Source organism: Emydura macquarii, unplaced genomic scaffold (genome assembly GCF_026122565.2).
Source record: "Emydura macquarii macquarii isolate MOO-44397 ecotype Brisbane River unplaced genomic scaffold, CSIRO-AGI_Emac_v2 contig_1214, whole genome shotgun sequence".
In the NCBI taxonomy this organism is placed as follows: Eukaryota; Metazoa; Chordata; order Testudines; family Chelidae; genus Emydura; species Emydura macquarii.
In genome coordinates, this window is record NW_027131351.1 from 4,949 (window position 1) to 140,617 (window position 135,669).

General features: G+C 57.0%; 14 protein-coding genes across 18 annotated transcripts; 5 read left to right on the forward strand and 9 right to left on the reverse strand.

Moving 5' to 3' along the window:
- The first annotated feature begins 12,060 nt into the window (after positions 1–12,060).
- On the forward strand, positions 12,061–12,546 carry LOC137152405 (interferon-inducible GTPase 1-like). Its single transcript, XM_067546996.1, has one exon. The coding sequence runs from the start codon at positions 12,061–12,063 to the stop codon at positions 12,544–12,546; it is 486 nt and encodes a 161-aa protein (XP_067403097.1).
- A 6,698-nt stretch (positions 12,547–19,244) lies between these two features.
- LOC137152406 (interferon-inducible GTPase 5-like) lies at positions 19,245–20,502 on the forward strand. Its single transcript, XM_067546997.1, has one exon. It carries the CDS (start codon positions 19,264–19,266, stop codon positions 20,500–20,502), a length of 1,239 nt encoding a protein of 412 aa, XP_067403098.1. The 5' UTR covers positions 19,245–19,263.
- An 8,442-nt stretch (positions 20,503–28,944) lies between these two features.
- On the forward strand, positions 28,945–31,487 carry LOC137152400 (interferon-inducible GTPase 5-like). Its single transcript, XM_067546992.1, has one exon. The coding sequence runs from the start codon at positions 28,945–28,947 to the stop codon at positions 30,184–30,186; it is 1,242 nt and encodes a 413-aa protein (XP_067403093.1). The 3' UTR covers positions 30,187–31,487.
- A 3,345-nt stretch (positions 31,488–34,832) lies between these two features.
- On the reverse strand, positions 34,833–37,033 carry LOC137152398 (interferon-inducible GTPase 5-like). The gene has a single exon (XM_067546989.1). The coding sequence runs from the start codon at positions 37,031–37,033 to the stop codon at positions 35,702–35,704; it is 1,332 nt and encodes a 443-aa protein (XP_067403090.1). The 3' UTR covers positions 34,833–35,701.
- Positions 37,034–40,129: 3,096 nt separating this feature from the next.
- LOC137152402 (interferon-inducible GTPase 5-like) lies at positions 40,130–41,365 on the reverse strand. The gene has a single exon (XM_067546994.1). The coding sequence runs from the start codon at positions 41,357–41,359 to the stop codon at positions 40,130–40,132; it is 1,230 nt and encodes a 409-aa protein (XP_067403095.1). The 5' UTR covers positions 41,360–41,365.
- A 5,112-nt stretch (positions 41,366–46,477) lies between these two features.
- Positions 46,478–47,812, reverse strand: LOC137152397 (interferon-inducible GTPase 5-like). The gene has a single exon (XM_067546987.1). It carries the CDS (start codon positions 47,810–47,812, stop codon positions 46,478–46,480), a length of 1,335 nt encoding a protein of 444 aa, XP_067403088.1.
- Positions 47,813–50,708: 2,896 nt separating this feature from the next.
- LOC137152403 (interferon-inducible GTPase 5-like) lies at positions 50,709–59,976 on the reverse strand. The gene is made up of 2 exons (XM_067546995.1): positions 59,968–59,976; positions 50,709–52,154 (listed from the first exon to the last, which is right to left on the reverse strand). The coding sequence occupies exon 2, from the start codon at positions 52,152–52,154 to the stop codon at positions 50,925–50,927; it is 1,230 nt and encodes a 409-aa protein (XP_067403096.1). The 5' UTR covers positions 59,968–59,976; the 3' UTR covers positions 50,709–50,924.
- LOC137152401 (interferon-inducible GTPase 5-like) lies at positions 56,060–58,727 on the forward strand. Its single transcript, XM_067546993.1, has 2 exons — positions 56,060–56,144; positions 56,833–58,727. The coding sequence occupies exon 2, from the start codon at positions 56,837–56,839 to the stop codon at positions 58,073–58,075; it is 1,239 nt and encodes a 412-aa protein (XP_067403094.1). The 5' UTR covers positions 56,060–56,144; positions 56,833–56,836; the 3' UTR covers positions 58,076–58,727.
- Positions 58,770–66,982, reverse strand: SMG9 (SMG9 nonsense mediated mRNA decay factor). 2 transcript variants are annotated; one of them, XM_067546985.1, is made up of 14 exons: positions 66,790–66,982; positions 65,296–65,460; positions 65,141–65,215; positions 64,588–64,831; positions 64,171–64,268; positions 63,714–63,826; positions 63,270–63,381; positions 61,946–62,041; positions 61,603–61,688; positions 61,161–61,267; positions 60,807–60,914; positions 60,366–60,491; positions 60,056–60,200; positions 58,770–59,906 (listed from the first exon to the last, which is right to left on the reverse strand). In XM_067546985.1, exons 2-14 carry the CDS (start codon positions 65,449–65,451, stop codon positions 59,828–59,830), a joined length of 1,545 nt encoding a protein of 514 aa, XP_067403086.1. In that variant the 5' UTR covers positions 65,452–65,460; positions 66,790–66,982; the 3' UTR covers positions 58,770–59,827. The 2 variants fall into 2 exon arrangements, with proteins under 2 accessions (XP_067403086.1, XP_067403087.1); XM_067546986.1 differs by lacking the exon at positions 66,790–66,982 and adding an exon at positions 65,757–65,914.
- On the forward strand, positions 66,079–71,045 carry LOC137152395 (uncharacterized). Its single transcript, XM_067546984.1, has 3 exons — positions 66,079–66,309; positions 68,085–68,174; positions 68,465–71,045. The coding sequence occupies exons 2-3, from the start codon at positions 68,091–68,093 to the stop codon at positions 70,532–70,534; spliced, it is 2,154 nt and encodes a 717-aa protein (XP_067403085.1). The 5' UTR covers positions 66,079–66,309; positions 68,085–68,090; the 3' UTR covers positions 70,535–71,045.
- Positions 71,046–71,620: 575 nt separating this feature from the next.
- On the reverse strand, positions 71,621–80,114 carry KCNN4 (potassium calcium-activated channel subfamily N member 4). Of its 2 annotated transcripts, none has more exons than XM_067546991.1 (8): positions 79,630–80,114; positions 77,869–77,964; positions 76,199–76,608; positions 75,590–75,719; positions 75,392–75,502; positions 74,519–74,637; positions 74,370–74,439; positions 71,621–73,970 (listed from the first exon to the last, which is right to left on the reverse strand). In XM_067546991.1, exons 1-8 carry the CDS (start codon positions 79,828–79,830, stop codon positions 73,539–73,541), a joined length of 1,569 nt encoding a protein of 522 aa, XP_067403092.1. In that variant the 5' UTR covers positions 79,831–80,114; the 3' UTR covers positions 71,621–73,538. The 2 variants fall into 2 exon arrangements, with proteins under 2 accessions (XP_067403092.1, XP_067403091.1); XM_067546990.1 differs by lacking the exon at positions 79,630–80,114 and having other exon boundaries at positions 71,621–73,468; positions 73,793–73,970; positions 77,869–77,981.
- Positions 80,115–90,720: 10,606 nt separating this feature from the next.
- LOC137152407 (protein BTG3-like) lies at positions 90,721–95,815 on the reverse strand. Of its 3 annotated transcripts, none has more exons than XM_067547001.1 (5): positions 95,438–95,815; positions 93,217–93,408; positions 92,705–92,842; positions 92,141–92,339; positions 90,721–91,720 (listed from the first exon to the last, which is right to left on the reverse strand). In XM_067547001.1, the coding sequence occupies exons 2-5, from the start codon at positions 93,387–93,389 to the stop codon at positions 91,532–91,534; spliced, it is 699 nt and encodes a 232-aa protein (XP_067403102.1). In that variant the 5' UTR covers positions 93,390–93,408; positions 95,438–95,815; the 3' UTR covers positions 90,721–91,531. The 3 variants fall into 3 exon arrangements, with proteins under 3 accessions (XP_067403102.1, XP_067403099.1, XP_067403101.1); XM_067546998.1 differs by having other exon boundaries at positions 93,268–93,408; positions 95,417–95,815; XM_067547000.1 differs by having other exon boundaries at positions 95,417–95,815.
- A 197-nt stretch (positions 95,816–96,012) lies between these two features.
- On the reverse strand, positions 96,013–99,703 carry SPACA6 (sperm acrosome associated 6). Its single transcript, XM_067547006.1, has 9 exons — positions 99,499–99,703; positions 99,009–99,086; positions 98,756–98,824; positions 98,430–98,531; positions 98,100–98,177; positions 97,512–97,615; positions 97,047–97,203; positions 96,678–96,891; positions 96,013–96,170 (listed from the first exon to the last, which is right to left on the reverse strand). Exons 1-9 carry the CDS (start codon positions 99,701–99,703, stop codon positions 96,137–96,139), a joined length of 1,041 nt encoding a protein of 346 aa, XP_067403107.1. The 3' UTR covers positions 96,013–96,136.
- Positions 99,704–125,472: 25,769 nt separating this feature from the next.
- HAS1 (hyaluronan synthase 1) lies at positions 125,473–128,112 on the reverse strand. The gene is made up of 4 exons (XM_067547007.1): positions 127,357–128,112; positions 126,984–127,209; positions 126,671–126,803; positions 125,473–126,327 (listed from the first exon to the last, which is right to left on the reverse strand). Exons 1-4 carry the CDS (start codon positions 128,110–128,112, stop codon positions 125,652–125,654), a joined length of 1,791 nt encoding a protein of 596 aa, XP_067403108.1. The 3' UTR covers positions 125,473–125,651.
- Between the last annotated feature and the right edge of the window lie 7,557 nt (positions 128,113–135,669).

The window sequence follows — 135,669 nt, forward strand, 5'->3', positions numbered from 1 at the left end:
GTGACTTTTTTTCTGTTTAGTGTATGCCACTTGGGAAGGGGTTTAAGCTAAACTGAAAAATGTCTCTGTTCTGCCAGCATAAGAGCGTCTGCAGAGCAGGGGGTAATAGCGGCAGAAGCAGTAAATCTGCCCTTTGAAGTCAAGGCCTAAAAGTCTCATTAAAAGTCAGTCAGCCCGAAAATCACCAACCACTTGGGAAAATCTCACCCTCTGAATCTGTTCAGCTGCATTTACTGCAATGCCGAGGCAGCTGGTTTGCTGTGTGCGTTTTTCATGCTGACCAGTTTTGTCTCATTGTTTCCTTGCACTTTCTTGGTCTATTTGTTGATTCTACCCATTGCCCATAGTCTTATGTTTAGCTTGAAAGGTCTTTGGGGCAGGGTCTGTCTCTTTGTTACGCCTTTGTACAGCACCTGGTTCAACGGGGTCCTGGCTTCTAAATGCTACCGTAATACAAACCTATTACAGTAATCATAATTTACCAAGTACCAAGTGCCATTGCTGTGTCAACACGCTGATAGTGAATATCGATTCACGTCGTCTGGTGATCATGTGATACTTTATCGACTTGTTCGTTCTCTGCAGCAGATGATGTTTAATTTAACAACGCTGTTGGACTAACCCAACTCACAGCAAAAAAGGCCAAAAAGAATATGAAGAACAGCTAGCCAAAGACTCACAGCCCGCCCACCTCACCGCAAAGATTTTTCCAGCAAGCTGGAAGAAAGTATAAAAGAGGGGAAGCGACATCAACACTTGTCCTCTCTCTGCCCCTGAACTCAACACCTGGAGGAACGTCTGGAGGACAAAGACTTTGAACCGGGGGAGGGTGGTCCTGAGTTGGAAGGCAGTTCCAGGCTGTGTATTGAGGATCTGTGACCTGTTTGTACCATCTGTCAGGGTGAGACGCTGCTTGATTCAAATCCTGTTCAGTTTGTAGAACTCAGACTGTGAATTGATTTTTATTTCTTGGGTAACCAGCTTTGATCTCTAAGTTTGCTACTTATAATCACTTAAAATCCATCTTTCTGTAGTTAATAAATCTGTTTTATATTTTACCAAAACCAGTGTGTTTTGGTTGAAGTGCTTGGGAAATCTGAGCTCAAGTTACAAAGGCTGGTGTGTGTCCTCTCCACACTGAGGGAGGGGCGGGCTGGGTAATGAGCTTACATTGGCCTGGGTTCTGACCCATGCAAGATGGAACAGTTCTGGGGTGCAAGGCTAGGGAGCTGGGGGGAATTATTGGAACATCTCTATTGATGGTTCATGAATGGCTAGGAGTCATTCATGGAACTCAGTTGGGTGTGTCCCTCTCTGGATCTCTGTGTAAGTGCAGTGCCTGAGTTTGTGGCTTGACAGCAGAATCACTGTGTGAGAGGGATCCCGCAGCTTGGCGGGATAGAAGACTCAGTGGTCCCACAGTTCAGATTGCACTCAGGGGTCCCCAACACAAATGCATTTTCCCATGGCTATATATGCTTATTTCTTCTCTCTTAGTTCCTTTTTCCATACTTTAATCATAATAACATGAGGCATTTTGATTTTCATCCCCTCAATATTGTCCACTGAGTTCCCAGCCTTCTTCATTAGTTTTTGTTTAGTGTCTTCTGTCTTCCCTGTTTACTATGGCTTTTGCCCGAAAGGTTAAGTCCAATCATTGCATTCTGAATGCCACAGGCATTTCACCAGCAGCTATCTGCATTACACACAAAGCGGTTGTGAGGAAGACACCTCACAACATAGATAATGCCTGGGCTTGTCCTGAGTCTCATTTCCTTAGGTTCATTTCTGATACTAAACTAAATGCTTGACACCCACACTCAAAGATTGGTCTTATCAATGCACCTATATATAGTATTAATTTTCTTATCCACGCCCCAGGTGGTTCTGGAAATACAGTTAAGTGGACTGAAAATATTGTAGATAAATGCAAAGGTAAATCAACGGACTCTTTCCTGGCCACTTGCTAGCAAATGTCACAGGCAGGAATTTGTAGGGTGATTATACTGATATGCTGTCCATAGACAGACAGTTTACAATCTTTTCTATTTTTCCTTTTACAGAATAGCATTCCTTCAGTTTTGAGAACTGAAAATGTAAAGCCCCAGGTTTCCCCATTCCTCAGTTTCCCTAAGTACTTCATTAATTCACTTCTCAGCTATTTCCTGGTTTCTGTTTTTACACATGGGGCAGTCATCTGCAGAACAAGCCAGTGCTTCCTGCACTCAGCGTTTTTGGGAGATTGTTAATCAATACGTTGAATAAGGTAGGGCTGGAGACACAACCCTGTAATGGAGTCAATGGGGCCAGATCCCCAGCCGTTGTCAATGGGCGTATTTCCATTTACCCCAGCTGAGTATCTGTATGAAATTCAAGAGAGAAGCTGTGGAGCCTGGAGTCTGCGATCTTGGGTACAGCTAATAGGTGGGTGGGTGCTTGTGACTGGTGCAGTTACAGGCCCCATTTTGGCAATTGGGGGTTTGTCTGTTTGAGTGAGTGATTGGATCCAGGTGGGGCTAATTGCGGGGGCGGGGCTTTGAGGGGCAACTGCCCCAGCCTTATAAAAGGCAGCCAGCTGCGAACCAGCTGCGCAGCGAACAGAGGGGCGGCTAACAGAAGGAGAAGGAGGGAGTTTGCCTGGGAGTTCGCCTGCGGAGAGAGCCACTGCAGGGTTTTGCCTTTCAGACGTTGCTGAGCAGGACACTGAGCATCTGAGGAGGCTCTCAGAGCAGTGATATGGAGATGGAGCGATCCGTTGTTGTCACCTGCACTAGGTGTGCTATGTTTGTCCTCCTCCCACAGGACAGAGATGACTTCGTCTGTACCAAGTGCAGGCTGGTTTCCTTATTGGAAGAGAAGGTTAAAGGACTAGAGACCCAAATGTCAACCCTGCGGTGCATTACAGAAAACAATGTCTTTCTCCATCGGGCACAGGCAGAGCGTAAGGAAGATTCAGAGAAGGCCGGGCAGGCAAAACTGAAGAACGGGGAAGAAAATTGGCAGCATGTGACCTCCCGAAGAAAGAGAACCCATGTGCTCACCATGCAGATAGAAGTAAGGAATCGTTTTCATCCTCTCTGCACAAGTACTACGGCGGAGAATGATTTGGAGGACCCTTCAGAGGAAATGCATCAGAAGGAGACCCTTTGATCAGAAGGCAAGAGATGCATTCTCCTAGGGATGGGGGTTCCACGACCATTCCCAAGAGGAAGAGAAGGGTGATGGTGGTCGGGGACTCCCTCCTAAGGGGGACGGAGTCATCCATCTGCCGTCCGGACCGGGAAACTAGAGAAGTGTGCTGCTTGCCTGGAGCTAGGATTCGGGATGTGACGGAGAGACTGCCAAAACTTATCAAGTCCTCAGACCGCTACCCCTTCCTACTTCTCCACGTGGGCACCAATGACACTGCCAAGAATGATCTTGAGCGGATCACTGCGGACTATGTGGCTCTGGGAAAAGAGATAAAGGAGTTTGAAGCACAAGTGGTGTTCTCGTCCATCCTCCCTGTTCAGGGAAAAGACCCAGGTAGGGACCGTCGCATTGTGGAAGTAAATGCGTGGTTACGCAGGTGGTGTCGAAGAGAGGGCTTTGGATTCTTCGATCATGGGATGTTGTTCCAGGAAGGAGGACTACTAGGAAGAGATGGGATTCATCTAACGAAGACAGGGAAGAGTATCTTCGCAGACAGGCTGGCTAACCTAGTGAGGAGGGCTTTAAACTAGTTTCGATGGGGGCCGGGGACCTAAGCCCAAAGGTTAGTGGGGAAGAAGGACACCACAAGGAAGCAGAAGTAGGAGGGTGCAGCAGGGGAGGCCTCCCGATTCATACTGTGAAAGTAGGCCAGTCGGCTACTTATCTCAAGTGCCTGTACACAAATGCAAGAAGCCTGGGAAACAAGCAGGAGAAACTGGAAGCCCTGGTACAGTCAAGAAACTACGACATGATTGGAATAACTGAGACTTGGTGGAATAACTCTCATGATTGGAGCGCTGTCATGGATGGGTATAAACTGTTCAGGAAGGACAGGCAGGGGCGAAAGGGGGAGGAGTTGCACTGTATGTAAGAGAGCACTATGACTGCTCTGAGCTCCAGTATGAAACTGGAGATAAGTCAGTTGAGTGTCTCTGGGTTAAGCTTAGAAGCAAGAACAATAAGCGTGATGTCGTGGTGGGTGTCTGTTACAGACCACCAGACCAGGAGGATGAGGTAGATGAGGCTTTCTTTACTCAGCTGGGGAAAGTTTCCAGTTCACAGGGCCTGATTCTCATGGGAGACTTCAATCACCCTGACATCTGCTGGAAGAGCAATACAGCAGAGCACAAACAATCCAGGAAGTTTTTGGAGAGTGTTGCTGACAATTTCCTGGTGCAAGTGCTGGAGCAAGCAACTAGGGGCCGTGCTTCTCTTGACCTGCTGCTCACAAACAGGGAAGATTTGGTAGGGGAAGTAGAAGTGGGCGGCAACCTAGGCAGCAGTGACCATGAGATGGTCGAGTTCAGGATCCTGATGAAAGAAAGAAAGGGGAACAGCAGGATACGGACCATGGACTTCAGAAAAGCAGACTTTGATTCCCTCAGGGAACTGATGGGCAGGATTCCCTGGGAGGCTAATATGAGGGGGAAAGGGACCCAAGAGAGCTGGCTGTATTTTAAGGAGACCTTATTGAGGGCACAAGAGCAAACCATCCCGATGTGCAGAAAGAACAGCAAATATGATAGGCGTCCAGCTTGGCTTAACAAAGACGTCTTTGGCGAACTTAAACGCAAAAAAGAAGCTTACAAGAAGTGGAAGCTTGGTCAGATGACTAGGGAGGATTATAAAAACACTGCTCGAACGTGCAGGAATGAAATCAGGAAGGCCAAAGCACAATTGGAGTTGCAGCTAGCAAGGGACGTGAAGGGGAACAAGAAGGATTTCTACAGGCATGTTGCCAACAAACGGAAAATTAGGGAAAGTGTAGGCCCCTTAAAGAATGAGGGAGGCGACCTAGTGACGGAGGATGTGGAGAAAGCTGAGGTACTCAATGCCTTTTTTGCCTCTGTCTTCACAGACAAGATCAGCTCCCAGACTGCTGTACTGGGTGGCACAGAATGGGAAGGAGGCGAACATCCCACAGTGCTGAAGGAACGGGTCCAAGACTATTTAGAAGGATTGGACATTCACAAGTCCATGGGGCCGGATGCAATGCACCCGAGGGTGCTGAGGGAGTTGGCTGAGGTGATTTCAGAGCCATTGGCTATTATCTTTGAAAGCTCGTGGCAACAGGGGGAGGTCCCTGAGGACTGGAAAAAAGCAAATCTAGTGCCCATCTTCAAAAAAGGGAGGAAAGAGGATTTAGGGAACTACAGACCGGTCAGCCTCACTTCAATCCCTGGAAAGATCATGGAGCAGGTCCTTAAGGAATCCATTTTAAGGCACTTGGAAGAGAGGAAGGTGATCAGGAACAGTCAACACGGATTCATCAAGGGAAAGTCATGCCTGACCAACCTGATTGCTTTCTATGATGAGGTGACTGGCTCTGTGGATGTAGGGAAGGCGGTGGATGTGATATACCTTGACTTTAGCAAAGCTTTTGATACGGTTTCTCACAGTATTCTTATCAGCAAGTTAAAGAAGTATGGGTTGGATGAAAGGACTATAAAATGGATAGAGAACTGGCTAGATCATAGGGCTCAACGAGTAGTGATCAATGGCTCCATGTCTAGCTGGCAACCGGTCAGAAGCGGAGTTCCCCAGGGGTCGGTCCTGGGGCCGGTTTTGTTCAACATCTTTATTAATGATCTGGAGGATGGGGTAGATTGCACCGTCAGCAAGTTTGCGGACGACACTAAGCTGGGGGGAGTGGTAGATACCCTGCAAGGTAGGGATAGGATACAGAGGGACCTAAACAAACTGGAGGATTGGGCCAAAAGAAATCTAATGAGGTTCAACAAAGAAAAGTGCAGAGTCCTCCACTTAGGAAGAAAGAATCCCATGCACAGCTATAGACTGGGGACCGATGAGCTGGGCAGCAGCTCTGCAGAAAAGGACCTGGGGGTAACAGTGGATAAAAAGCTGGATATGAGTCAGCAGTGTGCCCTGGTTGGCAAGAAGGCCAATGGCATACTAGGCTGCATTAGGAGGGGCATTGCTAGCAGGTCACGGGAAGTGATTATTCCCCTCTATTCGGCATTGGTGAGGCCGCATTTAGAATATTGTGTCCAGTTTTGGGCCCTCCAATACAAAAAGGATGTGGACAAGTTGGAGAGAGTCCAGCGGAGGGCAACAAAAATGATGAGGGGGCTGGAGCACAGGACTTATGAGGAGAGGCTGAGGGAACTGGGCTTGTTTAGTCTGCAAAAGAGAAGAATGAGGGGGGATTTGATAGCGGCCTTTAACTACCTGAAAGGGGGTTCTAGGGAGGATGGGGCTAGGCTGTTCTCGGTGGTTGCAGATGACAGAACAAGGAGCAACGGTCTCAAGTTGCAGGGAGGGAGGTCTAGGTTGGACATTAGGAAAAAGTTTTTTACTAGGAGGGTGGTGAAGCACTGGAATGGGTTACCTAGGGAGGTGGTGGAATCTCCATCCTTAGAGGTTTTTAAGCTGCGGCTTGACAAAGCCCTGGTTGGGATGATATAGCAGAGGTTAGTCCTGCTTTGAGCAGGGGGTTGGACTGGATGACCTCCTGAGGTCCCTTCCAACTCTAATATTCTATGATTCTTTGATTCTATGATTCTATAAAAGGGACCCGTGTAGGGGCTTTTGTCATCACAGCTGGCCAAGACATGGACTTCAATCTTCAGGCACTCAGATAAAGTGATGGACCATGGTTCTTTCTGCTTCAAGATAGTATCTTTTCTGTTCAGGGCTCCTCAGACACAAAGTCCCCACTGTTTCCTATGGTCTTCTGACAAACCCTGCCCGCCCACACACACACACTTCTTAGGTAAGTGAGATCTAAGTCTCTATCGGTAATGCACACAGAGAGGAGCTGGGGAGCAGGGAGCAGACACCTGGGAATGAAATGCATGTCCTCTACTTCATGTACAAGACCACAGTCTCTGAAGCTCTCAGGAGCACATGGTAAGTGATTTTCCCCCAGGGAGGGCCTTGCTCAGCTTTTTAGGGTTTTAATTACTCTTTTCATACAGTCCCAAATTCTCGGTTGACACTGAGGCCTCTCTAGGCTGTTCCATCAGCTTAAAGAATCCTTAGAAACTAAGCGGAAGATGTGACATTCCCCCCCTGCAATCTGGACTGGTGTGTAGCTGTGTCACCCCAATTCTTCAGTCCTGGGCCCCGACTTACCCCGCTTTGCTGTGGAAACCACCCACTCCTGCGTCGGCCCACACCCAACCTCCTGTGTGGAATCAGTCCTGACCACTGAAGGAGCGCTTCTGGCCAGCCGCTCCTGGGATACACCCCCAGCAAACACCCCCAGTGCCAGATGAAGCCCTGGGAACTGCTGTCTTGCAGGATTCAGTGCTCTACACTGCACCCTGCAAACTCATTTACATTGTCCGTCAATTTATCAAAGAAATTGCTCTGCACCAGCTCTGTCACGCTAAGTGAGGTCTCTGCTCACACTCAATTCACATGCACTGGTTTAGGTAAGACAAACAAATAAGTTTATTGACTACAGCAAGATTTTAAGTGACTCTAAGTCAGACTGATAGGAATCAAAAGATTAATAATGAGTCAAAGAGTTAATCACGAATAACTGCGAGGTAACTGGTATACTAAACTAAGATTAATAATCCAGTCTCTTTCCCTCTATGACGTTAGTTTACAACACAGGCTGGTTGCAATGAATCTTGCAACCAGCCTCCCCACCCCCCCAGTGGTAGATTCACAGTCTTTGGTGTTGCTTAGAAGATGGATTCCAGGCAAGACCCTGAGACAAAGATGCCTCTTTCTTTTAACAAGTTTCCTCGACGCACCCTGGGTTCAGGTGATCGTCCATGTCTGGCAGTGGGCATGATTTTTCCCTCTTGAGCCAAAGTGCTCAAAGGTGCTTAGGCCAGTCCATTGTTCCTGTATGCCTGACTCTGTGGGGTGTGAGACCACAGCTCTGTGTTTGTCTGCATCTATTCTAACCATGTCAGACGCACATTTGGGGTATGACATAGCAGAGTTTCATATGTGACATTGCAGGAAACATGCTACCATGACAATAATGTTCCGTATGTCATGAGCATTCCAAAAACACCTTCCATGGCATATTTTGCATCAGACAATGCACAGTTACACCATAAGGGTGAACATGAACGATAGGCAAATCACACCATAAAGGTGTACATGGGGTACAGCATGTCACAGAAGGATGGCCCAGACATTAGGGCAATTGAGAGAGAGAGAGGTTCAATTCTTGATATGACACAGCCTCCCTGAGTGACCTTGGGCAAGTCACTTAGTCTCTCTTTGCCTCAGTTCACCATCTGTGATCTGGGGTTCATAACCTTTTCTTTCTATTTACTGCTTTGCACAATGGGGGTCCAGATCTTGGTCAAGCTCTCGGCAGTGCCTGGCACAAAGAGACACCGATCTCCATCAGTGGGGTCTGTGCAGCTCTGGACTTTGTCCCCTGGAAATCTGCAAGAGAAGCTTGTTGCTTTCACTTCAATTCTGATCTAGACAGGAAGCTGCAGAGACAGAAAGGAGACAGAAAACCAACGTCCTGTTCATTTGCTTTACTTCTCCGTGTAGATCAGACTAACAGAGGCATTTAGGACTGGAAGATCGGAAGGTAAGACAATCTCCTCTGGCTTGTGCCTTTTAAAATTATTCTGTTGCTATATTTCATCAAGTGCTGTTATTTGCTTAAAAGCTGAGGGAATGTTTAAAATGGCTCTCGCGTGTGAACCCACATTATGGATTTATCACCTGCTTTCACCAAAGGCCTCACGTGATGCACTTTTATAGTACAGTATTTTTGTATACCATCAGCTGAGTCAGTTGCTTATTGTTTGGGGTCTGGACCCCCTGTTCTTCCCCTAGTGTCTCTGGACCCTGATAATCTGGCATCCTCAGGGCCACTCGGTGCTTTCAGGCTGCTGTTTGGCTTCCTTGCTATGCCCAGGAATCTCTCTGTCAGTTGTCTGAGGCTGGGCTCCAGCTTGTCTTTTTCACACACAAAAGCAATACCCAGTGGAACCCTCCACCTACATGAAGCTGGTTTCAGGGCAGACTCTGCTATACCGTATTTTAGGACTGGCCCCTTTGCTGTCTCTTACAGCTAACTTAAAATAAAGGCTGCGTTCACACCCATCAGCTTGAAGAAGGTTTTAACTCAACCCATACCACGGTCTGACCCAGCTCATAACAATGCCTTTCCTGCAAAGTCCTGCAGAATGCAATACGGCTGGCCCAGTCTCTGAGGGTTATTGAGCCATCCTATAGCATTGACAGGGAATTGTCAAATTGCTCCTACGCAACCTTTTCACAAAGCTGGTGAGGGTAGGGGTTGGACTCACTGGAAATGGGTTGTGCCCGGGACCAATGGCCGCACCGTGTCGTCTTGAGCCACCCAGTTACTGTGACTCCAGGTTTCCTGCACACACACCTCCATCACTTCACAGAATCATAGAACCACAGTGGTAGAAGGGGCGCAAGAGTCATCTCGTCTGACCCGCAGTTCCTGGGGCTGCTGCCAAGGAAATCTACCTTGTCAGCCTCACCCCAGCTGTTATGTTATATGCTTGGAAAGTACTTGTATTCAGCGAGAAATCAGCACAGAACAGAGAGACGCAAACCCATGAAAGTCTTTATTGAACTACACTGAAAACCAGCCAGGACTGGATGAGTTATCCCCTAATAGTCTATTGCTATTGCTATGGCAATGAGCTACACTCAAAGCAACCTAGGCAATAAGGAAGACTGAAAATACACAACACCAGCCATTTATTTGGCAGCTCACACAGAAAGGCTGATTCAGCCGGCCCAGCCCTGCCATCCCCAGTGTGAGCTCCGGGCATGGAGACGGGCCGCCACATCCCTCCACCTGCACAGCCCGGACGATTTCTGCTCTCGGCGCTCAGGGGAACATTTGGACTGTCAGGGCTGGTCATTTCCCACCCCAAGTAGCCCTCGTGCCTATGGTGCCTGCTCCTGTGAGCATCCCACCCTTGACACCAGTGTCATTACGGTGGTTGCCCAGTACATCAACCCCTGGGGTGCCCGTCGTGTGCCAGGCGTAGCGCGACTGGGACACAAGCACCGTGGTGCTCTTGCAGCTAGGCCTTGTCAACACGAGCCCTGCTGGCTGCCAATAACCATCAGACACACGGCTGAGGGAACGTTTGACTAGGGCTGACAGACAGGGAAAGGCAGCAGATAGCCCAGGTGCAGGGGATTAAACAGTGACCGTTCAGAGTGGGCAGTAGCGGTTGCGGTTCCTGTCTGGGTCCCTGGGGCAGTCCAGGCTCAGTGCCGGGGGCGCCCCCTGCACTCCAGTCCCTCTCCCCGCACACAGGAGATGACAGGCTTGCAGGCCGGCTCAGTCAGTGTCTCTCACTGGGGCCCCTCTGGCCTGGCTCCCTGCCCAGCCACTGCTGCTCCCGCTCACACCAGCCCCGGCTGCCATGTCCGGCACGGGTGGCCTGTTCCACAGGCAGCTCTGGGCATGGCTCCCGGGGCTTCTCTGCAGCTCTCTGCGGTCCTGCGGCTCCCACTGCCAAGCAGAGCCTGGCCAACCCAGCGCCGCCTGGGGACATCGGGGCCAGCCCTGACTGCCAGGGGAGAGCCCCCAGCCTGCCCCCCACAGCACAGCGCCCCCTAGCATCGCACGTAGGCTGAAATGAAGCTTTCTCCTTTGGGCATTAAAAAAACTGAGCTGGGTAAAGGGGAGAGAGCGTCAGCCCCATGGGACGTACAGGACGTGTATGACAATAATACCTGGCTTTTACGGCAGGCGATCTAAAGCACTTCTCATTATCCCCAGAAATCTAGGAAAGCTCCCCACAATAGCGGGACCAAGATACAAGCTTTCGAGCTGCTGTTGGTTGGCCGCCAGGTTAAACAGCTCCACATGCCGCGCCCCCACCTGTGTTTCTGTCCAGGGGTGAAGGGCTGTCCGAATTTTGTTTGCAGTTCGGTGGCTCAGAGCCAGCCCCGCTTCACGGCTTCCTCCCATTTCTGGGAAATGTGCTGCTCAGCCTGTTGGTTTTGGTTTCCGCAAACACACAATCCAAAGCAGCTGCTGAGACTGTCACAAAGCTCCTTGTGTTGCCAGCACCTTGCAAACTCAATCACACCTGTGCGAAGCGGGAATAAAACCCAACTGAGCCAGAACAGCAGCAATCTAGATCTATTTTCCACTGGTGTAAATGACAACACGGCGTGGAGAATCAGCCCAGTGCCTGATCTCAGCATTTCACCAAAAGTGGGAGAGTGCTTGGAAGGGGAACAATTTCCCACGTTTCTCTTTGTGCACCAGGCAGGGCTTCTGGGGAAAGAGTTCATGGTTTCAGGTATATCCTCTGCTTGGAAGGGGGCTGCGGAAGGGGTTAGCAGGCTGCCCTGGGAAGAAGAGAAGAGGACTTGCAATTGCTGAGGATGGAATGATTCATTTCACAGCAGTGGGTAGCGAACAAGGAAAATAACAGAAAAACTGACCAGGTTAATCTTGGATTTTTTCCCAGCAGGGGAGGGACCAAATCCTGTTCCACCCCAGGCTACAAGAAACCTCTCTGCTTAGCCCAAACCTGTGCCTCACTAAACCAGGGTACCTCTAGTCATTAGAGAAAAATCCGTTTCTTCTCTTTGTTTCACCCCCTGAAGTAACGTCCGGGGGAGTTTTCACACTAACAGCTGATATTGTTCCAGCTGCAAATATTGATTCCCCCGACCCACCAGGTGCTGCAGGACCAGAAAGGACAGTGCATCAGCTCAGGCTCTGTAAGGTATGTCCCTAGATTGGCTGCACCATGATGCTGCCAGAGCAGAGATCCAACCCTGCCGTGCCAGAACAGCTGAGCCAGTTAATGCGGCGGGGCTGCACCTGGGGCTATACAGATCAGAGAGGGTCTGTCCACAGTGCATTGTGAACCTGGGTCTGTGGGACCCGTTTCTTTTCCCAGGAAGATGACTGATTTCACAACGATCTCTGATGACCTATATGCAGGAGATAGGAATACTCTTCTTGGTATGTCTGTGGCACAAACTAAACAAATTGAGGCTTCTATCAAAGCAGGAAAGTTCTTAGAAGCCGCTTCTGGGGTGCAGAAGTTTAAGAATTTGTCAGACATTGAGTTCAGTATCGCCATCGCAGGAGAGACGGGATCTGGAAAATCATCTTTTATCAATGCCATCCGGGGCCTGGGAGATGAAGACAAAGATGCTGCTAAGACAGCTGTGATGGAAGTGACCAAAGCACCAGCACAATACTGGCATCCTATGTATCCCATGGTGCTCTTCTGGGACCTCCCACGGATCGATACCCCAGATTTTCAGCCAAACACTTATCTGAAGCAGGTGAAGTTCAAACACTTTGATGTCTTCATCATCAATGCTTCAGAGCAGTTCAGAGCCAACCATATCAAACTGGCCCAGGAGTGTAACAGTGGATAAGAAGCTGGATATGAGTCAGCAGTGTGCCCTGGTTGTCAAGAAGGCTAATGGCATATTGGGCTGCATTAGGAGGGGCATTGCCAGCAGATCGCGGGAAGTGGTTATTCCCCTCTATTCGACATTGATGAGGCCGCATTTGGAGTATTGTGTCCAGTTTTGGGCCCCCCACTACAAAAAGGATGTGGACAATTTGGAGAGAGTGCAGCGGAGGGCAACCAAAATGATTAGGGGGCTGGAGCACAGGACTTATGAGGAGAGGCTGAGGGAACTGGGTTTGTTTAGTCTGCAAGAGAGAAGAATGAGGGGGGATTTGATAGCAGCCTTTAACTACCTGAAAGGGGGTTCCAGGGAGGATGGGGCTAGGCTGTTCTCGGTGGTGGCAGATGACAGAACAAGGAGCAATGGTCTCAAGTTGCAGGGCGGGAGATCTAGGTTGGACATTAGGAAAAAGTTTTTCACTAGGAGGGTGGTGAAGCACTGGAATGGGTTACCTAGGGAGGTGGTGGAATCTCCATCTTTAGAGGTTTTTAAGCTGAGGCTTGACAAAGCCCTGGCTGGGATGATATAGCTGAGGTTAGTCCTGCTCTGAGCAGGGGGTTGGACTAGATGACCTCCTGAGGTCCCTTCCAACTCTAATATTCTATGATTCTATAATTCTATGATCCAGAGGATGGGGAAGAAGTTTTACTTCGTTTGCTCCAAGGTGGACTTGGACATGTACAATGAGAAACACAAAAAGAGTTTCAAGGAGGAGAGAATTCTGGAGAAAATTAGAAACGACTGTGTCAGCAACCTGTCCGGAGAAGGGATGAGCTCCCCGCAGGTTTTCCTTGTGTCGAGTAGGGAATTCCAGAAATACGATTCTCCCAAACTGCAGATAACTTTGCTAAAGGAACTCTGTAGCCACAAGATCAGAGCCACTGAATCACCCAGAGACAGAGGGTAAGTAGCCCCCTTTTGGTCTGTTCCTTGTTCAGTTCTTTAGTGGGTGTTATACATTTATGCATTGTTTTAAAATAATAGCAAGTGGGGAAAAAATCAAATATCAAGACCCTGTCCCATATCATCTGGGAGGCCAAATCGGGGAACCCTAAGGTTGTGTGATATGGTGAAGGTAGAAGGCAATAGAAGAGTGGTGCTATTTGCAAACTAGGGTGGGTGGGCGGGTGTGAGCCCCAGAATGCTCTGGGCCTTGTTCCCTGCTGACTAACTCAGAGCCACTGGGGGCAATTAGGAGCAGCTGAGGCTGATTAAGGAGCAGCCAGGTGCTCCATAAAAGGGCTCCGCCCCAAACACACAGGGCATGAGTTGGAGGAAGTAGGAGTGCCATGCTGAGCTGTGGTGGTATAGGAGTGCTGAGCTGTGCAGAGGACCGGACTGGAGAGCAGAGCTCTGGGGTGGAGCAGTGAGGAGGAAGGTACCGGCTCAAGAGGCCAGAAAGACTGAAGGAGGGGGAAAATTAGCCCAGGGAAAGAGTGTGCCGTCCGGAAAGCAGTACCAGCAGCACATAGCTGCTTCTCATAGGGCCCTGGGCTGGGACCCGGAGGAGCGGGTGGGCCCGGGTCCCTACCCCCTCCCCTGGGAAGACGGGGAGATGGGCAACTTCCTGGCCCACTACAAGTAGGAAGGTGCGAGACCCACTGGAGGGAAGCCGGCCATCAGCCACAGCAGGTAGAATTCCCGTTGGCTTTTGAATGCAGCACAACTGAGCACCATTCTCCTTACACAGGCCATCTAATAAACCTTCTGAAATAACTCCCAGTTTTCATTCACATCCCAGACCCCTCGTCCATGGCAGGCTTTGGTTTCTAGACCAAGTTGCTGCTCTGCAAATGTCCTGACTAGGGACCTGTGCTGGAAACGCCACTGAAGATGCTTGTGCACTTGTGGAGTGCGCCGATAGGATAGAACACCCGCCAGTTTGTAACACGTGCAGACACATGACGTGATCCACGAGGACATTCTCTGAGTTGAGATGGGGGGGACCTTTCCCTGCAAGTGGCCCTGAATGTTGCAGATTCAGCAGCCGGGTCCATGGCCTCCACAGTGTTCCTGGCTCCAATACTCAGGCCTCCCACATGAGGTTCAGCAGAGCCTGCAGGACTTTCACTTTAAGGGCACTTCACTCTTCTCAGAGCAGACAGATGCCAAGCTCCATGGCCCCAAGGATTTCAGGGCTACTCTGACATCCCTGGGCTTATACACCTTAGTGACTTTGAGAAAGCATTATAGGCCCCAGAAATCCTCCCAGTTTTTCCCTCTGCCAGCCCAGCAGGACTCTCAGAGGAAGAGGAGCAGAGGCTTCAGGCTTAGGCATCCACCCCCATCCTCCTCGACATCACTGCCTGCCCCTCCCAGACATTCAGGGGTCTCTAAGCAGGCCTTTTGATGGAGCACTTGAGGACACCATACCAGTCACAAAGACTTTGGACTCATCTTACTCTTTGGTTGTGGACCGTTTGTCCCACATCCTCCCGGCACGGTCCCATATTACTATGGACTGTTGGGTTCTGAGCACGGTAGAAGTGGGATATTCCCTCCAATTCAATTCTAATGCCCCTCCCCCACCACCACCATCGTTCCTCATTCCTCTCCAAGGACCCCTCTCACAAGCATCTTCTGGCTCAGGAGGTGCAGTCACTCCCACGGGAGGGAGCCATGGAAAAGGTCCCACAGAATTTAAGGAATATGGAGTTCTACCCCCGTTATTTCCTAATCCTGAAAGCCGAGGGAGGTCTCAGACCTATCCTCGACCTGAGCCAGCTCAACAGCGACCTCAAGAAACTCAAGTTTTGCATGGTCTCCTTGTCTTCCATCGTCCTCTCCCTGGATCCAGGGGAGTGGTATGCTGCTCTCAATTTGAGAGACGCCTATTTTCACATTTCGATTTTTATGGGGCAGAGAAGATTCTTCAGATTCATTGTGAGTCACGTGCACTGCCAATTCCCGGTTCTCACATTCAGCCTGTTGGCTGCCCCGCAAGTGTTTACGAAGTGCATGGCGGTTGTAGTGGCCTTCTTGAGGAGGCCGGGGGTGCAGGAGTACCCTTACCTCGACAACTGGCTGGTCAGAGTCCAGACCAGAGCTCAAATGGAGTCCAGCATCTACCTCATCCAGTCGACCTTCCGGGACTCGGGCCTACTTATAAATACACAGAAATCCACCCTTACCCCAGTGCAGAGGATAGGGTTTATCTGAGCGGCACTCGACTCTGCCCAAGCCAGAGCCTTTCTCCCAGAAGGGTGTTTTCAGGCCATAGTGACACTTGTAGCGTGCCTCGAGGCTCAACCGCTGATGACAGCCCAGAGTTGCCTGAGACTTTGGGATCATATGGCCGCATGTACTTATGTAGTGCAGTAGATGAGACTATGCCTCACGCCTCTCCAGGCGTGGCTGTCCTCGATATACTCGCCGAACCGCCATCATCTGGACATGATCCTTTTGATTCCTTCCCCAGGTCTCGCCTCCCTTGATTGGTGGCAGGACCCGGGGGCAGTGTGTGGGGACATGCCATTCTCAGGGCCCAGCGCAGGTCATTCTGATAGGTCCGGTGTGGCTCCGCCACCAGTGGTCCGCCGCTCTGTTGGACCTCCCAGTGGCGTCACCGATCCCACTGCCTCTTCATCCAGACCTGAGCTCTCAGGACCATTGTCGTCCGCTCCACCTGAACCTCAGGTCCCTCCACCTAACAGCAAGGAAGCTCCGTGGCTAATCTCTGCAGAACCAGCCTGCTCAGAGCAGGTCCGTGAGGTTCTACAAGGAAGCAGAAAGCCCTCCACCAGGGCCTCTTACGTGGCAAAGTGGAAGCAGTTCTCTGTCTGGTCTTCCCAGAAGGGTGTCTCATCTACACGATCATCACTAACCATCGGTGATCTCCCAGAAAATACCATTTTAGCCACTATGGATGTAGAAGCTCTAAACCAACATTCCACACAAAGATGGACTTCAAGCCATCAGGTACATTTTCCCTGATGATGATATGTCACACCTGGTAGCTGAACTTTGTGACTTTGTCCTGACCCACAACTACTTCAGATTTGGAGCCAGTCTACACCTCCAAGTCAGTGGCACAGCTACGGGCACCCGCATGGCCCCACAGTATGCCAACATTTTTATGGCTGACCTAGAACATCGCTTCCTCAAAACTCCTCCCCAAGCACCTCTTCTTTACCTACACTACATTGGTGACATTTTCATCATCTGGACCCACAGGAAAGAGTCCCTCGAAGAATTTCACCAGGATTTCAATAATTTCCATCCCACTATTAACCCCAGTCTGGACCAGTCCACACAAGAAATCCACTTCCTGGACACTACAATACAAATAAAGGATGGTCACATTAATACCACCCTATACCGAAAACCAACTGACCGCAACACGTATCTTCATGCCTCCAGCTTCCACCCTGGACACATTACACAATCCATTGTCTACAGCCAAGCCTTAAGATACAACCGGATTTGCTCCGATCTCCCAGACAGAGACAAACACCTACAGGATCTCTATGAAACATTCTTAAAACTACAATACCCACCTGGAGAAATAAAGGAACAAATTGGCAGAGCCGGACGGGTACCCAGAAGTCACCTACTACAGGACAGACCCAACAAAGAAAACAACAGAACACCATTGGTCATCACCTACAGCCCCCAGCTAAAATCTCTTCAACACATCATTAAAGATCTACAACCGATCCTAGCAGATGATCCATCTCTCGCTCAGGCAGTGGGCGGCAGACCCATCCTGGCTCACAGACATCTCCTCAACCTGAAGCAAATACTCACCAGCAACCGTACACCCTATAAAAAGTCCAATCCAGGAACCTATCCCTGCAGCAAATCCTGTTGTCAGCATCACTGGTCCTAACCACATCAATCACACCATAAGGGGCTCATTCACCTGCACATCCACTAATGTTATATATGCATCATGTGCCGGCAATGCCCCTCTGCCATGTACATTGGCCAAACTGAACTGTCACTACGCGAAAGAATAAATGGACACAAATCAGACATAAAAAATAATAACATTTATAAACCAGTCGGAGAACACTTCAGTCTCCCAGGGCACTCTGTCGCTGACCTGAAAGTTGCTGTACTTCTCCAAAAAAACTTCAAAAACAGACTTGAAAGAGAAACTGCTGAGTTAGAAATGATCTGCAAACTTGACACATTCAAACTGGGTTTAAACAGGGATTTGGAATGGCTCTCTCACTACAAGAGGTAAATTGCTCTGATCACCCATTCTCACCTCCTACTCAACGGTTGTCATAAGGCCTCAAGTACCCGGCTTTTATCCCCCTACTCCATTGTTGTCAATGCCCTTGGATATGTATATGTTGCCTACTATATATGTTACCTATTTGCTGTATCATTGCTACCAACTGCATCTGAGGAAGTGAGCTGAAGCTCACGAAAGCTTATGTCTGCTGAAATTAAATGTGTTAGTCTTTAAAGTGCTACAGAACTCTGGTTGTTTTTACAATTGTCACTGCTTCTCTAGAGGACCTACTGCACTTAAAACAGCAGGTTTAACAGTGTCGTCCGTTAGAGTCCACCTGGCAGCGATCTCAGCTTTCCCCCCTTTTCCCCCTGGGGTGAATGGCCGATCTGTTTTTTCAAACAATATTTCTAACCGTTTCCTTAAGGGCCTTGAGAGGTTGTGCCCAAGGTGCGACAACCAGCCTCAACCTGATCTATCAAAGCACATGGGCTCCTTATTCAAGCTGCTGGCTTCCTGCTCACTGCTGTACCGCTCCTGGAAGATGGGCTGCTTAGTGGCCTTTACCTCGGCCAGAAGGGCTCTGGAGAGCCGTGCCCTCACTTTGGAGCTACCGTACACGGCTTTCTTTAAGACTAAGGTGCAGTGGTGTCCTCAGCCTGCTTTCCTTCCCAAGATGGTTTCACAGCAATCAAGCTGTCTTCCTATCAGTTTTCTCTGTTTTTCCCCCTTTCTGGGCAGGGGAAGTGCAGTGGGGAGGGGCTGATGGGGTCAGTAATCTCTGTTTTGCAGATCCAGCAAAGCAAAAATTGAAGGGAGGAGGCAGAGGACCGGGGGCACAGGTTTTCTCCATGCTGTTTTCCTAGTCCAAATTGACAGCTTCAAGGAAATTAACAGTAAAGTGACTGGCCCCCTAGCACCACACTGGGGCATCGGGGCCAGCCCTGATTGACAAGGAAAAGCCCCCAGCCCGCCCCCTGCAGCACAGCGCCCCCTAGCGTCGCACGGAGGCTGAACTGAAGCTTTCTCCTTTGGGCGTTCTAAAAAGTTTATTTAAACTCTAGATTATTGTATTTATTTATTGCAAGTTGTAACCAATGGCTCCTTTCCTGCAGCCCTGTGGGTCTGTTCCCATGGAAATAAGGACACCTCTTTTTACTGGTTTCTCTCTCATTTAATCAGTTCTTTGCTACTGCAGGGACCCCGGCCATTGGTGCACCTCGCTGCCCCCGGTTCTCTTCCTGTGGCACACTGTAATTTGGTCTCCTGAGGGCGGTAATGCTTTGGTCTAATCTTGGTTGTGGGTTCATAGTGGGGTGCTGGGTATTGTTAGTGGGCTGTGACATACAGGAGGTCAGACTGGATAATCCGGGGGTACCGTCTGGCCTTAAACTCTGTGTCTCTGTGACTCTGACTCTAGTGACCGGGGGTTAGTAAATAGCTCATGGGGGGAAAGCTCCCTAATCCTGATTGGAATTTATGTTTCTTTTCCCAGGATGACGGAAGATTCAAAAATTCACTTGGCAGATTTATTTTCAAAATGGGGCAGAAGACTTCCCGGTCTGTCTGAGGAGAAAACTGAAGAATTCCAGACTGCTGTCAAAGCTGGGAACCTCTCAAAAGCCATTTCTGTGGTGAAGAAGTCTGATGAGTTGTTAAGAAATACCGAGCTCAACATCGCCATCACAGGTGAATCGGGCGCTGGTAAGTCGTCTTTCATCAATGCCATAAGAAGCCTGAATGATGATGACCCTGGTGCAGCTGAGACTGGGGTGAAAGAAATGACAAAGAAGCCAACACGTTATCCCCATCCCAAGCACCCAAATGTGATTCTGTGGGACCTACCTGGGATCGGAACACCGAATTATCCAGCAAAAACATACAGCAAAGATGTGAACTTTGATCGTTATGATTTCTTCATCATCATCTCAGCGGGGCGCTTCACTGAAGCTGATGCCCACCTTGCCAAAGAAATCAACAATATGGGGAAGAAGCTTTTCTTCGTCCACTCCAAGGTGGATGTGGACTTGGATAATGAACAAAGAAAAAGAGATTTCAATGAGGAGAAAACTCTACAGGTAATGAGAAATGACTGCATGGAGCAGCTGCGAAAGGCCGGTATTATCTCCCCACAGGTTTTCCTGGTGTCGAGATGGCACTTTGACAAGTACGATTCTCCCCAACTGCAGGAGACTTTGGCAAAAGAACTCGACACTCACAAGAGACACGTTCTCATCTGTGCCCTGCTCAGAACCTCTGAAGTAATCTTGAAAGAGAAACAGAGGGCCCTGCAGGAACAGATCTGGAAGCAAGCCCTGAAGTCGTGCGCTATCGCTGCTGTTCCTCTCCCTTTTCTCTCGGTTTACTGTGATGTCAGCATCTTGGTGGATAACATGACAGAGTATTGCACGTCCTTTGGCCTGGATGATGATTCCCTCGCTTCACTCACTAAGCAAGTTCGGAAGTCCGTTTTTGAGCTGAAGTCAGTGATAAAGTCTCCGCTGGCCAAAGCTATATCAAGAGATGAGGCTTTGAAGAGACTCAGAGAGGCTACAGGGGAAAGAATGATGACAGCTAAATATTTTCTCAGTGTGATACCACTGATTGGTACTGGGATAGCAGCAGAGAGATCTTACAATGTAACATATAAAATACTACATACATTTCTGGATGAAGTTACAGAAGATTCTCAGCGAGTCCTGAGAAAGGCTCTGGAAGGAGCAGAGGATAATTAACAACAATGTCACGAGGCAGGGCTTCTCTCCAGCCTGCCAAGGACAAAGGGCCACAGCCCCACGGTCTCTTTTCTGCAGTTTTATTGTCCCAAACTTAAACAAACCAAGAGACAAAACCATTTCTCAGCTCACCCTTGCACTGCGGAATTCCACTGCCTTCAGTCCCAGTCGTCTCTGGCCATTCTGCTGCTCCTGCTTTCTGCAGCTTCCTGCCTCTCTCGCAGCCAGTCCTCCCTCAGTGGGTCTCTCTAGGGTCTGTCCACACTACACATTACACCTGGGCTCTGACTCAGGTTTGAGCCTAAGCCCTGCTTCCTTCCACACCAAATCTGTCTCACCTGGGTCATCACGCACTCAGGAGCGGGTCCTAGGACCCTGATGAGGGGGTGGGTTAGAGCCCGAGTCCCACTGTGGCTCAAGTCCAAGCCATGTTGTTCTGCAGTGTGGACACAGCTCAAGCTGCAGACCCCAATCAGAAGGTCCGTGTGGTGCAGTGTGGGTGCACTGGCAGAGCCGTGAGACCCGGGTCCGGCACTTGTAAACCCAGGTTTAGGATGCAGTGTGAACTCTCAGGTGCAAGCTTGGAAACACTGAGTCCACAAGCCCGAGTCCCACAGATCCAGGTTCACAACACAGTGTAGACATACCCTCACTGACCTGTATAGCTCCAGATAACAAACAACAAAAGAACAACACGTCTGACACCAAACCCACGGTAAGTGGAGACTGGATCTGAGTAGAGAGAAGGCGGCGTTTTCTTCCTTCTCACATGTAATGCGACAAAAGAGACAGATTGACTAAGATTTGCGGATGGTGGGGGAGAGCCAATTTTTTGTTTTTTAAATGAAGATGATTTTTAATAAGGCTGGAAACAGACAAAACGGAGGTAAAATTCCTAGCTTCGATTTATTTTAGTCATCCCAGAGGAAAAGCTTAAGGGGACACTGTCAGATTGAATATCGTATTAAACATACACCCGTCACCTGTGTTACTAACCACACAGGACAGAGGTGTGAATTCTCTGCACCACTAAGGCCTGGCCTACACTTAAAAATTAGATCAACCTTGTTACGCTGGCTGGATCGGGGCGGGGCCTTTATCATATTTGTTAACATCAGTATGTCAAAATCATAATAATTCATGTGAGATATGCCATGTCAGGGACTGTTAGAAAGGCTATAATGTGCTGAGTAAGATGATGATACTTATGTTCATATGTTATATGTGTGTAGAAGAAAACACAGTCTTCACTTCTGTGTAAAGGAAGTTATGGATATATTTGATATATCTGTGTTTCAAACTTTGCTGGCTGAAACACACCCTAGACAGGGCGGAGACAGAACAATAGCCTGCTTAATCGTTCATCGAAACCTTCACAGATGCAAAGGGCCCAGGGGGAGAAATTAGAGACATATCTAATGAGTCACCAGAACTTGCTCATGTGACTCTGGACTCCATTTTAGTTCCTGCTCTGACCTTGACATTTTCAGGTGGCTACCCTGGGTGTGGACGGGTCACAGACTAGCCACGTTACACGGGGCTGTGAAAAATGTCACACCCTGAGCACCGTAGTTAGGTCACCCTAACCCCTGGTGCGGATGCGGCTAGATCGATGGAAGAATTTTTCTGTCAGCCTAGCTCCTGTCTCTAGAAAGGTGGATTAACTACACCAAAGGAAAAACCCCTTTTGTTGATGCAGGAAGCATCTCTAATGCAGCGCTACAGCTGCCGTACTGGAACGCCCAGAGTGTAGACACGGCCCACGGGTACGTCTGCACCACGGAGACTATATATCAGCGCAGCTACATCTCCGTAGCTATGGCGGCATAAAAACATAGATGCAGCCTATGCACATGGAAAGGGTTTTTCCGTCGCTATAGCAACACCACTTCCCTGAGCGATGGTAGCTATAGCGACAGAAGCATTCTTCCATCGACACTGCTGCATCTACCCTGGGGCTGGGTTGGCATAGCTCTGCTGGTCAGAGGTGCGCCAGATCTGGGATGAATCTACCCGTTTCTAACTCTGGGGCTCCTAACCACATTCCTGGGGCCAGACTCTGGTCTGGCATCTTTCCTTGGGACGTGGGATTCTGCTGGCCAGCTGCCCTAGACTCCAGAAGCAGTGCTGAGACCTGAGTGCCCCAAGTTGCTCATTGGCAACCTCACAATTCCAGCGAGGCTGGTGAAACTCTGAACTTGTATTTTTACCTTGTGGGGAACATGGGGCAGGGAAGCAAAACACACAGACTTTGGCACAGGAAATTCTTAACCAGAAACCAACCAGCTCCTATTGCAAATGTCTATCCCCCGGCCACGCAGGGCTCAGTACAGACCCACTGTTTCATAGGGGTGAGTCAACTGTGACGATGAAGAGTCATTACAAAGTCAGTAGACCCTGCTTGTCATCCCAATGGCTCTCCGGTATAGTGATATCTGGGGTGTTAAGCCCCACTCCCGGCGTGGCTGTCTCGGTATTGCCTCACAACAGGCTGTGCACAACACACAAAAGGGATGATGTGTGGCAGACACAGACATAGAAAAGGGGAGACATAACTTGCTTCTGATCTTCCACATTCCGTCACAGCCGCATTCTGAGCAGCAAAGCAATTAACAGTCTGGGAGCTGACGCAGATGTCAGATCTTGCTGCTCTAATGCAGGACCAGTCAGGGTACGTCTACACTTGGCCTTATGGGTGTGATTCTCAGCTCACCTAGACATGCTCACACTAGCTCTCATGGAGTTAGCACGCTAAAAATAGCAGTGTAACTGTGGTAGCATGGGCAACGGCAACATGGGCTTCCCATCCCAGTACAAACCCGCCTGGACCCCCAGCTCCAAGTGTAGACGTCGCCTGAAATGGATTCTCTAAGAAACCCCTGGGACCAGATCCCCAGCTGGCGTGAATGGACGTAGCTCCGTTGATTCAATCCCATTTACACCAGCTGAGGATCTGGTCTTCCCTGCACATCCATTTACCCAGCCTCAACCCAGAGCTTGGCTAAAGTTGCTTTTCTCTGTCTGCAGCGCTGAAACTAGAGGCTGTTATTAACCCCGTAACTAAGTTGTGCCCTGAGCAGGGTTTGCAAGTGTCAGGTGTAAACCTGTATCAGAGGTTTAATAGTTCATGAGAATCTCACAACTGCAACTGATATCCCGAGCTGCGATTTGAGCTACTGCTGATGCGGTAATCACTGATTTGCTTGCTTGATGCTGAGTTTAGATTTGTCTGGGTGTCTGGGAACCACCGACCCCGCTCAGACCAACCTGAGGTGCTGGGATTACAATCACAGTGTGTTGGGCTCTCAGGACGATTGGTTCGCGTGAAGCTACGTATCAACCCGTCGCTATTGATTTGTTCAGTGGTCCATAGTTGGTAACCAATCTGGATTCAATCTCACTGCTCCATATACTCGTTGCGTGCAGTTTGATTGTCATTCCAAACCTTGTAGAAATTTGTTTATCCTTCAATAAACTGCTTTAGACTTTGATCTGCCACTTTGCGCATCTGATCTTTATTGCTCTTAGGAAAACACAGATTAACAGGCATAAACTGGATCTGGGCTAGGAGTCCAGGCCTGCAGCTTGGGTATTTGGATTGGGTATTTACAGCTTGGGAAGGGGGTTGGATATTTAGTCACGTATCAAGAAAGGCCAAGTTGTCATAATGAATCATAATGGAAAATGTTGGTGGGGACCCTAAACTTCCAGCCTCAGAGTTTCAGACGGTCTCTAACCATTAGAGACCAAGGCGGTGGGAGGGGTGGGGAGGGAGATTATTCCACAACTGCTACTGTGGGATTCTTACCCTTCCTCTGGATCATTTAGTCCTGTCCACGGTCAGAGAGAGGAGACTGCACTAGAAGCCCCTTAGGTCTGATCCAGTCTGGCAATTCCTACATAACAGGGATGAATTTGGATATGTGTATATTTTATTCATTTATTGGATTCAAAGTGGCACAAGAAGCTGCCTCTCCCTGCCGCAGAGCTACAAGATGAAACACAATGCAAATACACATACAACAGCATTGCCAACTTTCACAAGTGCACAGCAAGTCTCACAATTTTTGTTGTTTTCCTTAAAGTCCCAGCTCCAGGAATCAGGTGACGATAAGAGAATCTCCGCTTTATTTTTTTTTTTTTTCAAAGTAAATCTGGAGAAAAGCTTGAAAACATGACCTGTAATGACTAAAGCACCAGAAAATAAATAAAAAGAACCCCGCATTGATTGTTCCTTTAATCTCCTGATTTTGGGGGGCTGGGCTGACTCATGGTTTTCGAATGCAGGGAGTTGGCAAAACCCATCTCAGGATAAATTTAAAAAAAAAAAACCCTCAGTGGCAATAATACAAACAGCAGAGTGCAGGAAAATTGATAGTGAGTGAAACTTCAGCTGCGTAACAGGCTGCTACCATCTCTGTGGATTTGAGTAACTGGAGGCAGTGGGGAAGGTGCTGGCTTGTCAGCTCCGGGAACCCAGTTGCTCTGTGTGACCCCAGAGCAGGGGCAGCAGTAACAGAACAGCCCCCCACCCCCCAACAAACCCCATTCCCTCCCTCCTCCCCCTCTGTGTGCCAACCCCCTAGGGCAGAGAAGGGAGTTCAGGCTTTACAGCCTCGTCAGGCCTTGCACCCCTGTTGCTCACACTGCCCTCCCACAGCTGGGGATAGAACCCAGGTGTCCTGACTCCCAGCCCCGCCCCCCCCCACCTCCAGCCATGGAGACCACTTGAAGGAGGACTCTAACCACAGCAAGACCCCCACCATAGCAGCACTGCAACCACAGCGAGACCTTGCCACAGAAGGACTGTAACCATGGAGACAGCCCACCACCAGCACAGCAGGACTGTCTCACGTTTGCACAGTGCCCCCAGGTTTCCAAGCCTGCAGCCTGTACGTGCGCAGCCCCCCACTGCCTCTCCGGTGCCAATTCCCCCCTCGCTGGCTGCTTCCTCCCAGCCACAAAACCCTGGATCGGGGCAGCCCCGGCCCCCTCCCTTCACAGCCCGCGCCCCCCGTTACACTACCCTTGTATAGGGGGAACATCCCTGGTACGCTTGGGACCTGGGAACGTTACAGGGCAAACATAGACGGGGCAAAAGGGGAAGCCAAGAACATCCCTCCCTCTCCCCACAACTCTGATCCCTCCCCCAGATTTCTCTACCCTCCTTGGTCCCTTCCTCACTTCCCTTCCCTATCTTTTCCTCCCTCAACCCCCCCATGTGGTACAGACAGGACTTCAGGGGCATAGTCACCCTGGGGCGACCATCACACTCTGACCCCACCAGGAGCTGTGTCCAGGGAGCAGAAGGGAGATGCTCTTAGATGATGATAAGGGGGGGTTTAAAAGGGTTTCTGTGGATATAGGTGCAGTCACGTAATCAGGGCATTCACCACAGCCGAGGGGAGGGAAGGGCCGGGACAGCTGGTGACCAAGGAAAGGTGGAGAATGAAGAAGAGGTGGCGTTACTGCCGTTACTCTTGGGAGGAGCCCAAAACCTACAGCGATGGGCACCAATGCAAGACCCTAGTGTGAAAAGCAGAGATGCCTCTAATGTTTTCTCTGAGTGCTGTAAGTGGGCCTCAGTTTCCCCCATTTCTTACTCATGTGTTTCCCCATTGCTTACTGATGTATTTCGGTGCTGGGACCCGGGTGAGTGATCATTGCACAGGTCACTAGAGGGCAGATGGGCCTTCCCCAGCCACACGTACGCAGACCATGGGCAGAGCCTCTGCCCTCCTGGGTCAAACCAGCTACAGCGGGTGGCAACATCTGGCCTGGGAAAGAGACAAAGGATGGGGGATGGGTTAGAGAGAGGGGGTCTGTCTGGTGGCTGGGAGGAAGTGCAGTCGCCTATGGGGGGTCGAGGGGAGCGGGGCCCGAGCACGGGGATCCCACACTCACAGTTGGTCGCTGCTGTAACTACTAGTTAATCTGCTACCAAAATCCTTCCGTGCTGGGATCCTGAGAACTAATAAACCCTCCTGACTCCCACACTGGCTGTGAATCACTTCTGACTGTAATGTGGGGTGCCTGGCTCTTTAGGGCATGGAAGAGCTCCCCAGGTTCCCGTCCAGGGGGTCCCACGGAGGAGTTTGGATGGGGCAGGAGGAGGAGGGGTGCTGGACCCTCTGAGGCCAGGGTCAGGAGACAGCTGCGCTGGTGTGTGGAGACCCGAGGGGCGCAGACTCCAAGCACTAGAGTCCTGAATGGCTTTGTCCTGAGTGGGTCCAGAGAACGGTTCTTGGGGCCCCGGCACACCTAGATGGATGGGTGTGTGCGGGAATGCAGAGAGACAGGCTGTGTTGACAGCCAGCCAGCCGGATCAGACCTGCAGCAAGGGAGATTTTGGTTCAACATTAGGAAAAACTCCCTGACTGTCAGCGTAGTTAAGCACTGGAACAAAGTCCCGGGGGAGGTTGTGGAATCTCCCTCACTGGAGGTTTTTAAGAGCAGGTTGGACAAACACCTGTCAGGGACGGTCTCGATAATACTTAGCCCTGCACTGCACCCACACCCTGTACGGCCTGGTCTGTGCTGACAGCTTATATCAGCTAGCATTGGGCAAGAACGTGAACAAATCCCGCGTCTAGTCGCCGTCGCTCTGCTGACAAAAACCCCAGCGCAGACACCGCCGTGTAGACACGGCTCATATCGTCCGGGGAGGCGCTAGCCTAGATCTGCGGCGTGGATGGCGCTGAAGGAAATGTGTCGATTTCTGTGGCGTGCGTCTCCCAAAGACGTGTGTTTTGTCCAGCGACGTACGCTCCAGCTGCCCTCGCTGCGTTCAGGACAGGTGCGTTGACTGGCGCAGGGATTCCTTGCGGCAGGTTGACCCGGCTGGCAGAGGCGATCCGGCTTTCGCCCTGAATAACGATTACGGCATTGCTTCCCCGGAAGGGTGATGGGAGCCAGACGCCAGCGGGGTGGTGTATGAAGGGGGGTGGGGTTCCGTGTTTAGAGCAGGGGGATGGGAGCCAGAGCTCCCCATTAAGACCCAGCACTCTCTTTCAAGATCAATGGAGAAGGCAATTAACCCGCTTTGCTGTAGAAAAGACAGCGGCAGACAGTGGAGGTCTCTGACCAAGGCAGTAGGTCCTGGGGCAGGTCAGAGCTAAACCACAGGGACTGCACACATTGGGACGAGGAGATTGGTAGTGACCTTAACTGTTTTCCTGAAACTAACAATACCCACTGGGACCGGTTGAGCAAGGGTGGTGCCAGGAACTGAAAAGAATGTGTCATTATTTGTGTTGTGTTCCAGGTTTGCATTCCAGCACCGACCTGCACACACTTCGTTCACAGCCAGGCCAAACGCAGGACGGAGTCGGAGTTGCGGGAGCAGCTGGGCTGAGCTGTGGCCGTGAGGTGAGGCGAGGGGGGACTTGCCTTGAGAGACCCCGTGCTGAGCTCTGTCGCTGTGCCGGGCCCTTCCTGCCGTGGGGCCGCTCAGCAGGCTGGCGGCACAGAGAAGCGTGGTCTGCAGGGCTCGCGGAGCAGCAAGTGAAAGCGGCAGAATGAAGGTTGGGTTGCGGGGCCGGGGCGTGTTTCTAACGCGTCGTGTCCCGGTTCTCAGAGGTTTCCATTTAGCCACTCTCCACATTCTGGAAGGACAACTCTGGGCCACCTTTACCCTGCGCCTGCAAAGTTTGGGGGCAGTTCATTAACTTGGGGCTTTTTTTGAAAGATCATTTTCCAGCATCCCGATGGCCCCCAGCTCAGCTCTCCCGCTCCTAGCCTCCATCTCTCTGCCTGGCCAGCCCAGCCTGGGCCTGGAGGGGCAGGCTTTGGTGGGGATGCTACAGGTTGAGGACCTGGGAAGAGGATGCAGGGACTGACATGGAGTCAGTGGAGAGCCAGAAATGGGGGCACGTGGAGGCACAAAACTCAACCCTGTCCCTACATCTCCTGCTGCACAGCTCCGCCCTTCCATCGGAGCAGCAGAATCGGGGGCAATGAGGATTAAGGGTGAACCTGGAGACTCTCCCCCATGGCTGTATATGCCATAGGGAAGGTGGGGAGTTGTGGGTCCCCATCCCTGAGCGGGGAGGTACTGGAGGAAGGGGACTCCAACCCAGGGAGGAATTGAAGGGGATGGCGGAGTTTGTAGAGGGGAGGCCCAGCAGATGGAGGCTGGTGGGGGAAATAGGGCAGAGAGGCTATGCTGGGGGTGGCAAGGAACCAGGCTCAGGTACAAGAACTGCCGGCTCTCTGAGGCACTGGGTAAAGGGGACAGCACATCAGCCCCATGGGAAGTACAGGACGTGTATGAGAAATAATACCTGGCTTTTACATCAGGAGATCTAAAGCGCTTGTCATTATCCCCATTTTACAGATGGTGAAACTGAGCCCCAGCCTAGGGTTCTATCCGGTAGGTAACACTCTTTTTTACACACTGCAGATTACAAATCCGAGCTGTTGGGTTTTTTTTCCCATAGGAAGATGGAACAACGAAAAGTAATAATTGGTAATGTATTTAAAGAACACAGAAATACACTTCCTGGTCTGTCTGAGAAGGAAACCGATGATATCAAGACTGCCCTTGAAGCTGGAGACCTCTCATTAGCAGCGCAAGTGGTGCATGAGTCTGATGAGTGGCTTAAAAAAACTGAGCTCAACGTTGCAATCACAGGGGAGTCAGGAGCCGGGAAATCGTCCTTCCTCAATGCACTCCGGGGCATGGGAGATGAAAATGAAGGATCTGCTGAGACTGGGGTGACAGAGACGACCAAAGAACCAATGCGGTACCAGCATTTCAAGTACCCCAATGTGATCTTCTGGGACCTGCCAGGGATCGGGACTCCAAATTTTCAACCAGACACTTACCTGGAACAGGTGGCATTCAGTCGCTATGATTTCTTCATCATCCTTGCTTCAGAGCGGTTCAGAGCCAACCATATGAAACTAGCCCAGGAGATCCGGAGGATGCAGAAAAAGTTTTACTTTGTGCGCTCCAAGGTGGACTTGGACCTGTACAATGAGAAACACAAAAAGGGTTTCAACGAGGAGATAATCCTGGAGAAAATCAGACACGACTGCATCAAGAACCTGTCCGGAGAAGGGATGAGCTCCCCGCAGGTTTTCCTTGTGTCGAGTAGGGAATTTCAGAAATACGATTCTCCCAAACTGCAGAAAACTTTGCTGAAGGAACTTGAAAGTCACAAGAAACACATTTTCCTCCTGGCCCTGCCCAACCTTTCTAAACTAATCTTGGAAAAGAAGAAAAAGGCTTTGCAGAGGCAGATCTGGAAACAAGCCCTGAAGTCAGGCGCCATCGCTGCCGTTCCTCTCCCGGCTCTCTCGGTGAAGTGCGACATTGGCATCTTGGTGGATAACATGAGAATGTATTGTGAGAGCTTTGGCCTGGATGACATTTCCCTCATTGTACTCGCAAGCCAGGTTCGGAAGTCTGTTCCTGAGCTGAAGGCCGTGATCAAGTCCCCATTGGCCAAAGACATATCAAAAGAAACAGCTGAGAAGCTGCTGACACAGGCTACAGGAGAGGGTCTAATGGTAACTAAATATTTTCTTAGCATGATACCGGTGGTTGGGACCGTATTTGCTTCCCAGAAGTCTTTCACAGTGATTTACAAAATGTTGAACAGCTTTTTGGATGATGTTGCCAAAGATGCCCAAAGAGTCCTGACCAAGGCATTGGCCGAAGAAGAGAGAACAAATGAATAACAGCAACCAAAGACCAGTAAGCTGGGTACACACCTCTGGCAGATGGAGATCGCAGACAACCCGAGGGCAATGGCAGATTCTTCTGTACTCAAATCTAATGCAACCAAGGAAAAAATACTGAAAACAATCTCCAGCGTTTGAGCTTTAGATGTATTTCCGATGCTGCAGAAATAGGCAAAACGGAGGTACGGTTCCTGGCCCCCACAATATCTTTTAAACCCCCAGATGGGAAAGCTGAGGGACAGCATCAGGGCAAACACCATCTCAGACAGTGCTGATCTATCTTCATTAAAAACATCGGACAAGAATTTTTAAATATACTTTAACTTTTCTGTTTAAATCAGTGGAGATTCCTTGAGTCTATTGGAACGAATCAGGCCAGCTGAGGAGGTCGCCTATTGCATGCACTATAAACTGGTGCAGAAGCTGACTGTGAGAAGCCGGGGGAGCGGTTATAACATGATCAGAGAGCAGTGAACCCGGAAGCAGCTCTTTCCAGCTTTTGTTCTTTCCCTGTCTCCTTTTCCCCTGCTGATAAATGTTGGGTTAGCCCGGTTCCACCCTGCATGCAAACACATTAATTCACAGGAACCCATGAAAATAGACTCCTGAGCAGTAAAGAGGCACCAACCGGTATCAGCTCTGATTTAATGCAGGTCCGTGAGCCCAAGGGTAACAGACTCAGTCAGAAACCCCCAAGAACAGATCCCCAGCTAGTGTAAATGGACCTAGCTCCATTGATTCAATCCCCCTGACACCCTCTGGGGATGTGCTCTGCCATGCACATCCCTTTAGCTAGTCTCATGGCAGAGGTTAGCAAATAATGATCTTTTCTCTGGCTGCAGTCCTTCCGCTAGCGCTGTTAGTGACCAGGTAACTACGTTGTGCCCTGAGCAGGGTTTGGAAGCATCCAGCTGCTAAATCCATATCAGAGGCTCACTAGTTAAATCAGTGATGTGAGATGCTTGTTACATCCCTGAGCTGCAGTTTGAGCTGCTGCTGCTGCTGCCTTTTACGCGCTCAGCGCTGATTTGCTTGTTCGATGCTGACTTTAGGTTGGCCTGGGAATCACCGACACGGCTCAGACGAGCCTGGCATTCACGGATTGTCATTGCGTTGTGTCGGGCTCTGAAGATGATTGGTTCATAGGATGCCACACGCCTGCCTATCGCTACTGATTTGCTGTATATGCCGCAGTCAATCATTAATGCAGTTTGCATCACTTGGCTCTGTTTATTCATTCCTTGCAGATTTATCCTCATTGCTGCGCTTATAGAAGAAATACCTTTCACTTTTAATAAACTCCCGCTCAGTTTGAGCTGATAGTTTGTGCGTCTGGTTTTGATTTCTCTTAGGAAAACACGGATTAAGATGCATCAACTGGACCCCAGTTTTGAACCCAATCTTCCCATCAGCCCTGCAGATTTGAACTCACTAGTTCTATGGATATCAAGACTATCCAGAGTTATAATTAATGCTAACAAAAACATTGGAAAGGCCATTCAACTTCAGGCTTTGATGTTTAAGCCAATCTCTAGCTATTAGAGACCAGGGTGAGATTGTTACAGACTGGCCCTGTAACCATGGCACAGCCATGAGTCTGTCGTGATAGACCCAACTGCGGAGTCCCATGTGCTTCTGAGCCAGCTGGGCCCGGGCAGAGTCTGCTCACTGAGACCCTAGGGTGCACGGCCAGACTCAAACCTCTTGTCTCGAACTCCACAGTCCAGCCACCCTAGATCCCAGAATCAGGGTCTCGGTCCTCCCAAGTGCTCCAGTCGCTTAGATACACCCCCTCGCACACCTGGGTTGGGGAGACCCTGGGCTTTTTAGCCAGGAGAGTCATTAACAGTCGGAACGACTGAGCAAGCGTCGTGGTGGATTCTCCATCGCTGGCAATTTTTAAATCCAGATTGGATGTTCTTCTAGAAGATCTGCTCTGGGGGTTATTCTGGGGACACTTTCTGGCGTGTGTTACCCAGGAGGGCAGACTAGAGGGTCACAGAGACCCCTTCTGGCCTAGGAACCTATGAACCTTTTTGAGGATAGCTTGGCTGAAAAGCTGGGAACGCAGGCTCAGCAGAGGACCCCAGGGATTTTCTCTTAAAGCGCTTGAGAGCTACAGATCTTGGAAAATAACATAAGTCCTGAGGGGCCCCTCCCCTGGCCTGATCTCACCCCACCCAGGCGTCTAAGGCACCACCTACAGGTAAAGGTTATGTCGGCCTTGCTGAGCTGGTCAGGCTGGGACCAGGCAGGGGAGTGACCAGGCAGATGGGGGGGTCAGACGGGCACAGAATTAATGAGTTTGAATTCTGGGGCTGGCGGAGAAGCTGGAATCTCTGCACCGTCGGGCAGCGTTTTATAAACGATGTTTGTAATTCGGTCTCAGCTGGGTCCCTCCAGCGCAAGTTCCTGCGGCGTGGGCCAGAAAAGTTAGGAGCGTTGGCAACACACACTCCAGGGGCATTAAACAATCAGGAGACAGACCTCAGAGCACGGGACCATCGTTTTAAAAAGAATAACGGATTTGCGATTTCGGGGGGTCTGGCTCAGGATTTTTCAGCTGTTGGGGTTGCCCATACGGAGGGCGGGTTGGCCTGGCTGCAGAGTGGGGAGAAGGTGGGAGGCTGGGTGCAGAGGGGAGGGGTCTTGGTGCAGAGGGGGGTGCAGAGGGCAGCAGGCAGGTGGGACTGGGTGCAGATGTGCGGCAGGGGCATTGGGTGCAGAGGGCAGCAGGGAGGTGGGACTGGGTACAGATGTGCGGCAGGGGGCATTGGGTGCAGAGGGGCTGGGCTTTGTGCTGAGGCAGGCTGCAGAGAGGAAGAGGTGTCTGGTGCGGCAGAGCTGCCAGGTGTCCCGGCCGCAGGGAGTTGGCACAGGGCGGTGATGGTGCATGTGGGGATGTAAAGGGGCAGTGGGGAGGTGCTGGAGGCAGAATGGGGGCCGGGGCTAGGGTCTGGGGTTATGCAAAGGGTGATGCACCCAGGGGAGCAGACTGGGGGAGTGGCTGGGTGCTGGTGAGCGAAGAGCTGAGGTGACTCTGCAATGGAGGAAAATCCTGGGGGGCGGAAGAGGGGATGCCAAGCAGAGGAGGGTGCTGAGGGCAGAGCGGATAAGGTGGGGATCACAAGGAGGAGGAGAAAGGGGGGAAGAGTGAGACTTAAGAGGGGAAGGCAGAGGGAGGGAGACGCTGGGTAGAAAGAGGGAGCTGGGAGGAGACTCCAGGGCAGGATACTGGGGGGGAGGACGGAGTAGGGCACCCCGAGAAGAGAGAGAGTCCCCAGTGATCCAGAAAGCCTGGGGCAAACGGAGGGGGCAGATCTGTGGGGCGGAGAGGGCAGAGCCAGGGATTTAGGGCCTGTATCCATTGGGGTCTGCCCCGATTGTGGCCGTGCTGGAGGAACACGGGGCTGTACCAGGGGAAATCTGGAAGCGGCGGAGAGGAAAGGGGGTCACACAAAGAACTGACACAGCGACTGCCTGGCCTCACAGCCCTCGAACGGCCGCGTCCCGTAGGAGAGGCAGAGACCCTCTGGGGTGCGAGGAGGGAGATATCGGGGTGAGCTATGGGGAGGGATGAGCCGGAGTATTGGGGGCTCCAGAGGGGGATATTGAGGGATGGGCGACAGCGGGGGGTACTGAGGGACTGTGGGGGGGCTCCGGACACTCCTATGGGGGGATAATGAGGGACCGTGGGGGGTGCCTGAGACAATGGCAGGGGCTCTGGACGGGGGATATTGAGGGACCGTGGGGGGCTGGCGGGGGCTCTCTCTTCTCTTTTTCGGCCCACCCATCTCCGTCCGGGTGGCTTTTTGAAATAGGAGGCATTGGGCGTTGTCCAGGATTTTTCCTTGCTTGTTGCAGCTCAGAAAGAGCCGCCTCCACACCCGACTGGTCCCTCCCCTGCACCCGCAGCTGCCGATCCCCCACCGGCCTGGCCCAGCCCAGCCCGTCCAGCAAGCGGAGGCATTGAGTGTCTCTTCGCCGAACCTCCTGCCCCGCCATGGAACTCAGACACCGGCTAGGTGGGGAGACAGAGACCAGGGCTGAAGGGAAGCACTGCCTGATGGGCTGGCGCTGCATCCTGGACCTGCACCCGCCACCCTGCCACCATCAGGGAATGACACTGCCCCCCACCTCCAGTGTGAGGCTGCAGGTACCCCCTCCAGCACGCCTCCCAAAATACCCTCTCCAGCACTCCCCACTGTGCTCCCCTCCCCCCAGGTCCCCTATTTGGGAACTTGAAATATGGTAACTCTACACATAACCGGCTCTACCAGTCTCCCTCCAGCAGTGGTTTTCATAGCGAGTGGTTCCACGTTTGATTTGACCTGTTCTGGCTATATTCTTTTCTACTGTACTAGGTAGGTGGATAACTCCTTCCGGTGAATTCAGCTCTTCAGCTTGTGCTTTCCCAGTTTCTCCTGCCCTGCATATCTGGAGAGCTTTTTCTAAAAAGTTCAATCCCCTTCATGGAGCAGCTTCTCTCTTAACACATTGTCTGGTGGTCTGGTGGTTATTTCTAAAAATCAGATTCACCAAGCCAGTAACAAACAGCTTCTAATTACCTTACTGCTTATCCAGAAGCTGAAAACACAGTTCCCTTAAAGAAAAAAAACAACAAGGAGAGTTCTATGGCACTTTGAAGACTAACAAATTTAATTTCAGCAGCCATAAGCTTTCGTGAGCCTTAGCTCACTTCCTCAGATGCAGTGTAGAAATCACACAGAAAATAGGTAACATATATAAGAGGCATTCATATACATATCATATATCATATACATATACATATCCAAGGGCATAGATGACAACAGGGTAGATGGATAAAAGCCAGATACTTGAGGCCTAATGTGGAGTTACAATTTTCTAAGAGAAATGAAGACAATGGCATTATTTCATCTAACTGTTAATATTAACTCCTTTGCTCACTACAGTAATAGAACCCAGCACTGGACAGGAAAAGCAGTTTACTACTTACCAGCCAATAAAATCACATTGTGAAACTTCTAGCCGGTAAACACAGACAAATGTCATTAGTATTTACTGCTAACTATGCAGATTTGCATTTCAAACACGCAGGTCTCCTGACATGGCTTGGCTCATTATCTACAAGGAATGGGGCTCGTTACCAGTTCAATACTTTTCCAATAGGTCTTTAAAGGTTGGTTTTAGGTCATTCAGCCTAGGGCTGAACCCTTTCTGTCTTAGCGTCACACCTGCATTCATAACACTGTCCCTTAGGAGGCAGCATCTCTAAACTATAATCTTCCGCAAACGTCTCAACAGCCTCGACTGAGATCAGGGCCCCATTGTGCAAGACACAGGGAGACACGGTTACTGCCCCAAGAAGCAAAGTAGACAAAGCATTATTCTCTCCATGTTACAGGCAGGGGAAACTAAGGCGCAGAGATGACTAGATGTGAGAAAGGTCATACAGGCCGGCTGCGGTAGAGCAAGGTCTCCTGAGTCACACTCCAACACTGGGACTGCAAGACCATCCCCCCCAGTGCCGCTAAACCGACTTTTTCTCTGCCAACTCCAGAGCCTTGGTGAGCACACAATGGGCATCCTCAACAACACCTTCCAGAAAGTACTGCAGGGCGTAGGTTATGGCTAGGAATGAGATCTCTGCAGCAAGGAGGGTTCCATACACCGGTACGAGGCTTATGTATTTTTTAAATTTTATCATGGTATCACCCAGCTCCGTAACCCCTTGCTCCCAGGCAAAATCAGACAATTTCACAGGCCTGTGGAAACATAAATTAGTAACGGACTCCACTGTACTACCTAAAACCTTGCCCAGCAGCTCCAAAGCATCTTCTTTTGATATTTCCTTGGCCAACGGGGTCTTTATCACCTCCTTCAGCTCAGACACTGGTTTCCTGACCTGTTTGGAGAGTTTAAGGAGGGATTCTTCATCCAAACCAAACACTTTGCAGTACTCGGTCATGGACTCCACCAGGATGTCAACGTCGCATGAAACCGAGAGATCTGGGATGGGAACAGCCGCCACGGCACATGACTTCAAGGCTCGTTTCCAGATCTGGTTCTTCAGGGTTTCTTTTTTCTTCTCTAGGATTGGCCTTGAGATGTTGGGAAGACACAAGAGGAAAACATGTCTTTTGTGAGAATCCAGGTCGTTGGCCAGAGTTTCCTGCAGTTGGGGAGAATCGTACTGGTCAAATTCCCACCTGGAAATGAGGAAAACCTGTGGGGAAATCACCCCTTCTCTTCTCAGCTTCTCCTCACAGTCGACTCGAATTGTCTTCAAGGTGGTCTCCTGGTCGTAGCTCCTTTTTCTACTTTCGTTTCTCAGGTCCTCATCCACTTTGGCACGCACGAAGTAGAACTTCTTCCCCATCTTCTGGATCTCCTGGGCCAGGTCTGCGTTACAGGATCTGAAGCGCTTGGAAGCGACAATAATGAAGAAGTCATAGCGGGCAAAGCTGACCTGCTGAAGGTAGGTGTCAGGCTGGAAACTTGGCGTCCCAATCCCAGGCAGGTCCCACATCTTCACCTTAGGGACTTTGGGGTGCAGATAGGCGGTCGGCTCCATTGTCGTTTCTGTGACGCCAACCTCGGCTGCGCCTTTATCATCGTCAGCTAAGTCCCGCATGGCATTGACGAAGGAAGATTTCCCAGATCCTGACTCCCCCGTGATGGCGATGTTGAGCTCAGTGTTCTTGGACAGCTTCAGGGCCTCCTGTGCTTTGGAAGCTGCTTCCGAAAGGTTCCCTGTTTCAAAAGCAGCCTTTAGCTCTTCAAGATCCTTCTTGGACATACCAGGGAGTCTAACATCCAGATCTTGAAATATATTCCTTGACACCTCTTCTGGGGCAGCCATCTCCCTGCTAGGGAAGAGAAGAGAAATATCACAGTCATGCTCATATTTCACCTAACCAGCTGTGGTCCCGTTGTTAGGGCACAGAACTGGGATTGTCTAAATCAGTGTTTCTCAACTGTGGGTACACATTACCCTGGGGGTACACAAAGGTCTTCCAGGGGGTACATCAACTCATCTAGATATTCCCCTAGTTTTACAGTAGGCTACATAAAACACACTAGTGAAGTCAGTACAAACTAAAATGTCATAAACAACGACTTGTTTATACTGCTCTCCATGTTACACACTGAAATGTAAGGATAATATTTATATTCCAATCCATTTATTTTATAATTATATGGTAAAAATGAAAAAGTGAGCAATTTTTCAGGAACAGCGCGCTATGCCACTTTTCTATTTTTATGTCTGATTTCGTAAGCAAATAGTTTTTAAGTGAGGTGAAACTTGGGATACAAAGGACAAATCAGACTCCTGAAAGGGGTACAGTAGTCTGGAAAGGTTGAGAATCACTGGTCTAATGACCCATTATTCTTCTTATTTATTATGTACATTACAGAAATGACCCCAGCAGAGATTAGCGCCCTCTCACTGCAAAGACGCCACCCACCACCCAGGGGCTGCACAGAATCAGACCAATATTGTGGCCCTCATTTTACCAGATGCTGCACGAACCCTGACTGAGATCAGGGCCCCCCAGTGCTGCCAGGCACCTGACAAGATCAAGGCTCATTGTGCTGGGCGCAGTACAGCTATAGTGAGGGACAGTCCCTGCCTAAAAGAGTTTCCTGGCTAAATAGACAAACGGAAGGATTTTTATCCCTCTTTTATAGTCAGGGGAAACTGAGGCACAGAGGGTTTTTAAGTGATTTGCCCACAATCATCCAGGGAGTCTGAGGCAAAGCCAGGCAGTAAACCCAAATATCTTGTTATCCTTTTGTACGTTTTGATACATTTGTACAGTGCCTGGCACAGTGGCCCCCTGTGTGCTACTGTCATACAAATAAATCATCATAACAATTTACTCTAGAGAGTGAGGGATGTTGGCACATGATCGCCAGCTCCCGTGAGAGTCTCCACAAAGGGAATACTGAACGTCTCTTAAACCTACACTAACTCATCTGTGTCCAACACCTTGGTCAGGATGGTTTGGGCATCTTCAATGACATCATCCAAAAAGCGCTGCAGGACGGTGCATGTGACCCAGAAAAGTAACTCTGCCTCGCTGGACGTACCAATCAAGGGTAACCCACTGAGGACACGTTTTGGTCTGGTCATGCAATCAGCTTTAGCCTTGACCAGCAGATTCAAGGTACTGTCTTTGATATTTCTTCCGTTAGCGGGGACCTTATCACGGCTTTCAAGTCTGCAATGGCCTTCCCAGACACGCTGGCAAGGTAGACCAGGGAGTTGTCATCCAAGCCAAAAGTCTCATGCTAACTTGCCATGCAGTCCATCAATCGAGGAACGTCACAACCAGAGAGACCCGGGAGAGGAACGGCAGAGATGGCGCAGCACAGCGGGGCTTTTGTTTTTGTTTTGTTCAACCCCAAATGATTGTTTTAATTGATTTTTATTTTGTCAAGAAACAGTTTCAGTTTTGGCTCTAAATGAACTGATTGTTTTTGGTTTTTTTTTATTGTTTTGGTTCTGCCACCGAACCAAAAACATCAACTCTTCACTCAGCCCCAGAGTGCAGTCATTTAAACCCAAAGCACCACGCCAAGGGCTAGGATAGCAAGTGGTGCAGTTCTGTAGCCTATAGGATTAGCCGGCTTGCTAGCATATATATACACCTTTCCTTAGAGATTCAAGTATTGTTGTTTTATTATAATAGAGTCATAGGTTCATATTAAAGAACTACAGCTGTAATGCAAGGTACCCTACAGGTCACATCCGGTACGAGAGCTAAGGCCGTTAGCACACATCTGTTCGGGACCTTTGGCCCAGATAAGTAATGATGAGTTAAAGGATAAGACATATTTGGTTATAAGCTTTACCCTAGATAAGTCAGGAGGTATCAAGACAGGGGACGCTGTCTCAGGTTGTGCCCCGAGTAAACTTCACAGATCCACCACAAAACCCACACAAGGGCCAGAAATAACAAAGGTGAGATAAACGAACCGTCTGGAACCGTCTGGGAAGGATGTGGATATGTCATTAATACGCACAGACCTGCCAGACTATAGAATACATGTACCCCAATAATTTGGGGGTGAAGAATCCAAGTTTGGACTTAGCAGGAGGACCCCTATTGCTCAGGGTATACGAAGGAACAAATCGTGTTAATCGGGGCGATCGTCAGTTACTCCTTCTTGAATCTTCTTTCAGTGAGTGTGTTAAGATCTTTTGTTCTCCGTTTACATGTAGTATTGTTTGCAGTGTTAGTCGTAGCCTTACAGCTCTTAGTCCTCGAGCAGTGCCCAGTTCTCCACCCCTACACTCAAGAGTTGAGGAACCGGACATCTCTCTCAGCCAGGTCAGCAGGGAAGGGTGTGAGTGTATTAATCCAAAGCATCCCGTATACATAAATACATATCACACGTGTCTTTAAAATAATCCTATAAACCTATCCATTAACCATTTGATTATTTATTTTCTTTTAATCAATCATTTGTCTGTCATTTTATATAATCTCAATAAAAGGATACAGATTCGGTTCTCAGTGTGAGCGTTCCTGTCGTGCACCCCAGGGGTCCCTATAAAACTCATCTAGAGTCTGATTTCGGGACTAGAACCTCATTATCTTCTGATCAGATCCACTGGCGAGCCTATATCCCTGTTCAAATCCCTAAACACCCAGAAATCAGGCAACAGTGCAAATCAACACTTAAACAGATGAGAGGCCAATAAAAGCCATAAACACCAATAACTCAAACAACATCTTGGTGTGGGAATGGCACGTTCATATCTGCTACTTATCGATCCATGTCCGGAGGTCTAGAGAAGATGCTGAGTGTCTCACACACACAGACGGTGAGGTTGGGTAGTTTTAACTTTAAAAAAAAATGTAATTACTGTTTCTTGGCCTAGTGAAGTGAGGTTTCAGTCTTCGCTCAATGGCGTTTCCCTGTTTCTCAATCTTGACACTTTCCCATCTTACTCCAGAGCTTTCTTGCGAACCTTTTGGGCATCCTCGGCCACCTTCTCCAGGAAGTTTGACAGAATGGAGTAGGACGTGGCGAAGGACAACCCGGCTTTAGCCAGGGTGCTAATCACTGGGACAAGGTCAAAGCTTTGTTCGACTGAGCGGGTGAGGCCGCACCCAACCTGGACAATCTTCTTCATTAAGACATCTCTGCTGAGGGTTTCCCCTTGCGGTGAGATGACAACAGCCTTGAGTTCTGCCACAGGCTTCCCAGCTTGCCTGGCCAGCTTAGCTAAGGAGCCATCGTCGAGACCGAATTGTTTGTAGAAGGCGATCATGGATACGAACAAGATGCCGACATCACAGGCAAGAGAGACACGGGGCAGGGGAAGGATGTTGATAAAAGCCGACACCAGGGCTATTTTCCATAGGTGCCCATGCAGAGCAGATTTCTTCTTCTCCATGATTTCCGGAGAGAGGTTGGGCAGGCTAAGAAGAAACACATGTCTCTGTAGATGGGGCAGGTCCTTCTCCAGAGTCTCCTCCAGCAGGAGAAAATCATACCGGTGGATTTCCCAGTTGGAGAGAAGAAAGACCTGGGGGTAGGGCACTCCTTGGTCCACCAGGCATTTCCTGGCGTTCTCCCTGATCCTCTGGAGGACATCCTCTTCGACGTAAGTTTGAGGCCGAGCCCTTCTTGTGTTAGCCAAGTCTTCGTCCACTTTGCAGCGCACAAAATAGAACTTCTTCTCCATCCTCTGAATCTCCCGGGCCAGGTCGGCGTGGCTGGATCGGAACCGCTCTGAAGCAATGATGATGAAGAAGTCATAGCGGCTGAAATTCACTTGCTGGAGATACCTCTCCGGCCGAAAACCCATCCCCCCGATCCCCGGCAGGTCCCATAGGGTCACGTTGGGGTAGCTGGGATGGAGATAAGCAATCGGTTCTGTCGTTGTCTCTATCACCCCAGACTGAGCCGCGCCTGGATCTTCAGCACCCAAACCTCGGAGGGCGTTGATGAAGGAGGATTTCCCAGAGCCCACATCCCCCGTGACAGCAATGTTGAGCTTGGTATTTTCTAGTGTCTCCAGATCTTCCTGAGCTTTGGAGGCTGCTTCTGCCTGGCCTCCCTCCTTGAAAAACTCCATGAATTTCTCATACACCTGTAGCGCCGCATTGAAAAACCCTTTGGGGTCCGACTCAATGTCAATGCCCTTAGTCAGGGCCGAGAGAGACTCCATCTGCCGCAGAGAAGGAAATGGAGATCTGTTAGTCTGAGCGGCTTTTTAAACAGGTGACTTAAAACGGTCAGTTCAAGTAAGAACTCAAGGCTGGATTAAGGCCTGGGTCTTATACATGTAAAGTCCTGTGTCCGTCAGCTGATTGCAGGAGAATCTCAGCTTTCAGTTACCAAAAAAAAAAAGAAAGAAAAAGAGTAAGTTCCTAACCCTTGTGACTGGTGATGCCCATTGCGATGAGAGGGGAGATCTTCCCCCCGTGTGACTGACACAACAGCGCTGCCTGAGTCTGCAGAGAGCCTGAACCTATCTTTCAGATTGGGGTGTTAACTCCCTGCCCACCCCACCCCAGCAGGGGACTCGGTGTGGGACAGAAGCAGAGGGGCACAGCCAGCCTGCCTCCGCCATCACCACCCCAGCAGTGATACCTGGGCTGATTGTGGTAAGTTCTAGGTGAGCCCACTGCTGACACCAATGCTTCTCTGTATGGGAGAGGGGACCCAACTGCCCCTTCTTGGGGGAAGGGCGAATGGGGGCCCCACGCCACTGCAAATCCTAGTGCGCATAGGTGGGGGGTGGGATGGAAAGGCTACAGGTCCTAATGATCATAACTGATCATTCCCCGATTGCCTCATCCTGAGCCCCAGTCAGAATCGGGGTCCTGTCTCCCCAGGCACAGCCCACACACCCACCCTAGGGTGTTCATGGCTCTGCGCTCCTCCCCATAGCTGTGGGTGCAGCTTCTCATGGGGCAGGGCGCCCACCTGCCCTGTGCTCATGTCCCCGGCTAAGGAGCAGGGCCCTGGGAAAGGGCCAGCGAAACCCAGCCCGGGGCAAGCCCCCAGCCGGGCTCAGCGGAGCTGTGAGCTCACCAAGGATACGAGCTGCCGGTGCAGCGCCGGGGTCACTGATGGGCGATTTAACACGGCGCACGGCAGCGAAGGCGGCGGAGAGCAGCAGCGCCGCGCACAGCCACACCCTCCGCTCCGCTCCGGACCCGCGGCCGCAGCCAGGCTGCGCGGAGCATGCGCACAACCACGGTCGCTGCCGGCGCTGCCCGCTGCGGAGCGGGGCGGACCCGGGGCCCGGGGGGCAGGTGGGAGGCGGGGCCGGGGGGATCCGATCCGGTGCGGTGCGGGGACGGGACGGGACTGGCCGGGGGGGTGCAGCCGGTGGAGGCGGGGCAGGGGGGATGAGCCGGGGTTAGCGCAGGGGGGGGCGCTGCCGGCCCGTGGCAGAGGCAGGGAGGGGCAGGGGGGCAGCAGTGACCGGCTGGGACGAGCCCCCGCGACCTGCCCTGGGACCGCGGCGCTGCTTTGTCTCTGCCCCGTCTCTGTCTCACGGAGACTCCGCGGCGCTGCCCGGGGCCGGGCTCTTAAAGGCGCAGGCCTCCCACTGCCTAAAACCAGCCGCTCCTGCTCCCGCATCCCGGGGGGCTCCCGGGGACCGAGTCCGTGACAGAGCGACCCACACCCGGAGTATTTAAACAGTCCCGGCTCCGTCTGCGTGTCCGCGGAACGTCTCGCGCTAGCTCCCCGGTTTGCCTCCTCTGCGGCGGTTCCCTGGTCCGCCTGCTTCCTCCTCATCCATTGCAGGCTCAGTTTCGCTCCTTTTAGGATGTTATTTGTATGAGTCTGAACACTCTGACCGCATCATCGGCAGGGAGGGAGGGCAGCAGGCAGGTGGGACTGGGTGCAGATGTGCAGTGGGGGCATTGGGTGCAGAGGGGGTGGGCTTTTGTGCTGAGGCAGGGTGCAGAGAGGAAGAGGTGTCTGGTGCGGCAGAGCTGCCAGGTGTCCTGGCCGCAGAGAGTTGGCGCAGGGCGGTGATGGTGCATGTGGGGATGTAAAGGGGCAGTGGGGAGGTGCTGGAGACAGAATGGGGGCTGGGTCTGGGGTTATGCGAAGGCTGATGCACCCAGGGGAGCAGACTGGGGGCGTGGCTGGGTGCTGGTGAGCTGGTGAGCGAAAAGCTGGATATTGGGGGGGGAGCACGGAGTAGGGCACCCCGAGAAGAGAGGGAGTCCCCAGGGATCCAGAGAGCCTGGAGCAAACGGAGGGGGCAGATCTGTGGGGTAGAGAGGGCAGAGCCAGGGACTTAGGGCCTGTATCCATTGGGGTCTGCCCCGATTGTGGCCGTGCCAGAGGAAAACGGGGCTGTACCAGGGGAAATCTGGAAGCGGCGTGGAGGAAAGGGGGTCACACAAAGAACTGACACGGCGGCTGCCTGGCCTCACAGCCCTCGTCACCCAAACCCCTCGAACGGCCGCGTCCCCTGGGAGAGGCAGAGACCCGCTGGTGTGCGAGGAGGGAGATATCGGGGTGAGCTATGGGGAGAGATGAGCCGGAGTATTGGGGACTCCAGAGGGGGATATTGAGGGACGGGGGACAGCGGGGGGTACTGAGGGACTGTGGGGGGGGCTCCAGACACTCCTATGGGGGGATAATGAGGGACTGTGGGGGGCGCCTGAGACAATGGCGGGGGCTCTGGATGGGGGATATTGAGGGACTATGAGGGTTCTGGCGGGGGCTCCGGAGCAGGGATATTGAGGGACGGTGGGGGGCTCGCAGGGGCTCTCTCTTCTCTTTTTCGGCCCCCCCATCTCCGTCTGGGCAGCTTGTTGAAATAGGAGGCATTGGGCGTTGTCCAGGATTTTTCCTAGCTCGTTGCAGCTCAGACAGAGCCGCCTCCACACCCGACTGGTCCCTCCCCTGCACCGCAGCTGCCGATCCTCCCCGCCCCGGCCTGGCCCAGCCCAGCCTGCCCAGCATGTGGAGCCACTGAGTGTCTCTCGGCCGAGCCTCCTGTCCCGCCACGGAGCTCAGACACCGGCCGGGTGGGGTGACAGAGGCCAGGCCTGCAGGGAAGCACTGACTGATGGGCTGGCGCTGCATCCTGGACCTGCACCCGCCACCCTGCCACCATCAGGGAATGACACTGACCCCCCACCTCCAGTGTGAGGCTGCAGGTACCCCGCCAGCACCCCCCCAAATACCCTCTCCATCACTCCCCACTGTACTCACCTCTCCCCTCCCCCCAGTGTCCCCTATTTGGGAACTTGAAATATGGTAACTGCACACATAACTGGCTCTACCAGTCTCCCTCCAGCAGTGGTTTTCATAGCGAGTGGTTCCACGTTTGATCTGACCTGTTCTGGCTATATTCTTTTGTACTGTACTAGGTACGTGGATAACCCCTCCCGGTGAATTCAGCTCTTCAGCTTGTGCTTTCCCAGTTTCTGCTGCCCTGCATATCTGGAGAGCTTTTTCTAAAAAGTTCAATCCCCTTCATTGAGCAGCTTCTCTCTTAACACATTCTCTTTGATGCCACCAATGATTCTGTCTCTGATCAGAGATTCTGTCAGCTCACCAAAGTCACAGGTTTTACTGAATTTCCTTAAATCTTTTGACTGAAATTCCTTAAATTTTTTTGCATGCATGGAAAAAATGGATGTCTCTCCAAGGTCTCATTTCTTTTTGGCATGCACTGTTCCTCACATTTAGTCAGTATTTTACTGAACTTCTCCTTTTTCAAGCTTACATTTGTTATAAATATCCAATGCTTCCTCCCCAGCGACATGCGAAAAGACAGATGATTTCACTTTATCATTTTTCTCCTCTGCCCCTGTGTCTGCTAAATACAATTCAAATCTCTCTCAGAATTTTGTACAGTTCTCCGCAACATTGCCTGACAATTGCAGACTGGATGGAGATCGCAACACATCTGGTTTTGGCTTTTTTCCCCCCTTCCTAGAGTATTCAAGCTACATAAAATAAATACACAAGCCTTTGTTAGTCTCTGTTTGCAGCTCCAGGTACTTGTCTCTGCTTTCCGTTTCAAACACAGGCGTTAACTTCAAAATGACCGCAGCCGCCTTCTCATTCAGCATTACTGACACCATGTAATGATCTTGGGGTGCATTAAGCAACAAACCAGTGAATGAGAAAGGAATAAAACTTGTAATAAAACAAACTAGAGAGCAGCTGTGCACAACCCCAACTTCCAGGGCGCATCTCTAAATTCCTGTTGTGACCTTGACCTCTGGAGGAGCCAGGCTGAGACAGTGTAATTAGGGTAAACAGCAAAGAATGGGACAGGCAATTCCCAAAACTGGTGGTTATTTCTAAAAATCAGATTCACCAAGCCAGCCACAAACAGCTTCTAATTACCTTACTGCTTATCCAGAAGCTGAAAACACAGTTCCCTTAAAGAAAAAAAACAACAACAAAGAGAGTTCTATGGCACTTTGAGGACTAACACATTTAATTTCAGCAGGCATAAGGTTTCGTGAGCCTTAGCTCACTTCCTCAGCTGCAGTGTAGAAATCATACAGAAAATAGGTAACATATATAAGAGGCATTCATATACATATCATATATCATATCATATTCATATACATATCCAAGGGCATAGATGACAATAGGGTAGGTGGATAAAAGCCAGATACTTGAGGCCTAATGTGGAGTTACAATTTTCTAAGAGAAATGAAGACAATGGCATTATTTCATCTAACTGTTAATATTAACTCCTTTGCTCACTGCAGTAATAGAACCCAGCACTGGACAGGAAAAGCAGTTTACTACTTACCAGCCAATAAAATCACATTGCGAAACTTCTAGCCGGTAAACACAGACAAATGTTATTAGTATTTACTGCTAACTATGCAGATTTGCATTTCAAACACGCAGGTCTCCTGACATGGCTTGGCTAAATATCTGCAAGGAATGGGGCTCGTTACCAGTTCAATACTTTTCCAATAGGTCTTTAAAGGTTGGTTTTAGGTCATTCAGCCTAGGGCTGAACCCTTTCTGCCTTAGCGTCACACCTGCATTCATAACACTGTCCGTTGGGGGCAGCATCTCTAAACTATAATCTTCCGTAAACGTCTCGACAGCCTCGACTGAGATCAGGGCCCCATTGTGCAAGACACAGGGAGACATGGTTACTGCCCCAAGAAGCTAAGCAGACAAAAGGATTATTCTCTTCATGTTACAGGCAGGGGAAACTAAGGCGCAGAGATGACTAGATGTGAGAAAGGTCACACAGGCCGGCTGCGGTAGAGCAAGGTCTCCTGAGTCACACTCCAACACTGGGACTGCAAGACCATCCCCCCCAGCGCCGCTAAACCGACTTTTTCTCCGACAAATCCAGAGCCTTGGTGAGCACACAATGGGCATCCTCAACAACACCTTCCAGAAAGTACTGCAGGGCGTAGGTTATGGCTAGGAATGAGACCTCTGCAGAGAGGAGGGTTCCACACACTGGGAGCAGGCTTATGTATCTTTTAAATTTTATCATGGTATCAGCCATCTTCGTGACCTCTTGCTTCAAATCAATATGATAAGACAATCGGAGAGGACAGAGGAAAGGTGAAATAATAGTGTGGTTCATTGCACAACCTAAAACCATGCCCAGCAGCTCCAAAGCATCTTCTTTTGATATTTCCTTGGCCAATGGGGTCTTTATCACCTCCTTCAGCTCAGACACTGGTTTCCTGACCTGTTTGGAGAGTTTAAGGAGGGATTCTTCATCCAAACCAAACACTTTGCAGTACTCGGTCATGGACTCCACCAGGATGTCAACGTCGCATGAAACGGAGAGATGTGGGATGGGAACAGCCGCCACGGCGCACGACTTCAAGGCTCGTTTCCAGATCTGGTTCTTCAGGACTTCTTTTTTCTTCTCCAGGATTGGCCTTGAGATGTGGGGAAGAGACGAGAGGAAAACGTGTCTTTTGTGAGAATCCAGGTCGTTGGCCAGAGTTTCCTGCAGTTGGGGAGAATCGTACTGGTCAAATTCCCACCTGGAAATGAGGAAAACCTGTGGGGAACTCACCCCTTCTCTTCTCAGCTTCTCCTCACAGTTGACTCGAATTGTCTTCAAGGTGGTCTCCCGGTTGTAGTTCCTTTTATGACTTTCGTTTTTCAGGTCCTCATCCACTTTGGCACGCACGAAGTAGAACTTCTTCCCCATCTTCTGGATCTCCTGGGCCAGGTCTGCGTGACACGATTTGAAGCGCTTGGAAGTGACAATAATGAAGAAGTCATAGCGGGCAAAGCTGACCTGCTGAAGGTAGGTGTCAGGCTGGAAACTTGGCGTCCCAATCCCAGGCAGGTCCCACATCTTCAAATTAGGGAGTTTGGGGTGCAGATAGGTGGTCAGCTCCATTGTCGTTTCCGTGACGCCAACCTCGGCCGCGCCTTCATCATCGTCAGCTAAGTCCCGCATGGCATTGACGAAGGAAGATTTCCCAGATCCTGACTCCCCCGTGATGGCGATGTTGAGCTCGGTGTTCTTGGACAGCTCCAGAGCCTCCTGAGCTTTGGAAGCTGCTTCCGAAAGGTTCCCTGCTTCAAAAGCAGCCTTTAGCTCTTCAAGATCCTTCTCGGACATACCAGGGAGTCTAACATCCAGATCTTGAAATATATTCCTTGACACCTCTTCTGGGGCAGCCATCTTCCTGCTAGGGAAGAGAAGAGAAATATCACAGTCATGCTCATATTTCACCTAACCAGCTGTGGTCCCGTTGTTAGGGCACAGAACTGGGATTGTCTAAATCAGTGTTTCTCAACTGTGGGTACACATAACCCTGGGGGTACATAAAGGTCTTCCAGGGGGTACATCAACTCATCTAGATATTCACCTAGTTTTACAGTAGGCTACATAAAACACACTAGTGAAGTCAGTACAAACTAAAATGTCATAAACAACGACTTGTTTATACTGCTCTCCATGTTACACACTGAAATGTAAGATAATATTTATATTCCAATCCATTTATTTTATAATTATATGGTAAAAATGAAAAAGTGAGCAATTTTTCAGGAACAGCGTGCTATGCCACTTTTCTATTTTTATGTCTGATTTCGTAAGCAAATAGTTTTTAAGTGAGGTGAAACTTGGAATACAAAGGATGAATCAGACTCCTGAAAGGGGTACAGTAGTCTGGAAAGGTTGAGAACCACTGGTCTAAATGACCCATTATTCTTCTTCTTATTTATTATGGACATTACAGAAATGACCCCAGCAGAGATTAGCGCCCTCTCACTGCACAGACGCCACCCAGCACCCAGGGGCTGCACAGAATCGGACCAATATTGTGGCCCTCATTTTACCAGATGCTGCACAAACCCTGACTGAGATCAGGGCCCCCCCCCAGTGCTGCCAGGCACCTGACAAGATCAGGGCTCATTGTGCTGGGCGCAGTACAGCTATAGTGAGGGACAGTCCCTGCCTAAAAGAGTTTCCTGTCTAGATAGACGAACGGAAGGATTTTTATCCCTGTGTTATAGTCAGGGGAAACTGAGGCACAGAGGGCTGTTAAGTGATTTGCCCACAATCATCCAGGAAGTCTGAGGCAAAGCCAGGCAGTAAACCCAAATATCTTGTTATCCTTTTGTACGTTTTGATACATTTGTACAGTGCCTGGCACAGTCGGTCCCTGATCTATGACTGTGGCCCCCTACGTGCTACTGTCATACAAATAAATCATCATAACAATTTACTCTAGAGAGTGAGGGATGTTGGCACATGATCGCCAGCTCCCGTGAGAGTCCCCACAAAGGGAAGATTGAACGTCTCTTAAACCTACACTATCTCATCTGCGTCCAACACCTTGGTCAGGATGGTTTGGGCATCTTCAATGACATCATCCGGAAAGCGCTGCAGGACGGTGCATGTGACCCAGAAAAGTAACTCTGCCTCGCTGGACGTACCAATCAAGGGTAACCCACTGAGGACACGTTTTGGTCTGGTCATGCAATCAGCTTTAGCCTTGACCAGCAGATTCAAGGTAGTGTCTTTGATATTTCTTCCGTTAGCAGGGACCTTATCACAGCTTTCAAGTCTGCGATGGGCTTCCCAGACATCTGGCAAGGTAGACCAGGGAGTTGTCATCCAAGCCAAAAGTCTCATGCTAACTTGCCATGCAGTCCATCAATCGGGGAACGTCACAACCAGAGAGACCCGGGAGAGGAACGGCAGAGATGGCGCAGCACAGCGGAGCTTTTGTTTTTGTTTTGTTCAACCCCAAATGATTGTTTTAATTGATTTTTATTTTGTCAAGAAACAGTTTCGGTTTTGGCTCTAAATGAACTGACTGGTTTTTGTTTTTTTTTATTGTTTTGGTTCTGTCACCGAACCAAAGAAATCAACTCTTCACTCAGCCCCAGCGTGCAGTCATATAAACCCAAGGCACCCCGCCAAGGGCTAGGATAGCAAGCGGTGCAGTGCTGTAGCCTATAGGATTAGCCGGCTTGCTAGCATATATATACACCTTTCCTTAGAGATTCAAGTATTGTTGTTTTATTATAATAGAGTCATAGGTTCATATTAAAGAACTACAGCTGTAATGCAAGGTACCCTACAGGTCACATCCGGTACGAGAGCTAAGGCCGTTAGCACACATCTGTTCGGGACCTTTGGCCCAGATAAGTAATGATGAGTTAAAGGATAAGACATATTTGCTTATAAGCTTTACCCTAGATAAGTCAGGAGGTATCAAGACAGGGGAGGCTGTCTCAGGTTGTGCCCTGAGTAAACGTCACAGATCCACCTCAAAACCCACACAAGGGCCAGAAATAACAAAGGTGAGATAAACGAACCATCTGGGAAGGATGTGGATATGTCATTAATACGCACGGACCTGCCAGCCTATAGAATACGTGTACCCCAATAATTTGGGGGTGAAGAATCCAAGTTTGGACTTAGAAGGAGGACCCCTATTGCTCAGGGTATACGAAGGAACAAATCGTGTTAATCGGGGCGATCGTCAGTTACTCCTTCTTGAAACTTCTTTCAGTGAGTGTGTGAAGATCTTTTGTTCTTCGTTTACATGTAGTATTGTTTGCAGTGTTAGTCGTAGCCTTACAGCTCTTAGTCCTCGAGCAGTGCCCAGTTCTCCACCCCTACACTCAAGAGTTGAGGAACCGGACATCTCTCTCAGCCAGGTCAGCAGGGAAGGGTGTGAGTGTATTAATCCAAAGCACACCGTATACATAAATACATATCACACGTGTCTTTAAAATAATCCTATAAACCTATCCATTAACCATTTGATTATTTATTTTCTTTTAATCAATCATTTGTCTGTCATTTTATGTAATCTCAATAAAAGGATACAGATTCGGTTCTCAGTGTGAACATTCCTGTCGTGCACCCCAGGGGTCCCTATAAAACTCATCTGGAATCTGATTTCGGGACTAGAACCTCATTATCTTCTGATCAGATCCACTGGCGAGCCTATATCCCTGTTCAAATCCCTAAACACCCAGAAATCAGGCAACAGTGCAAATCAACGCTTAAACAGATGAGAGGCCAATAAAAGCCATAAACACCAATAACTCAAACAACATCTTGGTGTGGGAATGGCACGTTCATATCTGCTACTTATCGATCCATGTCCGGAGGTCTAGAGAAGATGCTGAGTGTCTCACACACACAGTCGGTGAGGTCGGGTAGTTTTAACTTTTTTAAAAAATGTAATTACTGTTTCTTGGCCTAGTGAAGTGAGGTTTCAGTCTTCGCTCGATGGCGTTTCCCTGTTTCTCAATCTTGACACTTTCCCATCTTACTCCAGAGCTTTCTTGCGAACCTTTTGGGCATCCTCGGCCACCTTCTCCAGGAAGTTCGACAGAATGGAGTAGGACGTGGCGAAGGACAACCCGGCTGTAGCCAGGGTGCTAATCACTGTGACGAGGTCAAAGCTTCGTTCGACTGAGCGGGTGAGGCCGCACCCAACCTGGACAATCTTCTTCATTAAGACATCTCTGCTGAGGGTTTCCCCTTGCGGTGAGATGACAACAGCCTTGAGTTCTGCCACAGGCTTCCCAGCCTGCCTGGCCAGCTTAGCTAAGGAGCCATCGTCGAGACCGAATTGTTTGTAGAAGGCGATCATGGATACGAACAAGATGCCGACATCACAGGCAAGAGAGACACGGGGCAGGGGAAGGATGTTGATAACAGCCGACACCAGGGCTATTTTCCATAGGTGCCCACGCAGAGCAGATTTCTTCTTCTCCATGATTTCCGGAGAGAGGTTGGGCAGGCTAAGAAGAAACACATGTCTCTGTAGATGGGGCAGGTCCTTCTCCAGCGTCTCCTCCAGCAGGAGAAAATCATACCGGTGGATTTCCCAGTTGGAGAGAAGAAAGACCTGGGGGTAGGGCACTCCTTGGTCCACCAGGCATTTCCTGGCGTTCTCCCTGATCCTCTGGAGGACATTCTCTTCGACGTAAGTCTGAGGCCGAGCCCTTCTTGTGTTAGCCAAGTCTTCGTCCACTTTGCAGCGCACAAAATAGAACTTCTTCTCCATCCTCTGAATCTCCCGGGCCAGGTCGGCGTGGCTGGATCGGAACCGCTCTGAAGCAATGATGATGAAGAAGTCATAGCGGCTGAAATTCACTTGCTGGAGATACCTCTCCGGCCGAAAATGCATCCCCCCGATCCCTGGCAGGTCCCATAGGGTCACGGTGGGGTAGCTGGGATGGAGATAAGCAATCGATTCTGTTGTTGTCTCTATCACCCCAGACTGAGCCGCACCTGGATCTTCAGCACCCAAACCTCGGAGGGCGTTGATGAAGGAGGATTTCCCAGAGCCCACCTCCCCCGTGACAGCAATGTTGAGCTTGGTATTTTCCAGTGTCTCCAGATCTTCCTGAGCTTTGGAGGCTGCTTCTGCCTGGCCTCCCTCCTTGAAAAACTCCATGAATTTCTCACACACCTGTAGAGCCGCATTGAAAAACCCCTTGGGGTCCGATTCAATGTCAATGCCCTTAGTCAGGGCCGAGAGAGACTCCATCTGCCGCAGAGAAGGAAATGGAGGTCTGTTAGTCTGAGCGGCTTTTTAAACAGGTGACTTAAAACGGTCAGTTCAAGTAAGAACTCAAGGCTGGATTAAGGCCTGGGTCTTATACATGTAAAGTCCTGTGTCCGTCAGCTGATTGCAGGAGAATCTCAGCTTTCCGTTACCAAAAAAAAAAAAAAAAGAAAGAAAAAAAAAGAGTAATTTCCTAACCCTTGTGACTGGTGATGCCCATTGCGATGAGAGGGGAGATCTTCCCCCCGTGTGACTGACACAACAGCGCTGCCTGAGTCTGCAGAGAGCCTGAACCTATCATTCAGATTGGGGTGTTAACTCCCTGCCCACCCCACCCCAGCAGGGGACTCGGTGTGGGACAGAAGCAGAGGGGCACAGCCAGCCTGCCTCCGCCATCACCACCCCAGCAGTGATACCTGGGCTGATTGTGGTAAGTTCTAGGTGAGCCCACTGCTGACACCAATGCTTCTCTGTATGGGAGAGGGGACCCAACTGCCCCTTCTTGGGGGAAGGGCGAATAGGGGCCCCACGCCACTGCAAATCCTAGTGCGCATAGATGGGGGGTAGGATGGAAAGGCTACAGGTCCTAATTATCATAACTGATCATTCCCCGATTGCCTCATCCTGAGCCCCAGTCAGAATCGGGGGTCCTGTCTCTCCAGGCACGGCCCACACACCCACCCTAGGGTGTTCATGGCTCTCCGCTCCTCCCCCCCCCATAGCTGTGGGTGCAGCTTCCCATGGGACAGAGCACCCACCTGCCCTGTGCTCACGTCCCCGGCTAAGGAGTAGGGCCCTGGAAAAAGGCCAGCAAAACCCAGCGCGGGGCAAGCACCCAGCAGGGCTCAGCGGAGCTATGAGCTCACCAGGGATATGAACTGCCAATGCAGCTCCGGGGTCACTGATGGAGCGATTTAACACCCTCTCCCCGCCCCCCCCCCCCCCCCCCCCCCGGCGCAGAATCTCTTACCGGCCACCCTGAGAAGCACCAGAGACACCCGGCGCAGGTCTTTCTGCTTGCTTCCCTCGTCAGAGTCAATCGGAAATCAAACGCTGCGGAGAAAAGCAGCCCTGGCAAATTTGCAGCCGCACCCTTTCCTTCCAGATAAACTGAAGCCCACTCTGAGCGCCTGCACATCCCAGAGAGCGGGAGTGGACAGACAGACAGATGGGGGGTGGAAGGGAGGACCCCCAAAATATCAGGTTGGCAGTCACAAAGAAAGAAAGCAGTGAGTTTGGAATGGATGCTTGTTTAACTCACTTTCAGTCAAGTTAGCTATGACGCAAAGCTCCTCCTTAGAACAATATTTAGCAGCTGTTGTTTGACTGGTTTTCATTCTAACCCCCCCGCCCCCGCCCTCCGCCACTCACGCGTGCGCACACATGCACAGAAAAATTGTCCAGGCCCCTGAGTGAAATAGAGAGACAGGGGAAGTGATGGACAGAGAAACGGGGGAAGAGGGAGAGAGATGAGTGTGTATGGAGGATGGCTGGATGGCTGGATACCTAGAGGGGGTGTACGTGGATGGATGGATGGATGGACAGATAGATAGATAGCTCTGTCTCACAGCAGTCTTATATGCGTCTAAAACACTCTCCGAGGCTCCCGGAGGTTCTCCGAGGTGCTGTTACCTGAGGCGATGACCCGGCCGGCTCCTGGTAGCTCAGGTGCGGGCAGTGCTGGGAGGGGCGTCTGAGGCTGGGTTTTCCCTCAATGGTCCGGACTTTGGACAACTCCATTTTTGAGAATTTAACTCACGGTTCACTGGGCCGATTAGTGCCAGAGCTGAGACCCCGCAGCTCCCACTGACCTGGCTGAGCTCCGCACATCCGGCAACCAGGCCCCAGGAGTTTGTGGTCAGGCAAAGGCCTGCAAACATTTGGCACTGACCAGGTGGCTGGAGCTCAGCATGGGGGCTCTCCTCTGGCAGCCAGGGCTGGCACTAGGGGGCGCTGTGCTGCAGGGGGCGGGGTGGGGGCAGTCAGGGCTGGTCCCGATACCCCAGCGTGGCGCTAGGGGGCGCTGTGCCATAGGGAGCAGGGGACGGGGCTCCGTCGGCGCAGACTGACACGGACGTAAAATGACTAGAAGTAAATTCTCGCGCAGCAGGAAGGGCCGCGAGTGTAAAGCACTAGGGGCACGTCTGGGCAGGTCACGCTGCAGCCACACCGGGGGGGACCACACAGCACGTGGCACGGAAAACGTCCCTGCTGTCTCCAAGGTCCTCCTGCCGTAGCCAGACGGCGTCAATGGGCTTCCCCTTTGGGCTTTCCGACGTCTGTGACCTCCTTCTTGACGTCACGTCACCTAGCCAGCGGCTGGTCGGGGAACCGGGCCCTCCCACTACCCCGGGGAGCAGCTGCTCCTGGCTGCCCTTTGCCGGGCTCCTTCCAGCCCGGCCTCACTCAACTTCAGCCCTTTTAAACCTCTTCAGCTCCCCTTGGTCTGTTCCTCCACAGACGGGTCCCCTGGACGCCCAAATCCTGCCCCTCTCTCTGCGCCTTCACCACCCCAGGGGCTGATCTACCCTCCCCAGGACCAGGGCTTCTCCTTCCCTGTGGGAGAGAGACTGCAGACTCCCTCCCAGCAGCCCCCTTCCACTGCCCTCGTCCCCTCTCTATACTCGCCAGCCTGCTCCAGCCCCGTGCGGTTTCGTGAGCAGTGAACCCTGGCCTATCTCAGGCCCACAGCGACGCATTCACAGCCTGGTGGGGCACACGCCCTGCTGCAAATACATCACCCAGAACGTGCGATACAACGAACATAAGGGAACATGCAGCGTCACGGCCTACAGGCTGGATTCGGGCTTTGCAGAATTCCCGGTTTTTTATATATATAAATTCGATGGATGACAGGGATCTTTGGTTTTAGGCTCTTTATTTTCATCCATTTCAGTTCTCACAGTCGTGCCAAGGTACAGGTGTGACGCATCCCCCCCACCCCGATTTTTATTGATTTTCAATTTCACAATAGCAGGAAACGAGGGGCAGGGGAGAGGATAATTATTCCACGCCAGCAGACGCTGAGATTCAAAAACCGAACGTTTCAACCACAAATCGTCAAGGGCCTGCGTCAAAACAAAGCCAGCGAACTGCCGTACGTCCAGCTCCAGCCCGGAAGCAGCATGTTTCGTACGTTTCGCCGACCCGTGAATCTCAGTGATTATGGAGGGCGGTGTTTGCTCACCGGCAGGCGTGCGCAGTGAATAGCCGAACCCTTGCAAGCCTCGCGATACAGCTCCCGCTGCCGGCGATCACGTGAGGGAGCGCGCAGGCTGCTTGTTCTTCGCATCCAGTGACTGAGTAAACTGTGCCACGCCTTGATCAATCACAGGGCACGGGAGCGGCCGGCGTGCGAGGGGTCCCATGCCCGGCTGGACTGGCAAAGGGCCAGGATCCCAGGTTGAATCCGTAGCTCCACACGGCCAAGCGGGCGTGTGTCTGTCCTGTGTGGGTGTCTGTCCCTGCTGCCGGGGAGGAGTCCTGCTCTGCGGGTGAGTTGCCAGGTGGAACCAGGCTAAACAGGTGGGTGGCTGTGTCAGTGGGCGGTGGGAACGGCTGCCCTTCGAAGGGCCTGGATCAGAGCGGGCAGGGGCGGAGGCTGTCGGGATTTGTTCGAGAAAGGGCACACCTGCAAACACAGCAGGGTTAGTTCCTTCTAGCCAGGGCAGCTCTCACACACACACACACACACACACACACAGAGCAGGGCGCGTTCCTTCCAGCAGATACACACACACACACACACACACAGAGCAGGGCGCGTTCCTTCCAGCAGACACAAACACACACACTCAGGAAGCAGGGCGCGTTCCTTCCAGCAGGGGGCAGCGGACAGACAGACAGACACACACAGAGCAGGAAACGAAAGTGAAACCAGCCGGCGACTGACCACCGGCCCGGCCCGGCCGTTCCTGTGACTCCCCTGGGACCGAACCGCGGGCACCAAGGCCGGATCTGCCCCAGCGGGAGGTAACCAGCGGCCGGGGCAGGCGGGGAGGGGGCAGGGGGAGTGATGCAGACAGACAGACAGAGAGACGGGAAGGAAGGAAGCCGGGGCAGAGCGAGAGGGGGCAGGAAGGAAGGACGGACGGACGGATTAGGAAACACGGACGGAAGAAGCCCGGGAGGGAGACGGGGCGGAGAGAGACACAGAGTGAAAGAAGGAATCGGGGCTGCACGGACGGGAGGGGTGAGACTGGGGAGCGGATGGGGGGAGGGGTGAGTCTGGGGGGCTTCCCACCTCCCCAAATGGGGCTGGGACCCAGGCCGCGCCCCACGGGGCCTGACAGCGACCAACCAGGGGATACAAACTGGGGATGCCCCCCCTTTCTGGCTAAACCCCCAGGAAGGGGGGGCCACATTTAGGAGAGGCGGGATGAAGACATGGGTGGGGCCATGCTGCTGGGAGGGCAGGTGAAGACCACAGCCCAGCAGTGCCCTGGCCTGGGCTCCTGGGTCCTGCCCAGCCCCACCCGCAGGGAAGGAGGGAACCCCCTAAAGCGGGACGGGCCCACGTCTCCTTCCCCACTTCCTGAGCCAGTCGTGGGGCTGCTTCGGGGCCAGCGCCCCCTGCGGGGAAAGGTCCCATGTCCCCCTCCCCTACATTAACTCATACTTCTGCATCTCCCCCCGCCCCTGCACCCCGCCCTCTGCCAAGCCCCATGGCTGATCAGACCCCCACAGAGAGCGACCAGTGTCCTGCGGACCTCACGGAGGAGTACGACACGATCACCGAGGATGACATTGCCGAGATCAGGGAGGCTCTGGAAGAGGGCCGGTTGGCCGAAGCCGCTTTGAAGATCCAGGAGAGCCTGGAGGCGCTGGAGAACGCTCCACTGAATATTGCCGTGACCGGGGAGTCTGGCTCCGGCAAATCCTCCTTCGTTAACGCCATCCGCGGCCTGAGAGATGACGAGGAGGGAGCTGCCACCACGGGGGTGGTGGAGACCACCATGGAGCCGACCCCGTACCCCCACCCCACGCACCCCAACGTGATACTGTGGGACCTGCCGGGGATCGGCACCCCGGCGTTCCAGTCCGACACCTACCTGGAGCAGGTCGGCTTCCCCAAGTACGATTTCTTCATCCTCATCGCCTCCGAACGGTTCAGAGCCAGCCACGTCCAGCTGGCGCGGGAGATCCAGGAGATGGGCAAGCGCTTCTACTTCGTGCGCTCCAAGGTGGACGCCGACCTCTACGCGGCCAGAAGGCGGCGGCCGGCGAGCTACAGCGAGCAGGGGGTCCTGGAGCAAATCCGGGATGACTGCTGCCGGCAGCTGCTGGCAGAAAGGGTGGATTCCCCGACCGTCTTCCTCCTCTCCAGCTGGGAGCTGGGCCGCTACGACTTCCTGGCGCTGGAGGAGACCTTGGAGAAGGAGCTGCCCAGCCACAAGAGACACGCCTTCCTCCTGGCTTTGCCCAACCTTTCGCGGGGCATCCTGCAGCGGAAGAAGGAAGCCATGCAGAGGCAGATCTGGAAGTTGGCCACCATCTCGTGCGGCATAGCCGCCATCCCCATCCCGGGGCTCTCGGTGGTCTGCGATGTGACCATCCTGATGAAAGCCCTCGCCGGATACCGCCAGACCTTCGGCTTGGACGACGAGTCCCTCTGCAAGCTGGCCGAGAAGGTGGGCAAACCCGTGGAGGACATTAGGGAGGCCATCAAGTCGCCTCTGGCCAAGGAGATCTCCAGAGACCTGGTGCTGAAGTTGCTGACCAAAGCCGGCGGGGGAGCGCTGATGCTCGTGGAGTATATGTTCAGCATGGTGCCGGTGTTGGGGACCTTGGCGGCTGGGGGGATCTCCTTCGGTACCACCTACTACATGCTCCGCAGCTCCCTCGACGAAGTAGCCCAGGACGCCCACAACGTCCTCATCAAGGCCTTCGAGACGGATGTTTGAACGGGGACCAGGGAGCCGCCGCGGTCTGGGGGGTCTCAGCCGTGGCAGAGCTCGGTCCACTGGCCGCGGCAGAAAGCTCAGCCCAGAAGAGATTTCGGAGCCAGATCCTCAGCTGGAGTAAATCGGAGTCACACCAATAACTCCAATGGAGTGACGGCTGATGGACGCTGGCTGGGGCGGCAGCGGGACCAGACCCCAGCTGGGGTCAATGGGCCGTAGCTCCATTGGAGTTAGCCGCACAACTCCACTTTACTCCAGCGGTGTACAATTTACACCGGTACCAGAGCAGCCTGCTACTTGTTGGCCTCCATGGGACCCAGGGGCTCTCCAGATTTGTCCCCAGCAGCCGCCAGCTCCTTGTCCTTGCCTAGGTCACCCGGCGCTGGGCAGCACCCGAAATGGGGATCCCCGCTCCATGCCAGCTGCGCTGCGCATCCCCGTGGCACCACTCAGGTGAAAGCAGAACGGGTGACCGGAGGCGAAGGGCTATGGTGCTATTTTGGAGCCCTGCAGGGGGCGCCTTGTGGCTCCCAGTGGAGGATTCTGGGAGCTCAGCTCCTCCCCCGCTCTGGGATCAGCCTGCCTTCGGCACAATCTCGATACGGTTCAGCCACTGGAAACGTGGGGTTGTTTTGCTGGTGGTTGATTAAAAAACAAGTTTTAAATTATATTTATTGTGTGATGGGGTGGGCTGGAAAATGGGAGCCAGGACTCCTGGGTTCTGTCCCCAGATTTGGGAGGGGCGTGGGGGCCAGGAGCCAGGACTCGGGTTCTGTCCCTGGGTGCAAGAGGGAACGCAGCGCTGACTTCACAATCCTCTCTTCCCCTTTCGGCAGAGAGAGACGCTCGTGTCTGTGGAGGCATAACCTGACACCCCGCTCAGCCCAGCGTAGATGGGGCCATTGCGTCATGGGCTGCCTGGTACCGGGCTAGATGGGCCCATTGCTGTGATGTGTGGCGGGGTGCCTGGTACCAGGCTAGATGGACCCACCGGTCGGACCTGAGGGGGGGAAGGCGGGCGGGGGTGAGGGTCTGTGCAGGGTGCTCTGCTCCAACACAGCCATGCTCCAGGTGTGAAAAAAGCCATCACAAAGTCACTTGAACCACTCTTTATTGGGGGGGCAGTGTGGGGGAGTCCTCCTAGAGAGAGGGGAGACCCCACAACCCCTGTGGGGGGACCACAGTAGGGGATCAGAGCTTCACACGTGGCAGGTGAATGGGGGAAGGGAAGAGATTATTCCGTAAGGCTGGTGGGGATGGATGGATGGATGGAAGCAGGGAGGAAGGGGAGATGGAGCAGGGGGGTGGAAGGAAAGAAGTTGGGGGGGGGAGATGAAGGAGGAGGAAGGAAATGGGTGGAGGGGGGAAGAAGAAATGATGAGCCCAGTTCCATTGGGCCCTGGTTTAGGGCTGTGGTCCTGCCCTATGGGTCACGCCCCGCCCGTATCTTGCCCCTGCAGACCTGTGGCATCACAGGGGGCACAATCTCAGCCCCCGCCAGCTGCCCCATCTGGCTGGGAGAGCAGTGCTGGCTCAGGAGGGGTCAGGATGGCTCTGTCCCGGTGCCCTCTGGGAGCGGGACGGTGGCATGGGAGGGGGGTGCATCACCTTGGCCTGGACTCTCCCGCATCCCGCACGGAGCCCGCGACCCAAACAGCACCTCCCGGACTGCCCACGAGGCCCCTTCTGCTCCAGGAGACGGGGGCCCCGGTGCGGCCCCCCCGGTGCAGCAGCTCCTCGGGCAGTGATAGCTCAGGCCAGCAAGCGGCTATACTCTGAGAGCGCCGAGGATTTCTTCACACCGTCCCAGATCCGGGCCGCGTAGTGGAACCTGCCGGGGGTGGGGGGCAGCATGTGTCAGTGTCAAGGGCCAGGGAGAGCCCCCACCCCACCCCCTGCAGCACAGCCTCACATTTCTTTACCCCAGTCCTTTGCCCCACAATCTCCTACCCACGATCCCCTGCTCCCTCGGCCCCTCACCAGTTCTTCTCCGTCAGGATGGTGTGGGAAAGCTGGGGCCGTGCCATGGACATGATCTGACTGCGCAGCTTGGCCACGAGCGACTGGAAGCTGGGGTGCCCCTTGTAGCCGGGCAGCAGGGAGAAGAGGGGGCCGCCCCCAGGAGCTGCAGGCACAAGGGGGAGGAAATGAGACTAGCACCGCCCCAGGGCTCAAGGGGGAGCAGAGAACAGCGCTGTCCCTAAGGCTGACCCCAGGACTGCAGCTGCCTGCTCCCCAGCCCAGGGGAGTGCAGCGGGACGGCAGGGCAGGGGGGCTCCCAGCTCCCTACCTGCTCTGGGGACAGCGTCGTCAGCATCGCTGTCCGCGAACGGCAGCAGGAAGAGATTCACCTCCGTGTCCAGGTAGTCGTAGGGCAGGCCAGGGAAGATGTTACAATCCAGCATGGAGAGAGTGCCTGGGAGACAGGGAGGGTCCAGCTGGCCACATGCCCACCCCCAGGGCAGCTCTGGGGGCGCCGTGTTGCACAGGACGGGGCAGGGGCTTTCCCCTGCCAGCCAGGGCTGGCCCCGACGCCCCATAGCAGTGCTAGGGGGCTATGTTCCTTTTAAGGTGTGAATCAAGCTTCCAGCTATTCCAAATCCCCTGGCACTTTCCCCCGGGAGAGCAGGGCCGTTAGCTCGGCGTCCTGGTCCAATCCCACCTGTGGGGCTCGCCCTGGAACCCAGGTGTCCGGGACCCTGCTCAGCTCACCCCCGCGCAGGGGGCTTACCCTTGTATTTCAGGTGTGAGTGCATCATGATTTTGTCGATAACCAAGTGCATCTGCTTCAGGTTCCGGGGACAGAAATTCTCCCGCTTGGCCTTGTTCTGCAGGAAAACTGGAGCGAGGGGCAGAGATGTGGGGTGGCAGGGGGGAGGGAAAGGAGCGGGGAGGGAGGAAATTCAGCCTGAATGTCACTGCATGGACCAAGAGCTGCTAGAATAGCCTGGCCCGATGCAGAGGTTGGGGGCTGTGCTGCAGGGGCAGGGGCTCCCCTGGCAGTCAGGGCTGGCCCCGATGCCCCACGTTGGTGCGGGGGGGGGGGGGGGGAGGAGAGGTTCCTGCGGGGGGGGCAGCCACTCACCAAGGTGGGGGTAATACTCTGTGTCCTCGTCAGCGCCTGAGGAGCTGCTGGACTCGTGGCTGGGGGAGGGCGTGGAGGGTTTCACCATCTCGGCCGTCTGCAGGAACCTGCCATGGGGACACGGAGCTGAGGTTAGCAGATCAGTGCCCATGGAGGCAAGTCCCTGCCCCTGCTGGGAACAGGGCTGAGACCTGACAGACTTGAGTCACACATGGAGGCCCCTGAATCACTGAGCTAGAGGGGCCCAGAGCTAACCCCTGAGCCAGCCAATGCTCGCTACAGGGCAGATCGGACCTGGCACCCCCTGAAGGGGAAAAGCCCCACGTCCCATTCCCCACCCCACTAAGCCAGCCAGCCCCCCTGCCCTGGGGCCGGATGGGAGCCATCTCTAGAGGGGAAGGGCCCCGTGCCCCATTCCCTACCCCACTGGGGGCCCTCTCACCTGTACAGACTGAGGTCGGTGAACCAGTCCTGCACCACGATGACCACATGGCAGACGGTGAAGAGGAAGGCCGCTATCTGCAGGGACTGCGGGGAGCAGAGCAGCTGTCAAAGGAGGGGTCTCTGGGGTCCTCCTCTGCCCCCCCAGGACCCAGCCAGCAAAGGGAACGCTCACCCCCAAACAGTAGCAACCAATCATTGCTGCGTATCCCGTTCCTCGCCACCTGTCCCACTGCCCTGGGGCCAGGTCGGGCATCCCCTAGACAGGAAAGGCCCCGTGTCCCACCTCCCTGAGATGGCCAGTGCCTACCCTGGGGAGGATGGGGGGGGGAGCAGTAGCCTACCTGCATCTCCACGTAGGTGTGGGGCAAGTTGTACTCGGGGGGCAGCTTGCGGTCGTTGTTGATGAGATGGTCCAGGATGGAAGGGCTGAGAATTGGCTGGGGGAAGATGACACAGGTAGCGTCACAGCGTCCTCTGACCGTCCAGAGACACGCACCGGGGCTCACCTCGCCAGCAGGGGCCGACCCACACGCACAGAGCAGAGCTCATCCCGCCAGCAGGGGGTGACACATGCACCAGGGGAGACACGCACACGCACCAGGGCTCATCCCGCCAGCAGGGGGTGACACGCACAGGGAATCACCCCACTGAAATCCCCTCATTGGCCCGTGAGGGGATCAGGCCCTCAGAGCTTGTGATGGGCCCTGCCTGATCTCAGCGCCCCACTGCCACCTGCGCCGTCCCGACGTTGAAGGGCTGGGCTGCGTGAGGTCACTCCAGGAAGGCACAAAATACACACGATTCTCCCGCCAGCCAGCCACACACTGCCCCCAATCGATTCGCCCGCCTCCCCCTCCCGCCCTGAACACGTAGAGATCCCCCCTGGCTACAGAGCCTCTGTCTATCCGCAGCAGGGTAGATCCCCATCGTTACAGAGCCGGGGAGCCAGCCACCCCCAGGCTGCTTCCAGTCAACCCTCACCCCCGTCGACCCACACGCCACATGGATCCCTCTGCAGCGCCTGGCAGAGCCCTACAAACCCGCGGGTACCCGCTTTATAGCCGCGGGTGAGGATGCGGATATCCACAGGTCTGTTTGTGGTGGATTGGACACGAATCTCCAAGGCGGGGAAGCAGCAGGGGAGGCTGGCAGGGGAGCCTCGTGGAACAGCTGATCGGTAGGGGGCTCCCCTGCGGGCTGCCAATCAATCAGCTGTTCCAAGGATCAGCTGTTGGGGCAGCTGCCTGGAGGGGCCGGCTCTGGAATGGCTGATCAGCGGGGGAGGCAGGAGCCCAGATGTCCACCGAACAGCGGATGGGGGGCCCCAGCACTGCGGATGACTGCACTGCGGATGGAGGAGGGAGCTAAACTGATGGGGCAGACATGGCTCGGAGGCAGATCCCCATTTGTGTATCCGCACAGGGCTCTAGCTACTGGCCCGGGAGCCTCGTCCAGCACGAGGAGTCAGTCACGAGAGCTGAGCTCGTCAGGGTAACGAGCTGGCTGGCTGGTGGGGCCTGTCCCTCTCAGCCCAGCCAGGGACCCTGGGGTTGTGCGATGCTGCCCCTAGTGGTCGAAGGCGGAATGGGCCCCAGGCTCTCCCTGCCCATTGCCACCAGTGCAGGGGCTGGGGGGTGCCCCTGGGGAAGGGGGCGGGGCAGGCACCTGGGTGTCAAGGAAGATGATGCGCTCCTGAGTGATGAAGAAGTCAATGCCGCTGGTCTGGTTTCCCCCACGCTCCTTGATCTCCTGGCTCTGGGTGCGGAACACATAGGCCCTGGGATGGGGGGAGAAGGTCAGTGGGGTGGGGGGGGGGATATGTGTCCCCCCAGCTGCTTCTTGACACCCTTCCCCCACCTGACACCCCCTCAACATCCCACCATCCCTCTGCCAATGTCCCACCTCCTCCCTCAACCCCTCCCCAGCCCCCACTGCACCCCAATATCCCACTGTGCCCCAAAACACTTGCTGGTGTCCCCCAGCATCTACATCCACCCCCCACCCACCTGCCCCATTGCACCCCAACGTCACCCCTCCCCCATATCCTAGCCGCCCATCTGCCCACCAACACACCAGACTCCCTGCATGCCCCCCCCCCCCCCACCACACCTTTGATCCTCTTCAGGCTGGTTAGCCGACAGCAGAGACATCACCATGGATTTGCCGGTGCCCTGTAATCCCAGCACCCCGACCACCAGCACGTCGGTCTGGTCCAGCAGGTACTGCCGAGGAGACAGAGCTCAGGGCAGCCGGCAACTCCGAGAACCCGGGAGTCCTGCAGAGCAGCAGTACAAGGGCGGGGGTCTGGCTGGCTCGGGGGAGGGGAAGGGGGCTGGAAGGAGGCACAGGGCCCTTCCCCTCTAGGGGTGCCAAGTCCGATCCGGCCCCAGGGAGGGGGTCTGGCTGGCTCGGTGGGGGGCAGGGAATGGGGCTCGGGGCCTTTTCCCTCTATGGGCCTTTCTAGGGGGCACCAGCTCTGATCCAGCCTCAGCACCAGAGGCCAGAGAGGGCAGGGGTAGCTGGCAAGATTTGTACGTGGGGTGGGGGCGTCCCAGCGGCCAGGTACCTCGATGGCGCTATCACACCAGTTCATCTGATCGTCCACCAGTTTGATGCTGTGCTTCATCTTCTCCGGGGCCAGCAGCTTTGCCTGGCCCACCACAGCTGGGGGAGGGGTAAAAGGATGGGGGTCAGACCTACAGCCCAGGACGGGAGCTTAGCTACATGTCCCACCTACTGCTGCTCCAACCCACTGGGGAGAGAACCCAGGAGTCCTGGCTCCCAGCCCCCCTGCTCTAACCCACTGGAGGCTGGCCGGACAGCCCAGCTGGGAGGGGTGTGGCTGCCATCTGCTGGCAGGCCCTGATGACTACATGCATATTAAAGGGAGCTGGGTTCTCTCCCCACATCCTACCCCCCTGGGGCTATAACATCCTAACCCCACCTCCTTCCTTCTAGCCCCCCCACTGCAGCAGGTACTCACGGTCCATGGTGCTGCTGGACGTGGTGGATCCCATGCCCCGGTTCTGGATCTGGTAGACAGGCTGCGTGGGGCGCTGACCCTCCTTCTCTCCCTTGGCAGTGGCTGTAGGGGGCTGCGCAGCCCCTTCCGACGCCCCCGCTGGGCCTTTGCCCTCCTCCCGCGACTTCATCAGTACAATTGGCTTCTCCATGGGGGGCGGGGCAGTGGCAGGCGGGACCGGAGTCAGGGCCGGGGCCAGCTTGGACTGTGGGAAGAATGAGTTTGGTAGAGACTCCCCCCCTCAAGCTGAGGGCAGAACCCAGGAGTCCTGATTCCCAGCCCCACACCCTCCTACCCCCCTAGACCCCACTCTCCTCCCAGAGCGGGGGTAGAACCCAGGAGCCCTGGCCAAGGTCAGTCCATCTTGTCTGCTCTTACAGTAGCAAGACATGCTTGCTAAGCAGCTGCTCTACACAGTAGTTAATAGCCTACTGCCGCTGCCTGCTGATGGAGCCGCTCCTTTAGCTGAAGCAGCAGAGTCCTGTGGGTTGGCGCTGCCGGTGGTGGGCCTTACCCTCTCAGCAGGCGGCTTGGCCAGGATGATAGGTGTCTTCTGCATCACGGACCCGACCGGTTCCTCCGCAGGCTCCTGGGGGAGAGATCGCGCGGGGTGAGGGGGGGTCCCCACATGGCCCCGCCCCATGGCCCCTCCCCCTCCCCGACACTCACCCGGCGCTCGCGGTCCCAGGGGCCATAGTCGCGCTCCCGGCCTGGCCCCGACAGGCTCTGGGGGCCACCTGGGAGGCCCAGCTCCTTGTCACGGTTCCAGCGGCGCCGGCGGTCGGGGCCGTACAGGCCAGGCTGGCTGTGCCCGGAGTCCGACATGGCCACCGCCTGCGGGGGGGCGAGAATCACGTCAACCCCAGTGTCGCAGGGGAGAGGAGGCTGCTGGGAACTATTTCCCCATCGAGGGGAGGGATACCCTCTGGGGGAATGTGATGACAACACCTGGGGACTACTTCCCCAGTGTGGTGGAGGGACACCAGAGGGGAGATAAGGACCAACACCTTGGGACTATTTCCCTGGCATAGTGGATGGATACGTGTATCTGAGACATACCCCTGAGGACTATTTCTCCCACGTTGTGGAGGAATTTCACATAACAAACATGATCACCAGGGACTATTTACCTGGCAAGGCACAGAGACACCACCGGGAAGACAGGGCCTATTTCCTCTGCACTATTTACCCTGCTCAGCGGAAGGACACTAGAAGATTTCTACGATCCATTTACCCGGCACCAGAGGGCAGAAGGATACTGGAGAGGTGGTGAAGACGCCAAGGTCTATTTACCCAGCCCAGTAACGGATCAAACCACCACCAGGAACTACTTAACCTACACAGCGGAAGGATACCTGAGAGAAAACCAATGGCCGTGGGACTACTTTGCCAACATGGTGGAGGAATACCATAAAGTCCACAAGATGTTGGGGACTATTTTGTCTTTGTGGAGGAGGAATATGGGAGTATTTAACTGCCCTGAAGGCACTGGAGGCTGGGTCCATCAGCCGTACGGACGGACATGGGGCAGGCGGCTGCTGGGACACGTCCGACCCAGCTGAGGGTTCTGGGGAAGGGGCAGCATCAGGGTCACGACCCCACCCTGAAAGGGACGTGCGAGGCGTCACGCCGGGGCTGTATGGCCTGCGGAGGGATCCCAGGACACGAGACGTCAGGCCAGAGGTATACAACCCGCGGAGGGATACGGAGGGGGGTGTATGAGTGTCACCTTCGCAGCTGTGTGGTTAGCAGAGGAATACGAGGTGCCTGAGGGGTCATTCTTGGGGCCTATATGGCCCGCGGAGGGATACGGCGGGGGGGGGTGACAAGTTACCTCAACGCCATATTGCCCGCGGAGGGATACCGGGGGGAGGGTGATGTTACCTCGAGGCTATATGGCCCGCGGAGGGATACGGGGCACTACTGACACAGGAGAACGAGAGGGGGGACACGAGTGTGCACCCGCGGAAGGATACAGGCCTAGGACAGGAGAACGCAGAACCACATAGCCGGCGGAAAAATAATGTAGATGAAGGAAGTTTCCGAACCTATCCGCGGACGGATACCACCCTGAGTAACACGTCTCCCAACCGCCCGCCCCTCGGAGGGATACGGAGGTGACGCGTTCCCCGGGACTATCTACCCCACCCCTCGGAGCGATACCTGAGCGCTGGTGTTAACAGTAGACGCCGGGACTGTCTCCCCGGTAACGGCGGAGGGATACCGGGCGACTCACTGGGGCTGAGGTACCGTGGAGCGGCCGGGGTGGGCTTCCGGGGAAGCCCGCGGCGCGCGCGATCAGAGCATCTGGGCACCGGCTGAAAAGAACCGGCGCGGCCACCGTTGTTTTCTGAACGCGCATGCGCTCAAGGTGCGGGGTGTAGCTAAAAATGGCGACTCCGCGCGTGGCTGATGGCACATGCGCACTGCCCTGGCATTGACAGCCCAGACCCGTTAAGGGGCGTGGCCTCCGGCCGGATCGAGGCTACAAGTGCGCAGCGCAGGGGGGGCGGGGATCACACGTCAGTGATGTGCGCGTGCGCGGGGTGGTGCTGGCCCGGCCCGGACTCCTGGGTTCTCGCCTGGTTCGCTGGGTGGCTCGCCTCGAGCCGGTCAGAGCCGGTGCCTCAGTTTCCCTTTCCGCGGGGGGCGGGGCACGAACCAGCCTGAGACCAACCCGACCGCGACACCCCCGCGGGTCCCCCATGGCCCGGCCCGGCCACCGTCTGGCTGCGGAGCCACGTGACACGGAGTCCGGCCCCGCCCCCCCGCTCTGTCGCCCCCGCCCCGCCCCTGGACCGTTTACAGCCCGCTGCTAAGGGGGGTGGCGCGAAACTACATTTCCCAGCATCCCCTGGGCTCCCTCCACCCCCGCCGCCCGTTTCCGGTTCCGGGCCAGCCCAGCAGGGCCGGCTCACACCGTCACACCCTCGCCGGCAGGCTGGGGCAGGGCGGGGCTGCCGGGCCTGCTCCCCTCCCCCGGGGTGGCCGGGGTCTAGCTCGGACCATGCACGAGCGGCCCCCAGGCCTGGCAGCTGCACCCCCAGGTAGGTAGCGCTGGCCCCAGGCAGCCCCCCCGCTCTGACCCCTAGCCCCCGCTGCCTAGGGCTGCAGAGAACCCAGGAGTCCTGCTCCCCGTCCCCTCCGCTGGGACCTCAGACCCCGCGCGCCTGCCAGGCTGGCTGGAATTTGCCCCCCCTCCCCCGGAAACTTCCTGGGGACTCCTGCGTCTCTCCCCGCCTTTGGCAGGGAGTGGGGCCTAGTGGTTATAGCTGGGAGCCAGAGCTATCCCCAGCTCCACCACACGTGCACTGTGTGACCTGGTGCACCCCACTCTGTGCCTCAGTTTCTTCTCTCTGCCCTCACCTACTCTGGGCTTGTTACGTCCTGTCAGGTCGGGAGGTCAGGGGGAGCGCGGCGTCCTGCTGCCGACCCCCTCAGCGCTCCTTCCCTTCCAGGCTGCCATGGACCCGGTGCTGGCAATGGAGGTCGGGGCAGAAATCGAAGTGAACGAAGACGGCGTGCTGGAGGAGCTGCCGCTGCAGCTGGTACGTCCCGGCGCTCGGCTCTGAGCTGCGGCACACGGGCCTGGGCGGGTGGATGCGGCTGCCTCTGGGGTGAGGCACGGGGGCTGTTTAGACAGGGATCCCTGGCCCAGTTGCGAGATGCAACCACCTCTGGGGTGGGGCTCAGGGATTGTTTAGACAGGGGCCCTTTGCTTGGTGCTGAGATGCCTGTGGGGTAAGGGGCGGGGGCTGTCTATATTGTGGGGGCGACGTGCTGCAGGGAGCGGGATGGGGACGCTCTCCCCACACCAACTCCCATTTTGTCCCTCCAGGAAAATGCTAAGAACTGCCTCTCGTGGGAAGGCCTGGAAGCCTCCAGCAGTGATGATGAGGAGACCGGCACCCCCACTTTTCTGCCCCCCTTGCGCCCACCCCGGCCCCTGTTTCCAAACCTGCCGGCCCCCCGCTTAGCCACCAAATCCCTGCCTCTCCAGAACATCATCGTCCCCTTCCGCCCGGGGCCTGCCGTCACCCCGGGGACCCAGGCATCCGGGGCCTATCGGTGTCAGGAGTGCTGCCAGGTCTTTGTGGAGGAGTGGCACTACCTGCAGCACGGCCAGGAGCACGCTCAGGAGCTGGCCCGGCAGTCTCGGTCAACTCCACCCCGGAGGAAGCAGCGCTGCCCGGAGTGTGGGAAGAGGTTCTCCAGCCAGCCCCGCTTCGCCAGGCACGTCAAGTGGCACCTCAAGCTGACGCGGGCCGGCATCCGGGTGCAGCGGAGGTGGGGGACCCGGCCGTGCTCCCTCGCCTCCTATGTCTACCAGCCGCCGGGCATAGGGAAGAGCCAGGCCGGTTTGGAGGACGACCCCTGCCCGCTGGCCAGCTGGGAGAGTTTGCCTGGCCTCAGGAAACCACAGGACGGGACCCGCCCCGGGAGGCGCACAGGGCACCCAAAGGGGTGTCAGATACCCATGGTGCCCAAGGTTCAGAGAGTGAGCAAGGGCCCCGGCGTGAAAGGGCCCAAAAGGATCCGGCGGCGTAGACCGGCTCTCCGTCGGGAGTTCAGCGTGCCTAGGCCAGTTGGCATGAGTCCTGTCCAGCCAACAAACGTGGAGGGGCGGGCGGCCATCTTGGACTGCAAGGTTGGCGTGAACCCTCTGCAGCCAATGAATGGCCAGGTTGGCGGGAACATACTTCAGGCGGCCATCTTGGATGGCCCGGTTGGCGGGAGCGCTCTCAGGACGCTGGTCGTCAATACAGAGGAGTCGGCGGCCATCTTGGACGGCCCGGTTGGCGGGAGCGCTCTCAGGACGCTGGTCATCAACACCGAGGAGCCGGCAGCCATCTTGGACGGCCTGGTTGGTGGGACTCCCCCGCAGCCGGTGCACCTCAAGGAGGAGGCGGCCATCTTGGCCAGCTTGGCGGGCACCAGCCCTCTCCACTGTTTCCGGACCGTGGTGGTGGGAGCTGAGGAGCCGGCAGCCGTCTTGGAGAGCGAGGTTGGCTTGAGTCCCCTCTACCCCACACCCCTGCGGGCCGAGGAGCTCCCGCCCTCGCTGTTCCTGGAAGCCGAGCCCTGCCTCAGCACATCAGTGGATGCACTGACCCTGCACCTGGTCCCGTTGCTCCCTGACCACCAGGGGCTCGTCCCGTGGGGCAGCCAGACAGCGGGGGAGCTGCCCGATGAGGCCGGCGACGCTCAGCCCATGGCCTTTCAGCTCACGGGCTACCTCCCGCCGCTCAACCAACAGCGCCGGCCATCCCCGGGTCCGGGCAAGCCCCTCGCCTCTGCGCGGGCCCCCTTGCTCCTGCACTTGGTGCCCGCCCACCCTGGCGAGCCATCCCAGGTGCTGGAGCTGGAGTACGCGCCGGGCAGCGGGCTGGCAGCAGAGCCTTGGCTGGGGGGCGTGGCGTCGCAGGCCGGGGACGACTTCATCGTGGTGGAGCTGGAAGCGGACACCGGTGGGCGGGAGGAGGTGGTGGCCAGCCAGCCTGGGGCCGGGGAGCCGGAGTGCCCCCTGGGCGCCAACAGGAGCTGGCGGTTCCGGTGCCCGGACTGTGGGGTGGGCTATGGCCGGGCAGCCCAGCTCCGTGCCCACCGCCGGGGGCCGAGGCGCTGGCGATGCAGCTGCGGCCGGCCCTTCCGGGGCCGCCTCCACCTCCTGCGCCACCAGCTCCACCAGCTAGAGGGCGCCACCTTCCTCTGCGCTGCCTGTGGGGAGGCCCTGAGGGGGCGCCGGGCACTGGGCCGGCACAAGGGGGGGCGCCCCGGCACCCCCTGCTTCCGCTGCCCCTGCGGGGCGGCCTTCCAGCACCTGCCCCGTTACCTGTGGCACCGGATCCGCAACCAGCCCCCCAGCCTGGGCGTCTACAGCCTTGCCAGCTTCCTCGCCCCGACCTGAGCGGGGCTGCACCAGGCCTTCCCCTCTAGGGGGCGCCAACCCCCATTTGGCCTGAGGGCAGGGACAGGCTGGCTGGGGGGCAGGGCACGGGGCCCTTCCCTTCTTGGCGGCTCCAGCCCTGATCCTGGGCCTGGCTGGCTCTTAGCCAACTGATTCTTCTTGTAATTAGACTTCTTAATTAAAGACCTAACGAGTGGCAGCTGTCGTGACAATTCTCCCCTGCCCCAGGGGATGCTGAGTCTGGGTGGGGGGCCTGGCGATTTCTCAGGGCTCCCTCTGCACCCCAGCCAACACCGACATTGTGGCAGCAGGGGGGTTGAGGGGCTTGGCTGACTCCCGGAAAGAGGTCCCCCATCCAACCCCCCGTTCTCCCCATCTTCCTTACTCTTGCGGGGGGCCAGGCCGAGCTCTGCCATGCATGGAGCGGACCCAGGTGTCCGGGAGAGCCCCTAGGGTTAGAGGAAGGAAACGGGGAATTTGGAGTAGAAAAGGGATTGGGGGGCTTTGGAGAGAGGGCTGTGAATGGGGAGGGGAGCTGACGGGGGGCAGGATGAAAGGGGAGGGGACGAGGGGGGAGCTGAAAATGGAGGGTCCTAGTGGGTGGGCTAGGAGGGTTTGGGGTGACTGATGGGGAAGGGGCTGCGGCAGCCATTTATGGGGTGATGGGTCATAGAGTAGGGTGGGTTTTGGGTGCATGAGGCACTAGAGGGAGGGTTTGGGTGATGTGGGGGAAAGAGAAGTTGGGGTGATGGGCTGAGATATTGGGGTGCAGGGGAGGCTGGGAGGACTTGGGGGATGATCTGGGGGCAGGAGGGATATGTTGGGGGTGAGTGGCTCTGGGGGGGCTGGGGGATGGAGGAAGGACCCAGCCAGGAGCGGGAAGGATGTGTGGGGTGCTGCCTGCACAAGGGGGGGGGGGGGGACAGTTGTGTGTGGGGATCCCGATCAGTGGTCCAATCTCCCCAGCTACTGCTGTGCAGTGGTAAGTGTGGGGGGGTCTCTAACACCCCCAATAGGCACCAGGTGGGGGAGCCCCACCCCACACAGGGCCCCAAGCTCCAGAGCAATGAGAGACAGAGGCAGGCGTGTGGCAAACAGCTCTTTTATTCCCACAGGTAGCAGCTGCATCTGTGGCCATCAAACCGCCGGGACCCCGTGTGCCAGGTGCTGTACGGCAGCCGCGGCTGTTCCGCCCGGCCCCCCAGGACTCTGTGCACCAGGCATTGGACAAACCCTGAATCCAAAGCTGGTTTCTGCCCTCGAGCTAACAGTCACTCCTGAGACACCCCCCGCTGCCCCGTGGGGCAGTTCATGCGCTCAATCTAACCCTGCTGGGGCTGCCGTTATCATGGGGACCCCGTTTGGGGGGACTCCAATCCCCCCAACTTCTGTTTCCCATTTTTGCCTGTGATGTTCCCGACTTTAAGCCCAAAGGCTCTACAGCGACCCTTGGCCCCGTGCTGAAATGCAGCCATCTCTGGGGTGGGGCGCAGGGGCTGTTTATAAGGGGCCCCTCGCCCTGTGCTGAAATGCAGCCATCTCTGGGGTGGGGCGCAGGGGCTGTTTATAAGGGGCCCCTCGCCCCGTGCTGAGATGCAGCCACCCTGGGGGCTTAGGGCAGCGAGAGCAGAGCTGAAACTGCAACGGGGAGTTTGGGGAACCACAGGATCTGGGGTTTGGCCAGGACGCCTGGGTTCATGCCCTGAGAACGGGGCAGGGTGTGGGGGGGGAAGAACCAGGCGGTCCCTCTGCCCACAAAGGGCTAAGGCCTCAGGTTTGTCTCTTGGCTGAACTCAGCAAGGCCCTGGCGTCCCACCGAATAAAATCCACGCTCCAGGGGCCACTTCCTGCCTCGGCTGTTTCGTGCTGCACTAGAGTGGGCAGTGACACCAATCCACCTTGGTTGCGCTTGGTGCTGTACGTGCAGCCAGTAGCCCCACGTGAGGATTGTGCCTTCCACGGTCTGCACCCGGCGTGAGCATGCACACCCTTGTCTAAGGAGGGGGCCCTGCTCTCTTTCACGCTTAGCAGCCCTCTTGCACGCTTAGCCACCCCCCATTATGACACCCATGTGCTTTGTGTTTTGCGTTGTGAGGGGCTTGCACGGCTGCCTGCAATCCTGGAGCCCCTCGTGCAAAGCGGGCACCTTCCAAGTCTCTCTCACCACAGCCTTGGTGCAAAGTGCAGGCTGGCCGTGTTTCACTGCCTGGCTCGTTTGCACATCTGCTCAGTCACTGTTCATGCTTGTGCACAGCGTGGGCCCACCCTATCTCACGTCCTGGAGCCCCTCGTGCAAAGGGTGTGTCTTCTCTGGCTCCCATCCTGGGGCCCTCCCCCACCTGCTCTCAGTCACAGCGCCTCTGTGCAAAACACATGCTGTCCTTCTCTCTCACACCCTCAGTCCCTTGCACGTCTGCTCACGCTCACAGATCCCCTTGTGCAAAGCACGTGCCATCCTTGGCCCGCATCCTGTGTCCCTCGCACGCCTGTTCACAATCACAGATCCACTGGTGTGACGCTTCCGCCTTCCACAGCCTGGATCTTCGCACGCCTCCTCACAAGTGGGGGGTCCCCTGCCACAACACATGGGCCCCTGTGTCTCACCCCCTGGATCGCTGGCCCCGCAGGGATCCCCTCGGGCAAGGCGCCTGCCATCCGTGTTTCACTCCCAGCTGCTCTGCACGGTCTCGGGGCTCCAATTCTAAGCCCCCCCCCAGCCTCCGGCGTGTAACCCCCTTTGGAGCCGAGGCGAGTGCAGGCAGCCTGCAGTGCCGGCCTTCGGCCAGCAGGTGGCGCTGTTGGCCACCATCCTAGCCCCACTGGTGTGTCCAGTCACGGGAGGGGGCTGAGTCCCTGCAGGCCCCTATGGGGCAGGCGCCCCTGGAAGTGGAGGGGGGTTGGGGCTCCAACGCCGAGTCAGCCCTCCTCACCGGCCTGCAGAGCAGAAACAGACACAGAGGTTCAACTTGCCCTTGCCAAAATGGGGGTCCCGGCCCTTTAAATTTCATTCCCCCCCCAGACTAAGGGGTGAGGGGGGAAAATGGGGGCCTTGTGAATTCGCCCATTGGGTTTTCCCAGCTGGAGAGGGGAGGACTGAGTCCCACCCACAAATCACGTGAGCGTCTGGACCCCAAATTGATGCCCCGTCCCAGAGCAGGGGTCTGTAGGTCAGGAGTGAGGGGCGCTGGCAGAGAGGGGGGAGCCCAGCGCTGGGTTGGCAGGGGGCTGTGGGTCGGGAGTGAGGGGCACCGTGCCCACCTGTCTGGCTGTCCTGGGGCTGGAGCAGCCGTGGCTCCTGGGGTTGTCTGGCCTCCAGGGCGGCCGTCACCAGCTGCATCAACGTGTCCAGCTTCTGGTCCAGGGCGTCGATTCGCTTCTCCAGGCCCCGCTGGGAGCCGCTGAGCCCGGTGCTGAGGTCGCAGAGGATCGTCTGCATCTGGGGGGAACGGACGAACCCTGGGATGTTGTGGGAAAGCGGCCGAGGGCCAGAAGCCCCTCCCCCTTTCCGTGGCTGAGCCTTATGGGGGGCCCACAATCACAGCCCCGAGGGGGCAGCGGCACCGCACAACCAGCTCAGCTGGTGCCCCGTACTCTAGCCACTAGCCCCCACTCCCCTCCCAGAGCCAGGCAGAGAACCCAGGTGTCCTGGCTCCCAGCCCCCATCCTGGCTCAGTCTCGCTACGTCCCATCCCAGGTTCTGCCCCTGCAGTTTCTACCTTATCGTCATCACCGAGCTGGAACCAGGGTGGGAGAAGCTGGGCTGGGGGGGTGAGGGAAACAGAGGGACCCCCAGGTCGGACACTCCCCTCTGCTGGGCCGCGCGGGCAGGACTCACCTTCGACACGTCAACCAGGGCGTTAACCTGGTCCCGGAGCTTCCGGTGCCGGATCCGGACCTCCCGGAACCTGCAGAACCGGAGACAGTTCAGCCGTGCCCCTCACTCCCGACCCCAGTCCCCCAAACCCCTCGCCCCCCGTCACTCACGCGTAGATGGCTGCCAGCAAGCGCCTGTGATGCCTCCGTGTCCGGTGCCCGGCCCTCGCCTTGCTGTGTTTGTGGAAGAGCCAGGCCGCCTGCAGGACGTTGGCTGCCGCGTTCTTCATCTGGTGGGGCAGGGGAAAGCCAGGTCAGGATCCTGGGTCCCTCGTCTGTCCCACAATGCACTGGGGCACCTGCACTCTGCCCCTTCCCCCCAACCTGGAGTCCATGGGGCGCCAGGCTGGGAAGAGCTAGGATTGGGCTCTGGGTGCAGGAGTCTGGAGGGGAGTTCGGGGACCTGCTGGTCTTAGCACCAGCCTTCCCACAACGCACCTGGGCTTTGGGGTTCCTCCCCATACTTCCCACAATGCACCTGTGTCGCAGCATCGGGCAGTTTCCCACCATGCACCTGGGGCCTTATTATTCTGCCATCCCACAATGCAACTGGATCTCCAGGGGTTGGCCACTTTCCCACAATGCAACTGGGTCTTACTACGCCCCTGTCCCACAATGCACTTGGATCTTGGAGGTGGGTGCTTTTCCACAGGGCACCTGAGCCTTAGTATTGCTCTGTCCCACAATGCACCTGGACCTAGGGCCTTGGCTGCTTTCCCACAATGCACTTCTGTTGCCTTAGCCAGTGCAGGCCAACCAGCCCAAGGGGGCCCAGCCACGTCCCACCACCTGGGGGAGTGGGGTTAGTACCTAGCGGGGGGTGGGGAACAGGGCTGGAGGCCCGGGGCAGCCCGGGTCATTCCCCAGCTGCAGAACGACATTTGTAAAACAGCCATGTCCCGCCGGCGCTGGGCGGGGAGCAGGGTCCAGTGGTTAGAGCCGGGGTGGGCGGGCTGGAGCCAGGACTCCTGGGTTCTTCCCTACCTCTTTGGTGCACTGTATGTCCATCATGAAGTTGTGAACGTGTTTCTCCGCCCGGCTGAACTCCAGTTTATCGGCTGCCACAGCCACCAGCAATGCCGTGCAGCCGACGCCCTGAGGACAGAGACGGGACGTGATTAGCCAGGCCGTGCCCCAGGGCGGCACTAGGGGGCGCCGTGCTGCCGGGGGTGGGGCCCTTACCACAATCCCGGTGCACAGACAGACCATCCGGCCGCACACCGTCACCGGCACCACGTCCCCGTAGCCGATGGTGAGGAAGGTGATGGGGATCAACCACAGCGTCCCCGCCAGGTGCCCGGTCCCGTTCTCCCTGCAGCGTGAGGGGTCACAAAAACAGCATCAGAGACCCCCCCATGGAGCCAGCCCTGCCCCCACCCCAGCTCCTCCCCCAGCCCCGAAATAGGACCCCTCTCACAATGCCCTTGGGCCTTCCGCCTGGCCGCTGTCCCAGCATGCCCCTGGGCCGAGAGCCTGAGCACCCCATCCCACAATGCACCTGGCCCCATGATGCACATTCCCGTGATGCACCTTGGCCTGAAGTTAGCTGCTTTCCTAACATCCAGCTGGGCCCCTGGCCGCTTTCCCACGATGCACTTGGGCCCCTGGCCGCTTTCCCACAATGCACTTGGGCCCCTGGCTGCTTTCCCACGATGCACTTGGGCCTGAACTAGCCCGCTTTCTCATCCTGAATCTTGGTCTAGACTGGCTCAATTTCCCACGATGCACTGGGGCCCTTGACTGCTTTCCCACGATGCCCCAAGCCCCAAGCCGCCCCCCCGCCCGGCCCACCTCTCACAGACGGAGAGCACCCAGGAGGCGGTGAGCCAGAGGCCCAGCGTGAGGACCAGCAGCACCCGGCCCGGCTGGCCGTTGACCAGCAGGCGCAGGACGAAGGGGTACTGGAAGCGGATCTTGTTGAGGGAGCCGATGCTGCGGTAGGAGGCGTCGCCCAGCACCCGGCTCTGCAGCAGCGCGGCCCGCGGCACCAGGTAGAGCCGCAGGAACATCAGCAGCGACAGCAGCGTCTCAGCCCCTGCCAGGAAGGGCGGGGGGGGACCCGGCTCGGGGGCCAGGCAGGGGGAGCCCCCCATGGGGAAGGGGTGCAGGGAGCAGACCAGCAGCTCCAGCAGGATCAGGCCCAGCTTGGGGGCGCTCATGGCGATGCGCCAGTCCTGGAGGGAGTTGTCCAGCATGAAGATCTGTCAGGGGAGAGAAAGGGAGAGCATGGAACCCAGGAGTCCGGGCTCCCAACCCCACCCTGCTGTGACCCACTAGACTCCATGCCCTTCCCAGAGCTGGAGAGAGAAGCCAGGAGTCTGGGTCCCCAGCCCCCCCTGCTCTAACCACTAGACCCCACTCCCCTCCCAGAGCTGAGGAGAGAACCCAGGAGGCCGGGCTCTCCACTTTATTCACCCTTCTCTCTCTCGCTTTCATTTTCATCTTCTCCGTCTTTCTTTCCCTCTCTGGGATTTGCCCCTGCCTGGGGGAGGATCCTCAGATCAATGGAGCACACCAGCCCCCACCCCCGGCCCAGGGCTCTGGGGGGAGCAGGCATCCGGCTCTCTCAGCCCCACAACCAGCTGCTGCACGTGGGGGGACCTGAGTCACAGCCCCCCTGCCCCACCTCCCAGGGACCATGGAGAAGGGAGAGGGAGGGCCCAGGAGTGGGGGGGGGGTGTCTGTGTGTGTCCCTGCCACCGCCTGCTGCTGAACCCTGTGCTGTGTCTGTCTGTCTGTCTGGGCCAGAGGCGTGTGTGGGTGACTCACAGCCAGGATCCCTTTGCTCACCCGCCTCGATAACCTCAGGGCGAGAAATTTCCACCCTTGTAAAATCAACCTCCTGTTTCCGCCCCACGGGCGCTGCACCCGCCTGGCTGGGCCTCCGACACCACGTGTCCGTGTGTGCGTGGCTGTGCGTGTGCATGTGTGTGTCTGTGTATGTCTGTGCATGTCTGCACATGTGTGTCTGTGCATGTGTGCTTGTCTGTGTGTGCGTGTCTGTGTGCGCGTCTGTCTATGCATGCATGTGCACGTGTGCACACACAGGGACATGACCAACCCACCCACAACTCCCTACCCCCCTCACTCAACAACTGCCGGGCAGCCAGAAAAACTCAAACTCAGCCCGATCTGGGGAGATTAGATGGAATCTGCCCCCAGCCACCGGAAGAACAGGCGCTGTGCGCTCTCTGACTGTCACCGGTTCGGGGCTTGGAGTGGGGGCTGGGAGCCAGGACGCCTGGGTTCCAGTGAGACTTGTGAAAAGCTAATACGGAGGGGGCCCCTTAGATCCATGAGGTCAGACCAGCAGGGGGGAGGAATGTACCCCCACCCCACCCACTTTGGGGGAGCTTTGATTAAATCAGACCCCTCCAGACCCCAAGGGTGGGGATCTGGGGCAAGCCTGGGGGTCCATCTGGAACCCAGGCCCGGCTGACATTTTTTGGGGGGGCCCTTACCTGGATCTCCTTGACGTGGAAGGCGAGGATCAGGGCCAACAGGACGGCGGTGGAGAGAGACAGGAGGCATTTCACCAGGAACAAATAGGCAAACCACTGAGGGGGGAGAGAAAACAGAGTGAAACCCCCCCAGCTGGCCACTTCCCTACCCCGGGGCCGGATGGGAGCTGGCACCCCCCGAGAAAGGCCCCATGCTCCCTCCCGCCCCAGCCAGGGTGGGGCCGGGGGCTCTGGGGGGTTTTAGCCACGTGCGCTGTATCTCTCGGTGCAAAGTCTTAGGGTTCGTTTGAACTGACCCCGGAAGGCGGCTGCCAGCCAAGGCCGAGGCACCGTCCCGGCCCCCAGGGAGCGGGAGGGGGGAGGAATCGTCCCAGCAGCCTATTTACCCCCAGCTCTGCTGGCAGAGGGCAGGTGGCTGCCTCCAGCTTAGCCGAGATCTCGGCCCCACCCTGAGCAAACACGGCGCTGTCAGGGCAGGTGGCGGGCTGGGAGCGAGGCCAGGAGGAACGTGAGGATTTGCCACGGAGAGCAGGGCAGGGCGCGGGCAAGGCCGCTCGGAGAGAGACGGGCACTGGGTGCCCAGAACCCAGCCCGGACAGGACTCAGGAGTCTGGGCTCTCAGCACCCTCCCGGCTTTAACCCACCAGACCCCACGCCCCTCCCAGAGCCAGGGAGAGAACCCAGGAGTCCTGGCTCCCAGCTCCCCCTCCCCGGGGATTGATCTCCTGTGTGAGGCTGCTACCTTCTCCAACCCGATCAATATTTAGCCTGTCACGGGGCCCAGAATCAACACCCCCTTGTGAAGGGAGCGATTGTGCTGGGAACAATCGGAACAGCCAGACTTGGCTGCTCCTTGCAAACGGGGCTGGACGGTGCCAAGAGAGGGAGCCAGCCGAGATCTGCAGCGGGAGAAGGCGGGAGCTGGCGCCCAGAGACACGATACACAGGATCACCGTTTGGTGCCTCAGTTTCCCCATCCCGCCCCCTTGCAGCACAGCACCCTCAGCACCGCCCTGGGGCCTCAGGGCCAGCCCTGGCTGTCAGGGGAGAGCCCCCAGCCCGCCCCCTGCAGCACAGGTTGTTTTTGCAGGGTCTCCAGGGTCTGGTCCAGGCAGTGCCCACGTCCAGCCGCTGTGGGGGGGGGGTTCCAAGTTAGCAACCCCCCCTCGAGTGGGAGAATTCCCAGAGCGAGGAGTCAGGACTCCTGGGTTCCAGAAAGGACAAGACCACATGAGCCCTGGCTCCCAGCCCCCCTGCTCTAACCACTAGACCCCACTCCCCTCCTGGAGCTGGGGAGAGAACCCAGGAGTCCTGGCTGCTCCCAGCCCCCCTGCTCTGACCCCGGCCCCCACAGTCCCCTGGCAAATAAATGACCCAGATAATGAAGTTCCTGCAGGCTGGGCTCTGGCCACCAGGCACCGAATTCCAGCACGTGGTGGCTAGTTCCGGGATGGCCTGAGAGCCTCAGTCGCTGATCCCGATTTCCCGGGTCAAACCCGGCCTCCTGCACCTGGCCACGGCAGAACCAAACCCAGCCCTGCCCCCCCCCACCCCCCAACTCAGCGTATAAGATGTGTTCCCCAGCAGGGCTGGGCTGGCAGGGGCTGGGGGTCGGGAGTGAGGGGCACCGGCCGAGCTGGGGGGCGGGAGCCCAGGGCTGGGCTGGCAGGGGGCTGTGGGTCGGGAGTGAGGGGCACCGGCCGAGCTGGGGGGCGGGAAGCAGGGAGGTCTGTGGGTCGGGGCTGGGCATCACCCTCTTACCTTGCAGCCCCCGAACCAGGCCAGCTCCGTGTGCAGCACCATGAGCAGGAGGCCCCCGAGCGCCAGGGCCAGCCCCCACCCCGCCAGCCGCCCCTCGGCCTTCAGCAGCCCCTTCCGCAGCCGCAGGCGTCGCAGGTTCTCGCCCGGCGGCCCCGGCACGGGCAGGACGGTGGCTTCCGGGGGGTTCTGCTTGACCCCCATCTCCTGGGCATAGGGGGGCCCTGGCAGGCAGGGGGTGAGCGGCCCCCCGCCGGCCCCCCATCGCTGGCGCTTCAGCAACCAACAGGCAGCCAGGGTGAGAGCGGCGGGGCCCGATCCCGGGGGGGCTGGCTGGGCACTGAGCGGGAAGGGGGGGGACGAAGGGGGCTGTGGGGCAGGGGCAGGGCAGCGAGTCAGTGTGGGAGAGTGAGAGAGGAAAGGGGGGCGGGTGCCCCAGAGATGGGGGGAGCGTGGCAGAGAGAGAACCAGAGCAGGCAGTGGATGGGAGGAAGGAGGGAGGGCAGGTGCTAGGGGCAGAGATGGGGCAGAAGGGTGGAGGGGGCAGGGGATGGCGGGGGGGGCAGAAGGAGGACGGAGGGGGGGTCGGAGGGGGGCAGAAGGACGTAGGGGGGTGGCAGGGGGGACGGGATGGCGGGGGGGGGCAGGAGGAGGACGCAGGGGGGTCGCAGGGGGGCAGAAGGACGCAGGGGGGCGGGGCAGGGCAGCTCAGGTGGGAGCCGGGCGGGCGGCGGGGCGGCGCTGCGGGTCCCCGGCCGGGCGAGGGCTGCTGTGCTCGGCGCCGGGTCGCTCCCGTCTCTGCCCCGCCGCGATCTGGCCCGCGGGTGCGGCGGGGGCGGGGGTTACTTGGCGGGGCGGGACCCGAGGAGCGGGTGTCCCGGGACGGGCCGGGCCGGGGCGGGGGAAGGGGCCGGGCTGGGCTCGCAGGGGCTGCGGGGGGCCGGGGGGGGGGCTCCTTGCCCAGTCACCTGGATCCCGGGCCCCGCCCGCAGGGAGCGGGGTGGGGGGCACCCACCGGGCCCCACCCACGTGGCTCGGGTGTGGAGCCAGCCGGGGGGGGGCCGCTGGTGAATTCCTGAGCCCGGGGCTGGGGGGGGTCTCTGGGGCACAGACCTGCCCTGGGAGCGCAGCTGGGAGGGGGCTGGAATCTGGCCCCCCCGTTTCCCAGCTGGGGCAGGCGCCCGGCTATTCTCAGCTCCAGGCCTGTGGAGGAGGCGCCAGCCCTGGGCCCCCCTTGCCTGCTGCGCTGGTGCCCCTCACTCCTGACCTGCTGCCCCCTCTGCTACATCTGCCCTGGGCTCCCCCCCCCCCCACCGCCGCGCCTGCCCCATAGCAGGCACGTGCCTGTTGCATCAGACCTGCTTTGAATCATCCCCGCCTCCCCCCATGCCACAGGCTGGGCTCTGAGTCACCCCTGCCACCCCTGACTCAGCCTTGGCACATCCCGTAGCATCCCTGGTTCCCTCTGCCAGGTTCCCAGCCCTGCCCCGCCCTGGCCCCCCACCTGCGGGAGGATGGTCATGACTAGGCCGCAGCCCAGGGTTTAGATCCTGGGTATTTGTTCCCCTCTATACCCAGCTGCCCTGCCCCAGAAGCAGCCGCACCTCAGGTCCAGGTGAGGGGTCCCTGTATAAACAGCCCCCGCCTCCCACCCCAGAGCTGGCTGCATCTCAGCACTGGCTGAGCAAGACTGGAGCTGTGTTTTGTGAGCTTGGTCCAAGGTGCCTTGTCACGGTGAATAATGGTGCTCAGATAACTGGGAGGAAGAGAAAATATGATTCATAAAGGGACGGGTGAGCCACAAACTGCTATTTTCAGGAGGGATGGGAGGGGTCGGAAGCCAGGGCCTGGATCTTGAGTTGGAAAGAATGAGACCTGCCCCCATGGGAAGAAATCCCTGCAGTCCCCACCGCTGCACCGGGGGAGCTGGGCCAGGGGGAGCCAGGGCTGGGCTAGCAGGGGGCTGCGGGTCGAGATTGAGGGGCACCGGCAGAACTGTCACAGCAACCTCAGTTGTGTCCCACCCCGGCCCTCCAGAAGCCCTTAGGGAACTGAGAGTCGTGTCACGGGTTTTCCGGGCTCGGCTGCCTGTGAGCCCTTCTCAGACGCAGGGTCCAGCCAGTGACCTCCGGCGTCGTCCCTCCCTGCCGCTGGACGGAACAGGAAGCACACACAGGATTCAGGGACTCCCAGACGCCCGGCTCCTATCCCCAGCTCAGCGCAAGCCTCCCGCTGGCGAGTCAGGGCCGCTCGCTCTGCCTCAGTTTCCCTCTGTGTAAACTAGGGATGGTGATCTCTGCTAGACTGTGGGTGCTCGGGGCAGGGACTGTCCTTGGCTGTGTCTTTGCAGTGCCTGCCACGATGGGACTCTGATCCCAGCTGGGGCAGGGCCTGTGTCTGGGTAGCACCTGGCACAATGGGGGACCTAATCTCAGTTACAACTTGTAGACACCTCTGCAATGCACGTAATCGTTCATTTCTCCTTGGCAGGGGAGGGAGCTGGAACGGATCCAGGAACAGTTCGAGCTCAGAGGAAGCCTGGAGATTTCACCTCCGGCAGAGAAAGTGGGGAAAAAAACCACACACACACACACACACACACACACAACCTGTTGCACAGCACAGGATCCATCCCCTCAGGCAGTGATTGCCGCGTCCAGCCCATTGCTGGTCATTGAGCTAGCGCTGATTCCTCCGACGACACCCAACTTTGCTGTGAAGACTCCAAAGGATGGAAACCCCCCCCATGTCCCCTGGTGACTGGCGCCAAGGGTTGATTCCCTCTGTTAACAAGCTGCACCTTTTTTCCAGGCTGAATTCATCTCGCTTCTGCTTCCAGCCGCCGGCTCCCGTTCTGCCGTGGGCTGCTGCATTTACCAGCCCTCTGCGCTCGGAAACCTTCGTCTCTTCGATGAGCCGAATAGCTCAAACCCCTGAAGTCTCTTCCGTGGCGTTTTCCAGGCTTTGGCTCATTCTTGTGGCTTTCTGGCAACAGCCAGGGGTAAAAACAGGCCTCCGGCTGCTCTGAAATGCATGATAAATTAAAGGAGAATCTTCCTCCAGGGGAAGGCAGTGCGGGGTATAGGATATGGATTTTTAAATTTCCCTTTGCCTCGTTAAATCTGGCATGTTAAGAGCCCCTGGCCCAGGGGTGAGTGAGGAAAGGGGAAGGTAAAGCAGAACCGAGTGTAAATGAACGTAACGCCAGAGCAGCTTAAATCACATCAGGGCACAGGGCCTGTCCCCTCTAGGGGGCGCTGGCTCCCATCTGGCCCCAGGGCGGGAACTGGCTGTCTCAGGGGAGTGGGGAATGGGACACGGGACCTTTCCCCCGTAGGGGATACCAACCCCGATCCAGCCCCAGGGTGGGGACAGGTGTCAATACATTATTCTAGGGTCTGCAAATGTCTCCCACTGGTGGCCACCTGGGGAAGTGCAGCTGCCCTGGCTCCAATTTCTCCTAATTTCCTATGTAAGATTTTTCTTTTAAGGGACTTTTTAGTGCCTGCCGGGGGAGGGCAGGTGCTGGTTCAGAAATGCCCAGAGCTCGACCCCTCTGTGTGTCCCCATGGCCGGCACGGCTCAGCCAGCTGCCAGCCCATTGTGCACCGCTGGAAACAGACACTGAGTCGAGGGGGGAATTGCTTGCCCAGAGTCATAGAGCAGAGATGGGGACAGAACCCAGGAGTCCTGGCTCCCAGGCCCCCACTCTGACCCACTAGGCTCCCCTCCCATCCCAGAGCTGGGAAGAGAACCCAGGGGTCCTGTCTCATCTTCCCAGCAGGGCCCTCAAAAGCCACTCAAGTGTACAGCTCCCCGCCCCGCCCCCCACAAGCCCCTCCTGTGGGCAGGCATTTAGCTCCAGCTGGCTGGCCGGGGTCGGAGGATCACGCTGCCCCTTCGGCTAGTACCACTCAGCAGACACTAGCGCAGCCATTCTGCAGTGCGGACGCAGGCCAGCGCCTCTCGGATGCTGCTCGGCCTCGGCCCCCCACCCCACTCCGCCGCCTCTGCCGGAAAGGCCAGACCTGTCCTCCCACGACCCGCCGGGAAAGACCCCCAGCGAGCTGCCCCAAAAGCAATGGGGGGGGGGGCCAAAACAGCGGGAATCCCATGGCACCTTAAAGACTAACAGGTTTATTTGGGCAGAAGCTTTCGTGGGCAGAAACCCACTTTGTCGGGTGCATGAAGACAGGGGGTGGCCCAGACGCCCGAGCGCCCCAGCCGAGCCGGCGCGGACGAAGCAGATGGAGGGTCGCAGTGAGCGGGGCCACGCCAGTGGAGGTCGCTGGACTGATCTCTGCCGGGCAGCTGAGAGCTGTGAACTCCCGGGAAAGCCACACCAGGGGCCGTGTCCTCACCGGCGTCCGTCCATCCCCCGCCACCAAAGACAAGATTAAAAATCCTGCCCCCCCTCGGCTGGACTCTCTCCAACTTGTCCACATCCTTCCTGCAGTGGGGGGCCCAAAACTGGACACAATACTGCAGATGTGGCCTCACCAGTGCAGAATAGAGGGGAACAATCACTTCCCTCCATCTGCTGGCAATGCTCCTACTAATGCAGCCCAATATGCTATTAGCCTTCTTGGCAATTAGAGAACCCTGCTGACTCACATCTAGCTTCTTGGCCACTGTAACCCCCAGGTCCTTTTCTGCAGAACTGCTGCCTAGCCCGTCGGTCCCCAGTCTGTAGCTGTGCATGGGATGCTTCCGTCTAAATGCAAGGCTCCGCACTTCTCCTTGTTGAAGCTCATCAGGTTTCTTTTGGCCCAATCCTCCAATTTGTCCAGGTCACTCTGTATCCTATCCCTGCCCTCCTGCGTGTCTACCTCTCCCCCCAGCTTAGCGTCATCCGCAAACTTGCTGAGGGTGCATCACCCCATCCTCCAGAGCATTAGTGAAGATGTTGAACAAAACCGGCCCCAGCACCGACCCCTGGGGCACTCCGCTTGTGACCGGTTGCCAGCTAGACACGGAGCCGTTGATCACTACTCGTTGAGCCCCATGATCTAGCCAGTTCTCTATCCATCTTGTCGTCTGTTCATCCAACCCATACGTCTGTAACTGGCTGATAAGAATACTGGGGAAGCCTGTACCAAAAGCTTTGCTAAAGTCAAGGTATAGCACGTCCACCGCTTTCCCCATGTCCACAGAGCCAGTCACCTCTTCAGAGAAGGCAATCAGGTTGGTCAGGCAAACTCAGATGTTTCGTTTGCTAAAAAGTCAGGGGGGACCCGGCCCCCTGCCTCCCCCCAGTTCTGGTGCCATTGGGGGGCCTGGGAGCAGGCCCCTTCCAGCTGGCGACTGGGGGTGCCAGAATCTCCTGGGAAGGGGGGAGGAGGGGCTGGGATGAGCCGCAGATTTAAACGCTGCCTAAAGGACAGCGAAAGCAGAGATGGGGCCCGGGGGGGGGCGGGGGGAGGGGACAGGTGTGTCCCTCCCTCTCCCCGCAAGCTGGCTTCCCTCTGCCCGGAGCAGGACTCGCCTGTGGAGCCAAGTCAAACACGGCGCCTGCCCATGAGGCGCAGGTAGGAGTCGGCCCCGGCTAAGCACATTTTTTTGTTAAGAGTGGGAGGGCCCCAGCCCCCCCCAGGTCCCCCGGATCCGGCGCCCGACTGGCATTTGCACCTGATTTCCCATCTGGATTTGTCTCGCTGCAGCTGGCGGCTTTTGCCCGGCGGCTTTGAAGAGTCTCCGCTTGGAAATCTCTTCCCGGTGGCGGGCCTGAGCGACCCTGGGTCAAGTCACCAATCCCCCCCCCTCCCCACCAAAAGAGCTTCACGGGTCCCCAACACATGGGCAGAAAGGCCAAAATATCTACACTCGGCTCAGTCTTCAGCCTGCAGGGAAATGACAAAATCACAGCAAAAATCCTGCCACAGCTGCACATTTTCACGGTGTTACATCCCCCCAGATCTGAGGTTTTGCAGGGGGTCTAACGAGCCCCTGGGGTCCCGGATGGCTGTTGTTTAAAACTGCGACTTCCAGGGGCCCCCAAAATAATGGGATCCCCGAACAAGCCGTGCGCCAGCTAAGGAGAAAAGTTGCCCTTGTGCTCTTGAATTGTATCAGGCACCGGGAACTGCATTGACCCTTCAGAGAAAGGCCCGGACTACGCAGAGAAATGCTGGAACCGGCTTTTTGTGGACCTCATCCAGGAGCTGCGCGGCTGCGTCCTTCGTTCTGTTTATAAGCCTCTCGTCCCAGCAGCCGTTTGAATCTGTCAATCTTTAACAGTCCCTGGAAATGCCGCGGGGCCAAGGGCCGCCGCGTCTGTGTGGCGCCAAGAAAAGGGGGATACCTTGAACCCAAACATGTGACTTCTGGTGTTCAGCGAGTGGGAAGCGCCAGCCACGAGTCTCAGCCCGCTGACTTTTTCTGCTGCCCCCTCCCCTTCGGGCCCCGGCCCTTCTGCATTTAGCTGCCCCCTGCATCTTTGGTTAGAGCGGGCCAAGAGGGACATGCTCTTGTTTCAGACCTCAGCCACATCCACGTGTCTCTTGTGGCTGGTCTCGTGGGGAAGGATAAAAGATGCAACGCCAGCTCTTGTGGCGGCGTAGAAGAGCTGGAACGTGACCTGACGGCCCCCGCAGAAAAAAACCAAGCCAGCCAGCGAATAAATGCCCTCAAGGGTGCTTTCAAATCACAGGACTTTTTCTCTCAAGCTCAGGATTTTTCCCCCTTTGGGGTGTGATTTTTTTTTTTGGCTGCTGGGGCTTGATGAGGTTGTCGAGGTAATTAACGCCGCCAGGGTCAGGTAGCGGGATCCTAGCACACGGCAGCATCGGGTCCCTTTGCCACGGGGGAGCAAAGGACAGGATGAATATTGGATATTAGGAAAAAGTTTTTCCCTGGGAGGGTGGTGAAGCACTGGGATGGGTTACCTAGGGAGGTGGTGGAATCTCCATCTTTAGAGGTTTTTAAGCTGAGGCTCGACAAAGCCCTGGCTGGGATGATTTAACTGGAGTTGGCCCTGCTCTGAGCAGGGGGTTGGACTAGATACCTCCTGAGGTCCCTTCCAACTCTAATCTTCTATGATTCGATGAAAGGGCGAAACCATTCAGAAAGGTTGATGTGATTCCTTCCCAGAGGTGAGTTAGGACGAGCAGGTGACAAGAAGTAAAGCAGGTGACCGGGGAGAGGGTGACCAATATTAGGACTTGGTCTTGCATAGGCGTCTATACCCCACCCCGCCCCGAAAAAGAAAGTGTCCTGATTTTTCACACTTGCTGTCTGGTCACCCTCGCCAGGGATCAGCTCACCTGGGGGCACGGCCCTGCACAGCTCTGGGTTAGCCCCCTCCCACCGCCTCTGTGCTGGGATACAGGCCACATTAGCCCAAACTAATCACTCCACTTTGGGAGGGACTCAGCGAAACTGAATTAAAGCCATTTATTCCCAAAGAGCCTGGCCACATGAGGGCTTAATCTGCCTGAGCTAGTCCAGTTTCAGAGAGCGAGTCTGATCAGGGGGTTTAGGATCATTCAACGTATTCATTTTGAAAGCGACACCAGGAACTGAATCCCACCCTGGCATTTTGCTTGTTATTCCCCCACCCTGCTCTGATCCAAGCTTGGAAAACTCCCCTGTCCCGCCTAAAAATTCCCAAGGCCACTACGTTTCAGTTGCTGTTAATAATTAATGTGATGAGTCTCTGGCAGGTACAGGGGCTTCTGAGTCATTCAGACATTACCGGCTGGGCTGATCCTGAAACCTCCACTCGCCCACTCACCCACCTCAGCCACGAATTCTCCCCTCCCCACCTGAAATGCAGAGGCGATCTCAACAAATGCAGGCTGGTGAGCCAAACTTCAGAACTAGGCAAATTGAGTGAAACTATAGTAAAGAATAGAATTAGCAGGCACTGAGCAGAACACAGTTTGTTGGGGAAGAGTCAGCATGGCTTTTGTGAAGGGAAATCATGCCTCTCCAATCTACTAGAATTTTTGAAGAGTCAGCAAACATGGACAAAGGGGGATCCAGTGGATATAGTGTACTGAGGTTTTCAGAAAGCCATTGACAAGGTCCCTCACCAAAGGTTCTGAAGGAAAGTAACCTGTTATGGGATAAGAGGGAAGGTTCTCTCCTGGCTCAGTCACTGGTTAAAAGAGATGAAACAAAGGAAAGGAATAAATCGTCAGTGGAGAGAGGTAAATAGTGGTGTCCCCCAGGGGTCTGTACTGGGACCAGTGCTGTTCAACATAGTCATAAATGAGCTGGAAAAAGTGGTGAACCATGAGGTAGCAAAATGTGCAGATGATCCAAAATTACTCACGATAGTTAACCGCAAAGCAGACTGCGAAGTGTTACAAAGGGATCTCGCAAAACTGGGTGACATGAAATTCAGTGTTGATAAATGCAAAGTAATGCACATTGGGAAACAATCCCAACTCTGCAAATAAAATGATGGGGTCTAAATTAGCCGTGACCACTCAAGACCAAGATCTTGGCGTCACTGCGGATAGTTCTCGGAAAACATCCACTCAACGTGCAGCGGCAGGCAAAAAAGCTACGAGAATGTGGGGAATCTTGAGGACAGGGACAGATAAGGCAGAAAACAACATATTGCCTCTTTGCCAAATCCATGGTACACCCGCACCTGCAGTACTGCGTGCAGAGCTGGTCACCCCAGCGCGACAAAGGTATTTTAGAAATGGCAAAGGTACAGAAAAGGGCGACAGAAACGATGAGGGGGATGGAACAGCTTCCGTAGGAGGAGAGATTAAACAGACTGGGACGGTTCAGCTTGGAAAAGAGACAACTAAGAAGGGCTGTGACAGAGGTCTATAAAATCCTGACTGGTGCGGTGAAAGTAAAGAAGGAAGTGTTATTTACCGCTCCCCGTAACACACGAACCAGGGGTCACCCAACGAAATGAATAGGCAGCAGGGTTCAAAAAAGAATGAGATACGTCAATGGCTACTAGCCAGGATTGTCAGGGCTGCAACCCCGTGCTCTGTGCGTCCCCAACCCTCTCCGTGCCAGAAGCTGGGACTAGACGACAGGGGATGGGTCACTCGATAATTGCCCTGGCCTGTTTGTTCCCTTGGAAGCACCTGGCACTGGCCACAGTCAGAAGACAGGATCCTGGGCTAGATGGACCATTGGGCTGACCATGAATGGCCGGTCTATGGCCAGCTGCTAGCCCTGGGCTAGGCTGAGCCCAGCTTGCTCCCAGCCTCTGACACACGCACCCCCCCACTTCGCCCCGCCCCACGTTAGCTGTCCTCCTGGAGCTCAGCGCAAGTGCCATCACCCCTTCAATTCTGGGCGCCCGCCTCCGAGAAAGCTACAGACTGGGGACCGACGAGCTGGGCAGCAGCTCTGCAGAAAAGGACCTGGGGTAACAGTGGATAAAAAGCTGGATGTGAGTCAGCAGTGTGCCCTGGTTGTCAAGAAGGCTAATGGCATATTGGGTTGCATTAGGAGGGGCATTGCCAGCAGGTCACGGGAAGTGATTATTCCCCTCTATTCGGCATTGGTGAGGCCGCATTTAGAATATTGTGTCCGGTTTTGGGCCCCCCACTACAAAAAGGATGTGGAGAAGTTGGAGAGAGTCCAGCGGAGGGCAACAAAAATGATGCGGGTATGGAGCACAGGACTTATGAGGAAAGGCTGAGGGAACTGGGCTTGTTTAGTCTGCAAAAGAGAAGAATGAGGGAGGATTTGATAGCGGCCTTTAACTACCTGAAAGAGGGTTCCAGGGAGGATGGAGCTAGGCTGTTCTCGGTGGTGGCAGATGACAGAACAAGGAGCAACGGTCTCAAGTTGCAGGGCGGGAGGTCTAGGTTGGACATTAGGAAAAAGTTTTTTACTAGGTGGGTGGTGAAGCACTGGAATGGGTTACCTAGGGAGGTGGTGAAATCTCCATCCTTAGAGGTTTTTAAGGTGAGGCTTGACAAAGCCCTGGCTGGGATGATATAGCTGAGGTTAGTCCTGCTTTGAGCAGGGGGTTGGACTGGATACCTCCTGAGGTCCCTTCCAACGCTATGATTCTATGAAAGAGGAATCCCAAGCGCAGAGCAGAGCCGGGCACGGAGGCGCGGTGTGTGTGTGATTGTACAGGAGGAGACTCAGAAGGGTGTTGCAGGCTGGGGGGGAAGGGAGGGTTCTGATTGCTCTCCAGAAATACTGTGCGGGCAGGGGAGGGGGGGGAGGCCCAAGGGTGAATCAGACACTTAGGGACAAGCTGGTCTGACACCAACCTAGCCACGGATCAGCTGAGCCCGGGACCCGTCCAAGAGGTGGATCTGGAACGGCTGGGGAGCGGGGGGGGGGGGGGGGACACTTACCTAGGCTGAAGATGGGTCACGAGCAGTTAACAATGGGGATGACGTGACAGTAGGGCCCTCGCCGACCCTGAGGGATCCAGCCCTGTGCCCCCCACCCCGATCTCCCCAGCTTTTGGGTACCTGAGCTCTTCTAACTCTGGGATCTTCTCCTCCAGGGGACGCTCCAGTCCTGCTTAAACCTCATCCCCCTGCTCCAGCACCGTGCAGCAGCAGTGAGTTCCACAGGCCAAAGGAGATTGCCTTGGAGGAGCTGGGAATTGCGCTCAGGCGCCCCACAAGCAGGTCATACATAGCTCTCTGGCTCCCTCCGGTGGCTGTATCTGGACGTGTTGCTGTGCTGGCCCTAATTTCACCTGTTTCAAGTTTCCTATCAAATTTTTTTTCTTTGGGACATTGTATGGGCAAGGGTGGGTGGGGTCCTCAGAGAACAGGGCAAATTACCTGCTCTAGATCCCAGAGCAGACCCTGGAATAGAACCCAGGAGTCCTGACCCTCAGCTGCCCCCACTCTAACCACTAGACCACACTCCGCTCCCAGAGCTGGGGGAGAACCCAGGAGTCCTGGCTCCCAGACTTTCCCCCCTCCCCACACATACTCTAACCATAACATATTCCATAGCAGTAAAAATGTCCTGCGCCTAGCACGGTCAGGGGCCGGGCCAAAGCTGGGACTTTGTCCCCAGCCCATCCCGTTGGTCTAGGAAAGGACAAGCGCCGCTTGTTTGCAAACACACACAATTTCCTGTGTCATTGAATAGATATTTTTAATAGGCAATTTTGCATTTTTATAGAAAAAGTATTTTTTTTCCCTAAAAAACAACCCCCCCCCCTGCAAAAAAAGCCTTTAAATAGATTTGGCATTAGCCCCCCCCAGCCATAAAAAATAGCTCTCTCTGTTTTCATAAATTAAATCACCGGATTGTTATTTACAGCACATATATTAAAATCCTTATAATAATACTTTCCCTTGCCCTACAATGCAGCATGTAAAAAGCCTTTATAAAGTGTCCCTGCGTTTGTTTGCACTACTGCATCCATTTGAGGTAGGTCAGCATTATTATCCCAGTTTTACAGATGGGGAAACTGAGGCACAGACTGGGTGGGAGGTTTTTGTGTGTTTGGTTTTTTTTGCCAGAAGCTGGTGAGAAGGAAGAGCTGACAATGGAACTCAGGAGTCCTGGCTCCCAGCACCCCCTGCTCTAACCACTAGACCCCACTCCCCTCTCGGAGCTGGGGAGAGAACCCAGGAGTCTTGGCTGCCATGCCTGTCTTCTCTTCCATACCAAGTTTGTCCCTGCGCTTTGCCTGTGTGGACGGTCCCACAGGACACCAACGCTTGACTGGCTCAACCCCATGGCCAGAGGGCCGCACCCATTGCATGAGAAGAGGGGCGCTTGACCCTTAAGACACCAGCTGGGAGCCCCAGAACATCCTCGGCTTCCAGCCATTTCCAGCCTGGCTTGTTGCATGGCCACCCGGTGGTACTGTCTGTATTGCAGGAAATGGCCCAGCTCAGCTGCAGCTGTGTCGAGTTCCACCCAGTCTCAGCCTCAGAGTGTAGAGGAGATCGTTTGGGGGAGGGGCTGGGGGCTCTCCCCTCTCCCCACCCCGCCCCTAAGCCTTGGCAGCCCGGTGGGTGAGGCGTCGCAGCCGATCATGGTTGGGTTTCTTAACCGGTGAGGGCTTTGTTCCAACGCTGACATAGTAGAAGGTGAGGGGCTGGTACGTGGGGATGTAGCTGACCAGGCGTTGAGTGGTGCAGGGGACCCACATGGGGGCTGGGACGTAGAATAACTCGCTTGCCTGCGGGGAGAGAAAAAGAGACCTTAGCAGGAATCTGAAATATCCAGGAACCCCTTGCCTGGCGTTGAGATGCGGCTGCCTCTGGGGTGGGGCATGGAGGCTGTTAATACAGGGACCCCTCACCTAGTGCCGAGATGCGGCTCCCTCTGGAGCATCAGCTCGGGGAGGAGGGGGTGTAAATATGGGGCCTTTTTCTAGGGGATGCCAGCTCTGCTTCAGCCCGGAGGATGCGGACTGGCTGGCTCGGGGCTCTAGGCCATTCAGCAGCCCTGTGCATGTGTTGAGTTTGCTGGGTCTCAGCCCTGTTCCCAGCAGGAACAAGGACCCCGCCCCCATATACGCACTAACTGGGCCATGGGGACCCAGCCCTCCCTCGCCCCTGATTCACATGCATGCGGGGCCAAGGGTCCGGGACATCACCTTTTTGCTGGGCTCCCGCGGGGCGGGTCTGATCAGAGCTGGCGCTGGTGCCGGGGGGGGCCGGGCCGACCCCTCATCCTCTGAGGAGCTGTCCGACAGCGACTCCGAGTGATAGTCCGACGTCTCGGGCTCCGGGGTCCCTTTGCCGCCGGCCCCTGCCGCCGGGTTCACCGTGAAGTAGTGGCTGTTCTCCCCGAGCCTGGATGGGGGGCAGGTGCACCAGAGGGGAGGGGGAAAGAGGAGGATGCATTAGAAATTGGGACTGCCCCCCCCATTAGCCTGCAATGGGCCTGTGTCCCATCCCCTCCGAGCCAACCAGCCCCCACCCTGGGGCTGGGTTTAATGCCCAGTGGGAGTGACGTGGGCCCAGGACACTTTAAAGGCTGGTGCGCGAAGGGGGTCCCGGCAGCAGGAGAGAACCCAGGAGTCCTGGCGCAGCGGGCCGATCCATAGGGCGATTCCCCAGGCGCTGCAGCGGTAGTAGGCTTTTGCCAAGAAACATCACGGGCTGGGGAGGGGCTGATCCCAACCTGGAGAGGGTGGGGGAGGTGGGTGGAAGCTCACCTACAACAGACCTCCCCCGGGTCGATCCAGAGCGAGAGCTCCCGCGGCAGGGCCAGGTCCGAGTACTGCAGCCCGCAGCCGGCGCAGGCCCGGAGCAGCGACTCGTCCACTTGCTGCCTCCGGTTGATGCGGATACACCTGGAGCGGGAGAGACCAGGGGGGAGGGTCAGGGCGCCTGCGCCGACCCCACCGGGCAAAATCACTCCCCACCCACGTGGCGACCCCCGGCCACGGCTCGGGGCCGTGCTGCCCGGCGGACAGCAGCCTCCAGGGCCAAAACTCTCTCCACCACGAGCGCCAGGCAGAGACGCCCCAAGGGCGGGAGGGAACCGAGGCTCTGGTGCCCCCCCTCCCACCCCCGGATTGCCCCTGGGCCCGTTCCCCGGACAGCCACGCACAGGGCTCTGCAAGCAGCTGGGAAACCTGCAGGCCGTTTGCCAGCAGCTACACACGTTCCCGCGCCACCAGTTTCCCACCCTCCGTCCCAGCGCCTGCTACGCGCCCGGCCCTACCTGTAGGCCTGCCCCTTGGTGGGGTTCTCGGGGTACCAGTGCTGGCTGTACCTCTCACGCAGGATGGTGGCCAGGTGCTCCCCGAACTGCTCCACGCGCCCATCGTCCAGCCGGCCGTGCCGGTTCACCAGGCGCGACAGGAACTGGGCGCCCGTCTCCACCTCCTCTTTCATGGCGCAGGCAGGGCTCGTCCTGCGGGGATGGGACGGGGGGACCCCGATGAGCCGCTGGGTAACGGGGTGCAGGAGGGGTTGGGGGGCTGGATCCCAGGGGGCTCCAGGTGATGAAGGGTGAAAGCTGCTCTGTACTCAGTGCCAGGGGGCGGGGAACAAAGCCATGGGGCTGACACAAGCGGGTGATATCACCACGAGTCAGCGGGCAATGGGAGGAAACCAAGGCGTGATTGCAGCCCCGTTACATCACCCATGGCCTGCTTGGCTGGGGTCAGACCCCCAGCTAGCCTGGCATCCTGCCTCCCTCATCAGATCCCCCCATGGGCCCATCACCCTGGTATCCCCCTCCCGTCCCTAGGTCAACTCAGCCCATTTGCTGGCACAACCTGGCCCCCTGGCGTCTTCACCCACCCACCGTGCGCCTAGGGGGTTACAGCACAGCCGCCGGATCCAGGGCCAACAGGGGGGAGAGACACTCTCAGGCAGGCATCTCCCCACGCACCCCTCAGACAGAGACACTGGCAGACAGGGGCAGAGTCAGGGAAAGAGACGCCCCCGAAGAAACACACACACACACACACACACACACACAACGCAGAGAAGGGAAAACACTCTCAGAGAAAAAGTCATACACATACAGCTGCACAAAGAGACACGATCACAGACACAGGCTTACTGATACACTGAGTCACAGACACACAACTGCAGATACACACACACACACACAATCATACACAGAGACACGCACATATCACCAAAATACAGCCAGACAGATGCATAATTGCACCCAGGGACACAGCCACAAAGATACAGCCACACAGATACACAACCGCACCCACAGATACACACAATCACAAGGATACAGCTGTCCAGATGCACAAACACAGTCTCACAGAGATACCCAAATCCTCCCCCACACAATCTCACACAAACACCCCCACACCCCGCTCCAGCTCTGGGTTGTGGGACTTTCAGGAAAACTTCCCAGGGTGGGGAATCCTGGACCCAGCCCTGGGGAACCCCGTGTGCTCCTGCCCCCCCAAATCCCAGACACCCCTGTCTAGGTCCCAGGGCTTCCCCAGGAGTGGGGTGGGAAGGTCCCAGGCTTGTCTCGGGGAGGCAGGGTGTGGGTGACCCTGGCGGGGGAGCGGTTGTCTCCGCCTGTCCCCAAACAACAGCTGGGAGGGGATGGAGGGCCCATTCCTCCATCTCTCTCCTCTCCCCCCCCCCCACCACTTTCGCTTTAATTCCTCCCCCCAGGGGCCAGCTCCACCTCATGGTCAGCAGGGGCTGGGGAGATACTGGCCCGCAGGTCTGGGTTCTGCAGCTGAGTCCCCCACACCAATCCCCTGCTCTGGGTCACATGCCCCAATCCCCCCACCCCATAGGGGCCCTCCCACCTCACGTCACACCCTCTTTCGTCATACCATGTTTGGAAATATTTCCTGTCCTACGGGAAACCCCGTCACCCCCTCCCCCCATCACCCTTCCTCCCCTCGCCCCTCCCCGGCACCCTACAGCCCCCCATAGCCCCCCTTAACCTCACAAGCTCTCCTTCCCCATAGCTTCCCCCCCCCCCCCCACAGCCTCCCCCCACACACACAGAATGAGGAAGTTGCAAACGCAGAGGCGGGGGAGACACAAAGGGAAGGAGAAAAGGAAGAAAGAGCTGGCGGGGGGTGGGGGAGGACCCGCCTGTCCAGCCCCCATGGGGGGCCGGTTGCTGGGCTCTCGGAGAGGGGCGCAGACCCCAACAGGTGATCCCATCCCCCCAAACTCTGTGGGGTTCCCCCAAACCTGGGACTCCCCTGACGCCCCATCCACACAGACAAGGGCTGTCCCCATCCCCCTTCTGTCTCCTTCGTGATCCCCCCTCTTCTCCAGCCCCCCCCCCCGCGATCCCCCCTCTTCTACAGCCCCCCTCTTCTACAGACCCCCCCCCGCGATCCCCCCTCTTCTCCAGCCCCCCCGGCGATTTCCCCCTCCTTCACCAGCCCCCTTTCCTCCTTCCCGCCCCCGCCCCTCACCGTGCCGCGGTCCGGACGCACCGTGCGCTCTCGCTCCCCGGCCACGAGGTTCTGTTTGCTCCGGGCCCGGCTGGCTGGGGCGGGGCCTCGCTCAGCTGCGGGGAGGGGATTCCCCGCCTCGCCTCGCGTCACTGACCATATAAGGAGATCCTGGGCGCGTGGGAACTTCCAGGCTGCGGGACCGCTCCGCCCCCTCTCGCATTCCCCCAGCGGGAGCTAGGGGGCGGCAGCGAGACCGGAGGGGAGGGGAAGGGGGGCAGCTGGGCTGGGGAGGGTGAGAGGGGAGGAGGGGCAGCGGGAGGGCAGGGGGCGCAAAGGGGGAGGAGGAAGGGGAGACCCCACAGGGATGCAGCAGGGGGAGAGAGACCCCCAAACTTCAAGACTCTCCCCGTCTATCCCTCCCCAGCCCAACCCCCCCCCCACCCGCTCCATGGGGATCCCCCTCACCCCCCAGGACCTGCCCCCGTGTCCGCTATTGACATGTGCAACCAGAACCACAGAAACGTCCAACGTCCCCCAGTGACTGCCAGGGAACCCCCCTCCCCCACAGCCCAGCCCCCCCAGGGCCAGCCCTGACTGCCAGGGGAGACCCCCCACTCTGGCCCCCTGTAGCCCAGAACAGAGCCTCCCGTCTCAGGCTGAAATTTGGGTTTATTCTGATCAGAGAATTGATGCTGCAAATCCCAGAGCGCCGAGACTTCAGGACCGAGGCTGGTGGTGTCAGGGCCGGCCCATGGCCCAGCAACAGATGCCCCTGTGGCGAGAGAGAAAGAAGATGGGGAGCGGGGAAAGAAGGGCGAGAAAGGAAGGAAGAAAAGGAAGGAGGGGACAAAGGAGCAAGAGAGAAGGGGAAGCCGTGGCAGGGGGCCAGGAAAAGGCAGAGGGATGATCCGGAGGAGGAATGCGGCCCCTGGCTCCCATCACGATGCCGTCACCGCTCGTTGATCCCGTGCATGGATTGAGTGGGTCTGGACCGAGTCGGGACCCAGAGGGGCAGTGGGGGGTTCTGGGGCAGGATTTCCCCCCAGGGTGGGGAGTTCGGGGCCGTGAGTGGAGGAACGGAAAATGGGGATCTGGGGAACTCCCTGCAGCTGGATTCCAGGCTGGGTGGGCAGGCCCAGGGGTCAGGTCTGGTGGGGGCGGAGTCCCCAAACTGGAGGGGACGTTGTTAGTCCTGGTGGGGGAGGGACACCTGGCGGGTGGGGGCCCCTGGTGGGGGAGGGGCCCCTTGTGATGACCCGGTGGATCCCGGCAGGCTCACCCCAGCAGCAAGGTACCCAGCATGGAGCTCAGCGCCAGCCCCACCATGAGCAGCACTACGTTCCTCTTGCGCAATGAGTCGGGCTCGGCCAGCAGCTCGGAGAGCTGGGGGAGCTGGCCCCCCGCCCTGCCGGTCCCCTGCCCCGCCGGGGACTGCAGGATGGCCCGGAACATGTCCTGCAACTCCGTCTCCGACCCCTGGCTGCTGCCAGTCACTGCGGGGGGAAAAGAGAGAACCCAGGAGTTCTGGCTTCCAGCCCCCACCCCATCCACTAGCCCCCACTGCCCTCCTAGAGCCAGGGATAGAACCCAGGAGTCCTGGCTCCCAGCCCCTACCCCACCTGTTGTAGCCACTCGACTCCCGCCTCACCATTGAGGTAGAAGTATTTCCGGGCTAGCACGTCGTCTTGCAGGGCTAGCTGGCAGGCGTAGGTGCCACGGTGCAAAGCCCGCGTGGGTTGGAGGATGAGCGAGGAGCCAGTGTCCAGCTGCAGGTTCCGGAAGAGGGAGAGATCTCGGGTCCGGAGCTGGGGGAAGGAGAGCGAGCGAAGCGGTGTGACGGGGGGTGGTCAGGGAATTGAACTCAGGACCGAGGGCAGAGCGAGGGGTGGGGGTGACTGGGGGCTGCCACACGGGGGCGAGGGCAATGTCCTGGTGTCAGCTGGGGCAGCAGACAGTCACCCCTGCCCCCACCCCAGGTCCAATCCGGCCAGCCAGTAAAATTACTCCCTTTCACCCAACTGCCCTCAATAGGTGGGATTCCCCCCCGCCGCCGTCAATGTCTTCCTGCCACTGTAACGGGCAACTAGCGATGGACCTCCCCAACCACACTCACGTCCTTGGCAAACTTCCAGCTGATCTGCACTTCGGGGGGGGTCTGGAACTGCACCCTGCATTTCAGAGTCGTCCTGTTCCCCTCATTCTTCCACACATCCTCCACTGCAGAGTAAAAACTGGGGGTGATTCTGGGCAGGGCTGGAGACACAGCCACCTCTGGGGTGGGATGAAGGGATTCCTCACCCGGCACCGAGATGCGGCTGTCTCTGGGGTGGGATGAAGGGGCTGTTTATACGGGGATTCCTCACCCGGCACCGAGATGCGGCTGTCTCTGGGGTGGGATGAAGGGGCTGTTTATACGGGGATTCCTCACCCGGCACCGAGATGCGGCTGTCTCTGGGGTGGGATGAAGGGGCTGTTTATACAGGGACTCCTCACCTGGCGCCGAGATGCAGCTGTCTTTGGGGTGGGACACAGGGATGGTAACTGAGAGCGCAGGTGGGAGGGATTTATAGAGGCAGAATAGAATCACCTGGGCAGGGTTAGGCCAGGACTCCTGGGTTCATGCTCTGACTCACGGTGGAACAGTCAGGGAAGAGCCCCCCACCCGCAGTACGCGTGGGGGCATTGGGGGTGCAGAACATACCCGGACAGTCCAGGGGCAGCTGACATTCCACGAGGCTGCACGAGGCGCATTTGTAGACCTGGGCATCTTTCTGGTACCCTGCGTAGAACAGATACGTGTGTGCGTGAGGGGAGAGAGCTCAGGGCTGGGCTAGCAGGGGGCTGCACGTCGGGATTGAGGGGCATGGGTGGAGCTGTTGGGTTAGTGGGGGGCTGTGGGTCGGGAGTGAGGGGCACTGGTGGATCTGTGGGGGGAGCCCAGGGCTGGGCTAGCAGGGGGCTGCGGGTTGGGAGTGAGGGGCACTGGCGGAGCTGGGGGCAGAGGGGAGCCCAGCCAGACATCAGGACTCACCACATGGCGGGACGCAGGCAGGGGCTGTAGAGGCAGAGGAAGAGGAGTCAAGGTCAGGCCATATCCCAGCATTCAGCCCAGGGGCGTCCGACCTATTCCTAGCTGCCCTCTAGGGGGCGCCAGCTCCAATGCAGCCCCAGGGCAGGGACTGGCTGGCGGGAGTTTGCTGGGTCTCAGCCCCCTTCCCACTAGGCCACACCCAAAGGGACCTGGTCCTCCTGCTCCAGGGCAGGGCGTGCCATGTGTCTGGGGGGGTCTCCTCCAGCCCCCCCCCCCTTCCCCACACCGGGTGGTCAGCTCCCAGCCCCCCTCAGGTCCTGTCTCACCTGGCTTCAGTTGAGCCAGCTCTGGCTGGATCCGGGCCACAGCCTCCGGTATGGCCAGCTGGTAGGACACTGGGGGGTGGAGTGGGTCAGAACTGGTCCCTCTCACCACACCCGACCCCCACCTTGGCCCCTCCCCCTATCCTTCCCCTCCCCCTTTCCCAGCCATTTCCCATCTCCCCGCCCCCACATATAATCCCTCCCCTCTCCCTCCCTCCCTCCTTTCCCACAGCTCCCCACTCTGGCTCTGACCCACCCTTGGCCAGTCCCTTCTCCTCCAGGGAGAAGATGAGGCTGGAGAAGGTGTCCTTGAGCTTCTCCATCTCCGCCACACCTGGGAGGAGCGTGAAGGGAGGGCTGGTGAGGGGGTGGATTCTGCCCCGGGGTCCATCCCACTGGGGGCCACTGGGGGAGGTGAAGGTGGCTGAGATGATGGAGCTAGGGATGGCTGGAGGGATGGGCAGAGGCGAGGATGGAGGGCTGGCTGGCTGATGGAGCCAGGGATGGGGAGACAGAGCTAGAGGTGGGGGGATGATGGAGCCAGAGAGCGGTTAAGCTGGAGGAAGGAAAGAAGGGAGCTGCGGGATGGGTGGAAACGGAGCGAAGGCTGGGCAGAGGCTGAAGCAGAGGATGGAGGAGGACAGGATAGAGCTGCGGATGGAGGGCCGGGGTGATGATGGGCCTGGGGACAGAGGGCCGGCCACAGCAGAGGCCGGCTGGCCGCCTGGCTGTTGGGGCCCACTCACCCACCACCAGCCGGGTGTAGGGCTGGAAGGCAGCCCGCAGGGTGCCCAGGCAGGTCACGTGCTGGGGGCTGGTATGGCCCAGGAAGGTCTGGCAGACGCGCAGGCGCTGCTGGGGGGTGGAGAAGCAGTAGAGGCAGCCGGGCGCCCGGGGGGCCAGGAGGAGGCCGAGGCAAAGGGGCAGCAGGAACTGGGTGGCCGCGGGCATCATCCAGTGCAGGCGGCATGGAACCCACCGGGACATCACAATAGGGGAGGCTACAATCCAGCCACGCCCCACCCCAGAGGTGGCCGCATTTCAGTGCCGGGCAAGGGGTTCCTGGATAAACCCAGACTCCACCCCAGAGCTGGCCGCAACTCAGCGCCAGGCGAGGACTCCCCGTATAAACAGGAGCAGAGGAAGGTATCTAGGGGCCATGGGAAAGGCGGGAGGAGCAGTCGGCCTCAGAGATCTGTCTCCATGGAAACCAGACAGCTCAGCATGAAGCTGAGAATTAATATGTCCTTAAACAGAGGGGGACCCGCGGGGAGGGAGCCAGGGCATCAAAGGGACGAGAATCCCCTCCAGCTCTGCCGGTGCCCCTCACTCCTGACCCACGGCCCTCTGCTAGCCCGGCCCCGAGCTCCCCATTCCCACCCTCTGCAGATCTGCACTAGCTGGATGGCTGTAGGTGGGGAGCGAGGGGGGCGCTGCTGGAGCTGTGCACAATAGCTTCTCCATGGTAGTAACCTTAGAAAAGGAGACAGCAGGGCAGTGGGGCCAAGTGGTTAGAGCAGGGTGGGCAGCAGGGCCTGGGAGCCTGGACTCCTGGGTTCTCTCTCCGCCCTGTGGGGGGCTCACACTCACCTGTCTGTGGCTGGGTGTGGCGTCCTTGCCTGACTCAGGAGGTCCCGCACTGCTTGGTTTGGGGGCTCGGCCGTTTGATGGTGTCTCTGGGGGGCAGAAGCCTTATAGGCACAGAGACACCCGTCAAACCTGCCCCCTCGGGCAGGCGGGGAGGAGTCCCGTGGGGGGGTGGGGAGAGGAGCTCAGCTTTGTGTCCTCCCAGGCCTCTGGTCGGCTCAGACACGGACCGGGCTCAACAAAGGCTCCATCAGACCCCGACGGCAATCGGGGCCACGTCACGCCGGGAGCTGCACAGAGCCCCCCGAGCCGTGATCGGGGGCCCCATCGCACAGCTGGGGAAACCGAGGCACTGAGCAGGAAAGCGATTTATCCAAAATAGCAAAAGGAGTCTGGGGCGGAGTCCTGAGTTCTAACCCTGATGGCAGGCGGGTGGGAGCCAGGACTCCTGGGTTCTATCCCTGGCTCTGCGTGGGGAGGTGGGGTTTGGAGGTTAAGGCCGGGGGGGAAGCAGTGTCCGTGTCCCTAGAGGCGAAGCTGCCCCCACCCCCGGCACGACAGGCCGAGACCTGCCCTGCTGGCACGCGCTGGGTCGGGGCCAGTCGCTCAGTTCCCAAGAACCTCACCTGTGAACTCTGCACTGCCCTCACAGGTTAAGGGTCTCAGGGACAGAGACGGCTGCCGCGGAGCAAGAAGGCTGGGGGGGGGGGGGCGCAGGCCAGGGAGTCCCACTCGTCCAGCTGGAGCAGGGGAAGAGAGCGGGTGCCGAGAGGTTATCCTGGCCAGTGTCCCTGGGTTGCCCCCAGATTTTAGCCAGCCCCGGATCTGTCAGCTCCCGGCAGACCCCGAATAGGGACATGGGCTCTTTCCTTCTAGGGCTGTCGTGGGAGACGGGGGGGACAATGTGGTTCAGCAGTGCTGTGTGTGAACCAAGTTTGCTGGGTCTCAGCCCCCAACCCCCAGCAAGGACCCCTGCCAAGGGCACGAGACCCCCCCCCCATTGGCAGGAGGCCAAGGTCTGGATGGGCCCCAGGCCGCAGCCCCTCCCTCCACAGCTCTGGGCAGGGACAGCTGGGCGGGGCTCCCTGGTTCTGCGTCCTCATAGGGGAGCTGGGGCCATGCATGCGTCCATCTGTCCGTCTTCCCCCAGCCTAAAGAGACATGGGGGTCTAGGAGCCAGTTATACTCATCAACTGCCCCCCCTTGTGATGGATGGGCTGGGGGGCTCAGAGACCTGCAACCCCCCAGCCTGTAACACCCCCAGCCATCCCCTGCACCCATCTTCCACCTGCACCCCGCCCAGACAGCCACCGGACACCCCCCATCTCGCTCTCACACACCCAGCCCCATGGACACGCAATAAAACAGGCGACATGCACCCAGCCGCAGCTGGATTAGAGGGGGGACAATTCACAGGTTTGGGAGTCGCCTGGGGGGTTAACGGGGGGCCGGGGTGTACACACCTACACTGGCTCTCACCGCGTGTCAATAGGCACACACTTTGGCTCTCCCGCCAGCCCCCTGAACCCCCCCAGCCCCTTTGCACCTTCTTCCTCCCACCCCCAGGGAGCCTCGTGCAGTCACCCCAATATCTGAGTCAACCCCTCACTGCCGCCTCCCCCTGCCCCCTTCACCTCCCCCAGTGGGGCTGGGGCTCGCATTCCAGCCACCCAGCACTGGAGAATAAAGGGACACCCCCCCCCCCCCCATCACAGGGCTTCGGGGTCGGGAGAAGTTGGGGTTGCTACCCCCTCTTCCCCCCTTCCTCTATCCCTCCATCCCCCCTCTACCCCTCCACCCCCCTTCCTCTACCCCTCCACCCCTGCCGTTCCCGCTCCCCGTTTCCTCCCCCCCTCTGCTCCCTCCGCGCCCGCCCCTCCCCGCCCCGCAGTCAGACTCAGCCTGTCGCTCTCCTCCGTCCTTGGCTCTGTCTCCTTCCCTCGCTCCGCCCGTGTCCTTCGCTGCCTGGCTGCGGGTGACGGAGGGACGGAGGGACGGACGGACGCTCCCTCGCTCTCCCCCCCCCCCCCCCCGGGCGGTGTCTGTCCCGCTCGGTCGCTCCCCGCGTCTCTCTCCTCCGCGGCGTCTGTCTCGCCGCCTCTCCCCGGGCGGGCGGCGGGGCCGGGATCGCAATGCGGCGCTGCGCGGCGCTGGGCTGGGCTGGGCTGGGGCCGAGCCGGCTGCCGGGAGCCCGACGGCGGCGGCGGGGGGGCAGCCGAGGGGGCGAGGAGACAGCGAGTGTGGGACCCACCCACTTAGCACAACACCCACCGCACAATCACACACACACAACACGCACCACAACACTCCCACCGCAATAACACACACAGCACAACATCCTCACCGCAATAACACAACACACACAACACCCTCACCATAACACACACACACCCTCACTATAACACACACAACACAAAACCCCCACCACAATCACACACACAGCACAACACCTTCACCACAATAACACACACAACACCCCTCACCACAATCCCACATGCATACCACCATAATACATATAATGCATACACATCACAATACCCCCCCAACGCAATACCATACACACAATATCCCACACCACCATCACAGACACACATCACAACACACACACACTACCCCTGCAACACACCTCACACAACACACCCACAGCCACCATAACATACGCATAACACCCACACCGTGCACACACAATACAATTCATACACACTCCACACAAACATGGCAGTACCACCCACAATACACCCACTACCACCATCACATACTCACAACACACAGCCCCATGCACACCCACCACAACATCCACCCAAATACAACACCACACCCCCACACCAATCACAACCACACCCATAATGCACCCCCACCTCAACACCCACCCCCACCACAATACATGCAGAACTCACATCCATAATGTACACACAACATGACAATACAACACACACACACAATGCACTATAATACCCACATGCACACACAAGACAGTACCACACAAAGCACACCACAGAACATCCATTCCTACTATGACACACAACATGACAACCCCCTTCACAGTAACAACAGTCAGCTTGTACCCACTATACACAGTTACCATAATACTGCACACATAACACACACATAACATATCCCTCTGTAGAATACAACCACACACAGCATGACAATGATGCTAACCATACCCTCCTGCACAACCACACATGTACACACACAACACCAAATAAACGTACATGAACATACCCACAACAATGCTGCACAACTACACACACCACAATGTCACACAATTACACACAAGTGCACAAAACAACAATCACATACACGTAAAACAAGACACCGGTAAAACACACCTACATCCATCCTGTTCCCACCACACACAACACCATTGTACAACCACACACATGAGACTATGACAACATTGCACAACCACACACCCCAGCATCGCCTCACAACCACATCCGCAGCTCCTCGATAGCACAACACAACCACACATCATGAGAATACCACACAATCCTAAACATCCCAACGACCACTCCCCTATAAAAGTGCACAACCACACACAATTCCCTGACAACAAAAGAGACACAACCCCAGACATGTCTCTGTAGCCATCCCAGGGATTAACCCAGCCAATCCGCAATGGCAGGGAGTCCTGTGGGTCAGTCTGCCAATTCCCAGTGGCAGGGAGTTCCACAGATCATCATCGATAATAATATCCCATCCTGGCAAATTACTGCATTACTCACCTCCCCTCATTGCTGCCCCCTGCTGGCTGGTCTCTGGGCACGAGCAGTGCCCCAGGGAAAGCTAGGAGGCTGTACAGTTATCTCCTGCTGGTGTTATTCTAAACCATACAACCTACTACCTCAGCCTGGGGCACGCAGCAGAGACCGGGTGGGGAGAGAGGGGGGTCCGAGTCAGGCCCAGCTGGTGGAGTGGGAAGGAAGCCGTGGGATGGCTGCGCTTCAGAGCAGCTGGGAAAGTTTCTCCAGAGGCGTCAGGTGCCTCTAGGTGAAATGAGTTGGTGGGTTCTCAACTGACCAGCCTTTCCCCTTTAGGGGGTGCTGGCCCCGATCCAGCCCCATTCTGGTGGGTGGAGCCTATGGCTGAGTGAGTGGGCCAGGCAGGCCGGTGGGCGGAGTCAGCCCAGGGTAGGTCTCCAGATGTCCTGGCCAGGATCGACACATACCCACAGACTCGAGCTTGTGTGAGGCAGTCGTACCGCAAGTTCGGATCTACGGGTTTATGGCAACCGGCAATGCCGCAGCAGGACCTGGCGGCTGGCAGCCCTGGCATCGGAGACGAGACTGAGCCCCAGGTGCCGGGGTGAACCTGAATGGGGGGTGGGAGAAATGGATAGACAGACAGACAGATAGAGAGATGATGGCGCGTATAGGGATAGACAGACAGACAGACAGAGAGATGATGGCGTGTATGGGGATAGACAGACAGACAGAGAGATTATGGCATGTATGGGGATAGACAGTCTTGCAAGGAAGAAAATTCTCAACTTGGAAAAACAAAGAAGTTTTTCATTCCTATGTTTAAAACAACAGGACAGGCCCAGAGCAGGGAATAGAACCCAGGTGTCCTGGCTCTCAGCCCCCACTTCTAACCCACTAGACACCACTCCTCTCCCAAAGCTGGAGAGAGAACCCAGGAATCCTGGCTCCCAGTTTTTTTTTATTTTATTCCTTGACACATTCCCAGATGCTCAAAACTTCACAAGACCATTTCTACGGTAACATCCCTCCTGCCTCAGTTTCACCCTTATTCTCATAGGAATTCACCCTCTTCTCGCTGCTGATTGCATGCCCCCTGCTGGGCATGAGGGCAAAGGACAGCACCGGCCATGCTAGGAGCCCCCTGGAGACTACAGGTGGGGTGAGGCAGGAAGGTAAGGTCGGGGATGCGGGGGGGACAAAAGGGGGAACAGTCTGAGAACAGACCGGGAGGATGTTCTCTGCTGTTACAGCTTTCTCTGTCTGCTGTGGTGGAATGCAGCAGAACAGAGCTGTGGGCATGGGGGGATCCTGCCATGGAGCCGTGGTAGATTTGCCCGGAGATGTGGAAGGTGCAACGTGATGGATGGTTGTGTGTGTCCGATGGTTGTGTGTGTCCAATATCACATAATAGCCTAGGCACCCAGTGTAGTTCTAGACACCAAGACCCACGGGCAACACAAAAATGCTGGGTTTCTGGCTCACTGTGACCAGCTGTCCTAGGACTGCAGGGAGGGTTAACAGGTTGCTCCCCCTTGAATGGGCCCATATGCTACATGCTACCGGCTTATGCTACACAATCTGATCCACCTGGCGTTTAGCTGGGATGCTCGGCGTACCTCCCCCAGTCCCTCAGAGGAGCTCAGTGCAACCACAGAGCTTGTCTCTCTCCCCAACAGAAGTTGGTGCCATAAAAGGTATTCCCTCATCCATCTGGTTTCTGATATAATATAGCATACCCAATCGATACACAATATTTCATTTGAGGTCTTATATTACATACTGTAGCAGATGAACAGGCTCTGTAGTAATGTGAAGGATGTTTAAGCATTGTTAAATATAAAATATAAAAGCTCATACTCTGTATAATGTAAAGGATGTTTAAGCATTGTCCAATTAAATGTAACATAATATAAAACCTGTTACTCTATATTAACATAAAATATGTTTAAGCACCGTTAAATTAAATATGAAAAATAATAAAAACGCATCCTATCTATATGCTATATCTCATTTTATATAATATATTCTAATAGATAAACAAGATCTATATTAATGTAAAGTATGTTTAGGCATTGTTATAATATAATATAATATATTATAATATAATATAATTAATTAATAATAGCTTTAACATCAAAATCTATGCATACTGAATATGTCTCTGTGTTAGAATAGAATAGAATAGAATAGAACAGAATACATAAAATAAAATATAGTAGACGTGTGCAGGGCTGGCTTCCCAGGAAGGCACAGTAGGCATGTGCCTAGGGGCGCCCGCATTCTAGGGGCCCCTAAACAGTGGCAGATTACTGCCTGGACCAACAGGGCCTGTGCCCAGGAACCCCGGCCAATTTGGGGGCCCCGCACAAGCGTGAGAACTCTGGCCCTGCCCCCTGCTCTTCCTCCTCTCTCCTGGGGCCCTGCCCCCCTGGTTAGACCAGAAGCCAGAGCCCAGGGGTGAGCATATTCCACCCCCCCAAGCTGGCCGAGCCCCAGCCCCTCTCTACCCCGTTGCCCCCCGCCCGCCCCTGCAGAAAACACAAAGGTCAGCTGTAGGCAGGGGGGGCGCTGAAGATGGTGTGCCTAGGGGCACGTAAAGTGTAAATCCGGCCCTGCACGTGTGATGTATATATAAGGTTCATTTGATGGGATGAGATTTTTATTGATTAGGAGAAGCCGTCTATGCATGTTATTATATATTTACACATTGTTATTTTACCATCTATAGTAAGATCAGTTAACGAACCATACTTAACTAGATCGTCCCTTAATGAAGAACGTGTTTACAAGTTAGAAGCTATTCATCGATGTGTTTGTTCTCCCAGCACTACAGTGGAGCAGGGCCATGCTCTAACCGCATTGTACAGACGGGGAAACTAAGGCACAGAAGGGCTTAATGACTTGGCCAAGGTGTGACGAAGTGGGAAGTTTCTGTAATATTTTGATGAAGACCAAATGTGCCTCAGTTCCCCACATGGCTGCCCGGGATGGGGAAGAGGATTCAGTTTCCTCTCCGGCCAGACCAAGAGACGCAGGCGTCGGTGCCACCCAGCTGTCTGAGCGGGGACTGAACGGGTCAATAACCAGATGGGCCGAGGCCGGCCCATATCATTGGGAAATCAGAGGAGATGCTGGCCAGGACACAGATGCCCAGTGACCCAGAGTGGGACGGATCTCCCCACCTCTCCGCAAGCGTGGGAGCTAAGGCAGGAAGTCGTAGTACACCTAATAAATTGCACTCATAATGTTTCTGGCGGCCCGGGCCAGCATTGGGGTGCCTGGGGGTACTGTAACACACCTAATAAATAGCATTCATAATGTGCAGCGCTTGGCAGGATGCGGGCCGGGGCCAGCAATGGGGTGCCTAGTAATCATCTAGCCCTGAGCCACACCTCTCCCAGGCAGGAGCTGGGCCCCGCAGAACACAGTAGGTATGATGGGAACTGGGGGAGATTAGCGCCCCCTATAGGGACCCCCTGTCACTGCACCTGCCAGCCCAGCCCAGACCTGTCACTCACTCCCTATCTGCAGCCTCCTGCTGGCCCAGCCTGGCTCCCCAACCCAGAGAATCCGGCCCAGTTTGGGGGTTTTCAGCCTCATGCATCTGTGAGCATTTTTGCTGAACTTAGCTCTAATGTCCCCGGCTCCGGGAGGGGAGTGGGGTCTGGTGGTTTGAGCAGGAGGGGCTGGGAGCCAGGACTCCTGGGTTAGAATCATAGAATCATAGGGTTCTCTGATGATAATCCTGTTTGAGGCCCAGTGGCTTCCACCAAGCTCCACCTCAGTCCCCCCCCTTCTCCCTGCCTCCCCCAGAACCATCACCCCAAATCTTGGCACACACCCAGAAGGGGAACCTTCACTCACCTCCCACCCTTGCGAGATCCCCCAGTCTCCCTGGGGAAGGGGCGAAAGAAAGGAGCGAAGGAGAGGGCACAAGCGGAAAGAGGGAATGAGAAAATGAAGTGAAAGAAGGGGGAAAAAAACTCTGCTTACCTTGTCTTTTCAGCCATTGGCCATTCTGGGGGGAATGAAGGAGAGACAGACACACGGATGGAGGGAAGGACAGGCCATGCCCCTTCCCCCATGCCTCATCTGTCGCCCCCGATTTTTGGGGGTGGATTTTTGGGGGGTGCCCAGAGGGGGAAGGGGAGCACAACCGCGTCTCTTGAAGGTGAAGGGGGGACAGGACGGATGGACAGACATGGTAGGGGTTGGGGGGGGAAGGAAGGAAGGAAAAAGGAAGAACGGAGGAGGGGGGCTGGCTGGGCGTGAGGGAACGAAGCAGACAATGGGAAGGAGCGACGCAGACGGAGAAAAATGCCCAGAGCCGGGCACGGCGCCAGCTCCCTGACGGCCCCTCCAATGCAGCTGGCATGGCTGCCAACGCCCCCCCCATCCGCCTGGTGCCTGGGCTGTAATGGGGATGGAGGGGGGGAGCACGGGGCTAGCCAGGGGTGGGGGGAAGCTCCCTGGGCACCATCTGCCCCTTAATGAACGACAGAACGAAGGAGAGCGACACCCCCGCCCCCCACAAACCCAGCACAGGAGAGGGGCCATTGCTGGGGAAGAGCTGAGTCCGTCTGTCATGCCTCCCCCAGACAGCGGTGGGGGGGGGGGGGGCTGGCATGGCTGGGTGCGTTGCCATGCCGACCGTTGCCATTGTCTGTCTGGTGGGTTGGTGGCGGCCCCCCCCGGGCTGTAATGAATTCATATCACCTCATGCAGCAGAGACTCCCTGGCCAGAGGCAACCCCCCATCAGAGTTACCATCCCCCCATTGGAGACATCCCCGCCAGAGATACCCCCCCAGGCCTGTCAGCCAAACACGACCAACCTGAGAGCACCTGCCCCCTCTTGACCACCCAGAGCGCCCCCACATCCGGAAGCCCGCCCCTCAGAGAACCCCCTGCTATCACCCCACCCCACAGCGCTCCCCAGCTACCCTGCTGATCGCCCCACCATTCCACCCCCCCCATAGAGCAAGATGTGGTGAAGGACATGGGGAATGGGAGACCCACTCTAAACTGCTCCTCCCCACACAGGGAAATGCCTGTCATGGGGGGGGGGGGGGCTTCTCTACCCCCCAGGACACCAGCCACCACTCCCAGCCCTGGAAGACATTGGGGTGGGGGGGTGGGTCAAGAAGGGGAGGTCAATGAGGGGGCTGGGCCAATGGAGGGAGGGGCCAAGAGGACTCAGTTCCATAAAGGGGAGGAGTCAATAAGTACATTCCATTGGGGGTGGGGCCTATTGGGGGTGGGGCCGATGGCACTGGGGTTAATAGGGTGGAGTCAATGGAGAAAGGGGCCAATAGGAGTTGATTCCATAAAGGGGAGGAGTCAATAAAAGCATTCCATAAGGAGGTGGGGCCAATGGGGGGGGTCTGTGGGAGCAGGGTCGATGATTGTGCTCCATGGGGGAAAGGGGGCTATGGAGAGTGGCATTCCTAAGGGAGTGTGGTCAATGAGGGGTGGGGTCAATGGCTGCACGCCACAAGGGGTGGGGCCTATGGGAGTGGGGTCCCTCAGGGGGCAGAGTCAGTGAGGGAGGGCTCTATGGGGGCAGGGTCTATGGCTGTGTTCCCTAAGGGGGAGAGGGTAAGGGGGGTGTCAGTGGGCGGCGGATGCGGGCCCTTCCCCTCTCCTTCAGCCTGTGCTGGGGGGAGAGCGAATCCCCCAATGGGGCTTAACACCCCCATCCCCCCCGCACCGCGCCACTCAGTGAAAGTGAAAGAGCTGGTCGGCTGCCAAGGGAACCCGGTTCCTTAGCAACGGCCTCTGGGCGCTTGGCAACGGGCCAGGCCCCTCCCCGTGCCCAGCAACACTCCCTTCCCCCCAGCCCTGCTGGTGGTGCCCCTCACTCCCACCCGCAGCCCCCTGCGACCACAGCCCCGGGCTCCCCCCCACCCTCTAGCTCGGCCGGTGGCCCTCACTCCCCACCCACAGCCCCCGGCTAGCCCAGCCCTGAGCTACCCCACCCGCTCACCCAGTGCCCCTCACTCCCGACCTGCAGGCCCCTGCTAGCCCAGCCCTCGGCCCCTCTGCCCAGGCGGAGCCAACGTCCAGGCCGGGAGAAGGGTCCACAGGGCCCAGACATTTCTTGGCTTCTCTTCGGATGCTGGAAGCTGGGATTGGGGGCTGGGACAGGATGGGGGGGGCAGGGACCCTGCGATCTTCAGCACCTTGCCGCCCCCCCACCCACACACAGAGCCAACTCCACCCTCTCTAGAGCAGCTTCCGGATCCGAGCCTCGGGGGGAATTCCAGACAAGCTGATCGGTCACAGTCTAGACCTGCTGCAATGCAGCCTGGCGCTGGCACAGCAGAGGGGGGCCAGGGCTGGGCTAGCGGGGGGCTGCGGGTCGGGACTGAGGGGCACCGGCAGAGCTGGTGTGGGGTGGATCCAGGGCTAGGCTAGCAGGGAGCTGTGGGTCAGGATTGAGGGGCACCGGCAGAGCTGAAGGTGGGGGGAGCCCAGGCCTGGGCGCGCACGGGGCTGCAGATCAGGACTGAGGGGCACCAGCAGAGCTGGGGGGAGAGAGGGGAACCTACTGGCATCAGTTTCGTTAACCCCAAATTGTCTCACTCCCCGACTCTCCAGGCTGGGGGTCGGGTCCGGGATGCAACCGATCAGCCGCCATTTTGTATCGGGCGCCCAGTGCGAGCTGCCACCCCCGCTCCCCGTGCCCGTTTGTCCAGCCAAGACCTCTGTCCGCCCGTCCCATGCTTTCCCTGCCGGGATCCAGAGATGCAAAAGAATTGGGGTCCCCCCTACTGTTCTGCTGGTGCCCCTCAATCCTGACCTGCAGCCCCCGGTCTTGCCCCCCCCCGAAACTCTGCCAGTGCCCCTGAATCCTAACCCGCAGCCTCCAGCGTTCCCCCACTCCCAGCTCTGCCGATGCCCCTCACTCCCGACTCGAAGCCCTGACCGAGCCAAAAAGGGGCGACAAAAGAGAGGGGCCAAGCTCACCCTGAAATCTCCCCGGCCAGGGGGACAGGCCCATGGGCTCCAGCTGGGTCCCGGGCGCCGCTGAGCTGCAGGGAAGAAGGGAAGGAGAAAAGGGGGTGAGAGGAGGAGTGGAAGGGTTGGTGCGTGGAGGACACGGGGCTGGGCAGGGCCGCCAGGCGGTGCCCGGGCCGGGGGGCAGGGAGGGCAGCAGGGCGGTTCTGGCTGGGCCGGGGGGGCTGTCGGACCAACCTCGGTGCCAGGGATCCGGTCGGTGCCAGAGAAGCGGGGGGGAGGAATAAAGGATTGTGGGTAACGAAGCACTGGGCTACCATCCAAGGGAGCTGCCGGCCCTGCGGTTAACTCTCTCCTCCCCCCCCCACCACCGGATTGGCAGCAACCGGATGGGCCCATCCGAGAGCCCCCCAGCCCTGCGGGATCGCCCCCCGCCCAGGGAGGGGGCTCTAGTGGCTAGAGCAGGGGGCTGAGAGCCAGGACTCCTGGGGTCTCTCTCTGGCTCTGGGAGGGGAGTGGGGTCTAGTGGGTTAGAGCCGGGAGGAGCCAGGACGCCTGGGTTCTCTCCCTGAGTCTGGGAGAAGAGCAGGGTCTAGTGGCTTGAGGGGCAGGGGTTGGGAGCCAGGACACCTGGGTTCTATCTCCAGCTCTGGGGAACGGGGTCTAGTGGATTAGAGCAGCGGGGGCTGGGCGCCAGGACTTCTGGGTTCCTTCCCTGAATCTGCATTAAGAGTTTTGCTGGGCGGATTTTAGCTGGATTGGGCTCGGCCGTGGTGGGTGGGTTCCCTGCTGGCCTGTGTCTTTGACACCTGATGGGTGGCTGGGGCTGCGGGACCCCTTCCTCTCCACCCCCCCATTCTCCCAGGAAGTGTGGGGCTGGGGGTGGGCTATGAAGGAGGGGGCAGGGCTTACAAGGGTATATTTTCCCCTCCCAAATCGAAAGGGTCGCTGGTGACTGATGTTGTGTTTAAAGGATTGTGGGGGGCCCCTGCGGTGATGTTCAAGCCTTGCTGTAGTGACACACCTGTGTGTTTGCACCTCCCATCCCCACTTCACAGGCAAAGGGGGGGGGGGATAGTTGGACATTGCGTAGTTAACACACAACCCAAGGGTGTTGGGTTTAGACTCAGATTGGCCCTGTATGGATAACGCACAAGCAAATGGTTGTGCTGACACTTCTGTCTGTCTACACTTTTGTGTGACACTACACAATCATTGTGCTGACGTGCCTGAATGTCTATATATGTGTGACACTCCAGAAGCATGATTCCAATATGCCCGTGTGTGTGTGTGTGGACACACTTGTGTAACACATCACAATCACTGCACTGATGCTCCTGTGTGCATGGGCACACTTGTGTGACACTACCCAATCTCTGTGTTATTATTCCAGTGTGTACACACCTTTGTGATACTACACAATCATCTTAAATCTCCTATATGTGTGGACACACTTGTGTGACATCACACAATCATTATGCTAACGTTCCTGTGTGTGGAAAAACTCGTGCGACAATCAGAGTTGTGTTAACACTCAAAGGTGTTACACACAATTGTGTAATGCAGGTGATACACACACACAAAACTGCATTGCGTTTGCTGATTTAACACATCTGAACACATCATGGTCATGTCACTCAGGAACAGGGGTGAATTAATCCCAGACAGTGGGTGTGAGCAGCCCACGGCTGGGAGCCAGGACGCCTGGGTTCTATCCCCAGCTTTGGGAGGGGAGTGGTGTCTAGTGGGGGATGGGGGGGGCAGGCTGGTAGTCAGGACTCCTGGGTTCTATTCGCAGCTTTGCAACTTACCAACAGTGGACAAAATGGGCAGAACTGGGAGTGGTGGAGCCCAGGGCTGGGCTAGCTGGGGGCTATGGGTCAGGAGTGAGGGGCACTGGCTGAGATGGCTGTGCGGGGGGGGGGGGTTTGGAGCGGGGCCTGGACCAGGAAGGGTTAAGGGGGTGGGGGGTGTCAGGCTCTGGGCTGTGTTAGGCCCGGTTGCCATGGCAGCAGACTGTCTTGCTGGCTCTCCCTGAAGCCTGGTTGTTGGGGGCGGGGGTGTTCGGGGTCCCTAGGGGAGTGGGGCCTCCGGACCTGACACAGCGCAATGTGCACAGATGACCCACAACACTGTGACACACACAACAGAATCACACAGACACACACAGCCCATCACTCAAAGACCCCTCGCACCACAGTGACACTGAGAGCATCACAACACAGCCGTACACCATATCACACACAGGGATACCCCCACAACTCCATGATACCCACAGAGAGCAACACTATGTGCTACACAGTCGGCATACACAGACACCCCACAACACCGTGACATCCACAGACAGCAACACAATGGTGCACAGCCACCTAGCAATGGGACACAGCGTCACAGGTGGGTACACACCATGAAAAAATACACAACTTAGCACAGAGATCACGACACAACAGTACTGGGCTACACACAATGTATTGGGAAAAGGAGATACAAGAACAGAAAGTGAGTGAGCACACACCCAGCAGCAACACACACACACACAAAGCAGGCCCATGGCACATACAAAGCAGAGAGCCCCACAATCTCACACACACAGCGGGTACAATGACACACCAAGGCAGAAAGATACAGTCAGCTCCAACAATGCGTGCGCACACACACGGAGCAGGGCTTGTCTCCTCCAGGAGGGGGTGGCAGGAATTACCTCCCCCCACCAGGGATACAACTCTCTGGCACAAGGAATAGCTGGCGAGTATGTGGACACCCCTGCTAGGGGTCACCAACCCCAATCTAGCCCCAGGACGGGGGAACTGGCTGGCTAGAGAGAGGTAGGACTGATTCCCAGCCCCCCTGCACTAACCAATTGGCCCCACTCTCCCTCCCAGAGCTGGGGAGAGAACCTAGGAGTCGTGGCTCTCAGCCCCCCTCCGCCCTAGCCAGTGTGGGTGGGAGGCAGCAGAAGGGGGAGGGAGGAAGCAGTGGACCCCTGAAGCTGAGTCTCCAGTGCACCGTGAAGCGATATGGGGGAGTCTTGGGGACCTGGCGGTGAGGCCTGGCTCTCTGGATCAGCCACCAATATGGGTCATAAGGGCCAGACCCTAGCGTGACCCCTCTTTCCTATCCCCCCCCAAGATTCCGCAAAGAACCCCCCAAAATAAAAGGCGTGCCTGGCCCTTTAAATCACCCCACTGGCCTTGAACTTTTAACCCTTTCTCTCCTCCCCCCATGGGGGCACAGAGGGCGGGGTTTACCAGCTGGTTATCCCAGCAAGGAACTCCTCCACCCCCCCTTCTCCTCCATCTCCCCCCCATCCCCTTCACCCTTTCTTCTGCTCCCAGCCCCCCTCACCCCCCAGCCTCTGCCTCCTTCAAATTCTCAAGCCCAGCAGCCGTGCTCCGTCCCTGGTCAATGGTGGAACAGATTTGGGGAGGGGGAGCGCAGGGAAGTGGGGGCTGGATAGGCTAGTGCCCCACCCCAGAGGTGGTATCTCAGCACCAGGCGAAGGGCCCCATATAACCAGACCCTGCACCCCACCCCACAGGGGCCTCGTGTGCATGGAACAGCAACATTGCTAAAAACACCCACTCAGAGTCACACAACTGCAACACAACTCCACGCCTGTGCCAGACGCTGCTGTCCCGTAAGGGGAACCAGGCCTTGTCTCTCAACTACACACATGCACATATACAGCAGGGCCTTTCCCCTCCAGCAGGGGGCGCATGGACAGACAGACAGACACACACACCCCAATTCTGCACAGTCAGACACTGCCAAATTCCCCCCCCGCTATGAACAGCCCAACCCGCCCCCCAGTCCAGCTCATGAGGGGTTAATAGGTCTCCCCTCTCTGCCCCCATCTCTGCTTCCCTAGGGCCAGTCCCCCCACCCAGCTTGGAAGCGGGGGGTTGGAGGTCACCGAATCAGCTGGATCAACCAGAGCGTTCAAGTAGAAAATAACAGCCCCCCCAGCTCTGCTGGTGCCCCCCACTCCCGAACTGCAGCCCCCTCCCTGCTAGCCCAGCCCTGGGCCCCCACCCAGCCCTGCTGGTGCCCCTCGCTCCCGACTCGGGTTCTATCCATGTGAAGAGAGGCAAAGAACGGGGCGATGCGGGGGCAGCAGTGGGAAATTAGGCTGGGGGGCTGGTATAGAGAATCATGGGGGCATGTGGCGATTCCCCCCCCCCCCGATCTGTGTCCTTCATTCCTGTTGTGTCACCCTCCCTCTTCCTCCATCCGCCACCATCTCCCTCCCGGCGCCAGAAGGTCACGTTTCTAAAAGGCTTCTGGCTCTGACCCAGACAGGGAAAGTAAAGCATGTGAGATTGTGTGTGTGTGCGATTGTGAACAGCAGTGTGTGTGGCTGTCACTGTGAATGTGCGACTGTCACTTATTTATGGGGCGTGTGTGACTGTGAACAGACGTGAGTGCAGCTGTCACTGTATGTAACTGTGTCTGCGTGATTGTGAACAGTATTGTGTGTGTCGGTGAGCATGTGACTGGGAGGTGTTGCGTGTGGCTGTGTCTAACAGTGAGCGTGTGTGACTGTCGCTGTGAGGGTGTGCAACTGTCACTGTGAGGGTGTGATTGTCACGGCAACTGTGTGTGCAGTTGTGAATTGCATTATGTGCGACTGTGGGCATGTGACTGGGAGGTTTATGTGTGGTTGTGTCTAACAGTGAGTGTGTGCAATTGTCACTGTGAGCATGTGCGACTGTCACCATATGTAATTCTGTGTGCGGTTGTGAACAACATTGTGTGTGACTGTGAGCATGTGACTGGGAGGTGTTGCATGTGGTTGTGTCTAATGGTGAGTGTGTGCGACTGTTGCTGTGCTGTGCTATGCTGTGCTGTGATTGTTACTGTATGTAAATGTGTGTGTGGTTGTGAACACCCATGCGTGTGACTGTCACTATGTGTAGCTGAGTGTGGATGGATTATAACTGTCTGTGTGCATGACTGTCTCCATATGTCTCTGACTGGGTGTAATTGGGACTGTCCATGTGCGTGACTGTCACTGTGTGAAGTTGTGTGCCCAGTCATTACTGTTCATGGGTGCAATTGAGTGTGTGCAACTGCAAACATTTGAGGGTGTGACTGTCACTGTGTGTAACTGAGTGTGTGCCCTTGTGACTGCCTGTGTACAATTGTAAGTCTGACTGTGTAACAGCATCTAATTGTGATTGTGTGTGACTGCGTGATGGTGTGTATAACTGTATATGATCAGGTGATCCTGCATGTGTGTGTGTGTGTGTGCCCCCTCCACAAATGCACCTGTTTTATCACCCAGATGAATGGACACACTCCAGCTGCAAGCACACAAACACTGTACACACACGCAGCCACATGCATGCATACAATTACACACACACATCAGAGCTCATCTTCTTCAGCAGGGGGCAGCTGGGACAGACAGACAGACAGACACCCGAAGTTTGGCTCATTGTGCATGCATATATACACAAACGGTATGTGCATTTTTCTATGGCTATATGTAATGGGAACTGAGAGGTTATATGAACCCAGGAGTCCTGGCTCCCAGCCCCCCCTGCTCTGACCCACCAGCCCCTCCTCCCCTCCCAGACGCTCAGATTTATGCACAGGCGACAGTGCTGGGAGCGACCCCTGACCCTGCCCGTGACCTCTGACCTCGTCTGGCTTCACAGACAGTCTGCACCTGGGACTTGCTCCCCCTTGACCCCTTAATACCACCACCCCCCCGCCGCCCGCTGCCAGACATTAACCCTGTGAGTGCCGCGGCCCAGCACTGCGTCTGCACCTAACCTGGGGTCTAACTTGGCTCTGGGAAGGGAATTGGGGTCTGGTGGGTTAGAGCAGGGGGATGGGGCTGGGAGCCAGGACTCCTGGGTTCTCTCCCTGGCTCTGGAATTGGGGGATGGGGGTGGCATCTGACCCCCTCTCCGATTGCCTCACCCCCCAGAAACTTTCCATAAGTCCCCTTCCCAAATCCCAGGTGGGATCCCCCAAGCATCAGCTCAGATCTAGGGGGGGCCAGGCACAGGAATGCGGGGGCAGGGTGGGCCAGCTCAGGGAAAGTGGAACCTGCACCCCCAACAGAGCCCCAGGCTCCTCCACCAAAAGGAAGCTGCTCCTCAGCCCCCAGACCTCAGCCTCTCACCCCCCAGACCTCAGCCCCCCTCCTCAGAATGTCTCATCTCTGGGAAGTTCAAGTCAAAACCATTAACCCCCATGTACGGGAAGGGTGCCCCTCAGTCCCAACCCACAGCTCCCTGCTAGCCCAGCCTTGGGAGTCCCCCCCCCACAGCTCTGCTGGTGCCCCTAACTCCTGACCCGCAGCCCCTCCTGGCTTGTTACATGCAGTCATGGGGGAGCTAAGGATTCCCCCTCCCCCTCTTTGTAACTGCAGCGTGGTGCATCTTGGGAGGAATAAATTATATTACCAAGGAATAGGCAGAAAACAGGGGCGAGAGGGGGGGTTATATACACTTCCTAAAATATTTCCCCCTCCCCATATATTCCATGCTGACCCCTTCCCCCTTCCTTAGCAATATAATTATACAACAATATCCGATCAGCCTCTGCTAGGAAAACCCAGCAGGCCCCATCACCTCCCATCTTCTTCTAGTCCACTGGACCCCACTCCCCTCCCAGGACTGGGGAGAGAACCCAGGCGTCCTGGCGCCCCCCCCCCCCCCCCCCCCCCCGGCTCTAACCACTAGTCCCCACTCCCCTCCTGGAGTCCCCCCCCACATTTTCCAGGGGGGGAGCTGGACGACAGTGTGTCCTTCTGCTCCCCCATCTGCTTCCACAGGGGGCCTCAACTCCCCCCACCCTCAGTCTTCACCTGGCTTTGGAGTTCCCGCCCCATTGGGGTGGATCAGGCCCGGCTACAGAAGGTACAGAGATCTGCCCCCCATTTCACCCCCAACAGAGATCCCTCAGGATCAGAGACAGACCCCCACAAAAAATTCTGCCTGTAGCTCGGTGTCTGCTGCTCCCCCCATTTCTGGAGAGCCCCCTCTTTCTCAATCCTCCCCCTGGAACCAAGCACCCCCAAGAGCAGAGAGACCCCCCATAACTCTCCCCCCCCCCTGCAGCTCAGTGTCAATTTGGGTCCCTCACTACCAACCCCCTGCATAACCAGCCCCGGTTCGATGCCAATGTGAGGGGTCTCCTCTGGATCTCCCCGCCCCCTATGCTCAGAGACACCCCGCTTCCCCCTCGTTTATCAGTGCCAACCGGGGGGACATCCTCCTCTCCCCAAATTCAGAGAAACCCCCATAATCCCCCACCCCGCAGCTCAGGGCCAATGGGGGGGGGGCGCGTCTCTTCTGGCTCCCCTCCCACACCGAACCAAGCCCCCCCCCCCAACCCCATCACCTACCTGCTCCTAGCGGCGGCTGCTCCGCGACGCCTAATTTGGGGTGGGGGCAACGCGGCGCGCGACTGGGGGCGCCCCCTCCCCACTCCATGGAAATGAACAAAGAACCTAGGGTGGGGGGAGAGGCTGCCGTCCATCCGTCTGTCTGTCTTCCCCCCCCCCGTCCGATCCGGCTGTGCTGGGGGGGGGGCTGGGATCCGCCCCCACATCCAACCTCCCTACCCCCCATCCTCCGGCTCGGCTCCTCTGCGCGAACTTGACCAGCCACGGCGCCTCCGAGGGGCCCGGCTGGGGGAAGCAGGGATGGAAGGAGGGGGGCCGCTGGGGACAGCACCGGGGGGGGGGGGGGTTCTGGGCCCCGATCCCCTCCCCCCATCTCCAGGCTGCGTCCGCGCCCCCCGCCCAGCCGGAGAGGAAAAGGCAGGAGTCGCGGCGTCTCCGTCCTTCCCCGCCCCCCCCCCTCCCTCCCCGCCGGCGCGTTGAGCTCTGGAGGGAGCTGGGGGGGGGGGGGGGGGAGTTGGGCGGGGGGGGGGGGGGGGGGAATGTGGCAGGTTGCTGGTCGGAGTCTGGAGAAAGGGAGACAGATGCAGCAATGGAGGCAGGGAACCGGCTGGGGGGGGCGATGGCGGGCGGGCGGGCGGGCGGGCGAGCTCCAGAAATACCGGGGAGACGGAGCGATGGGGGGGGGGGGGGGATAGACAGACAGATCCCGTGTGCGGGGCGGACGGGGAGATATCGGAATATGCGGGGTGGGGAGGGGGGTGCGGATGGATAGACACAAAATACACGGAAGGAAGGATGGACGGAGGGAGGGATGGATGGATGGATGGAGAGCGAGCGAGCAGGCGGACAATCTCCCTCTGCGTCTCTGTCTTTCCCGGCTGCCTGGTGGGGGGAGCGGAATACATCCCCCCCCCCCCGCGCCACCCCCACCTGCAACTCACCTGCCGGACCGAGCCTCGACCGCATCTCCCAGCCAAGGAGGGCGCCCGCAGCGCGGCATGCTGGGAGAGGCTCTTTGGGGGTGCTAGTGACGTCATCGGCTGGGGGGGCAGGGAGAGAGCCAGGGATCCTGGGTCCCGGAAGCGAAAAGCGACAGATTCTCCTCCCTGGAGTTCAGGATTCCCTTAGTCTGATGCTCAACCCTCCCCCCCACTGCTGCCTCCTGCACCAGCCAGTCCCTTGCCCCCCCGGGGCCAGATCAGAGCCGGTGCCCCCAGAGGGGACAGGCCCCCTGCCCCATTCTCCTGCCCCCCAAGCCAGACAGTTCTCCCTGTGCACAAATGTACATTCATCTCTGTGGAGTGCTTCTGGTCTCAGCTCCCCCATGGTCAATCCAGAGTCACCCCGGCCTGCCGTGGGGTCTGAGACTGCGTGACTGTGCGTTCACACTGGTGGGACTGGGTTGAGAAGTGCTTCCCTGACCTCCGAGATTCATTCCGCTGCAGGGAGAGAAGAAAATAATGCATCATAAATGGGATTATCCTCTGCTAATCTGGGGCAGAATTAATTAACAGGAGATAGAAGGATAACGAATAATCGCCGCTGTCCCAGGCTTGGACTCCCCTTCGCAGCTCTGCTGGTGGCCCCTCAATCCCGACCCACAGCCCCCTGCTAGCTCAGCCCTGGGGTCCCCTTCACAGCTCGAGTATTTAAATGTCTCTCTCTAGCACCTGGTGCCCCAAAAGATCCCCAAGGGCTTTGCAGAATGGAAATACATGAATCCTTCATCTGGCACTGACATGCAGCCACCTCTGGAGAGGGGCACTGTGGCTATTTATTCAGGGACCCCTCGCCCACCCACCACGGAGTTGCATCTGCCTCTGGGGTGGGCCACAGGAGCTGCTAAGAGAGAGACTCCTTCACCTCACACTGAGATGCAGCCCCTCTGGGGTGGAGAGCGGCGGCTGTTTATACCGGTGGTCAGAAGGGGGTGAAAGGAGAGGCTGACGAGGCCCGGGACAGGAAGGGTTGGGAGATAAAGTCTATGGGGACCAGAAGCCTGGGTGAGGGGAGCATGAGAGAAAGAGTGGGAGGCACTAGGCCAAAGGAATGGGGGTGGGAAGACATCCCAGGAGCTGGGGGCCTGAGATCAGGAATCGGGGTAGAGTGAGGGAACCCGCAGTGCCGGTGCCCCTCGGTCCCAACCCACAGTCCCCCGCTAGCCCAGCTCCCAGCTCTGTGGTGCCCCTCACTCCCGACCCGCATCCCTGGGCTCCCCCCCCCCGCCCCGCCCCGCAGCAGCACCCGGCAGCCTCTGCCTTTGGCTGCAAGCCAAAGCAAAAAATTCCATCTCCCGCCCCTTGGCTGCTGCGGCGGGGAGCGCCGGGAAGGGGGGGAGTGGAGGGGGGGCGGGGGCGGTGCCTGGGCTGAGCTGGGGGAGGGGAAGGGGAGGGCGCTAACAGTGGCAGGGAAACCACTCTGCCGGCCCCAGGGCGGGGACTGGCTGGCTTAGGGGGCCGGGGAATGGGACACGGGGCCTTTCCCCTCTAGGGGGCGTCGGCCCGGGCCAGGGGTGCCAGCTGGCGGGGGGGGGGGGGGGGTACAAGCCCCTTTGGCTCAGCAGTTCAGTGGCCCTGTGGGTGACTCGAGTTTGCCGGGTCTCAGCCCCCTGCCGGCACTAACCACCCCTTGGCCGGCAGCTCCAGCAGAGAGGCCAAGGGCGAGACGGGCCACGGAGACCCAGCCCCTGCCCCACCTGTCCTGGGGGTCAGTCCGCTACTGCTGCCGGGGGTGCATTGGACAAGTGGCACCGTCGCCGCACACCCTGGCCGGGGCGCAGCGGGGAGCTGGAGGGACGCGACCCCGAGGTGGTGGGTGGCCACAAGTGGGGCGCCCCCTTGGCGTGTATGGGGCTAGGTAGCTCGGTAGGTAGAGGGGGTGCAGGGGGTGGGGTGGAGGGACTGACTGGGGGGTGTCTGAGGATGGAAGGCCAGCGGGTGATGGGGTAAAAAAACGGGGGGGGGGCGGACTGAGCTGTCTCTGGGGATGGAGGGAGGGGCGGGGGTGGGGAGAGCTGGAGGGTGGCTAAGGGGGGTGGATGGAGGGGAGGGAGGGGCTGATGAGTGACTGCTGCGGGGGGCGAGGGGGAGCTGGGCGGGGTCGGGAGCTGGGGGGGCTGGGCTGGAGGGGCGGGGGGGAGAGCGGGGGGGGGTTTGGGTTGGAGGGGGCTGGCTGGGCGGGGGGAAGAGCTGGGGGGGGGGCTGGCTAGGCTGGGGGCGCTGGGCTGGAGGGGATGGGGGGGCGGCTGGCTGGGACGTCAGGCCCAGGCGGGATATCCAGCCGCTCTCGGCTCGTGGTCTGGGGCTGGGGTAGTTTAGGAAGCCCCGCCCCGCCCTCCTCTGGTTGGCTCGTTCTAGGCCACCAGTAGCCAATCGGATGGCAGGATCCTTGGGGTGCCGCGAGCTCACCTAGCCGCCCCCCTTCCTGCGGCTGTCAGCGGGGGGGGGGGGGGCGGGGCAGGTCACGCCCCGGATGGGTGACCAAGGCTCAGGGGGCGCTGGGCTGCGGGGGGGGGGGGGGGGGTGTCAGTGGGGGGCGCTGGGCTGCGGGGGGCCGGGCGGGGTGTCAGTGGGGGGCGCTGTGCTGCAGGGAGCGAGGATCAGTGGGGGGCGCTGGGCTGCAGGGGGCGGGGGGTCAGTGGGGGGCGCTGGGCTGCGGGGGGGTCAGTGAGGGGCACGGTCCCCTGGCAGTCACAGGTGGGGAATTTAACCCTTTGGGAGCCAATCCTGCCCTCCCCAGTGGGGGCTCCCCGGAGGGCCGGGGGAGGTCTGGGCTGTCATTTCTCTGTCCCCCCCGCGTTCGGCGCTGCCTGCTGGCAGAAACGCGCCCTCCCCCCTGCCCGGAGCGGGGCTGGGGATGTTGGTGCTGCAGAGTTTAGCTGCCAGATGCACATTTCACGCCGGGGTCGTGCGAGGACATTTAATGTCTTGGTTTCTCGTCAGCCGCCCTCGCGAGAAATCCTGGATTCCCAGTCCCAGACCTTGGGATAGAACCCAGGAGTCCTGGCTCCCAACCCCCTCTCCCCACCCTTTGTATAAAGGGATTCTCCCCAGTCTGTCCCTTCTTTGTGTTTCTCGTCAACCCGCGCACATCTGAGTGGTGTGGTGATCGCTGATGTTAGTGGTAGATCTCTTAGGTTTGTGTGTGTGTGTGTGTGTCCCTGCTGCCCCCTGCTAGGTGTGATAAGCACTGCTTTGTGTGTGTGTATATATGTGTGAGTGTGTGTGTGTGTGTCTGCTGCCCCCTGCTGGAAAGGACGAGCCCTACTCTGTGAGGTGTTGCGTTTGCGTGCCTGGGGTGTGTTGTTCTGCCCGTGCTCTCTCTCTCTCTCACACACACACATTCCTGGCATGCAGAACCCCTCTGTACACACCTGCAGAGTGAAAGCTGCCATCTCTGGGGTGGAGCACAAGCTGGGGGCTGTTTACACGGGGATCCCTCCCTGCAGCCAGGCAGGAGAGTGTCCGAAATGGATTGACCAGCGCAGCCAAGGTCGGGGGTCGCTAGGTTGTGCAGACCAAAGACAGTGACCCCCCCACCCCAGCTGTCTGGGGCCTGTTATCCCCTTGCTGCCCAGGGCAGCTGGGAGAATCACGGAGATGGAGGATGGGGGCAGGGCTGGAAGGCGGCTATGAGTCAGGACTGAGGAGGCCAGGGCCAGGCAGGGGATTTTTCTCTCTTTCTCTGCAGCACCCAGGGGCCAATGTTTCCCCTTTGTCCAGTAGGAGGCGCTGGCACCAAGGCAGCCAGAGCCCACCCAACCCCCGACTTGATGTGTGTTCAGTGACACGAGCAGTTCAGGTCTTGGTCCAGATCCCATTGGTCAGAAACGGCCTGGGACCCTGGCTTCCATCTGGCTCTGGGGTGGGGCCTGGCTGGCTCGGGGGGGGGGGGCAGGGAATGAGGCATTGCGCCTGGGGGGGGTGCTGGGTGTGTTGGGGGGTCTGTAGGTGTGTCTCTTTCAGCCCCCTGCCCATGGCAGAGCTCAGCTGGGTGTCTCCATCTCTCCCAGTGCATCATCTCCTCCACCCTGCTGCTTTCCATTCCCTCAGCGCCCTCCGCCCCTTCCTCTGCCCCACTGAGGGGCTGGGCTCTCCCCTGGCTCTGCACACATGGCTGCATCTGGCCCCGTGCCCAGCCCGGGTGCGGTGGAAGCCGACCGGTGACACAAGTGAGGCTAATTAGAGCTGGGGGGCTCAGCCCCATTGGCCCTGCAGCTGAGAGCACTCCGAAGCCTTAGGAACACAGAGATGGCTCACCCGGTGCTGAAAGGCAGCTGCTTCTGGGGTGGAGCAGGGGGGGCTGTTTATATAGGGGCCCCTTGCCCGGCGTTGAGCTGAGGCTACCTCTGCGGTGGCCCCCGGAGGTTTAGGGTCCTGTGCGCCATTCCCCACCCCCCTGAGCCAGCCAGTCCCCTGCTCTGGGGCTCGCGCTCCCTAGAGGTTAAAGGCTCGCGGTCTGTTCCCTGACCCCCACAAATCCAGACGGTGACGGCTGATCATTCTCCATCCGGTTCCCGCTTTTCCAGCAATCCACCCTGGCTAGACGTCTGCAAGCTGCTCCCAGAGCCCAGCTGTGCCGAGCGGGGGAGCCGCCTGGGGCGGGCTGGGAGGGAGCCCAGTTGCCCGTCACCTGGCCTCCCCTTCCCGCGTCAGCCTGGGCGCTGAGTAACCGATTTGTGAATAATACCGAGCTCATCCACAGCTGGTCCAGGGCTCAACCCAGAGCTGGGGCCCAGGGCTGGGAGGAAACAAACTGGTTCTTAAAGGAGCGGCTGCTTCTGGGAAGGGGCAGGGATGGTTTGGAAAAGCGTTGGTTTCATTTAGCAGCCTGGTGCAGAGGTGAGCAGTTGGCTCTAGCGCCTCCCCAGGGGTAACCCCTCGATCGCCTGCCAGGCCAGCGGACAGACTGGCTGCAATTCACAAGATGAGCATAGGATGCCGGCCCTGAAGCCTCAGCGTGGTGCTAGGGGATGCTGTGCTGCAGGGAGTGAGGTATAAACAGCCCCTGCGCCCCACCCCAGAGGTGGCTGCATCTCAGCACTAGGCAAGAGATCTGTGTATGAAGCGGAGGCTTAGTTATCAATAATAGTCTGGATTAGCACAAGGACAGTTAATGACAAGACTTGAGGAGACAGATTTTTCTAAAAAATAAGTTTTATTTTCCACAGTTTATAAAATAAACCCAATAAAAATCTCTGCTGTTCAATGACTCTTTGTAATTAATAATATTACAGACAAATAAATAGACTATGTTCCTTCATTTCCCTGCTGGAAAGGGGGTGCCCTACACCCCCATGATCCATAAAAATTATTGGGGTGAAAGGATCAGGCCGCTTGGGGCAGTGAATTTGCCCTCCAACCTTCATCTCCAACCTCAGAATTTGGGGCAGGATCTTTTCAGTGCAAGCAAAAGGTAACAGGATGGAAAGTTCACAGTTTTTGTTGGCCTCTAGTGGCCAAATTGCACAGTTCAGGATAAAAACCTACTACCGCTGTGAAGGGAAATCCTCCCAAAGCTCAGGGGCATCTCTGATTTGGAAGAGATGAGGTTCGTCCAGTGAGCGTGGCCGTTAGGCAGACGCAATGACATTTGAACATAAAGTCCAGCAATGATGCGCTACTCCCCAGAGTGAAGGATCCCTGTATAAACAACTGCCCCACCCCAGAGGCGGCTGCATTTCAACGTTGGCCTGAGACAGTCCCGATGGAGACATGGGGGTGTGGGCATCCCAGACGATGATATAAATAAGTAAAATGAGGTCAGACAATTGCCTGGAGTTGGACATTAACCAGACACTAGGGGAAAAACTGAAGTTTCTGAGCCACTGTGTCTTAGGACTGACGGCTACAGTGCTGAGGGTGTGTGAAAAATCCCCCTCCCTCAAGCACCATAGCTTGGCTGCCCTAGCCCCTGGGGTAGACGCCCAGCAGTGGTTGGAAGATTTCTGTCAGAGGCATTAGCGCCATGTAGGGGGTCCTACAAGGAGGGAAAAGCCCCTCTGTTGTCGGCTGTGTCCATGCTATGGGGTTAGGCTGAGATCATTCCAACACTGTAGCTATGCCACTGTCCTCCCCATAGTGTGGACATTGTTGATGAGAGAAGCCAGAAGTCCTGGCTCCCAGCCACCCCTGCTCTACCCACTAGATCCCACTCCCCTCTTAGAGGCAGGGATGGAACCCAGGAGTCCCCCGTCTAATCCAGCCTTCCAGTTTACCCAGCCTGCCCCGCAGCCTGGGGAACAGAGGGGGTAGGAGGAGAATAACAAGGAACCCCGGCGTCCAGGCTTTACACCTGGATGCTGTAGTGATCGGCCCGCTTCCGACAGCACCGCCGGACCCACACCCAGTACAGCAGCACCATGCCAGCCCAGTAGCCCAGGTAGACACCTGCCCCAATGACCAGGTAGCCCAGCTCGGCCTGTTTGACCTGGCTGGACCAGTCGGCCTGGGCCTCCTGGTAGAGGGTATAGCCCATCCCCACCAGCAGCAGGAGCCCCCAGATGGAGACGGGCAGGAGGGGCATCAAGTTGCCCACCATCTTCTTCCTCCCGGAGGTGCCCCAGCTGCTCTTGTTCATGGTGGCGATGGCGAAGTACTTGGCCGGCAGGAGGCCGCCCATGTAGAGCAGGGCGTAGAGACTCATGAAGAGCATCCGGAGGCTGCCCCGCAGCCAGCAGGCGTAGAGCGCCTTGACGCAGGCCACCAGCTGGACGCAGAGCAGGACCCACAGCACGTCCCACAAGCTGCCGCCGTAGAAGAGGCGCAGGACGGTGGCCGTCACGAAGAAGGGGAAGACGCCGGCCACCACCGCCTCGTAGGTCATCCACAGGTGATGCCGGTGCCACCAGAGGGCGTTGTAGAGCCACTCGCGGAAGTAGGACTTGGTCCAGCGGGTCTGCTGGGCCAGCCAGCGCAGGAACTGGGCAGGCGTCTCCGAGTAGCAGCGGGAGCGGGCCGTGTACCTGGTGGGCGAAGGGGGGAGTCTTAGCTAATGCTGAGCTGGGGATGGGACCCAGGAGTCCTGGCTACCAGCCCCCTGATCCAACCACTAGACCCCACTCCTCTACCAGAGCCAGGGATAGAACCCAGGAGTCCTGGCTCCCAGCTCTGGCCCCCACCTTAACCACTAGACCCCACTCCCCTGCCAGAGCTGGGGAGAGAACCCATGTAGTCTGGCTCCCAGCTGCCCCACCCCCACTCTAACCACTAGTCCTCCCTCCTCTCCCAGAGTCAGGGACAGAACCCCAGAGTCCTGGCTCCCAGCCCCCCTGAGGTGGGGCCGGCACAGGCGGGCCGTGCACTCACTTGGTGGCGTAGCCGATGCTCAGCATGCGGTTGGTGAGGTGCCGGTCGTCGCCGAAGGTGCAATGGGTGCCCAGGAATTTCTGGTTGTACCAGGACTCCAGGAACTGCTGCAGGAGGTCGTTCCGGTACAGGCCTGCCGGGGACAGCAGGCAGAGCAGGGTCAGCATGGCCAGAAGTCCCTGCGTTCCCGTCCCTGCCCCTCCTAGAGCCGGGATAGAACCCAGGCGGCCTGGCTCCCAGCCCCCTGCTCTAACCACCAGACCCAACTCCCCTCCCAGAGCAGAGGAGAACCCAGGCGTCCTGGCGGACTCACCCAGGGGCCCGCTGATGCAGGAGACGCAGTCGAAGTAGGACTGGCAGGCGCGCTCCACGTTGAAGGCCATCCAGTAGCGCAGGCTGCTCATGAAGCTGATGAAGGAGTCGGAGAGGTTGAGGATCCGCACGTCGCCCCCCACGGCCCCGTAGCCCTTGTTGGACTCCAGCACCTTCACCAGCTCCACTGTGGCCCTGGGGTCCAGCTTGGTGTCCGAGTCGCACACCTGGGGAGAGTCAAGAGGGGGTGTTACCCGCTGAGCCCCCAGGGAGCTGTGCTGGCCCCATGTCCCAGTGCGGAGCTAGGGGCGCTGTGCTGCAGGGGGTCGGAGCGGGGGTCGGGGAGGGTGGGGTAGCCAGCTAGATGCTCGTACCTGGACATAGTCCACCGAGTTGCCCAGCGCCCGGAAGGCCGTGTACATCACCTCCCGCTTCCCTCCCCATCGCTGCATGATGCAGACGCATCGCCTGGAGCGGATCAGTTCCTCCACCGCCAGCTGGCCCGGGTCGTCCATCTCCACCTCGTTGTAGGGCCCGGGCTCCTCCCCTCCCACCCCCTGGCAGCTGCCGGCCCCCTCCTCGCCCTCTGGCAGAGGCTGCTGGTGGTAGTTGTTCTCCCAGACGTAGGTGCCCACGTCCTCGCCGGCAAAGACCTCCTGGAACATGTCCAGCATGTAGCGGTCGTCGGGGCTGTTCCCGTCAATCACCATGATGACCCGCAGCTTCTCCGGGGGGTACAGGGTGGCCCTCACCGACTCCAGGCACTGCCGGAGGTAGGACGGGTCTTCTTGGTAGGCCGAGATGGTCAACGCCACCGTCTTGGTGTAGCTACAAGCCAGCGACTCCCTCTTCATCCGCCGGTGCTCCAGGAAGGCGAAGAAGCTCTGGACGGCCAGGTGGGCGGTGAGGAAGGCTCCGTAGAGGCCGAAGGCCATGATCCGATACTCGTCGGCCACCAGCTGGACCCCAGCGATGTAGGCCCAGGCTAGGACCACCAAGAGGATCAGGGCGAAGGCGATGGTGAGGACGCGGCGACCGGCGGAGACGAGGATTTTAAGCACTTCCATTTCCGCAAGGGACGGGCTCGGGGTGAGATGGGGCTGGGCTGGGTGGCCGGGATCCCCAGGCATGGAGTCTTTCTCTGCCCGGGGCTGGACAAACTGGCAGAGCTCAGGGGTAGAGCCCTAAAAATGACTAAACGGGGCCAGGAGGCAGGCGTTGTCGGCGTGACGGGAACTGGCATCTGAAGAGGACGGTTAGATCAAATAAATGACTCACACACAGTGGGCAACACTCCCCTGCCAGCACCGGGCAGGGAACCCAGGAGTCCGGGCTCCCAGCCCCTGTGGCTCTAACCACTTGACCCCACTCCCCTCCCAGAGCTGGGGAGAGAACCCAGGTGTCCTGGCTCCCAGCCCCCCATGCTGTGACCCATTAGACCCCTTTGTCCTCCCAGAGCTGGGGATCCGACCCAGGAATCCTGTTCCCAGCCCCCCTGCTCTAACCACTGGGCTCCGCTCCCCTGACCTGGTGCTGGTTGCTCTCCTCAGTGGTGCTGTCAGTTCTGGCTCCCTTAGTCCAGCAGGGAGGAAGTTTTTGAACCGCGGGAGGGGAGGGAAAGTCTCTGCCTGCGTCACCCCCCACCCCCCCGAGTCTCACACCCACTACTTCCCCCCAGTCCTGCCTCCTTTCCACCCCTCCCCCCATTGTTCCCTGTCTGGGCTTTTCCAGTCTGTCCCCGTGGACGGGAAATGCGCCGAGCCCCTCAATATTGGCAGGGGGCAGTGTGGGGGGGGGTTGGAAGGGGGGCCCTTATTCTCTCAGGGGGCTGCAGGTCGGGGGTGAGGGGCACTGGCTGGGCTGACAGATTCCCTGGTGCTCTGACCCCCCCGCCACATCTGGTTAACATCCAGCCCCCCCCCCCCACTGACCGGCAGGAGTCCAGGACCCACCTGCTAGCCCAGCCCTGCCCCCCCCCCCAGCCCTGCCGGTGCCCCTCACTCCCGACCCGCAGCCCCCCGCTAGCCCAGCGCTGGATCTGGCGCCGGATCGGGGCCCGTTGTCAGGGTGGCAACACAATAAATAGAAGAGACTTGAGCAATAAGGTTCCCCCCCCCCGTCTCCCCCCTCCACTCCGTCATCCACTTCCCCGGGATCCCCACCGCAGCCCCGCCCCCTGGCCTCCGCCGTACCCCACCCCACCGTTCCCCTCATTCCCTCCCCCGTGAGTGTTCCAGCCCCTGCCCCACAGATCCCCCCACCCCATCTCTCCCAGGTGTGTGTGTGTGTGTGGGGGCTGTGTGAGTCGCAGCGGCCCCTTCCTGCGGGGGCGGGGGCGGGGGCCGGGGCGGGGGGGGGGGCAGGAATTCTGGGCTGCGGAGTCATCCCGGGCTGGTCCCAGGTGCGGGCTTGTGGTTGCGGCTCTCCGCATTCCTGGAGTGGTTGTGGGGCTGGGCACAGGTCCTTGGCCCGCCCCCCTCCGCCCTCCACCTGGGGGGCAGGGCTGGATTGCTCATTTCCCCTCCCTTCCCCCCCCCCCCGATCCGGTTAGGGACGACACTGGCTGGTTCGGGGGTGGGGGGGGGTGGGGGTTCAGTGGCCTGGTGTGTGAATGGAGTTTGCTGGGTCTCAGCCCAGCCCTCCCCATGGGCACTAACCCGCCCCCTGGCTGGCAGCCCCTAAAGAGAGGCTGGGGGCTGGGTAGGTCACGGGGACCCAGCCCCCCATGCTGGGACAAAGGGGCATGTGTCTGAGCGACCCCTGACCAACATCAGCCCCGCACCCTGCATCCCCTGGGCATCCTCCAGCCGCCACTGCCCCGACCTGGAACCCAGGCGTCCGGCTGCTCTAATCCCTCCTCCCTGGCTGTGAGTCCCTCTGCTCTGGGCTCCTGACACTGCCCTAGGGTAGCTGGACAATCCTGCCGCCCCCACCTCCCCGCCCCAGGGAATAGGGCAGAAGGACCCAGGCATCCTGCCCCTCCCTTCGCCTCTCATGCTGGTGTAACCCGGGCTGGGCACCTGTGCCTCCCCCCACTGCCAGCCGAGGGGCTGGATCTCTGTCCTTGAGACCCCCGGCTGCCGGACTCTCCGCCCCCCACCTGCATTCAGTCCCCCTCCCTGCCCTCCCACGCCCAGTCCTCCCACCCGCCACTCTCTGCCCTCTAACCCCCAGCCCTTCCCCACCCCCACTCTCCATCCTCCACCTCCTTCCCCTAACCTCCATCTTCTCCCTGACCCCATCCCCAGCCCCCATAGTCTGCATAGCCCCTCTCCACCCCCCACTCTCAGAACCCCCTGCTCCTGCCCCACTCAACTCAGCCTCTTTCTGACCCCTAGCCACAACCCCTGTCCTCCCTGTCCCCTGCCCCCCACCCTCACTGTCCCCCCTACTCCAAGCCCCACTGAACAACCTCCCCCCCGGTGCCATCCCTGACCCCAGCTTCCAGGATCCCTGTATCAGCATCTCTCAGGGGTGAATCGGAGGTTCCCAGCTTTGCTGACTCCATCAGCTTTGACCTCATGCACCCCACCCTGGTCTGGCAAGGGACAGATTAGTGAGCGTGACAACCCAGGGAACAGGACCTGCAGCCAAACAGGGGTTTAGGGGACTCCCTGCCACTAGAGATTAGCAGAGTCAGTCAGACCCCATTGGGCCAGGCCTTGCCCCGCCGAGCTCCCAATAGAAGGGTTACCCAGGGGAACTCCCTGCCACTGGATGCAGGATACAGGAGAGATTGCAGGGATGATCCACTCTGGTTTCTTTCTCGAGGAGCAGCGTAGCCTGCAAGGCAGGTGTCCCAACCCTCGGAGAGGTGGGGGGAGGGGGTGGCTGGCTTGGGGCCACAGAGTCCCCCCCACGCACACACAGCATCCGCCTAGGACAACTTTCCCAGCACACATTGGCACGGGGGCATGGCCTAGTCTCCCCAGCATGTGCTCTTCACGAGGGGTGACTCAGTCCTGATCTCAGCCGGCAGGCACTGCCCGGCCCAGCCTGGCATTGGGCAATCGGAGAAGCAAGTCAGGAGGGGCGTGGGGTCTAGCGGTCAGAGGCTGGCGGGGCTGGCGTTTCCATGACAGCAGACCCCATCTCCCAAACAGTCTGTGCCACTGTGATAATCAGCCTGTTGCTCAGGGGGCTGACATTTCCTTTCCAGCTGCCTGGGAAACCCCACCCGGGAACACCCGTCCCCTGGGGCCGCCCTCCTGTCACTGAGACAAACCAGGAGCCAGAGGGATGTGCCAGCCTCAGCTCCCCCCTCCCCTGTTCCCCCCCAGCAATGGGCTACTTTTGCCAGATCCTGGTCTCTCATAGATAGGAAAATGCAACCACCCAGAAAACTTGCAGCCATGAGTGTAATCAGACTTCAGGGGTCGCACAAACCTGTGTGTCACGCACTGTGGAGACCATGTTGTCGTAATAAACACAAGCCACATTGCATTTTCTGGTAACGAATGGTTAGCCAGGTGGCTTCAAATAAGTGACATCAGCGCAGCTGCCCCGAAAAGATCCACAGCAATTGTTTAACCAGGCTATTTATAGAAGGCTTCCGAAGCCCCTGCACAAAAGAACTAGGAGGCAGAGGCTGCACCTTTTTCTGGAAGCTGTTATCCCAGAAGACGCACGAAATAATCTTGAGGAGGAGCTTCCTCAACCACGCCGACTCCCCCAGAGGTTAGATGAATAGGCTAAAGATTATCGAAAGGCGTAAAACCGACCTGAAAGAGAAACTGCTGCCTTTAGTGTGAAAGTTGAGATCCAGAATCACATGAACTTGGAAGCCCACGAGCCTCTGAATCATCCATTCTTTGTGGAGAACGCATTTTTTCAGGTACTTGGAAAATGTGTTTGGGGACGATCCGTCATATTCAGTGTATTGGAAATAGAGCTAAACATTGATAATTATTTCTGACGTGACCTGTTCCAGAATGTATCGCATTATCTGGCCTTTGGTGTTGATTGTTAATAAAAGGATTATTTTTATTTCTCTCTCTCAAAAAAAATCCCCCACCTCTACCGGCTCTAGCCACTAGACCACCCCCCTCCTCCCCTCCGAGAGCAGAGGAGAGAACCCAAGAGTCCTGGCTTTCAGCCCCTCCCCCCTCTAACCACTAGACCCCACTCCCCTCCCAGAGTGGAGGAGAGAACCCAGGAGTCCTGGCTTCCAGCCCCTCCCCCCTCTAACCACTAGACTCCTCCCTCCTCCCCTCCCAGAGCAGAGAAGAGAACCCAAGAGTCCTGGCTTTCAGCCCCTCCCCCCCTCTAACCACTAGACCCCACTCCCTTCCCAGAGTGGAGGGGAGAACCCAGGAATCCTGACTCCCAGCCCCTCCCCCCAACCACTAGACCCCACTCCCCTCCCAGAATGGAGGAGAGAACCGAGGAATCCTGACTCCCAGCCCCTTCCCCCCCCCTAACCACTAGACCCCACTCCCCTCCCAGAGTGGAGGAGAGAACCCAGGAGTCACCTGCGTGCGCTGGAATTATTTAGTGCCACCTGCTGGTGAAATTGTACATCTCGCCTTGTCTGCTCCTCCTTACCCCATCAGTGTGTGCAGGATGCGGTGTGTGCAGGTCTAACTGAATCCAGCTGAGGCTGATGGGTCAGAGCAGAGCGTCTGGGAGCCAGGAATCCTGGGGTCTATCCCTGGTTCTGGGAGAGGAGTGGGGGCTAGTGGTTAGAACAGGGAGGCTGGGAACCAGGACTCCTGGGTTCTCTCCCTGGCTCTGGGAGGAGAATGGCGGCTGGGGTTAGAGCAGGGGGCCGGGGGTCAGAGCAGCAGGAAGGGGCGCAGACTCTGTGGTGCGTCTCTCTGCTGACTGATCGTGACTCTGGAATTGCATCCTCCCCAAGGAGCCCTTGACGATTCCCCCCTCCCTTGATCCCAACCACATCTGGAGGCAGGGTCAGCCACATCCTCCCACGACTCCTTCCTGCCGCAGCCGCGCTGGCTGTGCTGGGCCGTGTGTCACCCAACCCCGGAGCTAACACAGCTGCTCACCAAGGCTCTGGCGGGTGACACCCAGCATTGGCCTGTAGCCCTGCGAGCAACGGGACAGTGCGTATGGGGGGCTCTGACGAGCTGGGGGGTAGGGGAGCAAAGGGACTGCACACTGATACACACAATATATAGTGACAGACAGAGTATATAGCAACAGAGACACAACACAGAGCAGCAGATACACACCCTGTACATAGCAACCCCCAGACAAACACGCATACACACGTCCAACACACACAGAGCAGGACCTATCTCCTCCAGCACGGGGCAGCGCTCAACCACACACAGCCACACACACACGCACACGGGGCAGGGAATCGTTTCCCCCTTTTGGTAAATATTTTTGAGACTTCCAAAAACTTTTCCTGTCTCGAATCCAGCCAAAAAAATCAAAATATTTGTGAACCACCACCCCTCCCCCAGACTTTTCTTCCGGTCCCATCAACTGAACCAGCCTGATTTAAAAATTGCTGGGGACCGAGATTCCACCAGACCCCTGGGGCACCTGTCCCGTGTTAATTGCCCTCTCGGTTAAAAAGTGATGCCTTATTTCCCATCTGAATTTGTCTCACTTCAACGTGAAGCCGTCGGATTGAGTTAGCTCAGTGGCGGTCAACCTTTTTTTCATCTGCGGACCCCCCCTACAACATTTTGGGTGGTGGTGCGGCACCCTTCGGAAATCTTAGACAAATCTTCGTCTGAGGGCCTCCATCCTGCAGGCACAGGTTGGAAACGGCTGCCTTAGATCTTCCTCTGCTCTGCTGACCAGCCCCTTATTAAATATTTGTTCCCCGGGTCGGACACTCGCTGATGGGGATCAACTCCCCCTTTCCCCTTCTCTTTAGTGATTTCCATCCCTCTGGGGGCCTGCAGAGCGGGTCTAAAATTTCCAAAGGGCTCCGCACAGCCATTCGACATGTTTTAGGGTGTCCACAAATGAAAAAAGGTTGATAACCCCTCAGCTAAAAAGCTGGACCCCTGGAGTCCCTGGCTTGACGGCAGGTTTTCTAACCTCTCCATCGGCCTCGTGGCTCTTCTCTGAGTCCTCCCCGACTGACTTGAATGACAGGCACCAGAACCGGACACAGGATCGCAGCAGTGGTTGCTCAAGGGTCATATCCAGAGGGAAAAATCACCGGCCTGCTCCGATTTGAGATCCCCTGTGGTTGCAGCCCAGGCTGGCGTTAGGCCACAGGGCCGTGCTGGGGGCTTGACTTGTTCGTTTCCTGTTCCACCTGCCCTTGCTCCATTTGCAATTCCTCGGTCTGCTTCGGGCTGACTCAGGCCTGGCGTTGGCCCAGCCGGCAGCGCTGGAGTTTCTCTGCCCACAAGGCATCTGGGAATTTCACTGAGGCAAGAGGTTTTTTTCACTGGGTTTGTTTTTCTAGGGTTGGGATTTTGCTAACAACTATTTATGCTTCCCTGTGCAAATTCAGGGCTGTTGGCGGACGCAGCCTCCTTGAGCAATCAGTTTGAGGATGTGGTTTGAGGGCACAAATGTCCTGAGTTTGTTGAGTCTCTCCACCTCCAGGTTAAGGCTGGTATAAAGCCAGAAGTCCAGATACCCACCCCCTGCCCATAGCCCACTAGGCACCACTTCCCCCCCGGGCTGGGCTAGCGGGGGGATATGGGTCGGGAGTGAGGGGCACCGGCAGAATTACGGGGGTGGGGGTTGGGAAGGCCTGAGTCACTCAGTGGGGAAATGTCAGACCCTGCACGGGAGGGGGGCAGGTGAGTAAGAGCCCCCCCCCAGCTATGAGGGGCAGAGGCTGGATCTAATTGTCCCCCTGGGAACGAGCACTGGAGTGGCGGGCGGGGGACGACGATGGACTGACAGACCCAGGCAGACACACGGACCCCACTCCTCTCATGGGGGCGGGGCTGGCTCAGCAGACCCTCCCCCAAACAGAGTCCCCCGCAACCCCCCCAACAAACAGCCCCCAATAGCCCCCCACGATCCTCCCCACAGCTCCCCAACACAGACCTCCATGCCCCAGAGCTCTCAACCCCCCGAACAGCCCCAACACACAGACCCCTTCCCCCCAAAGGTGCCCCACCCTTCTCCCCATCCCGCGGAGAAGCTCAGAGCAGACGGCAGCTCCGTGCCAGGGCAGACCTCAGGGCGAGGGCAGCGCCACCCCCAGCATCAGTCCCCCCACCCCCACTTCCTGGCACCTCCCACCCAGTGACAGGCGGAGCCAGCATCGTGGCAGATACTCGGGGGCACCAAGGAGAGAAGGAGCGAAGCACGGAGCTGACGGACGAGAGAAACCGGAGCAAGGTAACGAGCCTGGCCGGGCCAGTGTGAATGAACCTGTGTCCCTCTGTCTGTCCCCAGACAACCCCTCTGTCTATCTATCTATCTGTCTATCTATCTATCCGTCCATCTGTCCGTCTGTCTGTCTGTCTATCTTCATCACTGCAGCAGCTGATGTATTATTGGATAGACAGACACATGGACAGGTAGATAGAGGGGGTGTCTGGGGATAGATAGATAGAGGTCCTGGATCCCAGCCCCCCCCATTCTAACTCCCTTTTCCCTCCCAGAGCTGGAGATAGATCACTCCCCACGCTCAAACCACTAGCCCCCACTCCCCTCCCAGCACCGGCATAGAACCCAGGAGTCCTGGCTCCCAGCCCCCTGGCCAGGTCCGCGCCGGGCATCTCAGGGTCTCTCCCCAT

What these genes read in the sequence shown, in the direction of transcription:
- LOC137152402 (XM_067546994.1), bottom strand. Translation starts at nt 41,359, where the DNA reads ATGGAGTCTCTCTCGGCCCTGACTAAGGGCATTGACATTGAGTCGGAC.
- LOC137152397 (XM_067546987.1), bottom strand. Translation starts at nt 47,812, where the DNA reads ATGGCTGCCCCAGAAGAGGTGTCAAGGAATATATTTCAAGATCTGGAT.
- SPACA6 (XM_067547006.1), bottom strand. Translation starts at nt 99,703, where the DNA reads ATGCCCGCGGCCACCCAGTTCCTGCTGCCCCTTTGCCTCGGCCTCCTC. An exon ending in GCTGGCTCAACTGAAGCCAG is followed by an intron (nt 98,532 to 98,755) that starts GTGAGACAGGAC and finishes CCTAGAGGGCAG; the next exon opens with CTAGGAATAGGTCGGACGCC. An exon ending in GAAATACTTCTACCTCAATG is followed by an intron (nt 96,892 to 97,046) that starts GTGAGGCGGGAG and finishes TTCCCCCCGCAG; the next exon opens with TGACTGGCAGCAGCCAGGGG.
- SMG9 (XM_067546985.1), bottom strand. Translation starts at nt 65,451, where the DNA reads ATGTCGGACTCCGGGCACAGCCAGCCTGGCCTGTACGGCCCCGACCGC. An exon ending in GGTGTGATAGCGCCATCGAG is followed by an intron (nt 63,827 to 64,170) that starts GTACCTGGCCGC and finishes TCTCCTCGGCAG; the next exon opens with TACCTGCTGGACCAGACCGA. An exon ending in ACACCTACGTGGAGATGCAG is followed by an intron (nt 61,689 to 61,945) that starts GTAGGCTACTGC and finishes TGCTCCCCGCAG; the next exon opens with TCCCTGCAGATAGCGGCCTT.
- LOC137152395 (XM_067546984.1), top strand. Translation starts at nt 68,091, where the DNA reads ATGGACCCGGTGCTGGCAATGGAGGTCGGGGCAGAAATCGAAGTGAAC. An exon ending in AGGAGCTGCCGCTGCAGCTG is followed by an intron (nt 68,175 to 68,464) that starts GTACGTCCCGGC and finishes TTGTCCCTCCAG; the next exon opens with GAAAATGCTAAGAACTGCCT.
- LOC137152406 (XM_067546997.1), top strand. Translation starts at nt 19,264, where the DNA reads ATGACGGAAGATTCAAAAATTCACTTGGCAGATTTATTTTCAAAATGG.
- LOC137152401 (XM_067546993.1), top strand. Translation starts at nt 56,837, where the DNA reads ATGGCTGATCAGACCCCCACAGAGAGCGACCAGTGTCCTGCGGACCTC.
- HAS1 (XM_067547007.1), bottom strand. Translation starts at nt 128,112, where the DNA reads ATGCCTGGGGATCCCGGCCACCCAGCCCAGCCCCATCTCACCCCGAGC. An exon ending in ACTCGGTGGACTATGTCCAG is followed by an intron (nt 127,210 to 127,356) that starts GTACGAGCATCT and finishes GACTCTCCCCAG; the next exon opens with GTGTGCGACTCGGACACCAA. An exon ending in AGCATCGGCTACGCCACCAA is followed by an intron (nt 126,328 to 126,670) that starts GTGAGTGCACGG and finishes TTCGCCCACCAG; the next exon opens with GTACACGGCCCGCTCCCGCT.
- LOC137152400 (XM_067546992.1), top strand. Translation starts at nt 28,945, where the DNA reads ATGGAACAACGAAAAGTAATAATTGGTAATGTATTTAAAGAACACAGA.
- LOC137152407 (XM_067547001.1), bottom strand. Translation starts at nt 93,389, where the DNA reads ATGAAAGAGGAGGTGGAGACGGGCGCCCAGTTCCTGTCGCGCCTGGTG. An exon ending in ACCAAGGGGCAGGCCTACAG is followed by an intron (nt 92,843 to 93,216) that starts GTAGGGCCGGGC and finishes CTCCCGCTCCAG; the next exon opens with GTGTATCCGCATCAACCGGA. An exon ending in CCGGGGGAGGTCTGTTGTAG is followed by an intron (nt 92,340 to 92,704) that starts GTGAGCTTCCAC and finishes CCCCCCATCCAG; the next exon opens with GCTCGGGGAGAACAGCCACT.
- LOC137152398 (XM_067546989.1), bottom strand. Translation starts at nt 37,033, where the DNA reads ATGGCTGCCCCAGAAGAGGTGTCAAGGAATATATTTCAAGATCTGGAT.
- LOC137152403 (XM_067546995.1), bottom strand. Translation starts at nt 52,154, where the DNA reads ATGGAGTCTCTCTCGGCCCTGACTAAGGGCATTGACATTGAATCGGAC.
- LOC137152405 (XM_067546996.1), top strand. Translation starts at nt 12,061, where the DNA reads ATGACTGATTTCACAACGATCTCTGATGACCTATATGCAGGAGATAGG.
- KCNN4 (XM_067546991.1), bottom strand. Translation starts at nt 79,830, where the DNA reads ATGGGGGTCAAGCAGAACCCCCCGGAAGCCACCGTCCTGCCCGTGCCG. An exon ending in TCCACGTCAAGGAGATCCAG is followed by an intron (nt 76,609 to 77,868) that starts GTAAGGGCCCCC and finishes CTCCCCTGACAG; the next exon opens with ATCTTCATGCTGGACAACTC. An exon ending in TTGCTGGCAGCCATCTACGC is followed by an intron (nt 74,440 to 74,518) that starts GTGAGTGACGGG and finishes CCGGTTCTGCAG; the next exon opens with GTTCCGGGAGGTCCGGATCC.